Genomic DNA, 142,292 nt, shown 5'->3' with positions numbered 1-142,292 from the left:
AAATATAAGGCGTTTTTGCGCAGTGTGAATAAGCACTGAATTTTCCACGGGTGCGACTAACTAAAGACAATAACAAGAGAAGTCTGTATTTCGTTTTATTCAGAACCTGCCAGGAGCGGCTCGCAGTTTCACATGGTGGCCCTTCTGAAGGGTTGGAATCTCTGCTCTGAACCCCACATCTGGACCAGCCACCGTCTTGGTGGTTCTGCAGGGACCGCGAGCTCCTGACAACTTCATTACATCTTCTCGAGCAGCTGTGGATTTTATTTTGAACGACGTTCTTTGTATTTCCACTTTGCATTACAGTGGGGACCTTAAAGACGGATACTTTAAAAAGAGTACGTAGGTAGGTTACAGGATATATGAGGTTCATTTCAGAGTATTAAAGAGGATGTTACATATTTGAACATAAAGAGGTGTCGAGTGTGAGAAGGTTGAGGCTCAGCGACACAGAGACTTAGAAAGTCGTCAGAATTCAGACGTTATTGTCAGAACGCAGCGCCTGTCTGGTGGGAGAAGGAATAGGGGACTGGAGACCTGTTGCTGAAGGAGGCTCTCTGGTGACACTTAATGCTACCACCCGCTTGGGCTGCCTGCTCCCCGAAGCTTCTCTTTTGTGTAATTTTATTTTATGTGCTTATTTTTAACTTCTGGCTGTGCTGGGTCTTTGTTACTGCATGGGCTGCTCTTTAGCTGTGGAGAGCAGGGGCTCCCCTCTAGTGTGGAGCTCCAGCTTCTCATTGTGCTGGCTTCTCTATTTGGACTCTAGGGGGTGAGGGCTTGAGTTGTGACTCCTGGCTCCAGAGCCCAGTCTCAATTGTTGTGGCTCATGAGTTGCTCTGAGGCATGTGGGATTCTCTTGGATCAGGGATTGAACCCGTGTCTCCTGTTTGGCAAGTGGATCCTTTATCACTGAGCCACCAGGAAGCCCCCCAGAACCTTCTGTGGGGGCAGCTAAGCATAGATGTTCTTGGTCCTGGTGGCCAGCTATTCGCTGGGTCAGGAAGTTGCTCAGGATACATTTAGTCCTGCCTACAGGGTCCCTGAGCAGAGGCCACCTGGCTTTGAAGGCCCAGCCAGAAAACCAGGCACAGTATCCAACCTTTCGGACCTTTGCGATGTCCAGCGATGCCAGTGGGGGTTCCTGGGTCTGGCCAGAGGTGCGGGAAGAGAGAGCCGTGGTTCTGAGTATCATGCTCTTTCCTCCAACAATAAAAATCATCACATGTGCCTCAAATGTCTTCATTTACACATTTCTCTCTTTACAGGTAATTCATGCTTGCTGTCAGAGCAATTTAAGTGGTATGGGAGCATGGGATTCTTTCTGGCATCTACTCTCTGTTGCCAACCAGAGGCAGGCTGGCATCATTAATAATTGAGCATGTGCCCTGCTCCACATTTTTGCTGAACACCCAATACACTCACTGAAATTTTGTTTTTCCTTTACAAAACTCAGATCACCTTGACTCGGATCTTCTGCAGTTTGTTTTTCCACTAAATATTGTGTGGAGGACTCTTCCCAAGATAGCACATGCAAAGAGACTGCTTGTCATTTTGTGGATGTATTTAATTTATTTGGCCCTAAAATTTTTCTTGGAAGGAATACATGATATGGTTTAAAAATAATTAAAAAATGAATTTCTCTACCTTCCTAAACATTCTATGTTTGCTTTTCGTTTGTCTGAACTAAACTTTTAAAAATACACTCCCTTGGGACTTCCCTGGTGGTCCAGCGGTTAAGAATTCGCCTTCCAGTGCAGGGGACGTGGGTTCAATCCCTGGTTGGGGAACTAACACCCTGGATGTGGCAGGGCAAATAAGCCTTTGCACCACAACTAGAGAAGGAGGCTGTGTGTCACACTGAAGACCCCGGACAGCCTAAATAAAAAAATAAAGTTAAGATACACTCTCATTTCCTCATTTATCCGTTTTATGGACTATCTACTGATGACCTTTCAAGAAAGTGAGGAAAATAATGAGTAATCCCTAATCTGGTGGTGTGATTTTATTTTTACATTGGCAAGGTGGATAGCATTCACATTCTATTTTAATACTGCAATTGCAATTGACTGGAGAAATTGAAGGCTAATAACCACATGTTTAGTAACAGTTAACACATATAAAATCCTTAACCTGCTTCTGACATCATTCAAAGCCTTTCACATAGACGTGAACTTGCAAAATCCTCACAACCACCATAGGAGGTGTCAACTTTATTGCACCCATTTTACAGATGAGGAAACTGAGGCACAGAAAAGTTGAGTAGCATTCACCCAAGACGCTACTGTGTGACAGAATGGGGAGTGGAGCCCCAGCTGATCTGTGTTCCTAACACTGGTTTGCGGTAAGCCCCTTTCTGTGACTTTTTCAATCTTAGGATTTCCAAAGCATGGATATACTCTTTAGCTCATCTGAGCTTCACTTCTTCTCATGTCACAGATGGAGAAACACAGCCCTAGATTATAATCTTTAAAAAAGAGAGAATCTTCATTTGCTGAGGGTTTACCAGATGTTCCCTGCACCAGTCTCTGTGTTCAGCATCAGCCAGTGAGACCTTGTCTGCCTCATCACACGTTCCTAAGCGGACCCTATGTCTGTCTACGTGTGAGATGAGGACATGGAGGGAAAGAGGTAAAGAAACCGGAGGAGGAGGGGCTTCGGTCTGCCTGAGTGTGCAGGGCAGGCATCCCGGAGTCAGTCCTGGGCTGTTACCTGGGGCAGGGAATCCAAGCTCCTTGGGCTTCGTATTCCCCAACGTAATGTCAACATGTCAGTCAAGTTGACTCCAAGTGCCCCGGTCCTAGAATCCCGCAGCCCTCCTGCCTGACCCCACTTAATGTGACCTTGGGAAGGTCTCCTCTCTTGCCTGAGCCTTTGGCTGCCTTGGCTGTAAGACAGGGCAGTAGCCAGCTTCCCACACAAAGTCGATGCAAGGATTAAATCAGATGATGTGGGCAATGCCCAGAACACACGAAGAGGAGGGAGGGGAGGAGGAGTCAGAACTGGAACCCAGGACCCCTGAACACCCAGCCTGCAGCCCTCCCCTCTACAAGTTCCTCTAGGGGTATCCTCCTTTCCCCATTCCATTGGCTGAGGCTGGAGGCTGTGCCTGGGTGCTAAATCATTTCAGTCTTGTCTGATTCTTTGTGACCCCGTGGACTGAAGCCCGCCAGGCTCCTCTGTCCGTGGGATTTCCCAGGCAAGAACATTGGATTGGGTTGCCATTCCCTTCTCCAGGGGATCTTGTCGACCCTAGGATCAAACCCGGGTGTCTCCTGCATTGCAGTCTCCTGCATTGCACATGGATTCTTTACCAACTGAGCCACCAGGGAAATATAGTTCCTAGAAGCTGTGGGACTAAGCAATTGCCAGGACTGTTCAGACCTGCCAGCCTACAACTATCCTTCCCAAGGAAATCTTATTGCGATAAGAAGTTGGTGGGGGCAATGCTTCTGTGGACCCGGACTGAACTGTGGAGCCAGCAAAGACATCTGGTTTTCAGATCTTCAGACCCCACACACTCAGGCTGAGCGAAAGAGAGGCAGGCCCATGGGGGACTTCTTAGACACCCCCCATCTTGCTCCTCTCCACTCAGGCAACTCTTCCCAACCTCCATACCACCCAGGTGAGAGTCTGGGACTCAGCGCTGGCCCAGAACGAAGGGCAGACCCTGAACTGGAGACCATCCAGGCAGACCCCCACTCACCCACATACTCTCTGCCCCGCCCACATCCCCTCCCCAGCCCCCAGCAGGGGCCTGCAGCAGCTCTCCACTCATCACTTGAAGTGGGACTGACTTCCCTTCACCCCCAAGGGCACAGCCTGGGGGGCAGTCTTGATGGGAGAAGCAGGCGGGCTGCCTGATGGGGCTCCAGGGAGGGGAGGTGTTGAGTGTGGCAGGAGGGAGTGTGGCCAGAGAGCTGATGGTATTAACAGACCCTACGGGCAGGCAGGGCTGAGTCTCCTCCTGGGGCCCTGGGAGGGGACAAAACGCAGGAGTAGATGCTGGCACAGGTGCCCTGTGGGCCCTCACCCCTTCCACTTTAGGAGCGCAAAGGCCTAGTGCAGGCCGGGGTTAGCAATAAAATTAATACTAATAACAAAAAGAATAATGGTCACTACCAATGGCTGATGCTTACCAGGCAGACCCTGAGAGGTCTCTGCTTGGTCTCAGGCTTCACAATGATTCCCCGAGGCAGATACTCTGTTGTTTCCTTTTTGTCTCGGATGGAACCAGAGAGGTTAAGTCATTTGCCTACAATCACATAGCATCTAACCCAGGTCAGAAGGGATCCAAAGCCTGACGTGGGACTGGCTCTCTTATTCTCGATGGTTATGTGGCTCTCCAACTTTGTTGCTGGTAAAATGCAGATTCTTGAGCCCTGCCTTGACTCACTAAGTCAGAATGCCCGGGGAGTGAGGCCCTGGAAGCTGTAATTTTGACAAGCGCCCCAGGTGATTCTTCTTTGTGAAATCCTGCACTAGGCTGTCAAAGGAACCTACTCAGAGAAAGCTAGAAAGTACCCAGATGGCAATGTCAGGTTTCTGAGGCTGCAGCTTGTGGAGGAGGGAAGCGGGGTCTCCCCTCCCCATGACCAAGGTCGTCTCAGAGGGGCAGACGGGTGGTAGGTAGAAGCCGAGGCTAGTAGAAGTCTGGGGCCATTGTAGCCCTGCTTCCGTTTCCTGCGCCCTCCTTGTCTGGCAGCCTGGACAGAATGCGAGGTCAAAGGCCTCATCTAAAAGGCTCTGACAGGTGGGGCTTGGGGCCCAGTCGATGAACGGGGTCTGTCGGCCCCGGGGTGAGGCCTGGCGGAGGGTGGCAGATGGACTGCTCCTTGTCTCTCCCAGGGGTCAGGCAAGAGACCTTTCTGGCGTATCTTCCCCAAGAATGGAAATGCTCACCTATTGTTTTGTCTGCCCAGGCTCCACCCTGACCCTTCTTTCTGTTGGTACTGCCCTCTCCCGACTCCATCTGTCCTTGGAGGAGGGGTGATCCTGTTCTTAAAGGACCTCATCCCTAGATCACAGCTGATTGGTGGGGATTTGATCTCAGTTGGGCCAATCAGAGTGCCTCCGCTCTGGAATTGAGGAAGCGGTTCTGCCTGGTGCGAGGACGTCAGGATATAATTCCAGAGATCTCATTGACCACGTCGTCTACCCATGGAGGGCTCTGTCTGCAAGGAGAGGGGAGAAGCATAGCCTGCAGAGAAGACAGAGAGCCCCTTGGCATTTGATTTTCTGCTTTCTGTCCCTGAGAACCAGGGACATCTCTGCCTTCTCACTGTTTGCTTATTTATCCCTACTTATGTTTGTTGGCCTAGCTAAGGGGAACCAGTTTCTGCTGCTGGCCACGAAGATGAAGAAAAAGGAGAAGGAGAAAAAGGAAAAGGAGGAGGATGGAGGAGAGGATGGGAGAAGAATAGAAGAACGAAGCTGCTTTCCAGCCATTCTTGCCCTTCTATCATCCTGACAGAGTCTGTATCTGGGTCAGGCTTCTTTAAAGACGGGATTGATCCAGTATGAACCTTTGCCAGTGAGATGGAGGGAGAGTTTGATGGCAGTAGCAGAGGGTACCTGGGAAGATTTTCCTTATTATTCAAAGGGGACAAGGGACAGAGTCTGTGAAGAGATAGTTTGTTGTATGCAACTATTTTATCCCTTTTCCATATAGGAGGAGTTTTTAGCTGACTCATGGTTGTCCAACCAAAGACTCCATTTCCCACACTCCCTTGCAGCTTGATGTGGCCATGTAGCCAAGTTCTGATGTGAAGAGCCCACTCATTGGAAAAGACCCTGGTGCTGGCGAAGACTGAGGGAAAGAGGAGAAGAGTGTGACAGAGGATGAGATGATTGGATGGCATCACTGACTCAATGGACATGAGTTTGAGCACTGGGAGATAGTGAAGGACAAGAAAGCCTGGCATGCTGCAGTCTATGGGGTCACAAAGAGTCAGATACAACTGAGCAACCGAACGACAGCCTCAAAGCCAAGTTCTAACCAATGATATAAGTACAAGCGATATGTGTGACTTCTGTGGTTGTGCCCAGGGGAGGTATATGGTCTCTCCTCCCTCGTCTCTTCTTTCCTGAGACTAGAATACTTCATGATGATGAACCATTTTCATCCTTGCAGATAAGGGCAGTAAGACAGAGGAATCTAGTCCTCAATTCCACTGGTTGGCATGTTAACTATGAGCTGGTGTTGGACCATAAAGAGGCAAGAAAATAGAACTCCATGTTGTTTAATATACTATAATTTTGGGTCTTGTAATAGCACTGACCTACCTGACACAGGATTTTCTTGTTTTAGATCATGTTGTGCTGTTGGGAGCTGTGGCAGCCATATTGTGACCATGAGGGGAAAACAAAAAAGGTAATTGAGAAGGCAAGTGAGAGTCCTACTTCCATTGAGTTGCTGAACTTTCCACCTCTGCAGCCACTCGTTCCAGATACCTTGTTCAGTAAGACAACACATTTCTTATTATTCGTGCTATTTTCATTGGTCTTTCTATCACTTGCAAGCAAAGCATGCCTATTGAGGTACTCCAAGAGATCTGTGGTAGAGTTGCCTAAAGTCACACGCTGGCCAGGGACAGTGGAAGGCCACAGCGCATTGGGGCTTTGTGACCCAAGCCCACTGCTCTCTCAGGAGGTTCTGCCCTTTCCATCTAGGATGTGCAAATCCAGCCTCCAGACTTTCCTAGCCAAAGTAGCTATCAAAAGAGCTTTGAGAAAACAGAAACTTTCCATTTATCCACCATGAAGAAAGAGAGAGAAAGGGGTGAAGACATTTCACCTAAGATATGTGGTGGGGGGAGCATAGCTTGTGTCCTCTAACTGGGAGTAAATGTGAGTCTCTCCTGGGTCCCTGGAAGCTTTACCCTGAAAGCTTTTATTTCTGTCTACAATTCCCATTTCATGGAGCAAAAAATTCTGTGGCTCACTTAGGATCTTGGAAGGAAACAGAAATCACATCAAAGAGGATTTGGAGGAGGATTTAATGAAGGGACTTTACACAGGTGTGTGCAGGACTGAGGGAATTCTGACCCACCCACCAGCACTTGGCAAGGGCTGCAATTGGGAGGCGCCCCCCCACAGGCGCTGCCCCTGATGAGGGGTGCAGCCAAGACCACGATGGAAATATCCCCCTTTCTCCCCACTCTCTGATCGCCCATCAGTATCTCCTCGTACCTGAGGCCAACCGTGACGGAGCGAATAAGGGCACCTGGGGGATACAAACCTTAGAGATCGACTTCCTGGGGCAGGGAGGGAAGGACAGAGCCTGGAGTGGGGGTAGGGGCAGGTATGAGAGAGGAGGGCAGGGGGATTTTGGATCAGATCCGCTTGCTCTAGAACTTCCCAGCTTTGTGTTGTCGGGAGGTGCAGGTGAGGAAACGGGGGAGACAAAGACCCTTGGGTCAGACAGTTCTGGTTGCAGAGGAGCCAAGCTCAGAGGCCGCTGAGCAGGCAGCTGGTGCTGGGCTGTTTCACAGGAAATGAGGAGAAGCCCAGGGGTGAGGGAGGAAAAGAGCCAGCTGCCCTGCCAGGCGGACACCAGAGGGGCTCTCGGGAAGGGCCCTTGCAAATCAATGGCAAATGATGAAAAATGCAGGCAGATAAATAACTTAAAAGACCCAAGCCTGCCGGAAATGTTTTCTGATCTTGGGTCGGCTTGCTGGGCAGCCGGGCTGGCAGACTCTATTTTTATTCAGGGCCAGTTGGGTGGAGACAACTGGTTGCTTTGGGTGGCTTTGAAAGGAGGCTCTGCCTCGGTCTTCCCTGTGGGGCTGCCTTTGCCGTGTCATCCACTGCAGACCCAGCGTGAGAAAGGTCACCGGAAGCCCTTTCCACGTAGATAGGGGCGGGGAGACCTCAGAAAACAGCGGATTCAAGCTATAGCTCTGCCATTTAAATTGTATATTTAATTTAATCTTGACATATGACATAAAGTCGCTTCAGTTGTGTCCGACTCTTTGCGACACTATGGAATACAGCCAGCCAGGGTCCTCTCTCCATGGGATTCTCCAGGCAAGAATACTGGAGTGGGTTGCCATTTCCTTCGCCAGGGGATCTTCCCCACCTAGGGATTGAGCCGGCATTTCTTAAGTCTCCTGCATTGGCAACCGGGTTCTTTACCACTAGCGCTACCTGGGAAGGCCTAATTTAATCTTGTAGAACCTCAAATGCCTCATCTGTGAAATGGGATAACAATAATACCACCTAGCAGGGACATTTTGAGGATTCAATGCAACTGTGTGTGTGCAAAGCTTAACACATGTGACGCTTGCAGAGGAAGTGTTTGATGAGCATTAAAGGAAATGGAGGTGAACTCCCGGGGAAAGGCTGCCTGGAGTCCTGTTCAGGCTCACTTAGCCTCACTAAGCTTCAGCTTTCACATCTGTAGGAGAGACATCCACCTCCTATGGTTAGTGTGATGATTAGCAGAGTGACGGCGCCAGAGGAAACAGTAAGCACTAGCTAGATGGCGGCTGTTGTGATGATTGTTGTTGTTATTTCATGAGAAGATTGGGATGAAAGAACAAATAACCCGAAGTCACTGCTATAGGATGGGGTCTAGACTATATAGCTGGGGAGGGGGCTCTTGTAGGCTGAAAGCCTTCCAAAGTTGGTCCTTCATCTCTCATCATCAGAGTAAGAAAGGACATGGAAAGATGCCCCTTGTGGTCACAAAGTGCGTCCTTGGGGTAGAGAGGGGGTGCTGGTCGGTTCAGCATCGTGAAAAAGAGCTGGAGCTCCAGCATCACACAGGCTGTGCTAACAGGTTGTGAAAGCTGGAACAAGTCATATCCCCTCTCTGAGCCTCAGTTTCTTCATCCGTAAGAATCCTCCCAGCACAGCTGTTATGGTTGAATGTAAACATATAGGGCCGGGGTCATAGTAAAGGATGATTGCTTTCAGAAAAATTATTCCTTGGACAGGATTAGGGTCTTTAGCATCCCGGAGGGAAGGCAACCTAGCTGTTCCCTGGAATGTGGAGAGGGACACACAATCAACATCAGTAGTCGTCAGGGGAACGCAGCCTCAAACCCCAGGAGTTAGCACCTCACACCTGTCAGGGTGGCACTACGAAGATAGCAGATGGTGGGGAGCTTATACACTGCTGGTGGGAATGCAAACGGATACAGCCACCATGGGAAACAGAATGGAGGTTCCTCAAGAAATTAAACATAGAACTGCCATATGACTCAGCAATTCTACTTCCGGGTATTTATACAAAGGAGATGAAACTATTATCGCAAAACATATCTGTACTCCCGTGCTCACTGCAGCATTAGCCACGACAGCCAAGATGTGGAGACAGCCTCAGTGTCTGCCATGGATGATGAATCAAGAAAATATAATATATAATAAAATAGATACACATATGCACGCAGTAGAATATTATTTAGCCTTTAAAAAGAAAGAAATCATGTTATTGGTGACAACGTGGATAAACGTGGAGGGCATTAAGCTACGTGAAATAAGCCAGACAGAGAAAGACACATACCACCTGGTATCACTTATATATGGTATGTGAAGAAGAAAGCAAAAGCTCAACTCAGAGAAGCAGAGACTGGAAAGGTGGTTGCTAGGGTCTGGGGTGGGAGGTTGGGGGAAATATGCAGAGGTTGGTAAGCGGGCACAAGTGTGTGTGTTAGTCGCTCAGTCGTGTCCGACTCCTTGCAATCCATGGACTGTCGCCGGCCAGGTCCCTCTGTCCATGGAATCTCTCCAGGCAAGAACACTGGAGTGAGTTGCCATTTCCTGCTCTAAACTTGCAGCTATAAGATGAATAAAGCCAGAGGATCTAATGTGCAGCATGGTGACTGCAGTTGATAACATTGTGTGAATAATTGAAATTTGCTAAGAGAGTAGGAATTAAATGTTCTCATACACACAAAAAAGTGCAACGTGGGGGTGAAAAAAAAAACACAGGAAAGGTCATGCTCATAACCCAGTGAACAGACTGCCCCCAGAAATGCTGTAGGTGGGGCATCCCTTCCAAGGGCCTGTGTGTTCAGTTGATATCACAGATATGGGTACCACATACCACACATATGTGACTTCTCATGATGCCTCCCACCACCACCTGGGTATCCCCGGAGAGCAGGGAGACTTGGTCTCCCTTCCTCTAGCCCCCATATCTGCATTCTACACTGGTATGCAGTGGGTGCTCAATAAGGAGAAATACACATTTGTGCATCATGTTACCATCTGGGCTTCCATGGTGGCTCAGGCCTGGCAGGCTACAGTCCATGGGGGTTGTAAAGAGTCAGACCTGACTGAGAGATTAATACACACATACATTACTGTCTACAGAACACATTCACCCCTGTTTTACCAGCTCAAGTGGACCAGGGGACTTGCCTAAGTCGCACAGCTGGTGGAAGTCTAAGGATGCCCCCTTCACACCCTGGTAGTCCTCTAAAATGGTAACCAAAGTGCTTGTTTTCTTTTTAATCCGTATGGTACCTCAGATCAGGTGCTCTGCACTTTACATGTGTCACCTCATTCAGTCCTCCTAATAGCTGGTAAGGTAAGTGCTACTATTGTGTCCATTTTACAGGTGTAGAAACTGAGATTCCTAATGCAAGACTAGCCTTGGGGTCACACAGCCATTGGAGCAGAGCTGTGATTGGGAAATAGATCCATTCTTCAGAGCCTTCCAGAGACCCTTCAGAGCCTGTACCCTCAGGCCCCACACTCCACTGGCCAAAATTTCCTTCCCCAGCTCCAAAGCTGTAAACACTATGCAAACCTCTTCCTGTGCCCGTATTCCTATACGAGGTCAATATTGCTTGTCCTTCCACCTCATCCCCCACGCCCAGGACGAGGCAAGGCAGAAGGAACAGGCAGGGGTGAACCCAGAGAGCTGAAATAGCACGATCAGGCTCAATGCAGCAGTTAAGCCACCCATCCAGGGTTAGATTTGAGGTTTGTCAGATTGCAGAGACTCTCCTCCTAACCATGATACAGATCACCTCCAGTCATATGTAGTTAATTTAGTATTTAATTTTATACACTTACAGTGGAATACTTAGAGTTCATGAGTCTCTCTGGCCATGGTTTCTACACATTGTACTATAATTTGCTCTCAGCTCCTCTGGAGCAAGACAGGATGTCACTCACCTTTTCAATGGTGGCACGAATGCAGTGCCCGTCATAGCATTGAAACTGAAATAATGAATAAAATAAGTGGAAACTTTGAGCCATGAATAAAATAAGCAAATTCTGGCCACAACTTGCCGCTTTCCTTTGTTGATTTTCAGGGCTCCTTCCTTTACATCACAGCCTTAGAGAACTGGAGCTGCCAGAACACCAGTGTACAATGCCACAACCCAGGATAGGAGTGAGCTGCCAAGGCCTGGACTGTGTACAGCAGGTTGGCTAAGCCTGTGGGCTCTGGACCCAGCTTGCCTGCACTCAAGTTCTGACCCCAGGACACTGTAGATCTGGGACCTCAAGCAAGTTGCTTCATCTCTCCCATTGGCAGGAGGGGTTGCCACAGCCAAGGCTTTGGGAATAGGAATCACCTGTGTCTGGGTGAAGGCATTTGGGCTCCACCGATGGGCAAGGCTGGAAAAGGCAGTGGCACCCTACTCCAGTACTCTTGCCTGGAGAATCCCAGGGACGGAGGAGCCTGGTGGGTTGCAGTCCATGGGGTCACGAAGAGTCAGACACGACTGAGCGACTTCCCTTTCACTTTTCACTTTCGTGCATTGGAGACGGAAATGGCACCCCACTCCAGTGTTCTTGCCTGGAGAATCCCAGGGAAGGGGGAGCCTGGTGGGCTGCCGTCTATGGGGTCGCACAGAGTCGGACAGGACTGAGCGACTCAGCAGCAGCAGCAGCGCAGATGGGCCAGGCGGACAGGGAGCCTGCAGTCAGTGCCTCAGTGCTTCTCCTCCGTCAGACTCGCCTCTCGGCTTTGCAGTCCTGCCCGGCCGAACGCATCAAGCCTTGTTAATAATGAATAGGCCCCCGTCTGCCTTACTTAACACTGAGCTCCAAGCAGATGTACAGCCCTTTATAAATGATCCAGTCCAGCTGATTAGGCCCCACGGGGCACGTTCCTGCAGCCAGCCTCTTGTTCCCTGTAATGGAATCATAATGTTAATGTGATTTCAATTAGGGCTACGTTACAGAACACAGGTGCTGTAGTGCGCCCGTGGGCCGGGAGGTCTCCCTGGGGACTCATTTTCCTGGGAAAGGTACGAGTGTTTCCAAGGTCTCCGCCAACCTCTGGAAAAGGCAAGTCATCCAGACTGTGAGGAAGTGGAGAGAGGAGGGATGAGATACCCTGAGCCCACGTTCCCAGCTCCCCAGGGCCCTGGAATCTGTGTTTCTCGTTCCAACTAGACTCGCATGTAGGCCCTGTGATGGGGAAAAAACATGTCTTGGGGACTGTAAGTTCCACAGACCCTGATTTGACATATACTGGCCCAAGAACCAAAGTGTCCGTCTAGGAAAATGTCTTTCTGTTGCAAATTATCATTTAGAAAGAGAGGCATTGCCTTGATAAAAGGCAATAGCCTTTTTTTTTTCTTAAAAATAACTCCCATGAAAGGAGAGTTTACTACGCACCAGACATAATTCTTAATATTTTATGTGTAGGAACTCATTTCTTAGATTTTATCATCAAAATGAAAGCATGCAAACATTTTTTTGAAAATTATCATAGGATGCATTTCTACAGTACAGTATCTGTAACTATAATACATAGTATAATATATATGTATATAATATATATTTTATTGTTTTATTTATTTTATTTTTGGCTGCACTCGGTCTTCATTGCTTTGCACGGGTTTTCTCTATTGTGATGAGCCAGATGGTGAAAGTGTCAGTCACTAAGTCATGTCTGACTCTTTGTGACCCCATGGACTATATAGCCCAGCAGCCTCCTCTGTCCATGGAATTCTCCAGGCAAGAATACTGGAGTGCATTGCCATTTCCTTCTCCAGAGGCTCTTCCTGACCCAGGGATGGAACCTGGGTCTCCTACATTATAGGCAGATTCTTTATCCTCTGAGCCACCAGGGAACCAGGGCTACTCTTGCATTGTGGTGCACAGGCTTCTCATTTTGGTGGCTTCTCTTGTTGCAGAGCACAGGCTCTAGGTGCGCAGGTTCATTAGCTGTGGTACACGAGCTTAATTGCTCTGCTGCTGCTGCTGCTGCTGCTAAGTCGCTTCAGTCTTGTCCGACTCTGTACGACCCCATAGACTGCAGCCTACCAGGGTATATGGAATCTTCCCGGGCCAGGGATCCAACCGGTGTTCCTAGCATTGTAAGGCAGTTTCTTAACCACTGGACCACCAGATGGAAATCCTGATATATATCTTACTATATGTAAGGTTGTCAAGGACATCTTCAATATATAAAGCACATATATATGTATAAATATATAATTACTATCTATGTAAATTTATTATTTTATCAATTTAAATTTAGTGATTAAATTAATTGATTTAAAATTATTCATTAATTTAAATTTATTGATTTTAATACATAATGTATAAATGTATTAATTAAAATTAAATTTATTAATTTAAAATTATGACTTTATAAATGTATATTTTTATCTTCTAGACATTATGGAGACCCTGTATTTTCACAGATCAGTCTCCTTCACGCCACAGTGAGAACTGGAAGTTAGAGATCTGGCATCTTCATTCTCGTATCCTCAGGGAGTACTTAGTTGATTATTTATCTTATTTTCCTCAGTGTAACACTGGATGCATTAGTAGACTGAATGTGGATACTGGCTAGGCATAGATTAAATGAGATCATTCAGTGAAAGCAACGAACACAGCATCTAACACACTCTCAGCTTTCAATACATAGGGACCGTTACTGTGCACAGCAATACTGCTGTTGCTATGGTCATTGAGCCTATGGGTTTTTGAACAAGGAGTTTTCAGAGTGAGGGAGGAGAGGCTGAATCAATAGATGATGGATGGATGGTTAATGACTGAAAAGATGAGAGGATGGAGAATGATGGGTGATATACAGAGAATGGACAGATGGCCTTCGGATGGATGGATGGATAGATGGATAGAAAGATGGATGGAAGGTGTATCCTCTCCTTTCATAACCTGAGGCTAGAAGAAGGGAAGCGACAGGATGGCTGGAAGATCAAAAGGTTTTAGTGACTGGAGACAAGACTCAAAGTCCACTTGTCAGCCAGCCTTTGACCCCAGCCCAGTTCTCAACTATGCCCTATAACATAGCCTCCCCCAGGCTGCCTCTAGGCGGACTTGAGACCGTGTCCCTGGAGTAAGTAGAGACTTCCTTTGGAGTGCAGAGGGCCAAATGCTGGACCAGAAAACTGCCCTTGGTCAGAAAGTTTCCCTCAGAGCCCCGGCAACCTCCAGTTCACCAGCCATGAAGTTGCTCCTTGGGGAAGAGAAGCCCTGAGCTCCTCTTCCGCTGACAAGAAAGAGTGAATATCGTGGTGCCCCGAGGACCTCAGAAACAAGCATTGCAGTGCTGCCCCACTGGCCCTGGTCTCAGATGCACCCTGGAGAAGTCTCGGGGAAGGATCCCCACTCAGCTGGCATCAGTGACTCAATGGACATGAGTTTGAGTAAACTCTGGGAGTTGGTGATGGACAGGGAGGCCTGGCGTGCTGCAGTCCATGGGGTCGCAAAGAGTCAGACACGACTGAGCGACTGAACTGACGGACTGACTGACAGGTGCCCAAGCTGAATTGCAGGAGGAATGAGGAGCAAGATGAGCCCCTGGGAGATGGCTTGGAGAGGGTCCAAAATCCAGGAGCCCCAGCGGCAGCAAAGACACACAAATCCTCCAGACCACTCCACCAACTGGACACATGGAGACTCGGAGGTAAAAGGGGGGGCATTCACACGGTGCTCCCTAAATCAGTCAATGGTAGAGTCTAGGGTTCACCCCCTGGAGAAGGAAATGGTAACCCACTCCAGTGCTCTTGCCTGGAGAATCCCAAGGACGGGGGAACCTGGTGGGCTGCCATCTATGGGGTCGCAGAGAGTTGGACACGACTGAAGTGACTTAGCAGCAGCAGGGTTCACCCCCATCCTCACTGCTGAGAGGCCCTACTATCTATTGCTTAGCCCAATACATGGCACCAGGTGGCTGGGGGCAGTTTCCTGAGGGCTTGTTTATAATTGGAAACTGCTCTTCCTGTCACTACAATCCCCATGATGTTTCAGGTGAGTCCAGGATTCTGAGAATCCAGGATTCTCAGAGGCCAATAGACCCCTCTCCCAGACCTGTGGCTGATGCAAGGAGGTGGGAAAAATCCCTCTTCCTGTGAGTGCCCCTGGTTGTTATTTCGGGGACTCTGGCCTGAGAAGGGAGCACGGATGGCATAGCAGTTCCTTAGGAGCCACAGGAGAGAGCGTGCCCAGTGGCAATGAGCTCACACCCAAGAAGCCCTGCCCGGTAGTGGTGGAGGGGTGCCCGACATTGGAATCCCAGCTCCTCCCCTTACCAGTGGTGTGGCCTGCAGAGGCACCTCCATCCTGCCCACATCGCATGGATACAGGAGGATGGAGCAAGGCCCACAAAGAAGGAGTGGTCTGCAAGAAAAGAGGAATATTAAGCGTGTATTTCAGGTCCTGGAAGCTAAGGGAAGGGTTTTCAAAGAATGCAGGAGCTTAAAGTGGCAGATTGAAGGCCGATTGACCCTGTTTCGTGTACCCAAAACTACTGAAAACAACAATTAATTTGGAGAAGGGGGAAAAAGAGCAAGCGCTCTCTTTTTTTTTTTTAACAATTAAAAAATGAGATGTAATTGACATATTATTTTACTTTCAGGTATACAATATGATTTAATATTTGTACACTGCGAAATGAACTTTTAAGATTTGCTCTTGGTGCTGATGCTGCTGCTAAGTCGCTTTAGTTGTGTCCAACTCTGTGCAACCCCATAGATGGCAGCCCACCAGGCTCCCCAATCCCTGGGATTCTCCAGACAAGAACACTGGAGTGGGGTGCCATTGAGATTTGCTCTTCAGTTCAGTTCAGTTCAGTTGCTCAGTCGTGTCTGACTCTTTGCGACCCCATGAATTGCAGCACACCAGGCCTCCCTGTTCACAAACTCCCGAAGTTGACCCAAACTCATGTCCATCGAGTAGGTGATGCCATCCAGCCATCTCATCCTCTGTCTTCCCCTTCTCTTCCTGCCCTCAATCTTTCCCAGCATCAGGGTCTTTTCCAATGAGTCAACTCTTCGCATGAGGTGGCCAAAGTATTGGAGTTTCAGCTTCAGCATCAGTCCTTCCAATGAACACCCAGAACAGATTTGCTTTTGCTGCTGCTAAGTCGCCTCAGTCGTGTCCGACTCTGTGCGACCCCATAGACGGCAGCCCACCAGGCTCCCCTCTCCCTGGGATTCTCCAGGCAAGAACAGTGGAGTGGGTTGCCATTTCCTTCTCCAATGCATGAAAGTGAAAAGTGAAAGTGAAGTCACTCAGTCATGTCTGACTCTTCTCGACCCCATGGACTGCAGTCTACCAGGCTCCTCCGTCCATGGGATTTTCCAGGCAAGAATACTGGAGTGGGGTGCCATTGCCTTCTCCGAGATTTGCTCTTAGCCACTTTCAAATATGTGATACAATATTATTGACTATAGCCACCACGCTTTACTTTATATTCCCGAGTATTTTATCAGATAAGTAATTTATCAGATAGCTTGTACCTCTTAACTCCCTTAACCCATTTTACCCGCTCCCCCAGCCCTTTCACCTCTGAAAGCCACCACTCTGTATCTGTGAGTTTTGTTTTGTTTTTTAGATTCCACTTGTAAGTGAAGTCATGTAGTATTTGTCTTTCTCTCTGATTTATCTCACTTAGCATAATACCTTCAGGGTTTCCCTTGTGATTCAGCTGGTAAACAATCCTCCTGCAATGCGGGAGACCTAGGTTTGATCCCTGGGTTGGGAAGGTCCCCTGGGGAAAGGACAGGCTATCCACTCCAGTATTCTGGCCTGGAGAATTCCATAGACCATACAGTCCACGGGGTTGCAAAGAGTCGGACATGACTGAGAGACTTTCACTTTCAATACCTTCGGGTTCCATCCATGTTGTTGAAAATGGGAAGATTCCGGTTTTTTTAATGGCTGAGTAGCTTTCCATTGTGTGTGTATTTATTGACTGATACCTAAATTGCTTCTGTATCTTGGCTGTTGTAAATAACGCTGCAATGAACATAAGGTGCTTATGTATCTTCAAACTAGCGTTTTCCTTTTCTTCAGATAAATATCCAGAAGTGGTATAGCTGGATCAAATGATAGCCCTATTTTAAATTTCTTGAAGAATCTCCATACTGTTTTCCATAGTGGCTGTACCAATCAATTCACATTCCCATCAACAGTGCACAAGGATTCTCTTTTCTCTGTATCCTTGCCAACACTTATCGTTATTTTTTTGATAATACGTGTTCTAACAGGTGTGAGGTGATAAATCACTGTGGTTTTAATTTGCATTTTCCTAATAGTTAGTGGCCTGGAGAAGGAAATGGCAACCCACTCCAGTATTCTTGCTTGGGAAATCTCATGGACAGAAGAGCCTGGTGGGCTACAGTCCATGGGGTTGCACAGAGTCGGGCATGACTGAGTGATTGGCACTGATAGTGATGTTGAGCATCTTTTCATGTGTCCACTGGCCATCTGTATAGACGTTTTCTTTGGAAAAATGTCTATTCAGATCATCTGCTCATTTTTCAACTGGATTTTTTTGTGGGGAGGTCTGGGTTTTTTGTTTTTTTTTTTGCTATTGAGTTGTATTTATAGATTTTGAATATTAATTCAAACTAATTAATAAAAATAATAATGCTAATTATTAATACCTTATTTGATATATAATTAGCAAATAATGGCTCTCGTTCAGCAAGTTTCCTTTCATTTTGTTGATGGTTTCCTTTGCTGTGCACCTCTTTCTTTTACTAAAGCAGAAAGTACATCTGCTGATGCTACAAAAGATGACCTCAAACAAGAGGGGAGACAGAGGTCTGAGGAGGTAGTGGTTGTCTCTCCAGCTGGCACAGTTGTGAGGTCTGCTCAGCGGATGACAGGGTCTGGGCTGAGTACAGACCATGGAGACACCAGACACTTCTGGTTCAGATCCAGCTCAATATCACAGGACGGTGTGGGGTGGGCAGGCAGCTTGTGGACCCGGCAACTCTCCCTGCCCAGCACCCAACGCCTCCCAGCACGAGGAGGCTGCTAGGCTGAGATGGGGAAGGAGGGAGACAGCGGAAACTGCAGATTGCAACTCTGAAGCTTGGCAGCCCGGAGGCTTTTCCTGAGAGTCAGCGAGTCCTGAGGTCTGAGACTGAAGGGCTGTGAGCTCCCAGACAAGGAAATGAAGGATTTAGTAAGAACAAGTCGGAGAACACAAACCCTCATCACTCCCGGATTACCTACGCTGTTTCTTTCAACATCATCCTTTGACACACGGCCGGCCTGTTCCAAGATGAATGATAATCACAAAGAAACATCCTGGGACTGGTGGTGGAAAAGAGGAAATGGAAGTAAGCAAAAAGCAAAAGAGCTTACAGCACAAGAGGAATTATTTAACAGACAACAAAAACAGAGGGAGAGTTCAGGCCCAGCTCTCCATCGACTCGGATTTCAGGCGGTCGGACCTCTCTGAGTGAGCTAAGATGTCAAGGTTTTTAAGGGATTGTAAGGCAGCAGACATTGGAGAAGGAAATGGCAACCCACTCCAGTGTTCTTGCCTGGAGAATCCCAGGGACGGGGGAGCCTGGTGAGCTGCCGTCTATGGGGTCGCACAGAGTCGGACACAACTGAAGTGACTTAGCAGCAGCAGCAGCAGACAGAAAGAGAGTGAGTTGGCAGCCCTCAGGAAAGAAGTGGAAGCCACAAGTACAAACGTTTAGAAATGAAAAAGACATTGGAAAGAAGAAAAACAACTGAGAATAAACAGAAGCCTGGAATTGAGAAAAGGCATGGAGGGAAGCACCTGAAGAAAAACACACAAAAATAAATAGGAAAGAAGAAACAAACATTCAGACAGAGCGTGTTACTTCCCTGGGGCTGCTGTGTCAAGCACACACCGATGGGGTGCCTCAACAGAAACCTACTCTCCCACCCGGGGTCGCAGGGTGGGACGTGCCTGAGCAACTTTTGCTACGACTACAGTGCTGCAGACCGGAAGTCTGAAATCCAGGTGTCAGCAGAGTTGGCTCTTCCTGTGGTCTCTGGGGCATGGCGGGGAATCTGCGTCACAGCTGTCCCCTAACTCCTGGGGACCGCAGGCCATCCTGGCATTCTCTGGCTTGTGGCTGTAACTCACTCCCATATCAGCCTCCATCATCACATGCTCTTCTTATAAGGACACTAGTCCTGTTGAACGAAAAGTGCAAGTCAAAGTGTTAGTTCGTCAGTCGTGTCCGACTCTTTGCGACCCCACGGACTGCAGCCCACCAGGCTCCTCTGTCCTTGGGATTCTCCAGGCAAGAATATTGGAGAGGTTGCCATTCCCTTCTCCAGGGAATCTTCCCAACCCAGGGATCAAACCCGGTTCTTCTGCACCGCAGGCAGATCCTTTACCATCTGAGTCACCTGGACAAATGGCCTACTCTAATCCAGTCCCACCTCATCTTAATTCATGATATCAATAATGCTATTTCTCAACAAGGTCACCTTCTGAGGTACTGGCTGCGAGGACTTCATTATGTCTTTTTGAGGGGATACAAGTCAGCCCATAACAAATAGTTATTTGTTGTCATCTAGTTGCTAAGTTGTGTCCGACTCTTTAGTGACCCTATGGATCCTATGTAGCCTGCCAGGCTCCTCTGTCCATGGGATTTTCCATGCAAGAATATGGGAGTGGGTTGCCACTTTCTTCTCCTGGGGATCTTCCCCACCCAGGTATTGAATCCAAGTCTCCTGCACTGCCAGACAGATTCTTTACCAGTAAGCTGCCTGGGAAGCCCAACAAATAATTATCGGAAAGACTAAAAGATGTGGAGGACAAACCCAAGAGATAAAACATTTGCACAGTTAGGGTTCCTGAAAAGAAAAATAGAAGAAATGGAACAATGATGAGAAATATTCAGACAACAGGCCCAAACTTGCCTGAAATAAAAATATGAATGTGGAGATACAACACTGATTCAGGATCATCAGCATCAAGTATGATATTCTAATGAAGCTACTGAACATCAAGGCTAAAGAATCTTATGGGCGTCAAGGTGCAAATCTAGTCACATGACTAGGGGAAATCCGACTGGCTGCAGACATCTCTCTATAGATGTTCTGTGCCAGGGTCAGGGGATACCATTGACAAGAGGCTGAAGAACAGAAACTGTGACCCAAAGAATTATACCCAGATAGATTTCTTTCAAAGAAAGCCCTCAGACAGACATTCCCGAACATCCAAGAACATGGGGAATGACAATTCCCTCCTAGTCCTTCTTGAAACACAAACTACTGTGCAATGAAATCTAGTCAACAAAGGGATTTATCAAAATAAATGGCTCAGAGTGGAGAAGCCAGAGAAAGCACACTGGTCATCGACACTGAACCCATTTAAATATACAAATAAAAATTCATCCATAATTCAATAAAAAAGAAAAATCTTTGTGAATTTGGAATATAGGACACAGAATAATGTTGTAAATATCAACAACCATAGGACATTGAAATACACAGGACCTAGTACTGACATTGAAACAGTACTAGGCTTCCCTGGGGGCTCAGCTGGTAAAGAATCCACCTGCAATGCTGGAGACCCCGGTTGGATTCCTGGGTCGGGAAGATCTGCAGGAGAAGGCACAGGCTACCCACTCCAGTATTTTTGGGAAATCCTGGTGGCTCAGCTGGTAAAGAATCTGCCTGAAGTGCCAGAGACCTGGGTTTGATCCCTGGGTTGGGAAGATCCCCTGGAGAACGGAGAGGCTACCCACTCCAGCATTCTGGCCTGGAAGATTCCGTGAACTGTATAGTCCGTGGGTTCGTAAAGAGTCGGACATGACTGAGTGACTTTCGCTTTCATTCACTAAAGTACAGATTTTACACAAATTTCATCCATTTTCTGTTCCAGGATCCAGTCCAGGGTAGTATATTATGTTTAGTTGTCTTGTCTCCTTCATCTCCTCCCATCTGTGACAGTCTCTCAGTCTTTATTTGTCTTTCACAAATGACACTTTTGAAAAGTCCTGGTTGGGCATTTGGAGAACGTGTCCCAGTTTGAGTTTGTCTGATATTTCCTCATGGGTAGATTGAGAGTCTAGTTTTTGGAGACGGATATCAAATAAGTGAAAATTCCCTTCTCGTATCATATCAGGAAGTACATGAAATCAACATGACTTATTACTGATAATATTAACCCTGATCACTTGGTTTCACTTGGTTATGGTGGTGTCTTCCAGGTTCTTCTGTGAAAAGAAACTCTGTCCCCTCCCATACTCTATTAGACAGATTGCTGTTGCTGTTCAGTTGCTAAGTCACGTCCGACTCTTTGCGGTCCCATGGATTGCAGCACGCCAGGCTCCCCTGTCCTTCACTGTTTGCCGGAGTTTGCTCAAATTCATGTCTGTTGGACAGAAGTGAGTCAGTAAGTCCAGCCTTACTCAAGGGGAAAAGAATTAATCCCCACTTCCTAGAGGGAAGAGTATGAAAGAATTTGCGAATATTTATTAAAACCACCACAGCAATGAATAGATATATTTGGAGAGATACTTTGAGGACATCATTCAGTGCATCTTGCCTGGAATAATTATTGCTCTTGTATTCAAACGATGATTTTCTACCGCCCCCATTCCCTCTACATTTATTATTTGGAATTCCCTCTAAGGAAGATGTGTCCCTTTCATTTATTTATTTAGTTAATCATTTGTTTATAGCAGTATGGACTCATGAATATTCATTTTTATCCTTTGGGTCATAACCAAGGCTATCATTATTTGTTTTGTTCTCTAAATTATTCCAGCCCTGGCCATTGAGAGCTTCATCAGGTTGGTGCCAGTGTTCTCCCCTCCCTGACTTTTTTTTAATTTTCACTGAATAGACTTAATGTTTTGGAGCAGTTTGGGGTTCACATAAAAATTGAGTGGGAAATACAGAAAGTTCCCCTTCTCCACTGCTCCACACACAGCTTTCTCCATTACTAATATCTTGCATAATTTGTTACAACTGATGAGCCAATACTGACACATTATTACTCACTGAAGTCCACAGTTCATAGTTCACAGAAGGGTTCACTCTTTAAAAATTTTTTTTGGTATTTATTTTTATTTATTTGGCTACACATGGTCTTAGCTGTGGCATGCAGGATCTAGTTCCTTGAGCAGAGATCATACCCAGGCCTCCTGCACTGGGAGTGCAAAGTTTAGCCCCTGGACCACCAGGGAAGTCCTAGGGTTCCCTCTTTATTTTGTACATTTTATGGGCTTTGACAAATGTATAGTGACATGCATCCACCAGTGCAGTAACATGCAGAGTAGTTTCACTGCTCGAGAAGTCCCTTCTGTACTATCTCTTCATCCTTCCTCCCACTCAGTTCAGTTCAGTCGCTCAGTCGTCTCCAACTCTTTGCGACCCCATGAATCACGGCACTCCAGGCCTCCCTGTCCATCACCAACTCCTGGAGTTCACTCAGACTCACATCCATCGAGTCAGTGATGCCATCCAGCCATTTCATCCTCTGTTGTCCCCTTCTCCTCCTGCCCCCAATCCCTCCCAGCATCAGAGTCTTTTCCAGTGAGTCAATTCTTCGCATGAAGTGGCCAAAGTACTGGAGTTTCGGCTTTAGCATCATTCCTTGCAAAGATCACCCAGGACTGGTCTCCTTTAGGATGGACTGGTTGGATCTCCTTGCAGTCCAAGGGACTCTCAAGAGTCTTCTCCAACACCACAGTTCAAAAGCATCAATTCTTCGGCACTCAGCTTTCTTTATAGTCCAACTCTCACATCAATACATGACCACTGGAAAAACCATAGCCTTGACTAGACGGATCTTTGTTGGCAAAGTAATATCTCTGCTTTTGAATATGCTGTCTAGGTTGGTCATAACTTTCCTTCTAAGGAGTAAGTGTCTTTTAATTTCATGGCTGCAGTTACCATCTGCAGTGATTTTGGAGCCCAGAAAAATAAAGTCTGACACTGTTTCCACTGTTTCCTCATTTATTTCCCATGGTGCCATGATCTTAGTTTTCTGAACGTTGAGCTTTAAGCCAACTTTTTCACTCTCCTCTTTCACTTTCATCAAGAGGCGTCCTCCCACTAACCCCAGGCAATTGATATTTTTAACCATTGATCTTTTTATTGTCTGTATGGTTTTGCCTCTTTCAGAATGTCACATAGTTGGAATTAGAGTACATACCCTTTTCAGCTTGGCTTCTCTTATTTAGCAACATGCATTTAATATTCCTGCATCCTCTTTGTGGCTTGAGAGCTCATCTCTTTTTATTGCTACATAATATTCCATTGTATGTGGAGAAGGCAATGGCACCCCACTCCATTACTCTTGCCTGGAAAGTCCCATGGACAGAGGAGCCTGGTAGGCTGCAGTCCATGGGGTCGCTAAGAGTCGGACATGACTGAGCGACTTCACTTTCACTTTTCACTTTTGTGCATTGGAGAGGGAAATGGCAACCCACTCCAGTGTTCTTGCCTGGAGAATCCCAGGGACGGGGAAGCCTGGTGGGCTGCCGTCTATGGGGTCGCACAGAGTCGGACACGACTGAAGTGACTTAGCAGCAGCAGCATTCCATTGTATGAATGTACCACAGTTTGTTTATCCATCCACTTATCTATTCACCTATTGGAACATCTTCTTTGCTTCCAAGTTTTGGCAATTGTCAGTAAAGCTGTGGTGAACATTCATGTATAAGTTTTGTGTGGACACAGCTTTCAAATAAACTGGACAAATGCTTAGGAGCACAGTTGCTGGATAAACTATGTTTAGGTCTGTAAGAAATTGCCAAATTGTCTTCCAAAATGCTTGTAACATTTTGCATGTTCACCAGAGTGTGTGGATGTTCCTGACGCTCCACAGCCTCACTAGTACTTGGTGGTGCTGCTGTTGCAGATTTTAGCTTTTCTAACAGGTGTGTGGTGGCGTCTCCATGTTGCTTTAACTTGCATTTCCCTAATGACTTATGATGTATATCCTCCTGTATCATTGATATATCTCCATCCTTTTTTTTCTTTGTAAGGGTATCCAACCAGTCCATCCTAAAGGAGATCAGTCCTGGGTGTTCATTGGAAGGACTGATGTTGAAGCTGAAGCTCCAATACTTTGGCCACCTGATGCGAAGAACTGACTCATCTGAAAAGCCCCTGATGCTGGGAAAGACTGAAGGCAGGAGGAGAAGGGGATGACAGAGGATGAGATGGTTGGATGGCATCACCGAGTCGAAGGAGATGAGTTTGAGTGAATTCCAGGAGTTGGTGATGAACAGGGAGGCCTGGCATGCTGCAGTCCACGGGGTTGCAAAGAGTCAGACATGACTGAGTGACTGAACTGAACTGAAGCACTTTCTTACTTCTTTCTGACAGTACAAGATGCTCCAGGCTCATCTTATATATGTGTATTTTTTTTTTTTTAGAACTCAGTCCCAGAATCAGCCACTTCTTCAGGGAGTCCTAGTTCCCTTTGTTAAAGAATGATATTTAGAAATCAAGATCTAAGTGCTAAATGTGCTTGCTGTTATGGGAGTGTTACTGCTTCTAGGTCCTCTCAGCAGACAGAGCTAGGAAATGTGTGTATACACACAAAACTATATTTATCTGTGCATTTACTTGTATATGTATGTCTCAGTAAGCATGATGTCTTGGTCGTAATCCAGTGTTACAGCATTCGTTCTAGTCTCTCCTTACTTGTTTGTAATATCTTTCTTTGACAGTGAGAAACCTGGCCGCCATTATCTAGTGTATATATATGTAGATAGCTTTAGTACAGAGAATGACTACCCTGGATCCCCTGGGAAACAGGTTAGTGACAGTATAGTGTTTGTTCACTGTGTCTCGTCTTTCTAGTACTGAGTAAAAAAAAAAGCAAAACTGTTTTCAGAGTTAATTAGATCAGCTCCTTTTCCCCACTAAATTTGCTTTCATACTTTTAGAATCAAGTAAAATTACACACAATACTTTTTATTTTAAAATAGGATTTTTGTTATCCCGTATGATTGCAATACACACCTCTCTATTTTCCTATTATCTGTGTGTCCATTCTTCTCTCCAAAAGAACACATAAAGCAATGTCTGGAATTGTATTAAATGTTAATAACAGTTGCTTCTAGCTGATGGGATTTGGGGGGATTTTTAACATTATTCAGGTCTATATTCTGTACCTCATTTTTATAATATGAATTTTGTTATTTTTACAGAAAACAAGGAGTTGTTCTGTAAAATCAAAGAGGAAATGGTCAACCTGTGGAACACTGCTGAGGAATAAAATCCTTAGGATTTAGCAGCTAGGAGACCATTTGGGGGCCGTCACTTTGGAAGATTGAGGGGCAGGAGCCAGATTGGAGGGGTAGAGGAATAAATGGAAGGCGTGGACAAGGGGCTTCCCCAGTGGCTCAGCTGGTAAAGAACCCATCTGACAATGCAGGAGATGCAAGAGATGCAAGTTTGATCCCTGGGTCTAGACGATTACCCTGGAGGACAGCATGGCAACCCACTCCAGTATTCTTCCCTTGACTGGGCAAACATGCATTCACCCCACGTGGACACGGGGAGCAATGAAGCTGAATGCTTCCTGAGGTATAACATGCCTGGGAACCACCCGGAGCTTGTCCAGACATATTTCAGGCCCCACCCCCAGAGGGTTGATTCAGCAGATCTTGGCTGGAGCAGAGAACTTGCTTCTTCATCAGACTCCCAGGTGATGCAAATGCAGATGGTCTTCGGACTACACTGCGCTGCAGGGAAGTAGGCAAGTCTTTTGAGATGACTGGCTGTGAGGGAGGCAGGAGAGGACACTGGTGGGAGGCTGCTTTGTTTGGATTATTTTTGATGTTGATATCAGTTTGTTTTTTTACATGTACCTAGTCATAGATAAACTTATTAACTGCTTATTAACTTATATTCAGAGTACATCGTGCGAAATGCCAGACTGGATGAAGCACAAGCTGGAATCAAGATTGCCAGGAGAAATATCAATAACCTAAGATATCCAAATGATACCACCCTAATGGGAGAAAGTGAAGAGGAACTAAAGAGCCTCTTGATGAAAGTCAAAGAGGAGAGTGAAAAAGTTGGCTTAAAACTCAACATTCAGAAAACTAAGATCATGGCATCCGGCCCCATCTCTTCATGGCAAATAGATGGGGAAACAATGGAAACAGTGACAGACTTTATTTTTCTGGGCTCCAAAATCACTGCAGATGGTGACTGGAGCCATGAAATTAAAAGACACTTGCTCCTTGAAAGAAAAGCTATGACAAACCTAGACAGCATATTAAAAAGCAGAGACTTTACTTTGCCAACAAGGGTCTGTCTAGTCAAAGCTATGGTTTTTCCAGTAGTCATGTATGGATGTGAGAGTTGGACCATAAAGAAAGCTGAGTGCTGAAGAACTGCTGCTTTTGAACTGTGGCACTGGAGAAGGCTCCTGAGAGTTCCGTGGACTGCAAGGAGATCAAACCAGTCAATCCTAAAGGAAATCAATCCTGAATATTCACTGGAAGGACTGATGCTGAAGCTGAAGCTCTAATACTTAGGCCACCTGATGCGAAGAACGGACTCATTGGAAAAAACCCTGATGCTGGGAAAGACTGAAGGTAAAAGGAGAAGGGATGACAGAGGATGAGATGGTTGGATGGCATCACTATCCAACATGACTTGGAGCAAGCTCTGGGAGTTGGTGATGGACAGGGAAGCCTGGTATGCTGCAGTTCATGGGGTTGCAAAGAGTCAGACACAACTGAGCAACTGAACTGAACTGAACTGAGTCATAGATAAAACACATAGAGAATTACAAACAGAAATTGACAAATCAATAACCTTAGTGGGAGATTCTAACACATATCCCTCAGTAACTTTAGAGCAAGGTGGCAAAAAATCAAGTGCATAGATGACATGAATAACTTAATTAACAAGTAATGCCTGACATATACAGAGAAATGTATCAAATAATGACAGAATTATTTTCAAGGGACATGGAATTTGCCAAAAGCATTCTATTGGGGCCATAAAATAAGTTTCAGAAAATTTCCAAAGATTGAAATAATACAGAGTACAGACTAGTCTTTGACCATTGTGAAATCAATTATGATAATAACCACAAAATTTTTAAATGTTTAGACGTTATGTAATACACTTCTATTTTCTTAACCTTTTATTTAGAAGTAATGTCAAATTTACAAAAAATAGTACAAAAAATATTTATATATTCTTCACCCAAACCTGGGATTCCAGGTGGTGCTAATGGTAAAGAACCCTCCTGCCAATGCAGGAGACACAAGAGAAGCTGGTTCGATCCCTGGGTGAGGAAGATCCCCTGGAGGAGGGCATGGCAACCTACTCCAGTATTCTTGCCTCGAGAATCCCATAGACAGAGGAGTCTGGGTCACAAAAAGTTGAACACAGCTGAAACAACTTAGCATGTACGCAGTTCCCTCCCACAACCTCCTGACCCCAACACACACACACACACACACACACACAATTTTTCCCAAGTTCTCAACTGCTTAGCGGCCTTGGAAGTATGTTCTCCAGTCTCCACTGAGCTGCCCCATCTGAGGCCAAATGGAGTTGGAGTCAAGCCTTGCCCCAAATCACAGACTTGTGAGTTAAATAAATGTTGTTTTAAACCAATGAGTTTTGGGGTGTTTTGTTATGCAGCAGTAGGAACTGAGCTAGATACTGCAGAGCTTGAGAGATGAGTGGTCTGGAGATACACTAAGCATTGTGGGTATTAGGAGGCTCTTGCATTTTCATGGGAACAGCCCACCCTAGTCGGGGCCTGGGGCATGGTGGCGATTTTCTCCTTCTGTCCTAGTACAGGTAAAGAGGAAGATGAGCATCAACTTGTCTAGGGTTGGAGTGTTGTAGGTGGGTGCAAAACGTAGATGGATAAGGATGATTCAGTAACTGGCCAGAGGATCATTAGATCACCACGGATCCCAAGTCAGATGTGGAAGGAAGGGAGGGTAGAAGGTGGTTGACAGAAAGGAAGTACATACCAGGGTATAATGGTTCATTTTATGTGTCAACTTGACTGGATCACAGGGTTCCCAGATATTTGGCTAAACATTATGTCTGAGTGTGTCTGTGAGGGTGTTTCTGGATGGAATAAACATTTAAATCAGGAGATTCAGTAAAGCAGTTTGCCCTCCCCAGTGTGGGTGGCAGTATCCAGGTCACTGAGGGCCTGAATGGAGCAAAAAGGCAAAGGAAGGATTAATTCAGCCTTTCCTACCTGATTGCACAGTTGGAACGCCCATCCTTTCCTGACTTCAGTGCTTCCGGTTCTCAGGCCCTCAAACCTGGACTGAATGAACATTGACTTCCTTGGGTCTCCAGGTTGCTGATGACATATGGTGGGACTTCTCAGCCCTGATAATCACACAAACCAATTTCTTATAATAATTCTAACATCTCTCTATCTGTCTATCTTTTACTAGTTCTGTTTCTCCAGAGAACCCCGACTAGGAGTCAGGACATTCAAGACCCCAGTGAAGCTTACAGACGGTTGTCACAGAAATACAACCATTACCCAGCAAAATGGAGACCAGGAAGCCTGGGCCTCCGCTGAGAGTTGCCGGAGCAGCGCTGGCCAAAGGACAGGGCAGTTTTCAGTCTAGTGAGGACTTTCTCCTCCTGGCTACTGCTGATTGTCTTTCAGGAGTCAGCCTTCCCTGGTCTGAGCACCAGGAGCAGATACCCTTCTCTGTGTCCCATGGGGCTCGGCCTCCCCTTCGTCAAGAGCTCTGATCACCCTGAACTCTCTTTGTTTTCTCCCCCTCTGCCTCCCTGAAGACTGGCTCTGTGTTCCATTCACCCCCGCATCCCCAGCACCTGGCCTGGCACACGCTGAAGCCCAGAAAATGTTTGCTAAGTGAATCAATGCCTGAAGGCAGGACTGATGGATGGAACTCAGAGTCCAAAGGGACTTTGACAATGGAGGAACTCCAACACCCTCTCAACCTCATTATTTCTGCCCCACCTTCCAGAAGGTAAATGGGAAGCCAGAGAGGTTAGAGGTCTGCTCAGGTCACCCAGCAGAACAGCCCCGGGCGGTTGAAGCTGCAGCAGAAACAAGATCAAGCGCGAGGTGGTGGTGGGAAACAGCTGGAGGAAGCCCCCAAATCCCTGCTCTGCGGTGTTTCAGCACTTCTCTGGACTGGGGGAGACCGCGCCCCCGTCACATCTCCCTCCCTTCACCAGCTGGCCGCAGGAAGCACACCAGCCCAGGGGTCAGGGGTGGCTGCCCCAGAACATTTGGCAGCCTGTTAACCTAATCCTTGCCTGCCTGCAGGGGGTGGGGGGTGGGGGTGGGCTGGCTGTCACCTCATTTCAAGCTGCCGGGCAAACAGCTGGAATGGCCCAGCTGTAGCTCCACCCTCAACACCCCTCAGCAAGTAAAGGGGAAAGGACGATTATAAGGAAACCCAGAGAGGGGAAACCAGCTTTCCAAGCCCAGGATTGGGGCTTCCATGGGAGGAGGAGGTGCCCTAAGGAAATCCCGTCAAATGGATGTTTATTTTAATGAAGCTGAAGGGAGAAGGGCTGAAACCAACCCTGAAGGGTACAGAGGAGGGAGGCAGGGGAGAAGATGCAGGGTCTGTGCTCACACCGGGGTCTATTTGAGCTTCCTGAAGGCTGCGCATCAAGTGAGTAAGTGGCCAACATACTAGAGGCAGCCGGCGTGGACTGGTGTGGAGGCAGCCATCTTGGTTGGGGGATGGGTGGGGGACGGAAGTGTGGGGGTGGGTGGGACTTATTCCCACCCTCCTTCACTCACACCTTCAACATCCCTTGGGTACTGATGACACCTTGACTCCATGCTGTGTGTGTGTGTGTGTGTTAGTCAGTCATGTCCAACTCTTTGCAACCCCGTGGACTGCAGCCCGCCAGGCACCCCAGCTCTTGCAGCTCTCCAGGCAAGAAGACTGGAGCCAGTTGCCATTTCCTTCGCCAGGGGATCTTCTTGATCCAGGAATCGAACTCGTGTCTACCACATTGCAGGCAGCCTCTTTACCACCTGAGCCACTAGGGAAGCCCAGCTCCACGCTAAGGGCTGGATAAATAAGAGCCAATCATTCCTGGAACCTGCCCTCAGGCAATGGGGGAGACCTGGAGCTAGGTGCTCTGCAGTGATCTTGGTGGCTCAAGCGCTGAGCCAGCGGGAAGCACAGCGGGTTTGGGAGCACGAGGAGGCCCAGGGGGCTCAGGGCCTAAAGCCTTCCCAGGGTTGCCTCACCATGTGGGAGCCAGGGTCCTGCCGCAGGGGCACACTGGGGCTTGTCCTCACCTCCTGGCAGTGATCTGGGGGCTTCCGCCCTCTCAGTGCCTGGACACCTAACTGGACAACGGGCAGCCCTCCCCCAGCTCCTCCACTCAGGTGGGTCCCTGTCATCCTTGATGGAGCCGGAGACCTTCCTGATGAGCGGTGGGACCCTGACCTTCTCAGGGTCTCAGGGATAGCTCGCTTCCCTCCCTCCTGCTCACTCCCTCATTCAATGCACAGCTCTTTTTATTTTCAGTTGCGGTGTATAGGACTTTTAGTTGAGGCAGGCAAACTCTTAGCTGCAGCATTTGGGATCTAGTTCCCTCCCTGGGGATCGAACCCAGGTCCCCTGCACTAAGCGGGGAGTCTTAGCCTCTGGACCATCAGGGGAGTCCCCTCACAACTCTTCACTGAGACGTGATGGGGTGTTCAAGTTCTGAGCCGAAAGACTTCATTCCCTGGCTCATTCATTCATTCTTTCATTCACTCCACAAATCTCTACGGGGCATCTCCTCTGTGCCAGGCAACCCCTGGGTGCTGGAATTTGCAGGGAACAAAAACAATTAAAAATCTCTGACTTTGTGGCACATCTTGTGGATGGAGATGATAAAGAAATGAGTAAACTACACCGACCGTCAGATTGCAACAGTGCCGTGGAGAAACACGGCCCGGGGGTAGGTGTAGGAACTACTGTAGGGGCCATGCTGTGCCTCCTGTTAATGCTGAGAGGAGCATCTGGGCCCGGCTCCAGGTCTGTGAGTCAGTTCTGAGATTATCCTGATGTCGGAAGTGACCACACAGAGGCCCCCAGAGAGGGTGCCGCACTGGCCAGTGTTGACGAGCCAGTCGGAACGGGGCCGCGCCCCAGTCTTTACCCTCAAGCCGTCAGCTCCTGCTTTGGCTCAGACTCCGGAGGCCTTCAGGGATCAGAGGCCTTGCTAAGTGTGTGGCTCATGTGGTCAGTCCTCCTGGGGGTCCCACCTGCCCCTGGTCACAGCTGGGGAAGCAGCGGGCTCAGAGAAAGAGTGCTGGATGGAAGTAAAAGGATTCCAGGCCTGCCCTGGCCTCACCTGCCTTGCGAATTTGAGGTGCCTTTCCCACTCTCTCTGTCTCTCTCCTCGTCAGTGGAAGCAAGGAGTTGGGTTGAGATGACCCCTGAGGCTCTGCAGGGTCCACGGTTCAGTTTCCTCTGCATGGGACGCTCTTACACGGACCACACTGGGACAGGCACGTGACAGCCTCTCCTGCTGATTCAGGAGGAAGCTGTGACTCTGGCAGCTGGGGAGGGTGAGAGACTAGTTCAACATCCTTTCAAAGTATCTCAATTTTCAAAATGAGATTGGTGCGTGTATTACCAATTAAAAGAACAACAACAACAAACGAACTTCAAATGTAAGCCTTTCTAGCAATACGCTTCCTCCTCTTCCAGGAGCCAGAGTCTGTTTAGGAAAATACAGCCTCCTGACTTGACCTTGGGGCCACCTGGCTGGTGACGCAACATCTCAGGACCCGTTGCAGCAGGAGCTTCAACCAACACCCTCTGCACTTGTCCCTGCGAATGTGGGTGTGCCGCCCTCCCCAGGGGCACACCTGCTAGAGTCGGGCCCCTGGGCACCAAAGCCCAGTTGGTTCATCTGGGAAACCGCCTCTCCACCCATCCCCTACCCTGACACCCCGACACACACAGACACGCAGACGCACATACACCCAGCGCCCTCTGGGTGCTTTACCCATCCCTTAGTCAGTGATTAAGACATATTTGCTAAATAATAAATGAGCACAAACTCTCAGATCCAGGAAACCAGAGAGCCGGCTGGGCCCTGCCTGTCTGCAGCTCCGCTGGCTTCCAAGCTGCCTGCAGTCGGCTCAGAGGGAGAAACCGCTGAGCTGGGCTGTCCCACGGAGGCTGGCCTGAATGCTTCTTTCGTAATTTTTGAGACTGGGAGAGCTGGCACTGGTGGGGGGGCACCTCGGGAGGAAGAGAAGATGAAAGGGGTGCTGTGTCCTAGGAAGGGCTTCTGGAAGCAAGGCTCTGGCCTGGCCTGGGAATGTCTCTGAATCCCGCACTCCCACTGCCTCTGATGAATTCCCCACCCCCACGTCTGGCAGGGCCCGTGAGCATGGAGGGTGCAGACCAGCCAGTCCACATGTGCTGAGGCTTACGAGCCCTCAAATATGTCTTCTGTGGTCTGGTCCACCCAGCCTAACTGGCTGCTCCACTGCTGAACTTGAACTTGACTCTCTCCAGATGCAGTGCAGTTCACAGGGAGCCTTGGTCAGCCCACATGTGTCCTGTGTGGAGTTGTCCTGGGGTGCCTCTAAGGAGTCTGCCCTCAGGATCACCAGAGGAATGGACTGGTCCCAGTTCAGCTGGGTGTCTGGTATAGAGTTGGGGGTGGGTGGTGGCCAGTGAACTGAGCATCCAATGGAGCTGAGCTGGATTGTTGAAGGTGAGGCCCTGTTCTGGCCCCAGAGAGCATCCCTTTCTTACATCAGAACCTCAAGGACACTGCTGCCCCCAGGGGCAGGTGGAAGGTTCAGGAAGGAAACTGTAGGCATTGAGGTTCCAAACTCAGGCCCTGGTGGGAGAAGGAAGCAGGAGGTTGGGGAGGGGGCGGAGAGCGGGGGTGGCACGGGAGAGGGTACATCTGAGACAGAATCTACTCCACTATGGAAGGCCCTTTAGGAATGATCTTGTCCAGTGTTTCACAATCTGGGATTTTTGTGTACCCTGTTAAAAATTACAAAAATAAACGAGAGTTGTATGACAAAATTACCATTACCAGACCTTATTTTACAAAAGAAATGGCAATACTTAACCTCCAAAATGTAGGAGGAAGGGCGGGTGTGATTTCAAGATGATGGACGGTCCTTCATACAGAAAACGCTGGGCTTATTGGAAATCTCAATGTGTAGTGTTTTTATTTCTTCCTTGGGGATAAAAACCTCCTCACTGACTCGCTGCTGTGAGCAGGACGGTGTTTGGAACAATGTGGATGTCGAGGGCCAGAAAGAAGGATGTGTTTGGGATCCCGCAGTGAGTGAAGGGCAGAGCAGACCCCGAGTGCAGGGCTCATTCCACAGCACAGGTTCCTGGGAGCTGCGTGGGCTCTGACGGCCTGCACGGGTGGGGATCTGCTCCCCAGAGCAGATCTGTCCTCAGAGCCCCAGGGGACAGGCAGCCTGGACCCCACCCCTCCCAACCTCCCACGGTCCCCCGAGACCCGCTCCAGCACCCGCTCCAGGCTGTAGCTTCAAGTTTTGCTTCCTGCCTGGCTGCCAGCAGTTCCCTCTGGGAACGCTCCGTGCCCTTGACTGCCAGCTCTCCTGGCATGACGCGTCTCCGGTGCCAGGAGGGAGGGGGGCCACATGTTCCCCATATGCCACTAGGATGGGTCGTTTCCACTGAACAGCTGAGCTGCCCTCTCCTCCTCCTCCTTCCCCCAGCAGACTTCCCTGCCTCTCTTCCCTTTTCGTTCCTGGAAGGACCTCCCACTGCTGACCAAGAAGGAGACAAAATGGGAAGTTTCAGTGTTTACAGGGTCTGCGTACTTTCCAAAGCATGGTCAGCTGCACTGGTTTCAGTTACAAATCTACAGAGCCTGGAATCAAACAGGTGCCTAGCTAGTGCCAGGGTCTGCAGAGACAGGTAAAGGTGAGCTCCTTAGGGGATGAGCAGCCCTCTGTCTCTCCATCCGTTCTCCACGCCATCGTCCACCCACACATCCATCTCCCCATTTCTCCGTTCATTCCTCCTTCCCTTTCTCCATCCTTCTCTCCATTCATTTTTCTCTACCTCTCGATTCCTTCCTCAGTCCCTTCTACCATTCTATCTCTCCATCTATCAATTTCTCTCTTTCTGCATCCTTCTCTTCACCCCTCCCAGATTCCTGCACTCAGACTTCCATCCCTTCTTCCAGCCAGTCATCTTTCCCTCTCTCTCTCTCCATCCTATCAACCATCCATCCATCCAAGCATCCACCCACCCACCCACCCATCGAGTCACCATCGACCTCTTAATCCCTCCCTCTCCACCCCTCCGTTCTTCCATCCACTTCCCACCCTTCCATCCCTTCATTGGTTCCTCCAGTCCTCCACTCATCCCTTTACCCCTCTCCTTCTATTCTTCCCTCCTCCCTCCACCCATCCCTGCCCCTCTGGACCCTTTTTCTAACCATCAGCCCTCTCTCCATCCCCCTTCTTCCTCTCCAGCCCTCCTCCACCTCTCCTTCCATTTATCCGTTTCTCCATCCATCTCTCCAGCTTTGGAGAGCTCTCCATGAACCAGGCATTACCACCGTATTCCCTCAGGGGGCCAGCATGCTGCATGCTGTAGTCTTTCAAGAAATGTTCATCCCCTGGTGGTCTAGGTTAGGATTTGACACTCTCTCGATGTTTGTTGACAGGACCTAAATGGTGCTCCTGCCTTCTGGAGTTTACCCTAGCCTGAGAATGAACTCCATAACTAATTCTGATTCTCCTAAGTTGGTGGTCAGGACTAAGTCTGTGCTTGCAGAGCAGGTGGACAGAAGAGAAACCTTGGAAGGATTCAGCTTTCCTGCATACCTACCATGAGCCAGGAGCCTTACTTATTCTCTCTCTTTTTAGCTCCTAGCAGCAGTGCTGTGAGGCAAATGTGATTTACCCCCATTTTATGCATGAGTGAGGAACTGGGCCAGAGGCCCTGGCATGGGAAGGAAATGAGTCTCTGCCCTGCCGTTAGCTCCACTCGGGGGATCAGATGGTGGTGCCTTTTCTGGTTTCCTTATAAATTCCTCCTCCGGCACATCCAGCATTCCACCAAACACAGCCTCCACCTCAAGGCTGATTTACTTACTCCTGTTTATTCCCTCAGTCTGGAATACCCCTGTCTTCTTTTCCACCAGAAGAAACCCTACCTACTTGCCAACACTGATCTCCATGAATGCCTCCCTCCGGAGGTCTTCTGAGATTACCTCCACCTCCACCACCTTCAGCGAGAGGAAATCATTTCCTTTGTTCCCACAAAACTGTGTTTGCTCCCCGTTTACATACCACATACTCTGCCTTGTCTGAAGATGTGCTGAGGGAGACTGTTGCAGTCCGTCTGTCCATCATCTTCCTCTAGGCTCCTCAAGTGGGGTGAGGGGCCTGCTATCTGAGTTACCTTGGTCATTCCCCCCGCCTCTTATCCCCACACAGAACCTAACACCAGAACACACACAATGGGAAAGCGATATACGTAGCTGGACCAGATTTATTACCAGGGCTGATACGAAGAATATTTGCCAACCATCAGAGTGTGGACGCCGACCCATCAGAAAGCTGAGAACCAACAGGGCATCGTCCTTGTCTATCGTTTCCAAAGAGCTTCAGGCTTTCACTCAGCCCCTCCTGGCCTGATCTCTACTTCAGAACAGGAGAGAGGCCAAGAGGTGGTCAGCCTCTGGGAAGGCTGGAGGACCCCAGCTGTGAGCTTGGGGAGCCCAGGCCCAAGGAGGCCACACTGGACGCCTCCTTATTTTGCCTTCCCGGCCCTAGACCAGCCCTGTCCAGGCCATAGAGCATCTGGGAAGGGAGGAGGAGAATCTGGGAATCAGATAATCAGAGCGAACATGTAACATGCTCTGGGGGCTGAAACTTGACATGGCCCATCTCATTTAACCCAAACCACTCTCTCAGGGGCGCACCTTGCTATCCTCATTTTGCAGACGGAAAAGTGAAGCTCAAGAAGATGAGATGAGAGACTTCCCTGGTGGTCCAGTGGTTAAGAACCTTCCTTGCAAAGCAGAGGACATGGGTTCGATCCCTGGTTGGGGAACTAAGATCCCACAAGTTGCAGAGCAACTAAGCCTGCCTGCTGCCAACTGCTGAAGCTGCATGCCACAACTAGCGAGTCCAACTAGAGGGTCCATGCACCCCAACAAAGACCCTTCGTGATGCAATGAAGCTCTCATGTGCCGCAACTAAGACCCGATACAGCCAAACAAATAAAAATCAAGAAGATGAGATGATTTCCCCCAAGACTTCCCAGCTAGTAAGCACATGGCCAGGGGAGGAATTCAAGTAGTGGAACACCCAGGGCTCAGAGCGATCCAAATGACCTGCTCCCCTACCCTGGCATGGAGTGGGCCAAGAGGGAGCCTGGGCGCAGGTGGCAGGTGGGGCCCTTTTGGACAAGAAGAAGGTTGGAGCTGGGTCACCAGGCCTGTGCCATTCGCCCCCGGTTGTCTCATTTGTGGGAGCTGAGCCTGCAAGGACCATCTGGAAAAGAGGCTGCTGTGTGCTGGCAGGGCCTCCTGAGCCAGCTCTGATGCAAGCCTGGCTTTGCCACCAGCATGGCAAGGCAATCTGCGGGACCAAGGAGGCATCATTGAACTCTTAGCTTTTATCCATAAAATAGGTGCCATGATATTTACATCGCAGGCTGATTGGGAGGACGTGACAGGCACTTGCCTGGTCTGTTGCAGGCAATCACCTTAGTCCCCTTGTTCCTCTGGCCCCGGCCTGTACCTGGGTATCCAGGCTGGGTGCAGAGTTGGGTGGGAGTGTGAGTGGGCTTCTGCCACAGCCGAGGTCCCCTCTTTGGCACACATGGCCTGTCAGCGCAGGTGTCTTGGTCCCTCATTGGCCAAAAGACGGGCCACGTATAAGCAGCAGCCAGGACCAACCACAGCCTGGCCAGCCTGGGGCGCTCTCCCTGGGGGATGGCAGTTCTTTCTCAGATCCCCCCTCCTCAGTGCCTGGGACACCCAGGATGAGGGCTGAGGCAATAGGGCCGCTTCCTCGGTGCCATGCTGTGAGGCTCACTGCATAAACACCTGAGTTCTCACTTCACAAGCTATTTTCAGGGCCATTTGACAGATGGGACAACTGAGGCCCAGAGAGGCTAACCGCTTTGTCCCAGATGGTACACCTGGGGCAGTGGTCAGGCCGAGGCCAGCCCCAGCCGTGTGGCTCCCCTCACTGTCCCTCTCAGGTTCTTGCGTGAGTGATGGTGCCCGGCCTCCACAGGCACAGTTCGACCATCATGGGACAAGGTCTGAGCCCCAGGGCGCTGGCCAGGAGGGCCGAGCTGGGTCAGACAGCACAGGGGAGAAACAGAGGGCTTCCATAGAGATGAGGACCACCACCTCCTGGGCCTTAAAGGCCCCCAGGAGAGACCCTGGCTTCACGGGAGCCCCTGCCCTGGGACCTCCTTATCCAGGCTTCCAAGTGGGAGTCCCTCCCCAGCTTTGGGTCCCAACTCGCCCGATGAGAGTGACACCCACTTCAGTGGTGCCTTCAGCGGGCGGGCAGAAGGGAGTCGGAACCCCCAGCCTCACCAGCATCATGTGCCCAGGGCCTGTGCAGAATGAGTGTGGGAAAACAGGCCCCCCTCCCCACTGGTGGTGCCCCTCTGCAGAGTGAATGGGGAAGAGGGGAGCGAAGGGGGACAGGGTGATGGGACGGAAAGCAGCCACAGAGAAAAACAATTCAGAGCCCAGCTTTTTTAAGTTTCTTCTTTGGGGGCCCAGAAACTTGATCTGGGTGGGAAGGGTGCCACCCGCCAGCTCCCGTATATCCAGTTTCAAGGCTTCCACCTCTGAGCGGTTTTCTGTCCCTGGGATCCCGCTGCCTGGCAGGTGAAGAGAGAGGAAGCTAGACCGGCTGGGAACGAGGCCTTTTTCCTTCCTCTGGAGCCTCCTCCCACTTTGATCCCTTCCCGGCTGGCTGGAGGAGAAAGGCAAAGTCAGCGAAATCCACCCCCCAACTCACCCGCCTGGGCCCCCAGCCACCCTTCCCCTCCCCACGCCCCAGGGCAGTTACCAAGCTGGAAAGCCCTGGAAAAATAGTGGCAAGGATGCCATGGACTGGGAGGCAGTAAAATCCAGCTCCTGGGCCAGGACCAAGCATGGGAATCTCCAAAGCTGCTTCTTCACTGAAAGCTGTGCGGGGGTGGGGGTGGGGTGGGTGGGACAGGGGCGAAAGGGAACTGATCATTCAGTGGGACCCTTTCGTCTCCTGCAATTGTCACAGCAACCTTGTGGGTGGGAGTCGCTACCCCCCGCTTTACAGATGGAAGCACAGAGGTTCTGAGAGCTTGCAGCTGGAGAGAACCGTGGTTGGGATCTGAGCTTAAACTTGTATTCCTTCCGAGTCTGCCCACCCAGCCAGGGGTGGCTGCAAGGTTTTCACTGTCACTACTTCCTTTTTGAATGACTCATCTTTTAAGTAATTTTTCAAAAATTATTTTACTTGTGGCTGCGCTGGGTCTTCGTTGCTGCTCACGGGCTTTCTCTAGCGGCAGCAAGCGGGTGCTGTGTACAGGCTTCCCGTTGCGGTGGCTTTTCTTGTCGCAGAGCACGGGCTCAGCAGCTGTGGTGCATGGGCGTAGGGCTTACTTGCTCCGCAGCATGTGGGATCTTCCTGGACCAGGGATCAACCCTGTGTCTCCTGCATCAGCAGGCGGATTCTTCACCACTGAGCCACCAGGGAAGCCCCTGTCACAGCCTTCTAAGTGATCCTGCTGCTTTGTTCTGGGCCACCTCAGAGGCAAGCTCTTTGCCCCCAGGGGAGGCCTGAGTGGATCTGCTGGACCCCCTCTGAGGTTTCCTGGAGAATTCCATCTCAGTTCCTGGAGGGCTCTCAGCCCGAGTGACTGGTCACCGCAGGGGATTCAGTGTCCATGGGCTGAACACAGAACTTCACAGGTCAGCCCTCCCAGGCTTGGTCACATGGGAGAGAACTCAGGGCCTGTGGTCACTGACCGTGGCTGCAGAGTGACCTTCCATGGGGATGCCCAGTCCTGATGACACACCCTACGAAGGACGTGCAAGATGAAAAGTGCCAGGCGGCGGATGTCAGAGTCCAGAGATCTGCCTGGTAGAAGTCTGTTCTTGCAGCTGTACAAGGGATTCACGCCAGCTTTGGGGGGAAGCATGAAAGGAGATTCGGGCTGGGGAAGCTCTCTCCAGGGTGCCCCATAAGCTCCAGCCCCATCACCACCCTTTCAGGCCCGTCTCCATGAGGAACTGGAGAGATAGGGGGCCTGATAGCTCCCGTATACTTTGCTGAAAGGTATCGTCCATGGAGCCCAGGTTTGCTGTAACCCCGGACAGATTTACATATTTGTGTGATTGCTTTTGATTGGGTCTCCAACCCAATCAAAAGCTCTGTGGAACCCCACAAACAATTCTACCTGTATGTTGGTGAGTCCTACTACCTACCCACTACCCAAGCACAAACTCCTTTCCCCCAACAGTCTGTCTCTTTGAGGGCAGAGAGCACCTTCCAGCCACAAAGCCCCATTAGCGGACTGTGCCAGCCAGACCCCAGCTAGGAAGGTGCCTGAGCCTGGGAAACCAGGGCTGGGGGAAGGGGGCCAGGGCTGGCATCCCCTGATCCGCCCCAGCTGTTCAAACATCCAAACCCCCTTCTCTCTTCCTTCCAGTGTCCCTGGTCAGCACTCAACCCGACTCACGGTCACCCTGGGTCCCTGCAGTAAACACCCGGCAGAGATTTCCTCCTGGGGCCGGAAGGCCACCAGCTCTGGGCAGCTGCCCTGGGAATGGGACAGAGGGCCATGCTGAGCTCGACAGTGGGTGCAGGAAAGGGCAGCAGAGGAGGTGAGTGACCCCGAGGGTCAGCTGCACCCAGGTCTTCTTGCCTTTTGCCCATTCTCCCACGGACATTCACATGATGCCACAGCTTCCACCATTGGTGATGGATCCATCTCAGTGCACAGAATTCCTCTCCACCCATCCTTTGTTGCAGCCCACACTGACCCCTGTGTCTCTTCGCTCCCACCTCTAGCTTTGACCACACTATCCTCTCCTTTGGGCTCTTCTCTGAGTATCTAAATTCTGTCTACTTTCAAGTCCCCCAATAAAGTGCTTCCAGGTAGGAAGCACCTCTCTCCATCCTCTGACCCCACGGTACCTTGCCTCTGTGGCTCTGGTCATTTTCTGTCATATCTGATAGATATTTGGGTGAAGGTCATCCCTGCCTTCCTGCAACTCTTGAGACCAAATGTGGGCTGAGTCCTGCCTTGGAGTCCCCAGCAGGTGCCTAATCCACTACCTTGGAGATGAACAGGAGGAGCTGACACTTATTAACCTAGTAACTTTTCACTTGCTGGTACTTCTTACTTTTCTCAATGAGCCCCACACAAACATGGTGAGGTGGATACTACCATCCACGTTTTACAGATGTGGCAACTATTGTAAAAACTTTTTTTTTATTATTTACATTTTCCAATGTACTGGGACACACAAGCAGGATAGATTCTTTTCCGTGTTGATTTTGTATCTGGCAGGCTTGCTAAGTTCTCTTGTTAAACCTAATACTATATATCCATGCATGCTTTGGGGTTGTCCATGAAATAATCACATTGTTTGCAAAGAGTTATTATTTGTTTCTTTCTAATATTTATAGCCTTTCATCTTTGAGAAGCTTAACTTTGTCTTATTATCTGTCTTACTGGGCTGAGTGGAACTTCCAATACAATACAACTAGAAGTGGCATTGTGTGCTGAGTTGTTCAGTTGTATCCAATTCTTTGTAACCCTTTGGACTAAAGCCCACCAGGCTCCTATGTCCATGGGATTCTTGAGGCAGGAATACAGGAATGGGTTGCCACTTCCTTCTCCAGGGGATCTTCCCAACCCAGGGCTTGAACCCACATCTCCCATGTCTCCTGCATCGCAGGCAGCTTCTTTACCTGCTGAGCCATCAAGGAAGCCCTAGAAGTGGCATTCGCACGTATGTTTGTCTTATACCCAATTTTAAAGGGAACGTTTTCCATCACTTCTCATATTTTATGAAGTCTGCACTAGAGTTTCTGAGATACTACTTATTAGGCTAAAGAAATATTTCTTCTCTTTCCAGGTTCCTACGAGTTTTTGTCATGAATAGATATTTACTGCACTTTTTCTGCATCTGTTGATTATTATATAGCATCTGTCCTTTGACTTGTCTGATGCGGCAAATTACATTAATCTGTTTTCTAAAGTCAAACCAACTTTGCATTCCTGGGATAAATTGAACAAGTCATGATGTGTTGTCATTTTTATTCTTTAGAAGATTCAGTTTGTTAACATTTGGTCCAGGATTTTATCTCTGTGTTCACAAATGAAGTAGCTTCCTTTTCCACTGTGCTGTGTCTGGCCTGGGTATCATGATTTAACTTGCCTTATAAAAACAAACTGGAGATTATCTTCTTTTTTCCTGTCCTCTGGAATATTTTGTGTGGAATTAGAATTATCTGAAATGATTGTTTGGTAGAACTTGCCTATAAAGTTGCCTTAGCCTGGTGTTTCCCATTTGGAAAGTCTGAAACTTCAGATTCCATGTCTTCTGTGGTTCTAAAACTATTCAGATAGGGGGAGGGGGTGGGGATCCTGTGTTTACAATTTTCGAGATATCGTTTTACCTTGCATTTCTTCAGGTTCAAATTTTTTAAGTTTTATTTTTCTAAGAATTCATTCATGTCACATAATTTTAAAAATGTATTTGAAGAAAGTTCATAATATCTTCTGATAATTTGGGCAACTTAATTGAGGTATAACCTCCATTAACTTTTCACATACAAAGCATACAATTGGATGAGTTTTGACAGAGATATACACTTGTGAAACCATCACTGCTTTCAAAATACTGAATATACCTCTTGTCCCCCCAAATTTGCTCATGCCCCTTGGTAATTCCAAGGTCTCCCACACTGCAAGTGGATTCTTTACCATCTAAGCCACCAGGAAAGCCCAAATATAGAGTTACTATCAGTTCAGTTCAGTTCAGTCTCTCAGTTGTGTCTGACTCTTTGTGACCTCATGGACAACAGCACGCCAGGCCTCCCTGTCCATCACCAACTCCCGGAGTTTACTCAAACTCAGGTCCATTGAGTCAGTGATTCCATCCAGCCATCTCATACTCTGTTGTCCCCTTCTCCTCCTGCCTTCAATCTTTCCCAGCACCAGGGTCTTTTCAAATGAGTCAGTTTTTCATATTAGTTAGCCAAAGTACTGGAATTTCAGCTTCAGCATCAGTCCTTCCAATGAACACCCAGGGCTGATTTCCTTTAGGATTGACTGGTTGGATCTCCTTGCAGTCCAAGGAACTCTCAAGAGTCTTCTCCAACACCACAGTTCAAAACCATCAATTCTTCAGTGCTCAACTTTCTTTATGGTCCAACTCTCACATCCATACATGACTACTGGAAAAACCATAACTTTGACTATATGGACCTTTGTCGGTAAGGTAAAGTAATGTCTCTACTTTTTAATAAATATTGTCTAGGTTGGTCATAGCTTTCCTTCTAAGGAACAAGCATCTTTTAATTTCATGGCTATAGTCACCATCTGCAGTGATTTTGGAGCCCAAGAAAATAAAGTCTGTCTTTATTTCCATTGTTTCCCCATCTATTTGCCATTAAGTGATAAGACCGGATACCATGATCTTAGTTTTTTGAATGCTGAATTTTAAGCCAACTTTTTCACTCTCCTTTTTCACTTTCATCAAGAGGCTCTTTAGTTCCTCCTCGCTTTCTGCCCTAAGAGTGGTGTCATCTGCATATCTGAGGTTATCGATATTTCTCTCGGCCATCTTGATTCCAGCTTGTGCTTCATCCAGCCTGGCATCTCACATGATGTACTCTGCATGTAAGGTAAATAAGCAGGGTGATGTACACAGCCTTGACGGACTCCTTTCCCAATTTGGAACCAGTTCCTTATTCCATGTGCAGTTCTGTTGCTTCCTGACCCTGCATACAGGTTTCTCAGGAGGCAGGTAAGGTGGTCTGGTATTCCCATCCCTTGAAGAATTTCCCACAGTTCATTGTGATCCACACAGTCAAAGACTTTAGCAGAGACCATGAAGCAGAGATAGATGTTTTTCTGGAATTCTCTTGCTTTTTCTATGGTCCAATGGATGATGGCAATTTGATCTCTGGCTCCTCTCCCTTTTCTAAATCAGTCCCTTTGCCAGATTCCCAGGTTGGGGAATCTGTTGTGGGTCCCAGAACTTTTGCAACAGTGTGAGAACGTCTTTAATATAACTGTTGTCCAGTTTGTGGGTCATCTGCTTGGTGGCTCTGTGGTTTATGCCACATGATGCGCCTCCCAGGTCTGCTGCAGCCAGAGCCCCTGTCCCGGTGGCAGGCCACTGCTGACCCAGCCTCTGCAGGAGACAAACACTCAAAGGCATGTCTGGCTCAGCCTCTGCAGGGTCTCTGGGTCCTGGTGTGCATAAGATTTCATTTGAGTCCTCTGAGCATCTCTGGCAGATATGGGGTTTGTTTCTAAAGGGGATTTCGCACCTTCTACCGTCTTGTAGGGGCTTCTCCTGTGCCCTTGGATGTGGGGTACCTTTTGTGGTGGGATCCAACATTCTCCCGTCAATGGTTGTTCAGCAGTGAGTTGTAATTTTGGAGTTCTCACAGGAGAAGATGAGCACATGTCCTTCTACTCCGGCACCCTGAGAAAAAGGAGAGTCACTATATGACCCAGCAATCCCAGTCCTAGTAGACAAGTGTCCACAGAAAAACTCGTACACAATTGTTCATAGCAGCTTCATTCATACTAGAAAAAAGTAGAAACAACTCAAAAGTCCTTTGGCTAATGAATGGATGGATAAAATGGCTATCAGACAATGGGATATTATTTGGCAATAAAAAGGCATAAAGTATTGGGTTGACCAAAAAGTTTGTTTGGGTTTTCTGTAAGATGTTACAAAAATCCAAAGGCCAATCCAATACTGAGACATGCTAAAACATGGGTAAACCTTTAGAGTTTATGGGTTATGCTGAGTGAAAGAACCAAGTCACAAAATACCACATAGCGTGTGGTTCCATCCATCACACACCTGACATCTGAGAAGTCCAGAACAGACAGTTTTATAGAGACCAGAAGAGACCAGAAGTAGAACACAGTGGCAACTTAGGGCTGGGGATTTAGAGAGAAGTGGGGAATGACTGCTAATGGGCATGGCGCATCTTTTCGGTGTGATGAAAATATTCTAAGATGGATGATTGCACAACCCTGTGAACATACTAAAAACCATTAAATTTCACATTTTAAATTGGTGAATTGTGTGGCATATGAATTATATCTTAATAAAGCTGCTGTTTAAAAGAAGAAAGAAGCATACAAGCAAACATTGGCTCAGACTGAAAAATAACTAGCTTAGAGCTAGAATTTAACTTTTAATTGAGTCTGAAAATTTTGTCTTTTAATGAGAACATTTAGTTCATTTGTATTGATTGTGATTACTGGAGTATTGGGCTTATTCCCACCGTCTTATTTTGTGCTTTTTATTTGTACAGCTTTTTCCGTTTCTTTTCTTTTATGCCTCACTTTGAATTAAACAGATTTAGTCCTCACTGAAGAACTCATTAACTGGAGAAAAACTAACAGGAGGGACAGAAAGTAATGATATCCGCCAATGCCCCCAGATCCGCCCCCAGAAAGGTCAGTCTATTTTGAGGTGAGCTTTAGCTTCTCTGTGGCATTCTGCCCATAGGGCCAGCTGCTCTGTGATCTGCTTATATACCCAGGAATAAGGCGAGGTCCAGATTTTCATGCATGTTGAATTCCATTCCCCCAACTAGTTTGGCAGCTTTATTTTCTATCTATTCTTTCAGTTGTTACCTTTAATAGTTTGACATTCTTACTCGGCAAAACAAAGCTCTGCTGCTGCTGCTGCTAAGTCGCTTCAGTCGTGTCCGGCTCTGTGCGACCCCATAGACAGCAGCCCACCAGGCTCCCCGTCCCTGGGATTCTCCAGGCAAGACCACTGGAGTGGGTAGTTCTACTTTATTATGTTGGACTCCCCCTAATTAGACGTTATTTGCTTTGTATGATACAGACATTGTGTTTTGAACTTAACCACATGTTTACCATCATCTGCTCACCATTCTTTCTTGCACTGCTAGTCCTATCAACTCTGAGATATTTGCTTTTCTGCCTAGAGTACATTACAAAAAAAAAAACCCGTTTCATCGAGCTACAATTCACATACCATATAATTTATCCATTTAGTACAATTCGATGATTTTTAACATATTCACAATTGTTCAACCACCACCACAGTCAACTTTTGAACATTTTCATCACCCAGTATGGCTATCCATAACCATAACAGTTATAGTCATTCCACACTTCCCCCACAAATCCCGCGGCCCTAGAAAACCACTAAACTATTTTCTGTCTCTGGTGGTGTTGTTCAGTCACTAAGTCATGTCTGAGTCTTTGCAACCCCATGGACTGTAGCGTGCCAGGCTCCTCTTTCCGCCACTGCCTCTTGGTGTTTGCTAAAATTCATGTCCACTGAATGGCGATGCTATCTAACCATCTCATCCTCTGCCGCCCCCTTCTCTTTTTGCCTTCAATCTTTCGCAGCATCAGGGTCTTTTCCAGTGAGTCAGCTCTTCACATCACATGACCAAAGTATTGGAGCTTTAGCTTCAGCATCAGTCCTTTAATGAATATTCAGGGTTGATTTCCTTTAGAATTGACTGATTTGATCTCCTTCTAGTCCAAGGGACTCTCAAGAGTCTTTTTCTCCAGCACCGTAATTCAAAAGTATCAATTCTTCAGCATTCAGCCTTCATCTATGGTTCAACTCTCACATCCGTAGATGACTACTGGAAAAAACATAGCTTTGACTGTATGGACCTTGGTTGGTGAAGTGACATCTCGTCTCTGCTTTCTAAAGTGCTGCTAGGATTGTCATAGCTTTCCTTCCAAGGAGCAAGCGACATTTAATTTCATGGCTGCAGTCACCATCCACAGTGATTCTGGACCCCAGAAAAATAAAGTCTGTCACTGTTTCCACTTTTCCCTCATCTATTTGTCATGAAGTGAGGGGACCAGATGCCATGCTCTTAGTTTTTTGAATGTTGAGTTTCAAGCCAGCTTTTTCACTCTCCTCTTTCAACTTTATCAAGAGGCTCTCTAGATCTTCACTTTCTGCCATTACAGTGGTATCATCTGAGTATCTGAGGATGTTGCTATTTCTTCCAGCAATCTTGATTCCAGCTTGTGATTCATCCAACCTGACATCTCACAAGATGTATTCTGTTAAATAAGTTAAATAACCAGGGTGACAGTATACAGCCTTGTTGCACTCCTTTCCCAATTTTGAACCAATCGGTTGTACACTTGCTTATTTTGGATGTTTTGCATGAATGGAACCATGCAATATATGGTTTTTTGTGGTTAGCTTCTTTCATTTAGCATAGCACTTTCAAAATTTATCAAACTGTAGAATGCATTGGTACTTCATTCCTCTTTATTGCCAAATAATGTTCCACTGCATGAATATATCACACTTTCTTTATCCATTCATCAGCCAAAGGATATTGGGGTTGCTTCTGCCTTTTTATTGAGTTGTTTCCAATAACGCTGCTCTGAACATTTGTGTATGATTTTATTTTGTATGGATGTATGGTTTCATTTCCATTAGGTATATATCTAGGAGTGAAATTTCTGATTCATATGGTAACTCTATGCTTAATATTTTGAGGAACTGCCAAACTGTTTTTCAAAATGACTGCACTATTTTACATTTCCATCAGCAACATATGAGGGTTCTAATTTCCCCACATCCTCACCAGTGCTTTGATATTTTATTGGGAGTATAAAGTGATATCTCATTGTAGCTTTGATTCGCATTTCTGGGATGACTAATAGTGTTCAGCCTGTACTTCTGTTTCCATGCACTTATTGTCCATTTGCATGTATTCTTTGGAGAGATGTCTATTTCTAAATCTTGTGTTTATTTTCAACTGAGTAATTGGTCTTTTTACTATTGAGTTGCAAGAGTTCTTTATATATTACAGATAGTTCTTTATCAAATATATGATTTGCAAATACATTCTCCCACTTTTCGTTTGTCTTTTCATTTCCTTGGTGGTATTCTTTGAAGCATGAACGTTTTCCATTTTGATGAAGCCTAATGTACCTATTTTTTCTCTTCTTGGTTGTGTTTTTGGTGTTGTATCCAAAAAGGATCTAAGATTTACACCAAAGTCATTAATATTTACACAAATGTTGCCTTCTAAGAGTTTTACAGTTTAAGCATTTGCATTTTGGTTTATGATCCATTTTAAGCTAATTTTCATGTGTGACGTAAGGAAGGCTCCAACTTCATTCTTTTGTATGTGGATAGCTAGTTGTCCTAGCACATTTGTTGAAAAGACTATTCTTTCCCCGTTGAATTGTCTTGGAACCCATTTCTATAAATGCACTAGCTTATTTCTGTATCCTCAGTGCTGTTCCATTGATCTTTAAGTCTATCCTTATGCCAGTACCACACTGCCTTGATTACTACAGTTTTATAAGTTTTAAAATTAGTAAGTATGAGTCCTCCACCTTTGCTCTTTTCCAAGTTTTAGCTATTCTTGGTCTCTTGAATTTCCATATGAATTTTAGGATCTGCTTGTCATTTTGCTGGGGGTGGGGAGGGAAATAGACAGCTGAGGTTTTGAAAGAGGTTGCATTGAATTTATAAATCAATTTGCAGTGTATTGCCGTCTCAACAATATTAAATCTCCAAATCCATGAACAGGATATCTCTTCCCATTTACTTAGGTCTTCTTGATTTATTTCACTTGGGTCCAGCAGGTGAAAGCTGGCATTGTATTGATTTACATCCCAGATATCCTGAATTGAAAATCATTTTTGGCCTCTGCAAGTTTTTGTCTTTTAATATTTTATCTGGCTTGTTTTAGTGATGTATTTAGGAGGGAAAGTCAGAGCAGCTCAGTCATCATATGACTTAAAGAGTCTAAGCATTTTACATGTACAGACTCACTTTGTATTCTTAACAGCCCTGTATATGGGTACTATTATTTCCCCCATTTACAGAAGAGAAAACTGAGGTGGAGGGAAACTGAGTCATTTCAGCACTACACGGCCAGTGTTGCTGAAGTGGAGACTCTAGCCCAGGGACTCTGACTCCAGAACCACACACTCAGCCACTATGGGCCAGCTGCCTCTAAGTGCAGCAGAAGATGAAGCCGGCGGCGGCCTCCAGATGAAAAGGATCCAATGGAGATGATTTGAGTCACAGTGAAGGTCACCCACAGTGGCTTCCATCGGATGACATGTTCTTTGCTAATATCCACAAGCTGCAATGCAACTTCTCAATGATTCACATCATTCCCAAAGGATGCTGCATAAACCAGAGCGCCAGCTGGTAATGCACAGAACCACCACTGCCTGCATATCACCTCCTCTCTAGGAAGGCCAAGGCTCCGGATGTTTGCATGGGGAGAGGGGAGCTGGATGTGGGATTTGAGTGTGCACCGGTTCCCAGAGTATACTCTGAAACTCACCCCTTCTACAGGATTAGTAATACGGATGTCAGAGAAGTTTGACAAACACCAGAGTAGAATGAACAAAAGGTAAGCCCTTTTTAAAAATAAAAATCCAAACACAGTTGATTTAGAATGGTGTGCCATTTTTAATACCATTTTAGGCGCTGGGGACCCAGTGAAGAAGAGCAAAGCAGATGGAAATCCTTGCCCTCCTGGAGCTGCCAGTCTAGGGAGGCACAGAGGCCAACAGTTATGCACAGAGCCCGAAGCACAGTGTCGGACGCGATGTGTGCTGAAGGCAAAGGGAGCTGGGCGAGGCGAGCAGGGCATCACGTGGCGGTGGGGGAGATCTAATTAGGGCAGCCAGGGAGGGCGTCAGAAGAGGGAACGTGAGCTGAGCCCTGCATGAGCGGAGGAACTTCATCTTCAGTTTCTATTTGTCTCCACGGTGTGACCTTTTACCTGTAACCGTGTGTTATTTTTATAACAGAAACGTGAAGCATTCACCAAAAGCTAAGATGAGGTTGGGTAGGTGGGAGGTAGGTGAGGAGGGTGCTTTTGCACTGCTTCCTAAACTGACTCAAACACACTGCTATTATTTTACCGGTGGTGGCGGCGGTGCAGGTGGTCTCTGATGAAGCCCGTGCAGGACTGGCAGCCTGGGGGACACAGCTGGGAGGCGCCTCCTGGGGCAGCCTCGGGGCCTCCTCCCTGTGGGCCTCAGGGCAGGCAGATGACGCTGTTGCTGCTGTTGTTCAGTGGCGCAGCCGTGTCCGACTCTGCGGCCCCGTGGACTGCAGCACGCTACTCTTCCCTGTCCTTCACTATCTCCTGGAGCTTGCTCAAACTCATGTCCACTGAGTTGACGATGCCATCCAACCATCTCATCCTCTGTCACCCTCTTCTCCTCTTGCCTTCAGTCCTTCTCAGCATCAGGATCTTTTCCGATGAGTCAGCTCTTTACATCAAGTGGCCAAAGGATTGGAACTTCAGCTGCAGCATCAGTCCTTCCAATGAATATTCAGAGTTGATTTCCTTTAGGATGGACTGGTTTGATCTCCTTCCAGTCCAAGGGACCCTCAAGAGTCTTCTCCAGACAGAGGATGCAGGGACAGCAGTCTCCCAGGTGGAGGGTCTGGGAGGCTCTCCCATCTCCCAACACCAAGATAGCTGCCCTCTATACTTCAGATTCTGGGTCCCAAGTGGCAGGAGGTGGGGATTAACAGCCTCATGGTGTGAGGTTGTTCCTGAATAAAACCTCCATCTGGGTATTTGCTTGTGCGGCACAAGGCCCTTGGCAGGAAGGATGAAGATCTAGTGCTGGGCGCTGGGGCTGCAGGCTTGGCTCTGACGGAGGAGCAGGAGTTCGTGCAGACAGAGTAAGACCTCAGCTGGGAATGTGCACACACAGCAGGGCCTCGTGCTGGGGACGGCTGCCGTGGTGCCAGGAGGCGGGTGCTGAGAGTGTGGCTGGGAGGTCCTTGTCCCCCAGCTGGCCACAATGGCAAAGGACCAGACATCTAACTTTGAAATGGACCTTGAGGACTTAGTCATGAGCATCCCACTGGCCAGCAAGATGGCCTGACATTCCCCTTCCCCAGGGCAGGGCCCCGAGGAACGTGATCTCATGTAAGCCTCACACTCCCCCTGTGAGGCCAATCTGGTTACTATCCTTGTTTTAGAGATGAGGCTTAAGGGGCTAAAGTTACTCATCCGGGGCCACCCAGCTGGTGGATGAAGAAGCCTGTGGTGTATTCAGATCCCTTGGCACGGCCTCCAGGACCATACTGCTCCAACAAGACAGAGCAGCCTCCAGCCTGGGGCAGGGGGCAGTGGTGGGGAACAGGGCAGCCTGAGCCCCCTGAGCTCGGTTGGGGCTGAGGACCCCAGGGGACGACTCCCTCCCCCACCCAGGATGTGTCATATTCTCAGGGGCAGCCAAGGATAAAGGGTAAGCTGGCCGGGGGCAGGGTGGGAATCGGGAGGGTGACGTCACCTCCCTCTTAGTAATGCTTTGGCAGAGCCCGAAGCTCCCACCTTGGGAGGGAGAGGGAGAGGAGGGGCAGCCCTGGAGCCTGTGGCAAGGAGGCTGCCAAGTCGGAGATCAGGAATGGGCACCCTGCCAGGAGCAGCCGGGACCAAGCCTCCTGGGCAGGGGGTCTCCGGGAAAAGAGATGCATCCCCAGAGTCCTGGGAGGGGACTCTAGAAGGAGTATGCACATCAGAGGGAGGGTGGAGCATTGGTCTGTCTGTCTGGCACTGCTGGCAGCCAGACGTCCGCTGATCGATGCTCTACTATCTGACGGCCTGAGCATTCATCCTCCGCAGTGTGGGATGGCCTGACTTACGTGCCTGGCCCTTGGAGAAGGCGGAAATGATGGGCTGAACCTCCATCCACTTCTATGAAGCCTGGGGCTAGTCTCTCACAGGGGCCACGTGTCACCCTCTCTGAGCACCCAGGGTCAGGTTGAAGGAAGGGAGGAAATTAACACCCAAGGGTGGCCAGGTGCCAGAGCTGAATCTGACAAGGACCTGCCCACGACGGCTTGCATTCTGGGAGGGGAGGGCAATTCATATGCATGAAGACAGACCCCAGCCGGAGCTTTGGACAAGCCCACTCGTGGACTGGAGTGGAGAGCCTCTTTCCTCTTGTCTTCTCGTGTCTCTTTACAAGCCATTTGTGGGAGATAGTTTACCCCCCGTTTCTGGATGAAAACTCGGGCAGTTCCACTTGTTTTCTGTCTTCTGCGAGGGGACAAAAATTCTTAGGTCACTTTAAGTGGCAAACATGAAGTCAAGCTAATAACTCAAAGCGTCTGGTCCACGGTAAGCGTCACACCTTTGAACTTGGCTTAGAGTTACTTCTCCTGCCCTGCTGTCCCCCACAGGCCGTGAGCTGGAGAAGGCCAGACCTTCCTTCAACCCGCACACGCCCTTGCTCCCCTGCCCTCTTTCCTCATCTTGTGTTGAATATTTGAGTTTCAGAGGCTGCCAGAGCCAAGAGAGGAAGAAGCCGAAGTCGAGGGAAGGAAAGGTTCTATGTCACTCGTTCCCTCCTGAGCTGGCTTCTGCTCCTGGGGCCCTGCAGAGGACAGCACTGACTCTAGGGGTCCTCAGGACCGCTTCCCACCTGCCACAATGTGGGCGTGTGCCTCCTCCATGTGGCTGCTCCCTAGTCAACCTCAGGTTCTCCAGGGCCGCACAGACTCTGTTTATTGTTTCTCAAATTTACTAGACCACAAGATGGTGATGATGATGGTGATGATGGTGTTGATGTCCTGTGTCTTGTAAAACACCTCGGCAGACCAGGCCCATGTCTGGACCACAGAAAACACACGTGTGTCCTGTACATGCTCTGGGGTCCTGGCCTGTTCCACCCCAGACACCCCTCCTTCAGCTCATCCCTTTTCTGGCCCTTTCAGATTTTCCTGGTGGGAGCCAGCTGCATCTGGGCCACTGTGTGCCTGACCACTGGACACACGTGTGACCAAGCAAAGCTTCTCACCAAGCCCGAGGGAGGGGGCGGATAGTCCCACCTCCCCTCCTTCACAGGGGCCAGAATCCAAGCCCCCCTAGATCTCCCTCCAGAGAAGTCCTTCCGACAACATCTCTCTCCTCCTCTCTAGGTGCCTGACCCATTTACACCCTCAACATGGTATATTGTGAACCTGTTTTTCTGCCCAAGCTTCCACTAGGGCTCCTGCCAAACTACAACCCCTTATCTGTTCCCGGTCATGTTCCCCCTCCAGGCTCCCAAGCTTTTAAATGGCCCTTCATCATACTCAGTTGTCCATGTTGGAATCTGGGAACTTTCTTTGATCCTTCCTCTCTAACCCAAATCAGCCCCCTTACTCTGGGGCTTCACCCATCCTGGAGTGACCAACCCATCCCATTTGCCTGGGACTTCCCAGTCTTTAGCCTTGACAGCCCCACATCCCAGAGATTCCCTCAGCCCCAGGCAGACCAGGATGTCTGGCCACCCTCCTCTGTCTCCCCTGCTCCAAATGATCCAGGCTGCCGGCACCTCTTGTTCAGACAACTAGTCTCCCTGCCCCAGTTCAAGCCCTTCCAAACTGCTCTCCATACAGCAACCAGAGTTATTCTTCAGGAGGCCAACATGGTTATGTCCCCATCGTCTAACACCCCCCACCCAAATCCTCACTCACTTGCTCTTCACTCATCTCTCCTCCATCCTCTCTCCTCTCACCAGCTCTGTACCTTCTGCCCCAGCCCATGGAACCTGGGAATTTCCACTGCTAAGGAGAGGCTCAAGCGATTGTTAAATCAGGCAAGCGTGGGGCAATGCTCAACGGACTGTTGCCTGACTTCTTCTCTGCATCACCTTATTTCTTTCTAGCATGGAAATCACATTCATTCATTTAGCAAAGAAAGAAAGTGAAAGTGTTAGTTGCTCAGTCGTCTCCGACTCTTTGCAACCCAAGGACTGTAACCTGCCAGGTTCCTGTGTCCATGGGAATTTCCAGACAAGAATACGGGAGTGGGTAGCCATTCCCTTCTCCAGGGGATCTTCCTGGCCCAGGGATCAAAACGGGGTCTTCTGCATTATAGGCTGATTCTTTACTGTCTGAGGCACCAGGGAAGCCCAAGAATGATGGCATGGGTAGCCATGGGATCTGGAGCCATGGGCTCCAGGGGATCTTTCCAACCCAGGGATTGAACTCACATCTCTTATGTCTCTGTCTCCTGTACTGGCAAGCGAGTTCTTTACCATTAGCACCACCTGGGAAGCCCATTCATTCAACAAGTATGTATCAAATACCAGTGTGTGCCAGGCACTGTGTTCCAAGCAGGAGGTGTGACAAAGAATAAGTCAGAAGCCCTCCCTACCCTCAGGGAACCTGGAGTTCAACAGAAGATACAAACCGTAACCAACAATTACAATTACTGTCTCCAGAGCCCCAGTGGGAAAACAGTGCCTGGTATCAGGCATTGAGAGCCTGCTCTGTGTCTGCCAGCAGTTTTACACACGCGCTCACTCATTCAGTCCTTCCATCAGCTCTACCTGGTGGGACGGTGATTACATCCTTTTCTCAGAGGAAGAACTAGAAGGTTAACCCATTTGTTGCGGGCCATACAGCTTGGGAGGGCAAGTCTGGATTTGAACGCGTGGCCCATGTGTGGCCGGGCAGGTGTCAGTGCTATCTTGCCTTGGGAGGAGAGGGCCATGGGAGAGCACAGCAAGGCACCAGCGTCACTTGGGGTGTGGTCAGGGGTCCCCCTGATGGCTGATCTGAAGGAGGAGCAGGGTTAGACAGGAGACCAGAGGGAGATGGTTCCAGACCCGAGCAGAGGACGTTTCTGAGCGCGCTAGCACAACAGAAGCGCTCAGGGCAGTCCTGGAGTGCAGGGCTGGCAGCTTAGTCCAGAACACCAGGCAGGCGAGTGTGGGAGGTCCACCTGCCCTGCAGCTGGTGAATCTGGCAGCGTGTCCACACATGTGCAAATGGTACCTCCCCCAGAAAGGAGGCCAAGTCCCCCGGCTGGGAGTCGGAGTGGCTCAGTTCAAATGACCTGTGGCCACCACCCACTTGCCAGCTGTGTGACTCTGGGTGAGCCACTTAACCTCGCCAAGCCCCTTCAGTTTTCCCACCTGTAAATGGGGTGATGCTAAAAGTTCTTAGGTCTTTGGGTTGGTTGGAAAAATAACTAAGAGAATGTGTATAAAGTTCTGAGCACCTACTAAGGGCTGTTTTTTAGTGTCTGTGCATATGTGGCTCTGAGCATTTTCCATCCAGTTTAAAGATGAAGAGACGGAGGTCCAGAAACTTAGAGTAACTCGTTAAAGGTCAGTGAGGGCGCCCAGTGTAGGGGTCTTCCCAGCACCCAAGGCCCCCCAGGGGAAGAGAGCCCTGTGTGGTTGTGGGATGTGAAATTCCCGCGTCGCCAAGAAGACCCTCAGGCCTTCTAGCCTAGTACCTCCTTACTCTCCCGCTCCGCCACACACACCCCTTGTCACTCCTGGCCACAGGAGGGCTCCTTGCAGTTAGACTCTGATCAGCCAGGACACAGGGGTGGGGCCTGATGCCAGCCTAGAGGAGGCAGCCTTGGAGGGAACGGGACTCTGGGGACCTTTGAAGGCCTGCGGCTCAGCCCCCAGCCCAGAAGTGTAATCACCCTGGGAAGAGGAGACAGCCGAGACCATCCCCGAGTTCCCCATTTGTAAACAGTTCAGCCAGGAGGGGCAGGGCGCTGGTCCTGGTGCCTGGTGCTGGAAGATGGCTGTGGTCCAGCAGCTAAGTGGAGGGGCGGGGCCGGCGGGTGGGGATGAAGGATGGGCAGGACTTGTTGGCTCTGGGGGCACATGCTCCCTCCTCCCTTACCTGCTGCCACGTGCAGCATTACCTGAGCATCACGGCAGAGAATCCAACGGTTCTTGGAGTTGGGGAACATTTTCCAACACCCCACTACATTTTCTTTCTCTTCTCAACCTCCCAGTCTCCTGTCTGCCATACTCAAAGCCCAGGGGAAATTTCCAAAAAAAGTTGTTTTTTTTTTTTTAAGCCACAGCTATGGTAATAGAGTAAGAAGAGGCTCGACCTGAATTCAATCAAACCTGGAATAAAATCATGTCCCGGCCACTCACTCGTGAGGTGGCCTCAGGTGGCCACGTCACGTCTCTGGAACCTCAGTCTTCCCATCTGTAAAGTGGGGATGACCTTCGATCCCCCAGTGTTGCTGTCAGGGTTACACATGCTGAGTGAGGGCTCAGTCGGGGTCCAGGAAACGTCAGCAAAGAAAGAACACTGTGGGAATAAGCACACCACAGACCCTCAACAGATATTTTCTGATTAAATAGGAGACTGAATAAAAAGGAAATAAATTATCCCGACATCTGTGCTTTTGTCATCCTAAAAGCACACGGGAATTAGAGGCATTGGATGGGGTGAGAGAGGAGCAGGGTGAGACATGGCATAACTCTTGGGGAACGGGAGGCTGAGAACATTCTTAATGACGTCAGCTCCCGTGTGCAGAATACATTATGACCTCAAGTGCTGCTGGCTTGCTCTGACATTGAGGCTTATCTGGGAAGGAGATTCAGAACTGAGTCCACGGAGATAGATTTTAGGTTCCCATCTTGCTTCTGCCTCCAGCCATTCAGGGAAGTTTGGACAAGGCCTGTGCCTTCCCCCGGCCTCAGTTTTCTTGTCTGTAAAGTGAAAATCCAGTTACCAATGTTCAGAGCTGCAGGGAGGGTTAAATGGGCTTCCCTGGTGGCTCAGAAGGTAAAGCCTGTCTACAATGCGGGAGACCTGGGTTCGATCCCTGGGTCGGGAAGATCATTTGGAGAAGGAAATGGCAACCCACTCCAGTATTCTTGCCTGGAGAATGCCATGGACAGAGGAGCCTGGTGGGCTACAGTCCGTGGGGTCGCAGAGTCGGACACGACTGAGCGACTTCACTTTCGCGACTTTCGTGTCGAGGGTTTGGTCCAGGAGGCTCAGCAAATGGTAACCACCCCTGTTATTACCTAAGTTCATCGCTGTGTCGGTTGGCTGCTGCTGTGTAGTGCCCACCCCTAAATTTAGGGCCTAAAACAGTCACCGTTTAGTTAGCTCACGGTTCTGTTCAGCAAGTTGACAATTCAGGCTGGGCTCAGCTAGGCGGTCCTTTGGCTCTCCTCTTGTGTCTGAGGTTGGCCACAGTCAACAGATGTCCAGGACAGGAACCCGGTCTCTCGATTCGCAGTGCAGTGACCCTCCCTCAGCTGCCCGCTCTGCCCTGTGACAGCATCAGCAAAGCCCGTGGCTTTCTCAGATGGCTTCATGGTTCCATGCTCCAACCGCAGTCGGAGCCGGGTTGCCCTCTTCAAATCCCTGTACCCCTTAGGAGATGGAGACCAGACCCCACGCAGGCCAGCTGCATGAATCCCATTCACGGAACCGGTGACCTGCGTCCACCAAGGAAACCCCACGGAGTCCCCACCTCCTCAGTCCTCAGAGGAAGGAAATACATACAGTACCCCTGGGCACGCGGGGGTCCTCTGCCCCTCCCCATAGAAACACCCCAGCTGTCCTCCAAATAAGCTCATTGAGCTATCCCTGGGAGCTGGTTTAGACCATCACGAGCTAGCGATACCTTCTGTGGCCCACATCCAGTGAACAGGAGGCCATGTCCGTTCCCCTTGGTAGGGGCGCCTGGTTCCTGTGCCTCTTCTCGGGTCACCGGCCTCTTGGTGGCGGGAGGGGCGGAGGGGGAGGGGGAGGCAACCCCTGCAGTGCTCCAGGCAATGAGGACATCAGGCGACAATGACCAGTCAGGACAGGCTTCTTCCATCCTCTATGCCTTACTGGCTGGGAGAGACAGGGTCTTGGTCATGTGTCCCCAGCACGGGGCACATTTTCCAGTTTCTGTTTCTGTTTATGGCCTATGCCCCACCATAGACTGTGAGCCCCATGATGTCAGGGACTGTGGCGAACCCCAGTTCCTTCTACAGACCCTGGCACATAGTGGGTGCCCAATAGCCACTGCACAGATGGACGGATGAAAAGTTGGATTTGACTGCGTTGAGCCTCTTCACAAAGGGCTTACTTCCTCTCTCCTTTTCTGAACCAGGAGTCTTTATTCCTATTGGCCTTGAAAGTGAAAATGGCTCAGTCGTGTTCAACTCTTTGCGACCCCATGGATTATACAGTCCATGGAATTCTCCAGGCCAGAATACTGGAGCGGGTAGCCTTTCCCTTCTCCAGGGGATCTTCCCAACCCAGGGATAGAACCCAGGTCTCCCACACTGCAGGGGGATTCTTTACCAGCTGAGCCACAAGGGAAGCCCAAGAATACTGGAGTGGGTAGCCCATCCCTTCTCCAGGTGGATCATCCTGACCCAGCAATCAAACCAGGGTCTCCTGCATTGCAGGCGGATTCTTTACCAACAGAACTGTCAAGGAAGCCCCTTGGCTTTGAGGTCTAGCAGAAAGGGCCTGAGCACAGAGCCACTGGGCTGGCGGCCAGGGTGACCGTCACGGGAGGCGGCCGTGTGCAGCGGCGCAGGTTGCCCACGGCCGCCTCCAGGGGGAGTCGTTTCTTCAGGCTACAATGTGACTGACTCCTCCGGGGTTAGTGTAGTGGGGCAGTCACAGCAAGTGCCTTAGCTTCTCCAAGTCTCAGTTTCCGCAAACATAGGGGGCATCCAAGGTGCTGGGGTGTGAGGGGCAAAGGTTGACACTCAGGGCACGGCGGCCGCTGCGATGGTGATGACAGTGGGGATGATGACAGGGAAGGAGGCAGGTGCCAGGGAGACGTGCCCAGCCTGAGTGACTGCTAGCTGCCCGCCCTCGCTCTTCTTACCGCCTGGCACAGGGGAGTCATGCCTTGCCCTGCAGAGCTGGCCCAGCCCTTATTCCCAGCTCCTCCTCCAGCCTCGGTCCTGTTCAGAGCCTGCTTCCCACACTTGCCCTCCCTCTCTCCTCCCTGCAGCTCGGCGGGTGAGCCTGCGCCTCTCCCCCCATCCTATCAGACCCAGGACTGGGACCCCTCCAGTCCCCCAAGACGCCGAGTACTGCATGAACCGGCAGGAAGAGGGGGTCACCCTGAAAGCCCCAAAGTGGGCTCTCCCAGGTGTGTGGTGCAGGGCAGGGGGCAGACCCCTCCACACTGGTCAACCTCCATCAGTGCCTTCCTGCCCGCACTGCACCCCCACCCTGAGGCTGCTGGGTCTCTCCGGCTCCCACCTTCCATCCTCCCCTCCCCCCAGCCCCCCTGTACTTCTGGCTCTTCCTGCCGGTGCCCCCACACCCCCAGCATCCTGCAGGAAGCCCACTCCTGTTCCCAGAGGCGCTGCTGGAGGCATCTGCGGTAACGTTAGGGCGTGAGAGGGGAGCTTGGCTCTGGGCCTGACATTCCCCCGGGCCAGAAGGCAGGTGCTGGGGAAGTGACTTCAGAGGGGGCTTCTGGGGGATGGGGGGGCGTGCATGGCTCCCTGCCTTCTGGCGGCCCCTCCTACCCCTCTGCATCTTCCCTCATGGGGCAGGGGGCTGGACACACATTCCTTCCTGCCCGGCCGCAGCCTCATAGACCAACCAGCCGTTCCTGGTCTGGAGGCACCAGAGTCCTCCAGCCTGCACGTTCACATCCAGGGAGGCCCACCCCAAGGGGATGGGGACCCCCCTGAGGCCTAGGACCGCCCTGGGAATCCACTAACAGGAAGTAGCTCAGGAAGTGCTTTAGGTCATTTGATTCCCACAATAACCCTGGGAGTCAGGAACTGTAGTCCCCATTTCACAGATGAGACTAACAGAGGTGATGTCACTGGGCCTGTCGCCCCCCGCCCCCCAGGACCAGCAGGTGTTCTGAATTTATTTGGTTTGGGCCAGGAAGAGGGGTGCCAGGGGTCGGGGGAGGATTGAGTCCTGCAGAGTGTGGCTGGAGGGGCGGGGGCTGAGTGATGAGCCTCCCACCCCCTTTCCTGTTTGTTCCACTGGCTGTTCATTATGCTACTTCCTTCCACAGGATGCCAGAGGCCTTGGATGGGCCCCAGGGGTCCCCAGCAACACTCAGCATGGACCGTGCTGTCGGCAGCTGGCGGTTGTGTGCGTGTGCGTGTAGGTGTGTACAGGTGAGTGTGCAAGACTCCCCTGCATTCACCAGAATACAAGTGCCATGGAGGTGTCTTTGCAGCTGTGTTCTCAAGGTCTAGAACAGGGCTTGGCTCATAACAGGTGCCCATTAAATGTTTATGGGATGAATGAATGAATGAATGAGCCCATAGGTTCCCAGGGATCAGCGGATCTTCACCCGGAGGCAGTGTGACAACTTAGGTCTCTGTCCCTCTGCAGGGGGCGGAGGTGGTGGCAGTCCTGGCCTAGGAGATGCGCTGGTGATGGCCATGCCAGCATCACAATGACTCACTTCGCTGATGGCTCCTTGGCCTGGGGAACTTGCTCACCTGGAAGACCCCAGAGCAGGGACTGGAGGAGTCTCTGCCCTGGAACAGGCACGATTGGGGTCGGTGGAGGGAGGCTCTGCCACACAGGCCTGGAACATTCCAGGCTGGCAGCATTTGGCCTTTCCTGCTACCACCAGCCACCTGCAGCTGATAGGAGAGCTGGAGGTCCTGCCATCCAGGAATGGACTGAGCTCAGGAGGTTTCAGGGCCTGTGTGTGTGTGTGTGTGTGCGCGCGCGCACGCACAGGGCTGACATTCAGAGGTTCTCACCTATACAGCCATGCTAGTTACTAAAACATTGGAATATTTCTCTACCGGTGGAGGCAGTCAGGCCCCCAGGCCTGCTCCCGGGAGACCCTGCACTGCCTGCCAATCCACGCAGAAGAGCCCTATTCTGACCCAAGTGATGGTCAGCGTCCATGTCACACAGCATTTAGCCTCCTGAACACTTCCTGGGAACCACTGTTGGCTCCCCCAAAACCCAGAGAGCAAACTGGTGCCCACCTAGGCCTCCTACCTGGCCCCCGGGAGCCATGAGCAGGCACTGCCCAGGGGCTCAGCACCCAGGCACTGTGGGGGCCCTTTGTGGCCAGTCCCCTGCATAGCATGCCCCCCGGCCTGGGCATCAGTGGGCGAGATGGCAGCCACAGAAGGTCTGGCAGCCCCTCAGCTGGCCCAGCTCCTGGGGAGGGAGGCAGGAGGCCAGAGCCCAGGGTCCCTGCAGACAGATGACCGGCTCTCGGGGCCAGCTGGGCATTAGAGAAGCCGGTTTATGGTCCTTCCTCATGGAACTTCGTGGGCCTGGGGGCAGGGGGAGGGGAAGGAGGTGGAGAAACTGGGTCGTTCCAGGAAGCAGGAGTGAGGCTCAGTGCTACGGTGACTGGGTTTTGTAACACCACCCTGGGGTTGTCCCGGGAAATCGGGGGGTGGAGAACAGCTGTGGAGGCAGGGGGATATCCTCAGAGTCAGCTTCCTGCCGGTCCAGGCCTGGCTCTGGCACCCTCCAGCTGCCAGGCCTGCACGTGCCTCACGAAGTGGGCCTGCCCCAGGAAGCGGCCCGGCAAGCATCTCTCTGCCATCGTCTGTCCTCTCTAAGGTATTCGCAGACGCGGTTTTGAGCCCGCCCCCACTCCCTGTGTCACAGGGCCCGTGAGGACTGGCCCGGTAGAACCTTCAGCACCCCGCCTCCCGTCCCCTTCACCCGCCTTGGGAGGTGGCCGAGGACCCGTTGAGGTCGCTGGTCAGCAAGCGGCTGGGGGACAGGAGCTATCTCAGGGCTCCCTTGCACCCCCACACCAGCTTCTCAAGACTCCCAGCCTCAGCCCCAGGGCCCCAGGCATCAGAGCCTGGCCCACCCGGATTTCACATGGTGTTCTCAGCCAGATAACGCTGTTCCGCTGCTGTTCTGTGGGGAGGGCGCTCTGGGCTTTCTGGACCATCCTGGCTGTCCTATTCTGCCACCCAGGCCCAGGGGGATTGAGGAGGAGAGAGGCGCGTGCGGAAGAAAGGAGTTGGAGGTTTCCTAGTGCTCACCTGACTGCTGGCCCCACACTGGTGTCAGCCCCAACTCCAGGGGCCTGAGGGACCTGAGACGGACCCCAGGCAGAGATCCCCGGGGTCTGACACGCTCCTGCCTACTTGTCCCAGGCATCCCGCTGGGCCCTCCCCCACCCCCATGGGCATGACTGAAGGGCAGGGAAGTTCTGCCCTATGACCACCTAGACTCTCCCCCCACCGCCTCACAGGGCCCCGGGCTCCTCTGGCCCCGCCTCCTGCAGCCCCTCACCCTCCACATGGGCCCCACACCCTCTGCCACTCTGGTCTCAGACAGACAGGACAGACGTCTGCTCAGTTGGGCGCACTAGATGGGCAAAGCCCAGGGAGACAGTTGTTCACTCTGGTTTGGGGTTCCTGGGGGCCCAGGTGCCTACAGGTTCCACATCCTTCATGTGAGCTGAACCTGGCGTGACCCTGTCATCCTCCCACCATGCAGATGAGAAAGGTGAGGTACCAATGGGTGACGAGGTCTGCCAGGGCTCGCGTGGCTCCTGAGCCCCTAAGCTTCCTGTTTGAGCCCAGATCTGCCTGACCCACGGACTGAGCCCTTCTCAGGCCAGGGGATGGGTGTCCCCTACCCCCAACCTCGTGCGGTGGAATTGCTGTCTGGGCACCGAAGGACCGCTAAGCTGAACCAGACCCCATCCGTGCCCTCATACGGCTCTGAGTCCAGCTGAAGTACCAGATTTTCCTTATCTGGCCAGGAAATGCAGCCCTCAGCCAAATACCAAGCCTTGTCTCTTTTCTTAGCCTCTCTCCCCCTGTAAGCCCACTGTGGGAGAGGGGTAGCTCATGGGTCCCTTTGCAGGGCAGAGTGATGGTGGGTTGTTTAGTCGCTCAGTCATGTCCGACCCTCAGCGACCCCGTGGACTGCAGCCCACCAGGCTCCTCTGTCCATGGGGTTTCCCAGGCAAGAATATTGGAGTGGGGTGCCATTGCCTTCTCAGTGGGGTCAGCTCCCAGCTGCCTTGGCAGTAGGACCACACTCTCACCTGCAGACTGTGCCACCCAATGGACAGGATATGGCTCCCACTCCTTTTATTTTTAAAATTACTTTTTTATTTCGACTGTGCTGGGTCTTCATGGTAGCACACAGGCTTTCTGTAGTTGCAGCTGGAGGGCTCAGTTGCCCCAGGCAAGTGGGATCGTAGTTTCCTGACTGGGGACAGAACCCACATCTCCTGCGTTAGGAGGCAGGATCTTAACCACTGGACCACCAGGGAAGCCCCTCCCGCTCCTCTTAGCAATAGCAGAATGTTGAGGGAACTAGTTAAGCTCTTGTTCTTCGTTGTCCTTATCTGTAATCATGGAGTATGATTTTGAAACTCCAAACTGGGGGTAATCATGATCATGCACCTCACTGGACTGTAGTGAGCAAATCAGTTAACATTTCAGTGGGACTAGTACAGAGTCAGGGCTGGCCAAGCGCCAGCTATGCAGAATGTCACCCGGTGGGTCCAAGCACCTTCACTAGATCTTCCTGGGTCCTCCTTGACAGATAGCACAGCTCCTGTCCCCATTGCCAATAACCAGCTTCTGGTCAGGCCCAGTAGGTCCACTTAAAGTTTCTGCTCCTGCCATGAAGGGATTTCAAAGTTTGTGGATCTGAGAGCTGTCTTGGGGACTTTCCTGATAGCTCAGTTGTAAAGAATCTGCCTGCAATGCAGGAGGTTCCAGTAGTCATGTTTGGATGTGAGAGTTGGACTATAAAGAAAGCTGAGAGCTGAAGAATTGATGCTTTTGAAATGTGGTATTGGAGAAGACTCTTGAGAGTCTCTTGGACTGCAAGCAGATCCAACCAGTCCATCCTAAAGGAAATCGGTTCTTAATATTCATTGGAAGAACTAATGTTGAAGCTGAAACTCCAATACTTTGGCCACCTGATGCAAAGAACTGACTCATTTGAAAAGACCCTGATGCTGGGAAAGATTGAGGACAGGAGGAGAAGGGGAGGACAGAGGATGAGATGGTTGGATGGCATCACCGACTCAATGGACATGAGTTTGAGTAAGCTCCAGGAGTTGGTGATGGATAGGAAGGCCTGGCGTGCCACAGTCCATGGGGTCATGAAGAATCGGACACGACTGAGTGACTGAACTGACTGAACTGAGCTGTCTTGAATTCTAGATTCTGGCCAATTGCAGTCTTCCTAGTGGCTAAGCTAAGGAAAGCTTGGGAAATTAAAGCTATCTGAAAATTTTCCCTTTATTGCCTTTACCACCAGGAAGCTCAGAGGTAAAATTATATAGGGTTCAACTAAACAACTAGAGCTCAAGGTTGGCAACTGCTTTCACTCTGCATTCCAGCCAGACTGATCGACTGTGCTGAGCTGAGAAGGATTCAGAGGCTGCACTGAGGGAGATCAGCTGGAAGCACAGCCCGAGTACATCTGGGCTCAGAAAATGAGAACCGTGATCAATTAGTGATGTCTGCTGTGAGTGCAGCCATGGGGAACACACTCTGTGCACACCATGCATTTGCCATCACCAGGCTGGGCAACTCAAACTTGTGTTTATTTCATTCAAGTCTATGCTTCTTCACTGTGGTGGCTGTTGTTCAGTCACTCAGTTGTGTCTGCCTCTGCAACCCCATGGACTGCAGCGTGCCAGGCTTCCCTGTCCTTCACTGTCTCCCAGGATTTGCTCAAACTCATGTCCATTGAGCTAATGATGCCATCCAACCATGCCATCCTCTGTCTCTCCCTTCTCCTCTTCCCCTCAATCTTTCCCAGCATCAGGGTCTTTTCTAATGAGTTGGCTCTTCGCATTAGTTGGCCAAAGCATTGGAGCTTCTTCATAAATTTATTATTTTCTCTATTGTTTTATATTTTATTATATGTATTTCCTTTGTGGAATGAGGCAGATTATTAAAAAAAAAAAACAACAAAATAAAATCAGCTGGAATGGCTTCACTGGGAGCCCTCAGCCCTCTGAGCTGGGTAAGAGCTCCAGGGGAATCCCTGATCAAGTAAACAGCACCTTGGAGTTAAAGGTTTCTTCAGCCCAGGGCTGTGTCTGATACCCCCCACAGGCCCCAACTCGGTTTGCCTAGGGTTTTAGCCACAGAAAGCCTCTGGCAAGAATTTAATTAGGTTCAGATCAAGTGTTAGACTGCTCCTAAGATGTGTCTCCGCCCTCCTTCCTGGATAGACAAGCACTGTCTGCCCCGGCCCACCCTCCAGCCTGGCTCTCTTTGGGGAGGGAGCATCTCTAAGCCACATCTTGTCAGGGCCTGAGAAATGAAAGCGACTTGATTCAGGAATCACCTTGGAGGGCTGTCCAAGATGCTGGTTCATTCTCCCTGGCCCAGATCTGCTGCGCCTTGGAATCAGTACTTTCGCCAGGTGCACCCCAGGGAGAGACCCAGGGGGCTGGGAACCATTCTGGGTCTCACCAGGCTCCTGGGATGGGGCAGCAGCGCCACCTGGTGGCTCCTGCTGAAACACCCTACCCACCGCTCTTCCCGCCCCCCTTTAGGGAGGTGAGTCCCCCCACCCACCCCCTCCTCTGCCTCCAGGGCCTCAGAGAAGGCAGAGAGGAGGAGACGGTGGAGGGAGTGACCTCCTAGATGGGCCTTTCCCCCGGCCTTCCAGACCAACCACACTTCCAGACCCACCCAGGGGACTCCCCACGCTCATATTCCTAAAGCAGCCGCCAGGGCAGAGCGTCTGCCCAGCCCCCTGAGCTTCGTGATGCTGGGCAGGGGTCTGTGCTGGGCTTCAACTTCCTTACTTGAGTAAGTACAAGTAAGAGCTTTCTTTAAAGATGCTTCTTGCATCTTTCAAAACCTCCTGAATTCTGCACATCTTACTCCATCACATTTCTTCAATATGAAACTATTTCCTTCCTTTGTAAAAAAAAAAATAGATCTCTAGAAAGAGGCAGACTTTATTCTGTGGCTTCACTGACCCACCTCCACAGTCAGCCCACTTTGGGTTATTTTCTGGGGGCACCTGTACCCTAGGGGTACCATCGACACCTGTTTGAACACACAAATCAAACCCCAGCCACGCCGGGAGCCAGACAAATGGATCAGAGCCAGGCATCACACTTCTCATGTGCCAGCTTGAACTGGGGGCCAGAGGTGCCCCTAAAGGAGCCCCTATCCTGGGAACAGCAGGGAGGCGCTCACCACTCCTTCCCACAGGCCCGGCCACCCTGTCCACATCAGCTCGCCCCTTGGTCCTTCCCCCCCACCCTCAGAAGCAGCATCTCCACCACGGCAGGCTGGATTGTTACAAATCCTCTTTAATAATCAGTTGTGTGTGTTTTACAGAGCTGTGCCCTGGGCCCCTCCCCACTCCCCTTCAAGGCACAACCTTACCCACCCATTCCCTGGGGGACAGAGGACAGGAGAAAGCATCTTCAGTTCCCTGGACCGCTCAGGGTCCTGGTGAATGCAGGGCCAGCTCTGTGCCACACTGGGAGGGTTCACCCCCTGCTTCCTTAAGTGGCCCAGGGCCAGTCCAGACCTTCATGCCCAGGCCACCCCCCTTCAGCCCAGCTCACGCAGGCCGTGCCCCCACAGCGTGGCCCAGACTGGCCTGAGCTGCTGGGTGGGGCTGGGTCAGGCTGAAGAAGGGGTGCCGCTTCTCATGTCAGGTCAAGCCCACCCTCTCCCACAACCTCAAGGAAGATGGAAAAACCAAGGACAGAGCATCAGAGTGGAAACAAAACTGCCCCACGCAGTGGGCAGTGACAACCCAGGGTGCCTTATCCAACCCCCACCCCACCCCCAGTTTATAACACACTTTCTCCCATACAATATATACAGCCCCCAAGGCAGGTAGAAACCCAGCCCACCTGTGCAGGGAGCATTTTCTTTGGGTTGCTAAGACAACCCTGGCAGACAGGGAGTGTGTGGAGGAGCCACAGAATAGCTGGGGCTTAAGGCTGATGGCAGAAAAGCAAAGGAGAGGGGTTCAAGTCCCCAGGAAGCACCCCCCTCCGACTTCCAGCCAGCACGGGACGGACAAGGGGTCTTGGCAGTGAGGTGGGAGGCGGGCCTGGAGCGGGGGAGCCTAGGAGAGACCCCTAGGAGCCCTGAGGTTGGGGGGACAGGCAGGGAGGTGGGGACAGCAGCCGCCTCAGTACTTGGGCACCTTGCTGTAGTCTTCAGAATGGACACGCCGGCATAGGAACATGGACAGGAACATCCCCAGGAGCTGGTGAGGGAGAGGGCGACAGTCAGAGGCGGGCCCCAGAGGAGCATCCCGCAGTCCGGGTCAGCACACAGGGCCTGACCTGGACAAAGCCGATCCTCAGCTACAGCCTCAGGACCAACCTGTGACTCAGGTGGCAGAGGGCCCTTCGAGGAGCAGGGGTCAGGCCAGGCTTGCCACGGGTCCTCTAGAAGCCGATGGACCTCAACTCACCCCTCCCTCCACCCTGAACATCTGCAGAGCAGGTTGAATCTGGTGGGGGCAGCATGGGGTGGGGGTGGAGGGTAGGGGACCCAGACCTCGATGACAGCGACGCCCACACACACGCCGAGGATGACTCCCAGATTCTCCTGCAGCCAGCCCTGCACCTTCTCCATGCAGCCCTGTGAGCAGAGAATACAGCCACGTCATCCCACGATGGGCCGCGTCACCCAGACACGCAGGATCACGGGGACGGGGCCACCCCCAGCCCGGAGGTCCGGCAGAGCGGGGTCTGGGTGGTCCTCGAATGGATCCATTGATGAACGCAAAGATGAAGGTGCAAATGATGAGCAAACAGATGAATCAAAGGAAGGCGGGAACAGCTCGGTGAAGAAAGGTCGATGGAGCAATAGCCCAGATGAGGCTGGGGGCCGGAGGGTCTGAACCCACTGTGCCCCGAGCCCGGCCCCACCCCGCCCACAACCATCCACGCACCTCCTGGTACACCGGCCAGTCTTTGGGGTTGTTGCCGCTCTGGGTCTTGTTGCCAAAGGGGACCTCGCAGAAGCCCTTCTGCGGCATCATGAGGGCGTCATCCTCATCACTCTTCTTGCAGGAACAGGGGAAGGTGATGCTGGTGCGATTCATGAGCTCGGTGTTTTCTGTCCAGTTGAGGTAGCTGACCCAGCCGCAGCACTTCACCTGCCGGGGGAGGGGACAGGGTGCTCGAGCCCACCGCCCGCTCAACTGGGGGCTTCCTGGACAGGAGCTCAGGTCTGCCCCGTCCAGGTCTGCCCCTCGACTCCCACCCCCCACCCCGGTCTCAGCCAAACCCCCAGGATTAGAGTTCAGGTTTCACTTTGGCCTTTGTGAGCCACAAGGAGTTGAAAGAGGCTCTCGGGATACACCATAAACTATGAAAACAGCGGGAAACAAAATAAGAAGCAGCAAAAATAGAAAACAACAAAGGGACGGTCAAGTTGAAAGGACATGGGCGTGCAGGACATGAGGAGGGCAGATGGCATACGACGGGGGTGTGGGGGCTGGAGTCAGGCTACCGGGGTCAAATCATTCTGCCACCTACTAGCTATTCAACTCTGGTCCAAGTGCTGACCTCAACTTTCCCATCTGGAAAACGGGGGAAACTAACTCCCTAACTTATCTGTTACGAGGATGAAATGGGACGAGGCAGCAAGGTGTCCAGCCCAGGTCAGGAGGGCACAGCAGTCGCCCAGGAGAGGCCGGTTCCACCTGCAGGCCTGAGCACATGCTGGAGCTGAGGTTTGGCTCTGAGCTTCCTGGTTGCCAGAGCGAAAAGCGAGATGTGGTACATCTGCCTTTTTAGAGGAGAAAATGCTCAAGATGATCCTGACGCAAAGCTAGTGAAGGGGACCCCGAGAGGCTTCAGATCACAGGCAGCTTGAATTACCGATGGGACCGGGATCTCAGGGGCGAGGCCTGTGTCCAGAAAATGCCCCTGAAGGCAGAGAGGAGTCGGGGGTGGGCCCTGTCAAATGTTGGCCCTGCCCCATGCACAGGCAACTTGCTGCACGTCTTTGAGCCCGTTTCCTCATCTGAAGATTGGGGTGATGACGGCCACTCTGCTAGGGCTGAAGGGCTAGTACGGGTCAGCTGCGTGCCATCATGCCCGGCACGTGGTCACTTCCCCGCCGGCCTCCTTCCCGTCTGGAGACGAGTTCCTGCAAGCAGCCCGGTGGCCAGCAGGGGGCGTGCCAGGCACACTCAGGCGTTCACCCGCTCTGGTCAGTTTCTAGTTGAGGGTTTATCGTCTACCTTGCTCCTTTCTTGCTGGCTGCCTCCTCTCCATCAAGAAAGGCTGGCACCTCTGAGGGGCACCCACAGCCCCTCCCACACCCAAGAGGCAGCTTCTCTTGGTCGTTCAACTGCACCAGGCAGAGCCCTGCTCACCAGAGCCCCCTGCGAGGACACCCCCGTGTCTCAGTGCCCCTGCATCATAACTAAACATCACCACTCACAGGCCACATGATAAGTGCCTCGGGCTTTACAAACTCATCGCACGTGAGCGTGGGTCAATAGTCCCATTTTAGAGATGAGGAGACTGAGTCAGAGAAGGCCTGGCCAGGAAGTAGCTGGGTTTTGTATTTCAGTCCCTGGGAACCTGACTCGCTGCCTGTTTTCTTACCACCATCCCAGCAGCATCTGATAGACATCAAGTCACCAAGAGGTCCTGCCTGCTGCAGGAATTCCCCCAGTCAGTCCACCTCCTCCCCCGACACTTGTTTATCCTGGGACCCACCCCCCTGCCCCCACCCTGATCTCAGCAAAGGGTCTCGGCAATTGTGGATCAAACCAAAGGTGGGATGACAATGTCTTCCCGTGCGCCTGGAGCCCCTCAGGTGACACAGGCCCCTCATGTCACCAAACCTCAGTGACGCATGTCGGCCAGGAAGTGTCTCCCTCCCCTCCTTCACTGCTCAGAGACCAGATGTGCCCAAGTGCCCAGGGCAGAGATCCGCCTCTGGTCTCCGGGGTCTCCTGATGTCAGGCTTTCCTGTGCTGCCCCTTCCCTGCCCCTCACACCCACAGGCCTCCCCGAAGGCAGTGGGTGGGAGGGCCAGCAGGTCCTCTTGTGACAGTGGGGGAGGCTACTGGCTACCGGCCGGGGAGGGCAGGTCCCAGCCAAGGGTGCACAACATCCGGGACCACCCAAGGGGGGCGTCTGGGACCTTATCACCGAGGGTGTTTGCTGTGTGTGGTGACTGGTTTGACATCAAGGCAGGAACACGGACATCAAGACAGGCTGGGAACCCAGTCAGTCAGTCAACCCGTCTCTCTCTTCCACTTTAATTGAGGTGAAATACGCTAAAGTGGATTGGGCTTCCCTGGTGGCTCAGATGGTAAAGTGTCTGCCTGCAGTGCGGGAGACCTGGGTTTGATCCCTGGGTCGGGAAGATCCCCTGGAGAAGGGAATGGCAACCCACTCCAGTGTTCTTGCCTGGATAATCCCCATGGACAGAGGAGCCTGGTGGGCTACAGTCCATGGGATCGGATCGCAAAGAGTTGGACATGACTGAGCAACTTCACTTCACACTGAAGTGAAAAAATGCGTCTTGATGAACTTTTCTACCCATGTTGTCATAACCGCCACCTGGATCAAAATTTGAATAGAACATTCCTTTCGCCCTGGAAGGTTCCCACGCCACCTCCCCAGAGGCGGACTTCACGTGGGCCTGTGTAGCCTCTCAGCCTGGACACGCAGTTTCCTCCAGGGGGGACGCCCAGCCTGGCTTGAGAGGAACGGGTGGAGGACTGCCCCCACCTCTCCGGCCAGGGGTGGGGAGAGTGCTGTGAATCCTGGATCAGCCTCTGGGCCCGGGGCCCCTGGGCAAAGAGCTGTGGGGGTAACCGGGGGTCGGGCAGGAAGAGGGGCTGCTCAGGAGCTCCTGACCCCAGCAGACACACAGTCACACCACCAGCTTCTGTCTGTCGGGCACGTCCAGGCCCACAGGCACCCAGAGGCCCGTGCGCGTGGCCCCTCACCTGAGCCTGCACGTAGTCCCAGGCCTCCTGCAGATTGTCCCCGGAGCCGTCCGTGTAGTTGTGAATGAGCTTGGTCACGATGCTGCCCATCTCCTGCTTCAGCTGCCAAGGAGAGAGCACAAACCACAGTCAGCATACTTGAAACCCGCGGCCCCATCCCTGGTCACACGTGCTTAAGCTGCCTCTCTGCCATGCCCTGAAACGCCAGGGCTACGCTCACTGCTCAGAAGCATGTTGTCGCCGGTTCCAACCACTTTCCTGGTCCTCCCTGGGTGCCAGCACCCGCGACCCAGTGCAGTCGGGTCAGCCCCCCGCCCGCCCGTCTCCTCAGCACTCAGCTGCACGTGAGCCTGTGGGCGAGAATCTCCACATCGTTGCTGCAAACTGTCCTGCGGCGGGCATCTCACCAAGCTCGGGAGAAACGCTGCCATCTTCTCAACTGCCCACAAGGCCCTACACCTTTTGGCCAGCTCTTTTTGTTTGTTTTTAATTAACTTTTCAGTTACCAGGTCTTTGGGCAAGGCGCACTCCTGCCTGGGGCCTTCGACTTGCTGTCCCCTCCGCCTAAAATCTTCCTCCAAATATGAACGTGGCTCATGCTCCCACTCTCTTTAGAGCTCTCCTCAAATGGCTCCTCCTCAGAACGGCCTTCCTGAACCACCCAGGAAAATCTCAGCCCTTCCCTATCCCCTGCCAGGCCCTCCTTATCCTACGAGGGGAGGCCCACTGCAGGTTTTTCCCTGTAGCCTCATCATAGCACACTCATCTGCTTCCAGGATTTATGGTCTCTCTCACCACTACAACATCAGGTCCGTGTGGGGGGCAGCGACTGAGTCTGAGCCAGCCTGGCCAGGGGAAGTGTGCGGCGAGCATGGAGAATGAACGCACGAGGAACCCTGCCACCTGCCCAGCTCCAGGGCCCCCCAGAGTTCACATCTGCCTAGGCTGGCTGGGGATGTAGGGTCCCTGTGGGAGAAGAGGGAAGCACCTGCTTTTCGCTAACCCCGCAGAGGAAACCCTCGTTTATAAAGAAGGTGGGTGAGAGGTGCCGGGATCAAAAGGCTCTGGCCCCGAAGGCCTCTTTCTGGGCTTTGAACAGAGGATCTCACTATGGCAGCTTTTCAGGAACCAGCCCACTGTGCAGCGGGAGGTGAGACCCAAACCAGCCCCACCTGCAGACCTTGCTCAGGGGCCTCCCCAGGCGCCCCAGCTGGAACAGGCTGCTCACGGTCACCTTTGTCCCCACAGAACCTTGGGGCAAGGGGCCTGAGAGGAGCGGAAACACCAAGGGGATGGCCCCATGCCTGTCCCTCGGTTCCTGAGAAAGAGGAATCTGGGAGGTGCGACAGGGACCTCTAGATGGGGGCTTTCAGAGTGAGCCAGCTCAGAACTCCATGAGCGGGGGCTTCCTCCAGCTCCCCACGAACACAGGGCTCAAAGAACCCACATCCTGCAGACCGCCCTGCGGGCCCGGCCCCCTCCATTCACCCGCCCAAGGATCGCTCTCTGTCCCTCTCTTACCATAAATTTCTTAGTCAAATATTTCTCTGGTTTTACTGGCAGAGATCTACAACTTGCAAAGCTTGTCTGTCAATAACTAGTTACAACAGCAGCAGCCAACTTCAATCAAGCTTGTTATTACAGTACTGGACGAAGGACTTTTAATACATTGACTAACCCTCCAGGCAGATCGATGGCCTAGGTATTATGGAGAGGCAGAAAACAAGGCCCAGAGAGGTTAATTAACTTGCCCAAGGTCTCACAGCCAACATGTGAAGAGCTGGGGTTTGGACCCATGTCTGACTGATTCCTGAACCCAAGTTTTTATCCATTGAGCTCTATCAGCATTTAAACCCCATGGCCATCACTTGCAATAGGTCATACCAGTTTCTTTTTCTTTTTTCTTCTTTAGCACTTAATCTTTAATATGTTTAATTTGGTCAAAATCTATGGAAGTCTACAAAAATCTACAGACCATATGGCTGTGTAATGCAACACATGATAGATTGTAACAGTACCGTATGGAGAGTGTAAATGTAAAGTTAGACATTAGGTTAACTCACAGATATGAATATAGTCTTTTCTCCGGTGATGACAAGGACCACTTACTTTAAAATTCTCTTAACAAATAATTTAAAGCTGCCTAGGTATCATTTTGAACTGTGGTGTTGGAGAAGACTCTTGAGAGTCCCTTGGATTGCAAGGAGATCCAACCAGTCCATCCTAAAGGAGATCAGTCCTGGGTGTTCATTGGAAGGGCTGATACTAAAGCTGAAACTCCAGTACTTTGGCCACCTCATGAGAAGAGTTGACTCATTGGAAAAGACTCTGATGCTGGGAGGGATTGGGGGCAGGAGGAGAAGGGGACGACAGAGGATGAGATGGCTCGATGGCATCACTGACTCGATGGACATGAGTCTCAGTGAACTCCAGGAGTTGGTGATGGACAGGGAGGCCTGGCATGCTGCGATTCATGGGGTCGCAAAGAGTCGGACATGACTGAGCGACTGAAATGAACTGAACTGAACTGAGGTATCATTTTAAGCTCCCTCAGTTCTCTTGTTTGGAATGAAAGCCCTTGAGGTCACTGCAATGAGCAGTTTTAAACCAGAGCAGCTCGGTGGTTTCCCATGTCGCACAGCGAGGGCTGTCTGCCTGCAGAATCTGAGCCTCTTTGCCCTGACCCTCTCCGCTCCACCTCTGCTCCCCAGTGAGCAGGTGACCCCTGAGGCGCGGAAAGAAGGAGGTCCCCAGGGGCACTTGCAGAGAGAGCGGTCTCCCCCCACATCCTCCCACCAGCCCTCCCCTCACCGACCTGGGCTCTATTTATACCCAGCATGGTTGCCACAACAGCCCAGACTTCCCTGTTTCAGCCCCCAGAAATGAGAAGGCGATGGAAGCTGGGTGGTTTCCACCGAGGCTGGGTGGTTTCCATGGAAACACCACATCCATCCTCCAGCCCAGAATGGGGCCAAGGGACACAACTGGGCCAGGGGGGCCACGGCGGCAGGGGCTGATTCAGCTCGGCATGATGCCTTGGGACCCCATTGCCCAGGAGGCAGTGTCGGGAGCCCGGGGAAGTTACCCTGGCAACCAGGCTGTTCCTGAGACAGGGAGGAGCAGGGAGAAGCAGCTCACCATCTCGCTTCATCCCTGCAGGGGCCACTCTGTGGTTTCTGCCTGCCCCATGTCCACTCTCCCTCCTTGAAACAGCAGCTCCATTCCTTAGCAGTAAGCACCCCTCAAACCCTCCACGTGGCCGAGGAGTCCTGCCCCCTCGCTGCCAGGGGCAAGCAAACACCAGGCTGCCACTTAGCACCTTCTACACCCTGGCACAGTGAGTGGTTCAGGGATGGGCAAGTGACCCAAGGTCACACCCGAGGGCCCTCGCTTTCTGCTAATTTGGTGGAATGAGGGCCTGAGTGGCCACCCCAAGCCCCCCTGGGGACATCTGGCCTGAGAAGGAAGCCAACGGAGGTGAGCAGGGCTGAGGATGAAAAAGTGCCGGTGGCAGCCTTTAGAAGCCTGGATGCAGCTGAGCCTGCAGCCAGGTCAGGCCAGTTTCAGTTGGGTTACTGTTACATGCAATAAAGAGGCTTGCCTAGGAACGGCTGCATAATTTACAGCCCAGTGTAAAGTGAAGATGCAGGGCTCCTTACTTCAAAATGAATAGGAATTTCAAGACATCAGCCCAAGCACAGAAACCTTCTCAGTGTGGGATGCTGTGTGGCTGCTCAGTGTACACTCCTAGGAAGCCAGTCCTGCTCTTGCCCAATACCATCCTCCCCGCTTCCCCAAAGAGAAAACCAAGGCGCAGACAGTGAGGACAGCTTCACAAGATGAGACAGCGGGCAAGCTGTGGAGATACACCCATCACCAGCTACATGCATCTCCAGGGCCCTGAGATCCTGTCACAGCAAGCCATCCAGCATCCCCACCCGGCCCCAACCCTGCCGCCCTCTGGGACCCCTCTCCCCCCACCCCCACCCCAGGCTACGCTTCTATGTCGCTTTGTGGTGCGACTCCTCTGAGAGAGGTACAATCAGAAGAAGCATTTCATCCAAAACGAAGAATCCTTTTCATACTTTTCCAGGCTCTGCTTAAATGCTCCCTGTGATGGGGAACTCAGTACCACACAAAGTAGCACATTGCAGGGAGGCTCTTGGTACAATCAGTTCATTTTAAGTTGAGCCCAAATGGCTTCTATCCATTGGTTTCCATCCTCCGTCTCCCTCCCAAGTCCCAGCTGGGACCAGACAGAACAAATCGAATCGTTCTCTCCCAGGACAAACGTCATTCAGATGTTTGAGACCCAACCTCATCTCCCTTTACCCCTTCCTCCCCAGGGTAAATCTCCAGGCTCCTTTGCAGCCTCTTTGGGATGGTGTTCAGCCCTCTCTCCATGCTCTTATGTGCCAAACTGCCTCTCACAATGAGGGGTCCCTGTGCAACGAAAGGGACCCACACCTTCTCGGCCCCTCCCCCTGTACACAGAAGGGGTTGCCAAGCGCTTTGAGGCTTCATCCTGGGAACCTGGTAAGAAATGAGGACCCTTCGGCCTGGAAGATGTGGAGGGGGTAGCATTTTCGCTCTTAGTGGCCACCTAGGTCTTTCCTGAAAGTCCGGCTGCAATCTACACAACCAGCTACCGAGGAATTCAGCCGGGGGCCACGCCATGTACATCTGTCCCGCCCGCCCCACGATAGGCTCCCTGAGGGTGGGCCCGAGTGAGGCGCTGGAGCCAGACACGCAGGTCCTTGAGAGTGTCTGCCCACTGGTCTCCAGAAGGACAGTCTGGGTGCCTTCTTCCCCTTTCCCAAAAGGGAAGAGAAAGGTCCCCACCACCCCCACCTCCACCCCCGTCCCGACTCCAGCCATCTCCCTGTGGCCGTGGAAACCCAAGCTAGTGAATCAGGAAGTTTCCATGGCAGGGAGAGCTGTCTCACAGAACACGCTGTCCTCAAGGAACTCATATAATCACCTGTGTGTTCCCTCCTATGGGCACTGGCTGGTTGGCTACTGTGGGCCTCTTGCGTGGGAGAGGGAAGGAGGAGGAAGGGAATAATGGCTTTCCTGGCCGGCCACCCTCTATGCAGAGCACACAGCAGTCCAGCTGAGCCCCTGTCACCACCACCAGCCCCCTGCCTCCACCCCGGCAGCCACCCAGACCACGCGAGCCCCTCCCCTCACGCTCTCAGCCCTCAGGCCTTCTGCTCAAGTTGAAAGTGAAAGTATTAGTCGCTCAGTTGTGTCTGACTCTTTGCGACCGTATGGACTGTCGCCTGCCAGGCTTCTCTGTCCATGGACTTCTCCAGGCAAGAATACCGAGGTGGGTTGCTATACCCTTCCCCAGAGGACCTTCCCGACCTAGAGACTGAACCCAGGTCACCTGCATTGCAGGCAGATTCTTTGCCGTCAGAGCCACCCAGGGAAGCCCCCTGAGGAAACTCTCAGAGCCTCAGTGGCCTCACACGGGCAGGTCACTGGGACGGCCTGTGTGGGTGCACCCAGCCCAGCATCCAGCACATTCTGGGAACCGGTTACTAGTTCACCCTCTCCTGCACTGACCCCTGCCCACCCTCCACCACCCGGAAAGAACAAGCCAGCAACCCAGAGTGACAGAGCTGGGAATGGCCCAAGAGGTCACCAGGGGCTCAGGGAGGCTGAGTAACATGTCCAGGTCACATAGCAGGCAATGGCAGAACCCAGACCTGAGTTTTTCCCACTAAAGGGGGGCTGGGTAATGATCAGACAAGGACACAGCCAGAGCAGTCTTAACTCCATACCTAAATCCCGGTTCCCACAGCCCTTGCTAATTTGAGCATTGATACTGTTGACAATAGGAACAGCTGCCCATTCACTGAGCCCTTACGAGGCGTTGGTGAAGTCAGCAACGGTGACGATAATAGCAACTCTTGCAGTGATGCCAGCACGCATCTGCTCTGGGCCAGGCAGACACTAGGCCCTTCCCATCTGTCAACGCCTCCACCCTTGGTGCCCCACTTATAAGGTGGCCTTCGGGGCCAGTGCGCCCCGGCACTGAGCAACGGTCGGATTTTAGGCAGGGCTGGAGGGCTGCATATCACCCCCACGATCTCTTCCATTCTGTACTTCCTGGGGGCACCTGAAGGGGGTCAGCCAAGGCCATCAACAAGCTCATTTCCATCCGGGTTCGATTTTGCCACCAAATGAGTTGTGAGTGGTATGTTGGATTTCTGAAGTGTTTTTTGGACTTTGGAATTATGGCTTAGGGAGAGCGGACCTGTAGGATCACTGCCATTTGACAAAGGAGGAAACTGAGGCACAGGGGGGCTGAGTAACTTGACGAGGGTCTCAGAGCGGGGCTCCCGCATGGGCAGCTTGGTTCTGGGGTCCAGGCCCTGGGCCAACACACCTGTGTTTTCTACAAGCCTTGAAGTCTGGGCTCCCAGCAACCCTGGGGCTGAGGGGAAGCCAACCAGGTCTATCCTCCTCCATTGACAGAAGCAGACCCCACAGCTTGGAAGGCTCGTGCTTTGCTCAAGGTGCCAAGCCTCCCCTGCTGCTGCCCTGGCAACGGTGGCTGCTGGGAGGAAGGACACTGGAGACCACTTCAGGGAGACCCCAGGGGCTCAGTCCCTCCCACCTGCTCAGGAGGCCTGGAGAGGGAGGAAGACAGGGCCCATCGCCTTCCAAAAAAGCCTTTTTCCTTCAGGCTCACCCAAGTCCCACCTCCCCAGCTGGGCCTCATCTGCAGGAATAAACACCACCAAGGGCATGTTTAGTCTTCCACTGGGATTTACAATGTGCTGGGGAAGAAAAAATAAATCATTCATTCCAACTCGGGCGATCGGGTGGCGCCAGAACTTCCCTGGTGAAGCCAGGAAATTTCCCCCTGCTTTCCAGAGGAGGAGGTGGGCTGGGGCTGGGGGCTGGGGGCATGAAGTGTAGAGTCTGGGGGCTTGAGGGAGGCAGAGAAGGGGACAGTGGGGTACCGTGACACAGACAGCCTGGACTAGAGTCAGGAGAGCTGATTCTCCAAACCAGCCCGGCTCTGGGGCTGGACGTCGTCTCTGGGGCATGGCTCCTGGTTGGCAGCCAAGCAGATTATGCCAGCTAGAGGGAGGCAGCGTGGAAGTAGAGGGAAGCACAGGCCTTGGGTTGGAGTGGATGGGAATCTCCGCTCTGTCGCATTTGAACTGCATAGAACCAGGGCCAAAAGTCACTGCCTTCCTGGGCCTCAGTTTCTTAAACTTGAAAATGCCAGTAAAAGTAAAACGAGTGTCAAGCGACCAGCTCAGCCCCTGGGACGTGACTGGTGCTCACAGATGGACACTGTCTTCATTACTGTGAGATGGGACAACACGAGGGTGAAGACGCAGCCTGCCCAACACCGTCTGACTAGCTTCTGCGTCACAGGAACCGCTCACTGTGGCCCCGTTCTCATCCACTCTCTCGGTGATGTGCCACTGACTGGGGCCCAGAGAAGCCCCAAGTGCCACACAATGGGAATGAAGAACTGGGACAGCAGCTTCCCTTCCCTCAACATTGGCTTTCTGTATGGTAACCAAGCCAACTTCCTTTCATCTACTAAACTGCTATTTTCCCTTTCACTTTGGCTGCCAGGAAGCTCAGTGTTCAAGTTAGCTCTAAGCTCCCATGAGTATCTTGTCCCCCAGATCAGGAATAATGTTTTTCTTCTCTCCCAGTGTGTCTTCTGATATTCCTCATATTGATTTTAGCTGCTCTGTGACTACGTTGGAAGCTAGCTCCATTGCTCCTAGGAAACAGACTGGGTAGATTATAAATAAGCAAAGCTGACTCAGGTAGGAACCACTACAATGGAAATTTCACCAGTGTGAACGGGGAAGCCAGATGGCCTGGGTTCTAACCCTGGCTCTGCCACTTACTAGCTGTGTGACCTTTGGCCCAGTGACTTAACCTCTCTGTGCTTGGGTTTTACATCTGAAAAAGGGTACTCATACCCATGACCTCAAAGGCTTGCTATGAGGAACAAATAAACGCAGTATATACAAAGCGTTTAGTACCAGGCTTGTTCTAAATTCTATGAAGTATTACTTGATGACGTTGCTGTAATGTTTTCTCAACTTCCTTCCAAGAAGGATCTGTGGCAACTTGACCTTCAAAGTGGTAACATGTAGGAGTCCACATGGCCACTGGCTCTGCCAGCCCTGTGGGTGGATGGGAACTGTGGTCCTGGAGGGAAGGCAGGATCCAGCCTCAGCTGGGCCCAGGGTGAACTCTGACTGGCCGCGTGGCGCCTGGGCCCTCACCTGGGTGGATGGGAACTGTGGTCCTGGAGGGAAGGCAGGACCCAGCCTCAGCTGGGCCCAGGGTGAACTCTGGCCGCGTGGTGCCTGGGCCCTCACCTGGCCTGGCTACTGCCACTGTATGCCCTCAGCCCTCACCTGGAGCACGAGGAGGCGGGGCTCAGGGAAAGCAGGCATGGAAAGTGGCTGACACTGAGCCCTGTATCTGGTGTGTGCTCAGTGGGGATTAGGGATAAGGGGCTATCGTTACTATTACTGATGCTGTCATTGTTAATCACCTCTCTGAGCATCTGCTTCCCGGCCCATCAACACAAGACTTACACAGTAGAGCTGCTGGGAGGACAAGACGAGATAATGTGTGTAAAGCTTCTAGAAAATACCAAGTGCACAGAGCAGGTGCTCCATAATGCTAACCGTGACAGTCACAATCAACTGGCACACCCAGTGGCCAACAGAGAGCCCCCTTCTCTCTTGCGTCTCTGTCTTTAGAGGCTGAAAGCTGGTTACTCACTTTCTCAGCCTCCCTTGAAGCTAGGAGTGCCTTTAAAACTCAGTCTGGAGGAGACTGGTCAGCGGCTTGCTTTTCGGATAAAAGGGATGGCCATGGCTGGCACTGCCCCACTCCCTTTCTCCTGGCCAGAACAGCACAGATGTCAGGCCTGGTGCTGTGGCAGCCGTCTTGTGGCCATGAGACAAGTGGCATGATGGAGGAAAGATGTCATGATGAGCATGCTGAACAGCCAGCCAGAACCAGGGCCTCTGGAGCTTCCAAACCTGACTTCTGGTTAAATCAACAACAAACATCCTTAGGGTTTAAGCCCCAGTATGTCTGATTTTCTATTCCTTAATACCGAAGATCTTCCCTCTGACATGGGAATAACGTTTTCATGGGCCGTCTCCTCCCTAGGCTTCATCTGCGGACGAGATGCTGAGAATTACGCTAAGTGTTTTGCTAGGATAATCTCGCTGAATCATTGCAGCACCCCTGAGAGTTAAATTATTAATTTCCCCTGTTACAGAAGGTGAAACAGGAACAGAGAGGCAAGCAGCTTGCCAGTGGCCACACAGCTAGGAAGTAGTGGGGTCCAGTCAATATTGGGCCCAGCAGCGACTCCACCCACCCTGTATTGTCCCCACCCACCTCTAGCATTCTGCCATGCAACCATAGGGAACCGGAGGCCCTGGAGGCTGACCTGGCACCTGCGAGTTTCCTTTTTTCTTTCTTTTTCCTGCGACACATGGCTTGGAGGATCCCAGTTCCCCGACCAGGGATTGAACCCACACCCTTGTCCATGAAAGCATGGAGTCTTAACCACCGAACTTCCAGGGAATTCCCCACTTGGGTTTCTTCATGACAACCACGAGGCCTCTTGTCTGTCCCCCACCCCCAAGCCACCCCCACCCCCACTCCCTACCCACGTGGCTAGTCCAGCCCAGGTCAGGGTGGGGCCGGGGTCGGGGCGGTGCTCACCTGGCCCATGTTGAAGTAGAAGAAGACCCCGGCAGTCACCTGGGCGATGAGGATCAGCAGGAGGAAGGCAAAGTACTGGGGGTGCAGAGCAGACACAGAGTCAGCAGGGTCCCCACCACGCCCCCCTCCCCTTGGATGCCCCCACCCAGTCTGGGCCAGGGCCCCCCGGGCAGGATGAGATGGGGGCGCTGGGTGGGTAGTGCTGGGGGGACCGCACTCACCATCCCCAGCAGGCAGCGGACCTCTTTGACGGCACCCAGGCAGCCCAGGAAGCCCATGAGCATGGTGAGGGCCCCCACGCTGATGAAGACGTAGGCCGCCACCTTGAACGAGGTGGAGGAGGTCTCTGCGGGGGAGAAGGACATTGGATTCAGCCTCTCTCGCCCTTGCTGAGTGCAAAATCGGGGCAGGGCTGCAGCCACATCCCTGCCGTGGGGTCAAGACACTGGGGTCAGCCATCCAGCCAGGCACCTGCTCCCTCCCCTGCTTTGGAAGTGGCCTCCCCTAGATGTGTGCCCCGCCCCCTCCCTGCTTTCCTTTTTCTCCTTAGCACTTAGGGGACTGAAAAGACTAGTTTTACTGACTTCTCTTGCTCATCGTCTGCGACTCCTAGGAGCCTGTAAGCTGCATGAGGGCAGGGACAGGTCCCTGCTGAAACCCCACCCCCGGGACAGCGTCCAGCACAGCAAAGTGCTGTATGAGTCACTTGCTGAATTAACGAAACAGACTGGCAGGTTCTGCTGGGGCTACGGACGCAGAAGCCCACCTTTCTCCATGTCCATAAACAACAAGCGTGGCTCCTCTTGCCCACTCACTATGCCTCAGGGCTTCACACATCTGCCAGAACTCTGCCCGGCAGGCACTAGCACACCCATCTCACAGATGAGGAAACTGAGGCTCAGAAAGGCACATCAGCAAGGGCCAGAGCTGGGATTTGCGAATAGGCAGACCCAATATTTTGTCCACCTGATGCAAAGAGAGACTCACTGGAAAAGACCCTGATGCTGGGGAAGACTGAAGGCAAAAGGAGAAGAGGGCAACAGAGGATGAGATGGTTGGATGGCATCACTGACCCAGTGGGCATGAGTTTGAGCAACCTCCAGGAGAGAGTGAAGGAGAGGGAAGCCTGGTGTGCTGCAGTCCATGGGGTTGCAAAGAGTCTGACACGACCGAGCGACTCAACAACAGACTCCCGACGCCAGGCTCTTTCCACTTCTGCACGGGCCGTGCGCACTGATGCAGGCGTTTCTCTCCTTTATTTGTTTGGCCCACAGAGATTTACCAGGAACCTCTGAGTGCCAGGCGCTACGCCAATGCTAGGTATGCAGCGGCCAGTCAACCTGCTGAGATCCCCACCCACAGAAGTGACGTGTGGCGGGGTGAGGGGTGTGAAAGGCCACGAAGACACTGAGGCTGGCTAAGATCAAGTGAGCACGGCACACGTCTGAGACGGGAGGAAGCTTGGGGCACGGGAAGACGGAAAAGAAGGTGAGAGAGAGAGGAGTCTGGCAGGGGATGTGCGGGGCAGGGGAAGGGGGGCGGTGCCTAATGGCCATGACGGAGCACCCCCGGGCGGATGGAGGTCAGAAATCTCGACCAGCGTTTCCCAAGAATCCCAACAGATCACGCAGGGAAGAGCTCACGCCCTCCTCCAGCTCCCAGGTGTGGGGTGTGTGGAGTCCACTCCAAACCCCGAGGCTGTGACGTGCCAGGAGGGCCCGGGGGTCGCGCCTCCTGTGGGCAGGGGGCTGCGGGCGCTGTCCTCTGACAGCCCCAGGCGCTGCAGGGAAGCTGATGAAGCACCCTCAGGGTGTGTGGGGGGTGGGCAGAGCTTCCAGACGGCAACAGAACAACCCCGAGGGCCTCAGCAGATCAGGAGGACCGCCATCGGGGATGCAGATTCCTGGGTCCACCACAGTTGGGCAGACTTTGCAGGAGATGACCCGGAATCCGCCTGTTCATTGTGCTTTCCCAATGACTTGGGCGCGCCCAGGGCTGCCAACGGGCTGACTGACAGCGACTCTGGCAGGGTGGGGGCGAACCTCAGAGGGGCTGAGGTCCCCACCTCAGCCATGGAGGGTGCGCGGGGGCCCTTAAGAAACACCACAAAGCTGGCGCATGGGTGGGTAGGAGCGGGTGATCCAGCCCCACTTCCTGGGCACAGACAGAAGGTTCTGGAGCTGAAGAAACGCCCTGGCCAGCCCACCTCACTCTCAGGCATCAGGGCAGGGCGGCCGCCCCACCCAGCTCCCTAACGGAGACCCGGAGAAGCTGAGCAGAGGCCCCGAGGGGGTGAGTGAGGAGACTTCCCTCTTACTCCAGGCCCTCACCGCCTGGGCTCTCATCCACCAACAAGAGCAGTGGGGAGGCGGTCAAATGTTGCTTTTTCTTAAACTTCCTGGGTTTGGGTTTCAGCAAGCCCTCCCAGTGAATCCTCCTCCTCCCAACATCAACTGGCACTGCCTGGAAATCCACGGTGTGCCAGCCCTGAAGAAGGCCCTTTATCCAAACCAGCCTGCTGAATTTCTGCCATGGCCCAGAGAAGGTGGCTCCACACCCTGATCCGTCTGTCGGGGCCCGGAGCAGCTAGGAGGCTGCGGACGGGGCCCAAGGGGCAAGGCTTGGGGCTGAGAGCCCGCCGCCGCCACCACCGCCACTCGGGGCCTTCTCCTGGGGGACCAACCGAGGTGCGAGGTCTCTGTTTCCCGGAACATTTTGTCAGTCCCTGTCCTCCTCCAGGGCCTCAGACCTGCTCCTGATCTGAGCCACGTGACGTAGGAAGGGGGCACACGTATAGCCCAGGTCCTATGCACCAAGACTGGCATCCTCTGGTCTTGTTGGGTCTCAGAGGTACCAGCGAAGTGGGCAGGAAGTAGCCCAAACCTCCCAAAGAGCCCAAGCGCCACACAAAGTCGGTTGCTACCTACCCCCAACTTTGCTGCCAATGGCTCTGACCCCTGTGGGGTGTGGGCAGGCCATTTTCTGGGCTTCTGGCTTGTTTGTTTTTTTCCCTCTGTGAAATCAAACTAGTAATTCCGGCTTCTTAAAGATGTTCTAAGGATCAGATGGTATTATAAACTGATTTAACAATCATTTATGCAGGGTTTACGGTTTACCAGAAACCCTTCTAAATTCGTTCAGACATTAACTTGCCTAATTTCTCAGGATGGACTTCATGACGTGGTCTATTATCACCTTCATATCACAGATGAGGAGGTACAGAGGGTGGAGTAACTTGCCCAGGATCGCACAACCAGTAGATGGCAGAGCCAGGACCGGAACCCTGGCATCGGGCTTGGTGCTCTAGTCCTGACCCGCCGTGCTGGCTTCTGCTCCTGACGGTGTGAATGTGGGGCGTGCTGTGGGGCCCGGTGGTAGGGGGTGAGGGGGGCGCTCAGGAGCCATGCCCCCTGGTTCCCATCCCTCTTCCCCCACCCTCTAGCTGTGCCCTTGGACAAGTGTCTACCTTTTCCCTCAGTTTCCTCCGTTGCAAGATGGGGCTGGTAATGCCCAGCCCCAGGGACTCCCAGTGAGGACTCAATTAGGTAAGAGGAGAGCCGTGTCACGCAGGCTCTGGGCTCACGCACACAGTAGGCCCTGGGCTCCCGGTTCTGACTCTCATTTGCTGCGAGACTCTTAGCAAGTCTTTTTCTCCCTTTCTCTGAGCCTCAGTTTACATAGTGACTGGGCTAACACATTAGCGTTTCTGAACTCTGGCTGCCCAGGAAACCCCCTAGGAAGATTTTTAAAAGCCTCAGGGGGTGCTCTGGAGCTCCACCCACACCCCTGGAGTCAGATCCCTTGGGGGTGGGGTCAGGCCTCCGTATCTGTAAAATCACTCGGGTGCATCCAGGGGGCCTCCAAAGCCTGGCCAACTTGAGATTCTCAGCCCTGAACAGGGAGGACCCCGGGAGCGCCGGGCAGGCGGGGTGCAGAGGGCAGGAACGCAGTGGGCCGGCTGGGCCCTGAGACTTTGCCCCGAGGCACAGTGCCCGCTGAGTGTGCACCACGGCCCAGGAAGCAGGCAGCCTGGGCCGAGCGAGCGCGGCCAGGGAGAATGTGTCCCATCCTCCTCGCAGGGAGGGTGTTGGGGGTGTGGGCACCCGACTGTGGCAGGAAACCCAAACCTTAGCCCCCGGATGGGGAGCCGTCCACGCCCTGCCCCCAGCAGAAGTCAGGGCTGACAGTCCCAGACAGCAGCGGATATGGTGGAGGGGGGATCACCCTTGCTTCCCTTCCCTTCGCGTCCGAGGGGAGGCACAGCCCCCGGGGCCCCCTCCATCACCCATCCTAGCCTGGTTCCGTTTCATTCAAATCAAGCAGCTGTCACGGGCCTGAGTCCAAACCTGCTGCCTCGGGCAGCTGCTGGGAGGGGAAGTGAGCCAAGGACCCGCTCACTGAGGGGCGTGGCATCGGACTCCGCTCTCTGCCTCCCTCCCGCCTCAGGACGGCCACTGGAGGCGAGCTCAGCAAGCCTGGCAGGCTTCCTGGAGGAGGCGGCGAGAGGCCCAGGAAGGCCTCCTAACGTCCTGGCAGGGGAGCCCTGGGCTTCTTCCCCTCCAGCTTCAAGAGGGAGACAAGGAGCTTCCCCTACCATCTGGACCAAAGCTCTGGGGGTCCGAGTCCCACACTCGTCACTCTGAGGTTGGGTGAACTTGAGCCAGGGATGTTACTTCTCTGAGTCTTCATTTGAAAGGCGGGAAGTTCCTATTGCCCAAGGCTGCTGTGAGGTTAGGGCAGTTTATCTATGCCAAACGCTTGGCTCCGTGCCTGGCACACTGGCCACAAGCGGTAGATGCTGGCCTGGCGCCTCCTCATCACTGCACTTGCCTGGTCCACCTGGCCGGGGCCAGGCACGTCGCAGGTGCTTCGTGCGTGCCTGACGACCTGCCACTCCTGGCTTTTCTTCTGAACTGGAAAGGGGAGGCACCACTGCCCAAGTGTTGCTGAGCAGGCAAGTGGAGGCACGGAGGAGGTAAGAGGCTTTCTCAAGGTCAGGGCAGAGGGAAGGGGCCAGGATGGAGAACAAGCCTCTCTCATCCCCCAGCCTTCTCCAGACAACAGCAGCTTTGTTTTGAGAGGGAGAGAAAATTCCTTCTGAAAACCCCTGCGGAGAGGCCCGGGGGGTGGGGGTGGGGGGGGCGGCGCAGAGTGGTCAGCAGCAGGACCTGGGCAAGGCAGGCCCCGAGGGCAGCTGAAAAAGGGAGGGTCGAGGACTTGTGGGAGCAGCCCCACCTGCTGCCCCACCCCTCGTTCAGAGGCAGCTGGGCCAGGGAGGAGCAGGGGGACCCTTACGTAAGATGGAGATGAAACTGTTCTTGTCGACCAGGATCCATATCCCGAAGCCCAGGATCACCGCGCCCAGGACCTGGAAGAAGAAAGGGGCAGTTAATGGGGTCCCCTCCCAGCTGCCCCCGGGTCGGGGGGACCACATCCATCTTTGCCCAGCCCAGGATGTCAGGGTGGCCTCAAGCCCCGAACCCCAACTGCAACCAACTCCAGCAATCCAGAGAGCAGGCCAGGAGTGGGAAGTCCCTCCTCTCTCTGCTCTCCCCTATCCTACTCTGTGTGCGGTCAAACCGAGGGTGCCGGCTCTGGGGGTGCCGCCTCCTGCCAGGGGGACCCTCCTACTTATCTCCTGGCCCTTCCCCAGCTTGGGGGCTGGGAGCTTCCCAAACAAGCCAGGCTCCGGGGCACGTGGAGCCTTCCGCGGACTTGATCATCGAAGCCTAACCTGTCTTCAGATCTCTCGGCTCCAAGACCACTTTTCACGGGAGGCTTCCTGACCCCCAGCCAACTAAGGGGCTTCAACTGCGGGGCAACCACCATCGGACCCTTCTTAAACCCACTAAACCCACTGGGTTTAACTCTACCGCATATCCCTCTGGCTGGACTGTGAGCTCCCTGAGGGCAGGGCTGGGTTGCATGCAGCCTGTGGACCTGGGCACCTACTGTACCAGGGGCAGAGGACTCAGCAAGGGACTGAGTTCATGAACCAGACTGTGTACATACAAGATTAGAAAAGGAAAGGAATGGGGTGTGTGGTGGGGTGTGGTCGTTGTAGGCCCAGGCCCAGGGATTTCCTGCCTCCCTTCCCTGCACCAGCGGGCAGACCCACAACCTGAGCCTACCTCCCCAGGTGGAACTGCCACCAGGATCCACCCTCCCATCGAGCCAGCTAAGCGTGGGGAGGGGCCCACAGTCTGGGCCAAAGCACAGATTCGCGTACGGGGACGCATCACCCTGCAAGACTGGCCTTCCCCTGGGGCCTGGCCTGGGTCCACCTCGGGGATAAACCACCTTCAGGGTCCCAGTGCATCCCCATGCCCCTTTACCACCAGCCTGGGCTCCCGCCTCAGTCATCATCCCATAATCTCAGGGGCTAGGCCAGCAGCTGCTGTTAAAGCCCTCAGCCTGGGATGAGCCCCTTGGCCCCAGGGGCTTCGTCAGTCTTGCTCTACAATTATTAAAAAGCTGGGGCGCTGGGTAAGGTGAATGGGGCATTTGCTTCACATGTGAACTGTGACTCAGGGGACACCAAAACCACTCAGTAACCGAGATAAATGAGTTCACAGCGACCATTTTTAAGAAACGAAACCTCATGGGGAAAAAAATGCATGATGAACAAAATATCAATCTTTTATAAATAAAGACAGGCTTGGTGTTAACTGCTTTTGCCTTTTGAAAAGGCCCAGGGCCCCAATGTGGTGGGCTATTGCCGATCCCGAAGCAAGTACCTTGCTCGCCTCACCCTTAGAGGCAACACCCCTTAAAGACAACAGCAGCTGCGGCCAGGAAGTGGAAAGAACAATGACCCCCGGACATCTGTCCCCAGCAACTCACCTGTCGCCTCCTCTCTCCCTGTCAGATGGACCCTGTTATTGTCCTCACTTTACAGACAGGGAGACTGGGGTCCTGACCTTGCCTGAGGTCCCCCAATTCACCCATCAGGGGCTCAACGTCAGGTCTGATTGTACAGCTTGGTCACGTGGCAGCAAACCAGGGTCAGGGATTCTGGGGGTCTGTCCTGGGCCTCGGCCCAGAAAGCCAGTCCCTGAAAACAGGAAAACTCCTGGGACCCTGGGGGTGGAGGGGGGGTGGGGTGGACGAGTGTCCACCCGTAAGTGGCAGGCACCTCAGACCACACAGCTCTCTGGGAGGAAGGTGGGCTTGACAGGGCCTGGCAGTTAGGTTTCCAAAGACTCCTGAACCCTTCCGCACCCCAACATGGCTGGCCCGGGGTCTGCCCTGCACTCACACCCACGTGAAGCAGCCCCGGTCTGCTCACCTGCACTCAAGGGGCAGGGCTGCAGGAAGAACTGCCCTCCTAAACAGAGAATGCAAGACAGGGCGGAAAATTCCCTCTGGGCAAATATTTTACCCCCAATAGAGTAAAATCCCAGACTGCCCAGCTGGGCTCCTCAGCTCGCCTCCAGGAGCCCAGCGAGTGAAGCGCCTGGTACGATCTTTTCGGTTCCTCTGCAGGTCTGGGGACTACGGCCTGACCGCTTGCCAGGTGCTGCTGGATCCGCGCCAGGCCACGGGACAGCCAGGAGCGAGGCCAGGTAGGGGGCCAGGACACGCCCTTCCTCTGTGAACCCAGACTGGGGCCACGGGGCACACGCCTCATGAACACCTCTCCCCAGACCCACCAGAGCCTCCTGGCAGGGGCCAGGCGCCTCACAGGCCAGCACCCTACCCGCAGAAAGGCCACGGCACCCGCGGCCTCAAAGTTTCTTTAGATCTGAGAAAAGCTGATGCCGGGGTAATTTCCTGGGGAGTTTGGGGTCATGAGGGGAGTAGGCCAGGGTGTACACGTGGACCCGAGTGCATACGTGAGAACACACGGCAGCCAGAGAGATTTGGCCAAACCACAGGTTCAATCACGTAACCGCTTCCCGCTGTGCAGGAAACACAGACCCAGATCCTTCCTGGAAGGGCTGCTTGCCCAGCTGAGAGAGGCTCGCTGGGACCCACTCCCCCGGTGCTGGACTTGTGGTCCTGCCAGCCGCATACGTAACTGCAGGGTGCTCTTGCTGACTGCCCCGGTGAGGTCGGCTGCCTTGTTATCTGCTCTCTTAGGGACCATGTCCTTCAGGCCCAGCTCCTCCCACAACTGCAGTACTACTGTCCACTTGAGCCGGTACTTGATGGAAGTCCATCACTCCCCGGACCACAGGCCCCCGAGCGCAGAAGCCACGGCTCTTCCACCAAGTGAATGTCTACCTGGCACCCAGGACGGGGTCTGAATACACAGGGCTGTCAAGTGTACCCTTGGTGGATGAGTGACGAGTGATGGGTAAATGGACACACACACACTGTCTCCTTTCATTCTCTCATTTCTCTCTCACCCTCCTGAGATAAAAAGCTCCCCCTCTCTCCCACTACAGCCCCCCCATATCCTGATGAGCCCTCCTGGGCCCTGGCACCCGGGGAGGGAACACCTGCTCCCTGCCAGTGTCCTGGAGCAGCTGGGAGGAGACGAAGCGAGACCAACCCTCAGAGCGCGGCCCTAGGGAAGCTCGTCTAGGCTCTGGTTCCGCAGGTAGCCTGGGAATGGAAGGGACACCCTGGCCCCAGACCCTCAACCCCTCTCCCTTCCTCCATGAAGTCTCCACCTCCCTCCCTCCCGCTGCATGGGGGGCTGCGTCCCCAGGCCCTGCCACCTCCTAGCCTGTAGCCCAAACTCCCCACTCAGGCCCTGAGAGCCCCAGGGACAGAACCACCGGCTCCCACACTCCACCCCTCATCCTGGCTGGCTGGCCCTTAGAGCTGGGTCTCAGCCGGGAGCACAGTGCCTGCCAGGGAAGGCGTGGTTCGGGCTGTGCAGACAGCTGATTTCCAGAAGCCTGGCCCTGCCGGGAGGGCCCTGACTGCTGAGCTGGGAAACTCAGGTGCCCAGGCCCTGCGGCCATCAATGGAGGGCCGGAGCGGCAGGGCGGCCTCAGCAGCATCCTTGAGGCAGGGAAGGTAGGCCAGAGCCAGGGTGGACCCGCTGCAGGGCAGGCAGCACCAGGGCTGTCCATGTCCACGCAAGTGTGTGCATGCATGTGTGGGTACATGTGTGTGCATGTGTGTGTGCATGCATGTGGGTGTGTGGGGTACATGCATGTGCACGTGTGTGCGTGTGTGCGTGGGCACATGTGTACATGTATGTGTGGGGTGTGTGGGTACGCGTGTGTGCATGCGTGTGTGCATGCATGTGTGGGTACATGTGTACATGTATTGTGTGGGGGTGTGGGGGTACGCGTGTGTGCATGTGTGTGTGCATGCATGTGGGTGTGTGGGTACATGTGTGTGCACATGTGTGCGCGCGGGTGTGGGTACATGTGTACATGTATTGTGGGGTGTGTGGGTACGCGTGTGCATGCGTGTGTGCATGCATGTGTGGGTACATGTGTGTGTGTGTGTGTGCACTTCTGTGTGCACTTCTGTGTGCACGGGTGTGGGTGCGTGTGTACATGTATGTGGGGGTGTGGGTACGCGTGTGCATGCGTGTGTGCATGCATGTGTGGGTACATGTGTGTGTGCACTTCTGTGTGCACGGGTGTGGGTGCGTGTGTTCATGTATGTGCGTGTGTGGGTGCATGTGGGTACGTGTGTGTGCATGCATGTGTGCCAGCAATACACCTGTAAACATCTATGTTTTGGGTTAAAGTTATGAGAGGGAGTTTAGCATGATGCTTGGTTTGGACAGAGGAGCCTGGTAGGCTCTAGTCCTGGGGTCGCTAGGAGTTGGACACGACTGAGTGATTTCACTTTCACTTTTCACTTTCAGGCATTGGAGAAGGAAATGGCAGCCCACTCCAGTGTTCTTGCCTGGAGAATCCCAGGGATGGGGGAGCCTGGTGGGCTGCCGTCTATGGGGTCGCACAGAGTCGGACACGACTGACGCGACTTAGCAGCATACTCCTGCGTAACTTGTAATGTAAAAAAACTTTTTTTCCACAAGGAATTCATTGTAGAAAATTTGAAAAATGCAGAGAAGCAAAAAGAATGAAACCAAAAATCTCAGGAATCCCAACATGAATATTCAGAAGTATTTTCTGTTCCTCTCAAAAATATGTATGTATATATATACCTTTTTAAAAATAAAATTGAGTCATAATAAACATCCTATAAACATTTTGATTTTTTTTAATAGTATCGGGTGAACCAATAGCATGAGAGGCCACAGCCCCCAGCACCACTCCTTTAACGGTCTCTCTAGTCCACTCTCCACCCACCCCGACCCCCATCACACACTCACACTCTCACACACTACTCATACACTCACTCACACACCCACACATGCACACCCACGTTTGCTCACACAAACATACACATGCTCACACACCCCCACACACACTCACACATAATCTCACGTTGACTCACACACATACTCACCCATAAGTGTGTGCACATATGCATGCACACACACACACACTCACATATAATCTCACATACACTCACACACACATACTCACCCATAAGCATGTACACGCATGCACACACATACACACACACTCATTCCATCATCCTGGCAACTCCAAGGCAGGAGGAGTCCTCCTGTGCCAGACCAGAGAGGAAAATCAAGGCCCCGGGAAAAGCAGCTCCAGATGTGCACGGAGCGAACAGCTGGGCGGCTCCTGGCCCGAGAGGAGGGTGGGTCTGGGGAGGGGCGACGGTGTCCTCACTCTGCCCACCCTCTGGGAGCTCGGAGCAGTGGGGGACACCCCTCACCGTGTGGGTGGGGGTGTGGTGGGGCAGCTGAGACCCAGACCTGCCGCAGGCAGATTCCTCAGGGCTGGCGGAGGAGGATGGGGAGTCAGGACCGGACAAGGAAGATGCCGCTCTCCCCACGCCCACCTCCCACCCAGACCGCCCTGTGGCCTCGGCGGAGCTCCGGGAGAGGGAAAGACTGGGGCAGGGGCCCAGTGTTCTGCCTCCGTGCCAGCTGGGAACGCTGGGAATCTCCTTCCACCCCCACCTGCTTCCATTTCCAACAATCTGCCTGAGGCCCCAGCCCCGCCACACCCCACCACCAGCCCCAGGCTGGAAGGTCTTGGACTGGGATGTCCCAGGAAGAGAGTGTCTTTCCTAGGCAGTTGGAAGGTGCCGGTCATACTTACAAAGAAGAGCAAGTTGAAGAGGAAGAGGAAGTACTTGGTGACTTTGATGCAGGCTGACCCCATCCTGTCGGTCCTGGAGCTCCCTGGGCAGAAGAGAGACGGCAGGTGGGTCAGTGCTGCGCAGGACCTGAGCTGGGGGGAGGACAGGGAACTGATGCTGACGGACACCCCAGACCCACTGACCCTCGATCACCCCAGCTCACCCTCGCCACAACCTCACGAGGTAGGTGCTAACACATCAGGTCCTATTACAGGGGACCCTGAGGCCAAGAGGTTAGATGACCGACTCAGAGCCACACTGCAGTGGGGTGAGGGTGTGGGTGGCAGTTAGGGTCTGGCTTAGCCGCTCCACCAGGGCTGGGCCTACAGGAAAGTTACCAACAATAACCCTCAGGCTCCCTGAGGTCAGACACAACCAGAATGCCTAACAGCCAGCCTTCAGGCCCCACGGGGCCAAGGGAGCCAGCAGAGGCAGCTGGGGCTGAGACAGCTGGCCTGGGACAGCTGCAGGGGCCGAGCTGGCCTGGGGGTGGGGGAGTAGGCACCAGACCCTGTTCCCACTGCCCCGTGGAGGGTGGGGAGAAGCAGCCACGGAGCAGAGGGAACAGAGGGCCCAAGGCGTGGACTTCATCCCTTCCTCCTGCAAGGCTGAAAGGCCATCCTGAGCCTGCGGCTCCCCGTTCACGTGGAGGTCCCCTCACCCTGGTCTAATCCATCATTTTTGCCAAATGGGAGCTCAGCTTCAATTTTCTACACCTCTAGGGACGGGAGTAGGGGAGTTAAGGGGGAGATTCGGGCACAACATGGAACAAAGCCGTCTGAGGAAGGAAACGGTGACCTGGGTGGTAGTGAGTGCCCTATCCCAAGTGGCGTGCAAGTAACAGTTGAATAAAGACTTATGGGAATTCAAGTGCTACAGGGGGATATTAGACTGAACACTCCTCCAGGCTACCAGCGTCCAAGGCCTGGGTCTGAGAAATGTGGGAACAGCAGTGACTCAGAGCCAGGGAAGTCCAGCCTCAGTAACTCCACCTGGGGCCTCCTCCAGGCCCAGAGGGGCAGAAAACAAGGGTTCCCCTCTTGTCAAGAGATCCAGAGATCTGAGATCCTGAAGCCAGGCCTGGCCCCAGGAAGGCCTGCTGGGGGTGTCCCCATGAAGGAGAGCCATTGTCCTCTGTCTCCCCTCCCAGGGCAGCGCCTGACAACCACAGGCACTTGGTAAACTGGCACAGAACAAAACAGCAAGAGAAGAAAGAGCCTCTCGCCGAAGGAGGCGTGCTTTTCCTGCCAACCACGGCCCTGCTTGAATTTCCTCCCCGTGAAGGCAGAGGGGCTGCCCCAGGCTCAGCCCCAGGCTCAGCCCCAGGCCGCCTGTGGCTAAGTCATCCCTTCCTGAGAAGAACCCCACCACTTCGGGGAGCGGGGACGCTGGCTGAATTCTTGTGAAACTGGAGAAGTGTGGAAACGGTCGTTCCTTTGGCAATCAATGCTGGCCGGCGCTGTTGCACAGGGAAAGGAGTTTCTACCCTTTCTGGCTTCACGTCCTCCGTCCAGGCTGGGCCTCCAGGGCAGCCTTGCAAGATTGCAGATATTCAGAAAGGGGCGATTTTTAGACAAGAGTAACCACCTGGCCGGCGCTTCCCCAGTGGCTCAGCAGTAAAGAATCCACCTGCCAGTGCAGGAGACTTGGATTCGATCCCTGGGTCTGGAAGATTCCTTTGGAGAAGAAAAGGGCAAATCTACTCCAGTATTCTTGCCCCAGAAATTCCATGGACAGTCCATAGAGTTGCCGAATAGTCAGACATGACTGGGCGACTAAACAAAAACAGCCACCTGGCCTCCCCAGGAACAGCGCCGACTCCGGGCAGCTGTCGGAGTGTGTCATCCCTTTAGTGTGGCGGGTCCTCCTCTCTGGCGGGGGTCGGGGGCAGGTGGAGGCAAGTGAACTAACTTGCCTGAGTCACAATGATCCTTACGCAGTGGTGTGGTATTTGAGCCACAGAACCACCATATTCCACTCTGTTTGATGAGAGTGGCATTGCTTTTTATTGATTTTTATAACATGTCACTAGCAGTAAAGAAGGACTTCCCTGATGCCTCAGCTCGTAAAGAATCTGCCTGCCATGCAGGAGAGCCCGGTTCTGTTCCTCAGTTGGGAACATCCACTGAAGAAGGGTTAGGCTACCCACTCCAGTGTTCTTGGGAGAAGACAATGGCACCACACTCCAGTACTCTTGCCTGGAAAACCCCATGGGCAGAGGAGCCTGGTGGGCTGCAGTCCATGGGGACACGACTGAGCGACTTCACTTTCACTTTTCACTTTCATGCATTGGAGAAGGAAATGGCAACCCACTCCAGTGTTCTTGCCTGGAGAGTCCCGGGTACGGGGGAGCCTGGTGGGCTGCCGTCTATGGGGTTGCACAGAGTCAGACACGACTGAAGCGACTTAGCAGCAGCAGCCAGTATTCTTGGGCTTCCCTGTGGGCTCAGCTGGTAAAGAATCCACCTGCAATGTGGGAGACCTGGGATTGATCCCTGGGTTGGGAAGATCCCCTGGAGAAGGGAAAGGCTACCCACTCCAGTATTCCGGCCTGGAGAATCCCATGGACTGTGTAGTCCATGGGGTCACAAAGAGTTGGACAGACTGGTTTTCACTTTCACTTCTGGTCTTCCCTGTAACTCAAATGGTAAAGATTTGCCTCCAATTCAGAAGACCCAGGTTCAATCCCTGGGTCGGAAAGATCCTCTGGAGAAGGAAATGGCAACCCACTCCAGTATTCTTGCCTAGAGAATCCCACAGGCAGAGGAGACTGGTGGGCTACAGTCCACAGGTCGCAAAGAGTCAGACACGACTGAGCAACTAACACTCTGGTAAAGAATCCGCCTGCCAGTGCCAGAGACGTAAGAGATGCAGGTTCGATCCTGGGGTCGGCAAGATCTCCTGGAGGAAGGCACGGCAAGCCACTCCAGTATTCTTGCCCGGAGAATCCCGTGGACAGAGGAGCCTGGTGGGCTGCGGTCCATGGGGTTGCAGAGTCGGATACAACTGAAGCAACTTAGCACACACGATAGCTCCAGACCCAAGGGCTGTGAAGCGCTGCCTCCCAGGAGTGGCCCTGACTGCAGAAAGGGGTCTCTGGGAATGGCTGGGATTCCATTATGTAGGTGGTGAGGACCAAGGCCACTGTTAAAAGGAGCTCTGGTTTGCAGGCAAGGAGGAGGCAGAGGCTGCTCGGCTGGGATTCCCTGATACCACAGGCAACCTCGCTGGTCTCTCTTCATGCACTCAAATTATACTAGGAGTTCGGCAAAGTAAGCCCTTCAGCATCCTTTGAGCAAACTGGAGCTCAGAGGGGTGAGGGAGCTTGCCCAAGGTCAAGGGTACATGGACCAGCAAGGACAGAACCCAGGCCTCCTGGCCCCTGAGGCCACCTCCTCCTCTCCAGGAAGCAGCTGGGTGGATTCAGGTGCTGAAACAAGCAGCCCCATGATTGACAGGTAGGTTGGCCAATCAGGGAAAGCCCAGAGACTACCTGAGACTCATCTGAGGGAAGAGAAGGGGCTGAGAATCAGAGCCTGGGGTGATGGGTGGTTCCTGGACCTGTCGGCCAAGATCCAGGATACAGAGTGTTTCTGCCCCGCGAGTGCTGACACTACCCCTCATAGAAGCTGGGAGCAGGAGATGAACACGTCTTCCATACTGGGCAGAAGATGGGTGGCCCCACAAAGGGCAGGAAGTCAGCTCAGGCTGGGGACACACCTAGGCTGCCCCTGATGCAGGGTGACATCAACCTCAGTGAGATCACAATGACCACCAAGCCCTGAGGAGACCCCAAAGTCGGAATCCGAGGGTCTGGGGTCACACTCTAGTGGTCTCAACTTTAGTCTCTTCATCCACAAGGTAAGAATAAGGGTTGGTGTAAGGCAGGGATTGGCCAGTTAGGGCCTGTGGATCAAATCCAACCCACCCTCTAGATTCTGTATGGCTCACAAGAACAGATTTTACATTTTTAAGTAGTTAGAAAGTAGAAAAGTCTCTCAGTCATGTCTGACTCTTTGTGACCCCTGGAATTCTCCAAGCCAGAATACTAGAGTGGGTAGCCTTTCCCTTCTCCAGGGGATCTTCCCAACCCAGGGATCAAACCCAGGTCTCCCACATTGCAGGCGGATTCTTTACCAGCTGAGCCCCTAGAGAAGCCCCAAATCATACCTTCCCTGACTGGGAACCATTTTAAGTAGGTGGGAAAAAATAAAAAGAATATCTTGTAACACACGAAATTCAAATAAATAAAGTTGTCCTGGCCCCCAGCCATGCCCACCCTTTTATGTATTTGCCCATGGCAGCTATTACAAGAAATGGCAAAGTGGACTGGTTGTGACACAGACCACTGGCCTGCAGAGCCTGAAACATCCCCTGCCTGGCCTTTTATGGAAGAAGACTGAAGGCTCCTGGCGCAGGGGAGCAGACGGTACACGCACATGTGTCTGGAAGAGACGGCAAGAACCAGGACTGCTGATAGCTTGGGATTTTGGTGGAGAGCGAGCTGGGTGGCAGAAAGTGAATAATCAGGAAGGAGAAGATGCAGGATCCCCCAAGGGTTCAAATCCTCATTCTGTCAATGCACGGCTAGAGAAGGGACTCCCGGGGCCTCGTTGCCCAGTGGAAGCCCGTGTTATAAAGAAAAGCGAGGTCAGCACCTGGCACAGTCAGGGCTGGATGAGCTGGAGCTGGGGAAGCGTCTTCATCAGCGCTTTCCCGAGAAGCGATGGGTGAGCGTTTCACTTGCACATCAAATTAGACAAAGAGGGAGGCTCCCGATGTTAGGCTTTCCTGTATACACTTTCTGTAAACACGAGGAGGTCTGCTCATGCTTTCCTGCGAGGATGTCTTGACAGTCACAAAACAAGGGAAGGAGATGCAAGCCCATCTCTTTTGGAAAATTCCGGAACAGTCACTGACAGCTCTGTGAGCAGCAGGAAGGAGCTGCTGATTTCATGGAATACTCTAGAGCAGGGAAACGGACCATTTCTAAGCAACTTCGATTTAAATTGACCAAAAACATAAATTCTACACCAAATCAGTTTGTACAATGAAATTAATACACTACCGGTATTTTACTAACTCCAGCTCATCCTTCGACACTCCAGACATCCACCTCCTCCAGGAAACCCACTCTGACCATCCTTGTCACCACCGTCACCGCCACCCGCTCCCCACTAACACACAGGCTGGTTAGGAGCCCTCCCCGCTGCTTCCTTCCAGCAGCACTGGGTACTACAGCAGTTCCCACAACAGGTCCTGGCATCACACTGCCTGGGTTTGAACGCTGTTCTATCACCTCCTGGCTGTGTGACCTCAGACAAGTGACTTAGCCTCTCTGAACCTCACCTTGCTCATCTGTGAGAAGAAGAAACATATAACCTGCTTGGCAGATTTGCCCAGAGATTAAACTAGATAATGTGGGTCAAATGCCTGGCACGAAGGAGGCTTTCAATAAATGGAGGTTACTATTATAACTCATGAAGCTGTACAGTAACTTTCTGCTTATTTGTCCATCTCCCCTATGGACTGTGATATCTTGAGGGGAAAGGTGATGTATCCTTTATGAGGTCAAAGTGGGCTCATCCAAAATTTGCTGAATGGGAGACTAGATGGACGCAGGGAGGGAGGGAGGGAGGGATGAGTACATGGGTGAAGGCATAGGTGGGTGATGGACAGATGAGTGGATGGAGGGAGGGGTGAGCGGAGAGGGGGTGGGTGGGGAGAGGTGGATAGAGAGGTGAAGGGGAGGGGAAGGAACTTGCACATGGAAAACCAGGACTTTTCAGATGCTCAGTCACTCGAAGGGGGCCTGAGATCCGTTGCCCCTAAGTCAGCTGAGACTCCCTTTTCAGACTTCTTCTGTCTTGTCCCAAGGGGGATGTGTAGGGGCGGCACTCAGGGCCAGCTCTGCATGCCAGGACCCACAGTCACGGCTCCCTTGCCTTCCCCGGGGGTGGAGGGGAAGCCCGTGGGGAAGAACCCCTTCTTTAAGAGAACCCCTCGTCCGTGCCGGGCCCCAGTTCACCCTGGTAGAGTGGGAGGTAGGTTTATCCTGCACCTGATGAAGGAGGAACCGCGCCCCCCCGCCCCCCTCCCGCGGCCTGACCCTGGAACCCAGATGTCCCTGAACAGCCCTGCGGAGACCAAGCGGGGCAGGGGAGGGGGATGCTGTGGCCCCTCCAGGCCCCGAGTCTGGAGCTTTAAGCTCGGCGCCTGCTCTGAAGGGACGCCCTGCTTGAGACCCAGCACAGGTGACTGTCCTTCCTACCCCAACCCCAGACCTGCCTCTTCAACCGTCAAGTGACAGGCTGGGACCAGAGCAGAGGCAGTTTCCAGGGTAGTTCTTCGGAATACAAGTCCTAGAAGACAGGCCGTTCGGAACTAGAGACTCCCCTGTCACCAAGTCTATGGAGTGCCAATTCTTCCCAAGGGTCACATTAGGCTATTAGCGTCTCCAAGACACCCGGCAGTAAACACCACTGACCGAAAACCATCTATCACTCAACAGCCTAACATCGCACGGAATACATTTCAGGAAATGCCAAGCCCAAGGCTCCTGGTCCTCTGGGACCGGGGCTCCTGAACTCTAAGTGCTGCAGGATTCAGAGACGGGGAGATGAACGGCCCTTCGACCCACCAGCTGGCTCAGACACGACACCGGAGCCACACTCGGGTCTCCTCCTCCTTCCTTCATCCCACAGCCGGAATGGGTCTCCTCCAACCCTTGCCCCTCCCAGCTCCCCATCCCACCTCCAACCTAGACCAGTGCAGCTCCCTGGCTGCTCACAGGATCCCCTCCTGCCCTCGTCAGGCCATCATGCCCACTGCAGGGAGGACTCTGAGAAATGCAAACTAGATCTTGTCACTCTCTGGCCTGCAACCCTCCAATGGTGACGGAGCCGAGGCGTTCGCTGTAAGATCCAGACTCTTACGTGGCCGGTGAGGCCCCGCCCGGTTGGTCCCTCCCCTCCTCCATCCTCCCCATCACACATTCGTTCCTAAGGCCGCTCCTTCCTGTTGTTCTGTACACCAGGCCCCTGCCCACCCGAGCGCCTTTGCCCTCTCAGTTCCTGTGCCAGGAGCCCTCTGCCCACAGAGTGGGCTCCCTCCCTTCCCCTAGGCAGGCGGAGGTATTCCCCCCAGAGGCCTTCTCTGAACACCTGATCTACACGCCTGGCTGGCCGGCTGGCTGGCCACAACTCCAGCTGCGTGTGGGAATCAAAATATGCTAATATGCAGCCCCTGGCCCCTGCCCCAGTCAAATCATCGGACTCTTGGGTGTGGGGCCGGGGAGTCCCCTGGCGCAGCTTGGACGCCTGGGCCCGTCACATGGCCCTGCTCACCGCAGTCACCTTGCTGCTCCGCTACCATGACCGGAGCCCCCATTAGAACAGAACATGGTTCTGTTAGTTCTATGCTTCTAGTAGAATATGGTTCCTTTAGGGGAGGGGCTGCATCCCTCTCATTTACCCAGCAACCCACAGTCCAGACAGTGCCTGGAACACCACAAGCCTTCCGTGCGTATCTGCAGGAAAAAGGAAAGGAAAGGAATATCTGGGGAAGTCAGGAACAGTTCCTTAGAGGGGATAAGGCAAACCAACTTTGATCCTGCAACTGCGGGTCTCTTGCTGTTGTTCCACCACTCAGTCGTGTCCAGCTGTTTGCGACCCCATGGATAGCAGCACGCCAGGCCTCCCTGTCCATCACCAACTCCCGGAGCTTGCTCAAACTCATGTCCATCCAATTGATGATGCCATCTAACCATCTCATTCTCTGTCGCTCCCTTCTCCTCCTGCCCTCAGTCTTCCCCAGCATCAGGGTCTTTTCCAGTGAGTTGGCTCTTTGCATTAACTGGCTAGGGCTTCCCTGGTGGCTCAGATGGTAAAGAATCTGCCTGCAGAGCAGGAGACCTGGGTTCCTTCCCTGGGTTGGGATGATCCCCTGCAGGAGGGGATGGCACTCCAGTATACTCCCACTCCAGTATTCTTGCCTGGAGAATCCCCCTGGACAGAGGAGCCTGGTGGGCTACAGTCCTTAGGGTCGCAGAGTTGGACGCTACTGAGCAACTGAGCATATCAGGTGGCTAAAGTATTAGAGCCTCAGCATCAGTCTTTCCAATGAATGTTCAGGGTTGATTTCCTTTAGGATTGACTGGTTTGATCTCCTTTCTGTCCAAGGGACTCTTAAGAGTCTTCTCCACCAACACAATTCAAAGACATCAATTCTGTGGCAGTCAGCCTTTTCTTGGTCCAACTCCCACATCCATACGTGACTACTAGAATGAACAGTATGAAAAGGCAAGTCAAAAAAAAAAAAAAAAGAAAAGGCAAGTCTCTGGTGCTTAAAAATAACATCATTGGCTTGTGGGGAGGGGGTTACTTCCCTTCCCAAGAGATTTAATTTTAATCTCTGCTGGGTCAGAAAAGGCTGACAGAAGCCGTGAACCCTCTCTCTAGAAAGATGCACGAAGACAGGCAGGCACATGCTTTCTTCTGGTTCCATGGGGTCACTAACCCTAGAAAGCCAGGGCCTTACTTCCCCCACCTCCTGATTGCTAAAGCGGGGGCCCCCAATCTTGGCCAAACCTTAAAATTAGCTCTAAACCTTGCTGGTGCCTGCCCTGCTAACCCCGCCCCCAAGCCCCTGAAATCCTGATATAATTGGTCTGGGGTGCAGCCTGGGCACTCAGTTCAGTTCAGTCACTCAGTCGTGTCCGACTCTTTGCAACCCCATGGACTGTAGCACACCAGGCTTTCCTGTCCATCACCAAGTCCCAGAGCTTGCTCAAACTCAAGTCCATCAAGTCAGCAATGCCATCCAACCATGTCATCCTCTGTCCTCCTCTTCTCCTGGACACTAGGGTTTTATTTTTTTAAGCTTCCCAGGGGATTCTCATGCATCAAGACCCAGTGTGGCCTGGTTCCTCTGCTCTGAGTGGGGATGTCTCGCACCTGGGAACCCTGGGGCAGCAGGTTCTGGCCAGGGAGAATCTCACGTGAAGCTTCCTGTACCTCTGCTCTGTCCTCCACTTCCTGGAGGCACATTCCTGGGGTGATTCACACTCCTCCGCTGTGTAGGAGGAGACTTTTGAGATCATTACTTTTCTCAGAGGGGCCAGAGAACGCAGGAGAGCACAGATCCCACAGCAAACTCAGGGCTGAGCACACCATGGAGGACTTGGAGATTCCCGGTCCAGAGCTTTTCTCTTTCCACCTGCTACCCTGACCCAGCTCCCCGGGCCTTCCTCATAGAGTTAAGGAGAACTGACTGCTTCACACAGTCATCCTTGGTTCTCACCCCTGCATCTGCTACCTCCGGGCCACACAATCTGCAGACCTGCCTCCTTATCAGTGAATGGAGAGACTAAACCCACCCACCACTCACAGGTGTGAAGGTGAACTGGACTCAGGCTCCACACAGTAGGGCTCGATCCATGCAGGTCCCCTGGCCCCCTCCTCCCACTATCCCTGCCCGAAGATGCCAAATCTGCCATCTCTTACCAACTGTGCGGCCTTGGGCAATCACTTCAGCCCCGTGCCTCAACTTTCCCACCTGTAAAATGGACTTAATAATGGGCTGTGGTGAGGCTTACATGATTTAGTATCTGTAAAGCACCTAGCACCTAGTATGTGTCTAATAAATGCCACCAGTTACGATGATGATGATGATTATCCAGAAGTTGTTGATTTCCTGACCAACAGTCCAAAGCCCTCTGCAGAGCCTCGAGCCAGCCTCTAGATACCTGCAGGGGAGTGCCAGAGAGTGACTACCCCTGCTCCTGGCGAGGGGGGCAGGGTGAAGCAGGGCGGGGCTGGGCCACCTGAGGAAGGAGTCCTCTGCCCTCCGTGGGGCCAGGGCCTCTGTCTCTGAGCCTCTGGGCTGTGTCTCAGCGGCCTGCCTGAGACCTGGGTGTCCAGCCAGTTGGGTGAGTTGGACAACTGATCCCGTGGGAGCCCAGGCAGCTTGGACAGAAAGAGCAGAGAGCAAACCTGGCTGGCTGCTCAGCTCTGGAAGCCTGCCTGTCAACAGATAAGGCCACCTGCACGCTGGTTCTCGGCCACCCAGCTCTGCAGTTCTCTGGACTTTGTCCCGATTGCCCGAGAAAAGAGACGGGTCACAGGTGGCTGTGTTTGTTTTCATCTGTGGCAGGTGATGTGGTTCCTGAAACCCATGCTGACTCCCTGCAGGGGGCTGGCTTTTTGGCCTCCCTATATCCTCCTTTTCACTCTCTGGTCGCACTTTTTCCCTTGTTGTTAGAACAGAAAAAAGAAAAGCTATTACCCTGGGCAACTGGAAAATTAGGAGGCCCTCGGAGTTGGTTGCCATTTCTTTCCCCAGGGGAAATGGCAACCCTCTCGAGTATTCTGGCCTGGGAATTCCGTGGGTAGAGGAGCCTGGTGGGCTACAGTCTGTGGGGTCACGGAGAGTTGGACATGACTGAGCGACCAAACAACAGCATGATTAGGATCTCAGCTTCCTTCAGGACTTCGGTGTGAATCCCAGCTCTGCTTCCTACTGCGTGACTGCCAGCGAGGAATTTACTCAAGCTCTCTGAGCCCAACGTCTCAGCTCTAACACGAGGATGCTAGCAGGGCCTCCCATCTTATAGGGTTGTTGAAGAACTGAGATGAGGTGTGTAAAGAGCTTTGGAGACACTATCAGCTCCTCACAACGCAAGTGAGCAAACCCCACAACCACCACCGTGGGGTGGAAGAAACGGGTCCAGATCAGACCTTCACAGGAATCCCAGGATTTTAGAGCCCAAGTTCAGTTCAGTCGCTCAGTCGTGTCCAAACTCTTTGCAACCCCATGAACTGCAGCATGCCAGGCTTCCCTGTCCCTTCCCTGTCCCCAACTCCCGGAGCTTGCTCAAACTCATGTCCATCATGGTGATGCCATCCAACCATCTCATCCTCTGTTGTCCCCTTCTCCTCCTGCCTTCAGCTTTCCCAGCATCAGGGTCTTTTCCAATGAGTCAGTTCTTTGCATCAGGTGGCCAAAGTATTGAAGCTTCAGCATCAGTCCTTCCAATGAATATTCAGGACTAATTTCTTTTAGGATTGACTGGTTTGATTTCCTAGAGCCCAAACCAGAGCTCAAAGCCTTCTGCTGGTCTTACCCCGCCAGACTGCAATAGCAGAGGGACAGCACCATGTCTTCGTATCAGTCCATACCCACCATCCCTCATTTAATCCTAACAACCCTTGAGATATTATCACCACTATTTAACAGATAAAGAGACTGAGACTCAGGTTCAGTGACTTGCCTCGGGTCACACAAGTCAGTGGCTAAGCCCTGACTGAACTCCAGGTCTGCCTTGAGACCAGAGCGCCTCTCTCTTCACCTGCTGCCAAAGTGAAGGAGGTCGATGGTGGAGCCTGCCAACCCCACCCTTCCGTACCTCGATCTGCTTGCCTGACCCCCCATCCCACGCCAGCTCCAAAACCTGACTCTTGGCTTCCTGCCAGGAAGGAAAAGATCAGCCCCACCAATCCTGGCCACGCTGTTCCTTCAGGGGCTGATGAGGCCAACAGATGTGGCCCTTCCTTGCTTTTCTCTAAAGCCCAAGCAGTGAGACCAGAGGGCCTTCAGCATGAAGAAGGGGCCGCTCTGACAGAGGGTGCAGCTTGGGGAAGAGCAGACCCTTCAAATCTTGCAACCTCCCCACCAGGCCTGATGCAGCCGAAGACTCAAGCTGAGGTTGAACCATAGCCTCTGATCTTTCCCTGCCCATGACTCCCTTTCCTATGTTTTTTGCAGGCTGCTTGGGCCCCATGCAAACCCTGCTTCCTCCTAACCCTGGGAGCTAAGGCTCACACACTCAGATTCACAGTGCTAGGAAGGCCTTTGACGTCACCTATTTGAGTCTTTATTTCTACGATGAAGTGACTGAGAAACAGAGAGGACCGTGGGCCCCCCTATTCTGGGGGGTGTATGTGTACAGAGCAGGAGGAGGGTTGGTTAGAGCCATCAGTACTTCCCAACCTGTTTCACATCATGACACGTGTGGAGAAGTGCACATGTTTGTTCAGCACCCTGAGGTGGACAAATAGGACTGAGCCAGAGCTCTGCTCCCAGGGGCTGAGGAGATAACCAGCCATTTGGGAACATCACTTGGGAGATGCTAATTTAAAGGGATCAGTTCAGTCCAGTCACTCAGTCGTGTCCAATTCTTTGCAGCCCCATGGACTGCAGCACACCAGCCTTCCCTGTCCATCACCAACTCCCAGAACTTGCTCAGACTCATGTCCATTGAGTCGGTGATGCCATCCAACCATCTTTAGGAGTATATGAGAGGATGTCCAGGAGCCCCAGAGTCTAGGGGCCCTAACAAGAAGACCCAGATTCCCAAGTGGGTGCTCAGGGTGTCAACCAGCTTCTGAGGACCCTTACCCAGCCCCAGGTATGGAGGCAGAGCAATAAATCAGTTCACAGTATGAACTCTGAATTGAGAGAGACTTAAATTCCAATTCCATTTCACAGCGACGTGTAACCTTTGGCAATCTGCCTACCCACCCTGAACCTCACCGTCCTTGTCTATAAAATGGGGATATCAAAGCTTGTTCAGGAGGATGGTGGAATCAACTCGCCAAACCCTAGGAAGCAAGCATAGCAGAGGCAGAAGTCTCTGGGAAGAGGTCATGTTAGGCAGAGTCCCCTCCTCACATGGCAGGAGGAGGGTATGCATAAAGATTGTCCCTTGAGATGTGGGGCGCAAAGAGATTCCTACAAACTGCCTCTGGAAAGTTACCATCCATCACCCAAGAACTTGAAACAGATCCCAGGCAGAGGGAGGGCTGATGAAACGAATATCTATGAAAGCATCCTCACGTGAGCGGTGCTTCACTGATCTCATCTCCTTTAACCCCACAACCCCCTGCCACGTGCGGAGCATGGCTTCTGTTCTCTAAGCGGGGTGTCTGGGGCTCGGGAAGGCAGTGGCGCCTTCTCCAGTCACGTGGAGGACAGTGGCCCAGCTGCACTGTGTCCCAGACCCTCCAACTCTGGAGTCCAATGTCCTACCTGCTTTGTGACACTGCTCCCCCCTGCCAAGTCTTCTCATATGGGGTCACAAAAGCCCAACATCAAAGCCCATGGAATCAGAGTATCCAGGAGCCGGGCCAGGTGTCTGCAGGTCTGACAAACACACAGGTGCTGTGGGACTCTCACCTTATACCCGGCAACTGTGGCAGCCATGGGTGCAGAGGGCCAGGGGAACCTCCAGGACATGAGTAAACCCAGGACTAATCCTCAGAGGCGACCTCAAAGAGGGCAGCAAACCTCCTCCTCCCAGAACAAGAGGGGACTTCCAGAATGGCTCATGGGGACTTCCCCAGTGTTCCAGAGTTTAAGAATCCGCCTGACAATGCAGGGAACATTGGTCGATCCCTGGTCCAGGAAGATTCCCCAGGCTCTGGGGTAATTAAGTCCATGCACCACAACTCCTGAGTCTGCTTGTCTTAGAACCTGTGCTCTGCAGCGAGAGAAACCACCCGTATGAGAAGCCTGAGCACCACAACCAGATAAAGTCCACATGCAGCAGTGAAGACCCAGGATAGCCAAAACAAAAAGAAAGAACGTTCATGGGTCAGAAAGCCTGAGCGGCTGCCCTCCCAGAGGGCCCCCAAGTGGCCCTGTCTGTTAGGTTTCCGTCCTGAGTCCATGCAGTCCATTGAACCCCCAACTCCGGCGGCCCCAGACTGGACACAGGAAATGAACGGGTGAAACCTACCCTGCCCTCGGGGAGTGCTCAGTCTGGAGAGGGGACAGACAGGAAAGTGAGCAACTGGACACTAGCAATGTCCCCCAGGATTCAAGAATCACAAAAGCCAGCGCCCTTGCAGTTACTAACTGCCAGAGACTGTGCTCAGTCCTGCACATGGCTCCGTGTATCCTTGCAACGACCCTATGGGGCAAGCACTGCTTTTGATCCCCTTTTACAGTTGAGGAAACTGAGACTCAGGGTGGCAAAGGGACTTGCCCACGGTTTACGCAGACCACAGGGCTGGGAATTGAACCCCGAAGCCTGACCAGAGGCCCTGAGCCTAACCTACTACCTGCAGAAAAAATGTGATTCATGATACAAAACTAAAGTAACCTCGCCTAGGCCCAACCTACGTTGACTGGGTTTCACAGCCCAGCCTCTGAAGCCAGGCAATTGCAGACATTCCGCCAAGGCGCCAGGCCCCAGCTTGCAAACCCTACCCACCCAGGGGCCTGGGCAGCTGGGGGCAGGTGCCTAAAGAGGGGTTAACCTCTGAGTCAGGGCTGCGGAAATGGAGACTGGGTGCTGGGTGTGGGCCCTCAGCAAGGTGATTAGGGAGAAGGAGGGGAAACTCTAATCAGGGACCTCACATAGCAGCAGCCACAGCACACACACCCCCCGCCCTGGGCTCAGGAAGGAAGAGATGGGGCCACTGTGACGCCACCTCCTCCAAGCAGCCTCCCCAGAACATTCTCCTATACACACGCACACAGGGCACTATCTGGCAGCCCTGATCATCTCAGCCTGAGTAGTTGGGGTGGGCATCGGGCAGATAGAGGTTCAAACCTTGGCTCTGCCCACCCCTCAGTGTCACTTAACTTTTCTGAGCCTCAGTTTCCTCATCTGAAAAGTGAACTAACACTTCCTACTTCCCAAGCTGTAGTTCTCAGCACCTTCCTAGGCCTAAGAGCTATCCTGGCCTTGGGGATACTGATGGACAGAGAGACACAGAGAGAGGTGAGTGAGACACAGGAATGGCAAAGAGCTGCACACACAGGTATAGGGGCGCTGTCTCTCATGAGTCCTGGGGGGAAACGCAGAAAAGATGGGGAAGGAAGGAGGGTAGGGGCAGGTCTGTGACTCTAAGAATATGGAGGAGGGGGGCGGGATGGAGCGGGGTCTTCCACCCCACTCAGCGAGGGGAAGAGGGGCCAGGGCAGGGCCTCTGGGCCCGCCCTGCTCTGTCCTGCAGCCCTTCCTCCTCACCGTCTCTTCCTATCTGCATCTGTCCGTCTGTCTTTCTGGGGCTTCCTCCAACCTTCCCCTCTTCCTATTTCTTTGAGACCAGATCTCAAGTCTCTCTTCTCACATCCCGAAGGCCTCTGAACACCCAGAGTGTCCGGGGCACTCACCCCAGACTCCAGCACAGACAGTCCTCCCCATGGCGGGCATGGGCTCCAGGGAGGAACAGCCCAGGGGACCCATTTCCACAGTCAGCTGCAGGGGTCCAGGCCCCCCGAGGCTGGGGGGAAGGGCTGTACCTCCACACAGCGGGCAGAACCCAGCCCCCAGTTCCCAGGCAGGGCAGTGGGCATGTAACCGGCCCAGACATGCGGCAGCTGGGGAGGGAAAACGGGTCACGGGGGAGACCAGCTCAGCCTGCAGGGGCTCCCTACCCAGGGTCCCCGGGACTGCAGAGGGGCAGGGCCGGGACAGCTCCCCTACGCTGGGCTCGGCCAGGGTGGCCCCTCAGCCCCTGCTAGGCCCCCCAGAGATGCCCTGGCTTCAGAGGCACAGGAGACTGGCGGGGATGCTGGTGGCAGGGGAGGTAAAAAGAGAGGCGGGGAGAGGGAGACAGGCCGGGATAAGGAAAGAGAGAGAGAATGACAGGCGGAGAAGGGCCTCCAGGGCAGCCAGGGCTCCGGGCTCCAGACCTCAGGCCCTGTGGTCTCCACGCAAGAGCCCAGGCGGCCCTGAGGCGACCCCTGACCAGGACTGAGGGCCTTACTGGTCCAGGCAGGACACCACCCTAGGAGCCAACTCAGCTCTGCCCCCTGACCACCCCTGCCCTCACCTGCCTCTGTAGCCGAGAGCCCTGCCTCCCCCTGTGGCCTCACGGATGGACCAGCCAGCACCACCCTTCTCCCACCAGCTTCAACCAAGGCCCATTCCCTCCTCAGCCCGTTCTTCTCAGCCTCAGCCTCCCCCAGATTCAGAGAGTGCCAAGCAGTGCCTGGACAAGCACCCCCTCTTCCTACACACCCACACCCCACAGAGACACACACACAGAAACACACATACACAGACAGAGGCACACACACACACAGAGAAATATACGCACACATAGAAACACATGCACACACACACAGACACACACAGAGACACAACAGAAACAAACACACACACACACAGAGACACAGGCCCACACACACACAGACACACACACACACACACACAGAGACATACACACAGAGACACAAGCCCACACACACACAGACACACACACACACACACACAGAGACATACACACAGAGACACAGGCCCACACACACACACACACACACACACACACAGAGACATACACACAGAGACACAGGCCCACACACACACACACACACACACAGAGACATACACACAGAGACACAAGCCCACACACACACAGACACACACATAAAGACACAGGCGCACACACGCACATGCTCATTCCTGAGGAGCCTGGGTCTTTATCACCAGATAGGTGCTAGAGTTGCTCCCAGGCCTAAAGGAGCTGAAGCCGGATGAGGGACTTGACCCCAGGCAGCAGCACCTAAGCCACCAAAATGAGCACCCAGGTCCCAAACAGCCCCCTGGAACCTCCCCAGCTCGGGCCCTGGGGAGGAGAGACAAAAGCCCAGGCAGCCCCACACTCTCATTCCTCGTCCATCACCCTGAGCCGCCCTGCCTCAGCCATGGGGGTAGTCCCTCTGCTAGCCCCTAAAGCAGGGAACCTGCCACCCTGGCCCTGGAGATCTAGGGCTCTGCCACCCTCACCTTCTCACAACCCACTTCTCACTCCTGACTCCAGGGGCACGCCTGCAGCAAAATGCAGCCAAGATAAGAACGGCCACTGAGGGCTGGGGAATGGGGCTGGGGAGACAGGTCATGAGGCCCCCACTGCGGGCTTTGAAAAGTTCCCTCCCCTGTCTAGGATAACCACAGTTCACTCCTACCTCACAGGGAGGAGACAGGCTTGGAGAATAAAAATGCTCTCTCACAATCAAGGGAAGTATGGCGATTATTATCACCGTGAGAAGGTTCCGGGCCACATGGAGTTGGGAGGAGCAGGGTATACAGACAGACAGACAGATAAAGTGGAAAGGAAAGGGGCTTGCTGCTAGGATCTCTGCCCCCCGTGAGCCCCAGGGACCAGGCATGGGGTTCCGAGAGTTCTCAGCACAGGGACCCTCCTTCCGTCAGGTGGTGCTTCGGGCCTGGGCCGGCTCTCCAGGCTGCACAGGAAGAAAGGAGCCCGGAGGGCTGGCAAGCCCAGACACCAGGCCCAGAGCCAGGAACACAGCAGCCTGGTGAGCCTCCAGGGGGCCAGAAGGAACGGGGACTGTTTGTGTTGCAGGAGGAAAGTGGACATGGAAATGAACTGTGACCGGCCAGACTCCAGGCTCCTGGGAGAGAGAACACAGCGCTTCAGGTCACCTGAATTCCCACCCCTACTCCTCCAGCTCTCCCAGGAGGCTCCGTGTGACCCTAGGAACACAGGTCACAGGCGTGTGCCCCTTCCACAGGCCTGGAAACTGAGGCTCAGGAGGCCCCGTGCCCAGGGCCACAACGTGGGGCTGGCAGAGCCTGTTGGGAGCTGATTCTGTCTGTCTGCCCAATCATCCCGTTATCTGCCTAGAACACCCCCAACCTGAGCAGATAGAGTTCAGGCCTGACACCAAGGCCCAACCAGACACCCAGCCCCTGGCCCAGGCGGTGGAAGAGGAATGAAACCCAAGCTGAGTGCAGGGAAAGGGGAGTGGCCAGCGTTTCCCGAGAGCCTCAGGGGTCGGTGTTTTATCCATTGCATCTCACGCCAGCCTCACAGTGACTGGTGAGGAAGATGGCGTTCTGATTTTCAGAAAGAAGCCGGTGGTCAGAGAGGAGAAGTGACTTGCTCATGGTCTGAGGCTGACCATAAGTAGCTCAGCTGTCCCCAGCCCACACAGACCCCCGGGGGCTTGGGGCCACAGCAGCCAGTCACTGCCCTCCTTGCCACCTTGGAGCACTAACTAATCCTGTGAGCCAGCTCACCTGCAGGACAGAACCTGAGACCACTAAGCTGGCTTGGCCACAGGGAAGAAGGTGGTTGGAGTTGGGTCTGGAGGGAATGAAGAAGACCCAGATCAGGAGAGGCGGAGCTGAAGGCATTCAGGCAGAAAAAGAGGGCAGGGGAGCTGAGTCCTGAGATCTGGAAAATTCTGCATGGTATATCTGGAGGGCAGGTACAGTCCTCAGGGGGACCAGGGGTTGAAGTGGGAGGAGGACCTTGGCCAGACCACCCTCTGTCTACCAGGGACCTCACATGCCTGGGCCTGGGGAGGAACTGGTAACAAGGGCAGCCTGGACCACCCTATCTTCCTTCTCCATGGTTCCCAGCCCAGAGCAAGGATCTCTGGCCAGCCTTCCTGGAGTCCTGGGCCCCTGGCACCCAAGAGCCAACAGCCCAACTAAGAGCCCTGGGACCCCCAATCCTGAGCTGAGAACAGGAGCCCAGAGTTCTCCCTTCTTACTTAGGAGGCAGCTGGATGCTGGACCAGGCTCAAGATGGGAAGCAAAGACAACATGGGTTCAAGTCCTAGCTCGAGCCCTCCTTAGCTGTAGGATGCTGGGCCTCTCACTTACAGCCTCTGTCATGATCTGTGAAGTGGGCCCAGTAATCGCCACCCCCTGCCTATTTCATAAGGGGCTGGGAGGCTTGCAGGAGTAAGCACACGAGAAGATGTCCACTGCTAAAAGCTATAAAGCATAAGGTATCATTATGAGAAATGAAGACTTGGGTGCCCCAAGGCCGAGGGTGACTTGCCATGGTCACACAGCCAGGAGGCAACTGAGCATGATTTGAAGTACGGCTCCTGGTGGCTGGGCCAGAGTCCTCCCACTGCAAGATCCCGAGTCCCCGGGGAGCCCTGTCGCTTGGGCTGACCTTCTTTGCATGGGTGGTGGGAGGGGCACAGGCTATGTCCCCCACACCCCAGCTCCTTCCAGGACCTGCTACCACTCCAGACCAGGGGGCCCAACCTTGGGGTGTAGAAATGAAAGCCCAGCTCTGCTGCCTTCAGCTGTGACCTTGGACAAGTCGTTCCAGCCTTGGGAGCTTCAGTTTCCTCATCTGTAAACGGGGGTGTGTGTGTGTGTGATGATAACCTCTACTGGGGGGAGGGGGCTGGTGGGAGGATGACCAGACATCACAGCTGCAAAGTGTCCAGGGCCAGGCTTGGCACACATCAGATGGGCTCTCTCCCTTTCCTCTGCTGTGCCTGCCAGACAGCGCCTAGGCTCAACCAGAGAAAAGTTGCCAGCCTCCCAGAAAAGCGGCGCAGACCATAACTGGGAACATAAACTGGCTGGGGGACACAAGATCTCGGCAGGAGCTCACATTACTGGACAGTCAGTGGGGATGAGATGTGGAGCAAGACGCTGGCTCAGAGGTGATGTGGGGGAACCTGGCTTCCCGTACCCTCACATGGAGTCAGTCCCCAGGGCAGGCACAGGGCTCAGGGACTGCATCTCTGCTCCTGCACGACCCCTGCACAGGGGAAGCCCAGAGACAGCACGTGCATTTTTGAGGGGGTGGGTATTCGGGAGGAGCATGGAAAGGTGACCACGTCAGCGGTCCTATATTAGAGCTCCTGGTGGCTCTCCTTGGACGTATGAGGTCACCTGTCAGAGCCTCAGTTTTCCTTTCCATAAAGTGGGAATGGTGGTGATTATCTTCTCCTCTTGCACACGGTTATATAATAGTGCATCCTGGAGAAGGGTGATGAGCTGGGGGCAGGAACAAGCTGAGTTCAGATCTCACACCAACCTTTGTTAAAGAAGCCAAGGTTCCTACCGGCAGCAACCCCAGGAGCTGAAATTCACTGCAGAGCCTCCTCTGCCCTAACCCACTACTCCATTGTTCTCAGACTGGGATCCCACACCAAGAACAGCAGCACGTCCCGGGAACATGTTAGCGACACACATTCCTAGGCTGCACCCAAGACAGATGGAACCAGAAACTGTACGATCTGCATTTTAACAAACCATCCAGGAGACTCTGATGTATGTCAGGGTTTGAGAACCATTGCAACACCCCATGACCTGCCTCCTATTCCAGAGAAACTTCCTCCCACGGATTCATCTCCCATTCCCTGGCTCCCAGCAGGCTGTTGGGAAGGAGTCACCATGGAGAGGGGTCATTAAATAGTAAAGATCCCATAATTAGTTAATGACATGCCAGGCTCCCCGACAGGAAGGTCAAAAGTCAGACTGCAGTCGTAGAGGAAAAGCTCCTTCATATCTGTCTTCCTCTTTGTCTCTGACTGACTGTTCCACATGCATGCCCCAAGAGCCTGCCTGCTTCCCTCCGTGAACCTGCTCGGCACCGAGGGACAGACGGTGCCTTCCCCTCAGGAGGTGGCGGTTTAGTCGCTAAGTTGTGTCCGACTCCTGCGACCCCATGGATTGAAGCCTGCCAGGCTCCTCTGTCCATGGGATTCTCCAGGCAGGAATACTGGAGTGGGTTGCCATTTCCTTCTCCAGGGGATTTTCCCGACGCAGGGATCGAACCGGGGTCTCCTGCATTGCAGGTGGATTCTTTATCGACTGAGCTACGAGGGAAGCCTCTCCTCAGGAGACCTGGAGCTAAATGTAGGGGAGAGGGGGGACATACACTCTGGTACGTATCACAGAGAGGGGTTTCCCTGAGAATCTGGTCCTCAGACCTTGAGTTTAAAAATCATCTGACAGGAAAGCCACTTTGAAGAATTCAGCCTGTGAAGATCACTCAAGTTGAGAACCAGACATATGGACAAGGTGGTCACTATGGCAATGTGGGCACGAATGAAAAATTCAGAACGGCCTAAATGTGCAACGGCAGGGGCATGTTTAACTGGGTCACGGCAGACCCATGTGGTGCGATGCTAGGGACCTGGGAACCACGCTGTGGAAGAATATTGAATAACATGGAAAAATCCTGCTTCTATAGTGTTACCCTGAAAGCATCAGCACAGGAAGTGGTTCATATGTGGGACTCCAATCTTGTGTGCGTGTGTGTGTGTGTGTGTGAACACCAAACCTTTCTCGGGACTTATCTCTGAGCAGTTATTTCCTCCTCTGCATCTGTTCTTCACCCTCAAACTTTTTCCACAAAACTATTTCTTCAGTAATTAGAAAGTGTTGTTTTTTTTTTTTTTAAGGGCCCATTAGTTCAGGCAGAGATAAAGGTTTTTTTTTTTTTAATTGACCGAAATGGATTGGGACTGACATACACACACTACTATACATAAAATAGATAACTAACAAGAACCTGCTGTGTAGCAGGGGAGCTCTACTCAATACTCTGTAATGACCTATATGGGAAAAGAATCTAAAAAGAATGGGTATTTGATTATATATACAATGGATTCACTTTGCTGTACATCAGAAATTAACACTGTAAATCAACAACACTCCAATAAAAATTAGTAAAAATAAACAACAACAAAAAAGTTGATAGAAGTGTCTCTTTCCTACATCAGAACCATTGACCTGAGGGCAGAGGGGGAGGGTGCTATAAGGGAGGCTTGGTTACCACCCTCCACGAACACACTCAGGGAGTAGTCACACTCTGCATGGCCCCCAAGTGGCCCCCACGACCACGATCAGGACCAACAGGTGGAAGGGAGGATAGGTTTGTTCAAATTCTACACGGTATTTTTTAAGAGTCTGATCCATCTGGAGATGAAAGACAGTGAGTTCTCCAAGCCTTGAGGTGTGCGAGCAAAGGCTGAATGTTGTCCAAGGGATCAGACGGGGCAGATAGGTTGACTCAGGGAGCTATAATGCTGCTCACAGGACAGCATTATATGATCTTGTGAATTTAGTCACAAGCCCCCAGCTTTGCCCTCACTCTCTGCCAAAAGCACATGCGGGTGGAGGCTGGTATCGGAGAGTCTCATGCAAGACTGAGCCCATAGAGGCCCAAGGCCCTCCTGACCCCAGATTTCCAAACAGCCCCAGAACAGTCCCTCACTCCAGATCAGGGGACCTCGGTCTTTGGGGAAGAAGGACTCTGTTATTTCCCCAAAGGGGAGGCAGGGGCAGCCTTCATTCATCAGTATCACCCTCTTCATCCTCTGGCTTGAGTGGAGGGCGTGCTCTGTGCTGGGCCCACCACTGTTTGACCCAGAACTATGATCTCATTTAATCCTTACCGAAAGTCATGAGAGAAGGGATCAGAGGGGCATCGGAGAGCCTCCAACATGGCCTCCTGCGGCTGTGAGTTCAGAGAGGCCAGGGGTCAGGCCACGGAGGCCTCTCTGCCTAGGTGCCCGACAGTGACCCAGGGCCTGGCAACCCACTCACTTGCGGCGAGATCTCAGACAAAGCAGTCATATCCACCCCCACTGAGTTTCTATCTCCTTTATGCATAAGGACGTCTCACCGTGTCCCATTGCAACAGCATTCTCATATTCCATCTCCTAAGACAGTGTGTGGGAGAGTGATTTTCCAGCCTCAGTAGTAGAATTACTCATTGCTAACATTATCGTCAGCAATGTCAAATGAACATTAATCAGTGTTTGCCTACCAGGTATCATTAGAAGCGCCCTGTAGGTATGAGGCGGAACACATATTCTTCTCTCCACCTGTTTCCCTAAACACCCGTGCTGGCTGAACACCTGAGGCCTGGCTCCACCCACTTCTTCGTTTCTTGCCAGGACCCCCAGCAGAAGCTTGTCTGATTGGTTCTTCTGGGAGATGTACTCAGTACGCTCAGTGGGGGTCTCCCCTTCTCAGTGAACCAGGCTGTCTGCTGGAAGCATTCCATCTGGGCTACTCCCCTGCACACTACCAGCTCTTGCGGAGAGGCTGGCTCCTGTTCAGAGCCGCCTGTGACCGGACATGTAACTCTGCCAGTTCCAGGGAAGAGTGAGCCAGCCCTCCAGGCACAGATCTAAAGCCACGTTTTCCTGCCTTCCTTTGCAGCTCCATCTTTGTCAACTGCGCTATTCACTTGGTTCCAAATTCAGAAGGAGAGGGCTTCCCTCTAAACTTAAAGTGTGAAGCTCCTGTAACCTTCACAGCACCCCTCTGAATTGTTTGTTATTATTATCATTCCTATTTGACAAGTGAGGAAAGTCAGCCCTCTGGAGTGAAAGACTTTTGAGATGCTTTCTCAACACCAGGCAGCACTCGGGGCGCGTCCACCACAACGCAGGCTGGAGTGGCTCCCATATATGTCTGACTCTTGGCTTCCTCCACAGACACTCCCTCAGTCTTTTGAGGCTTGACAAATTGACATTCATTTCAAACCAACACCCCACCCCCTTTTGAAATAAATATGATTTATTAACAACAACAAAACCCTCAATGTGATCCCCAAGTTCACATAATGCATTTCTGTTTAAATATGTATAGTACGTTTTTTGATAGCTTTATCGTGTCTGTTCTTTCTTTCTTGAGCATAAAAATAATGTGGGTTTATTGCAGAAGATTCAGAAAATGGGGAAAAGTTTTTTTAAAAGCCTGTAATTTGATCGAGATAATCCCATTATTATGTTGTATATAAATGTATTCATCTGCTTTTTAGCCTTGTTGAATGCAGTCATGGGGGTGGGGGGGCACTCGGTCATTCTGTTTCTGAGGTGTCTCTATGACACTGTGGGGACCTGCCCACCTCCAGTGACTATTTCGGGGCAGGAGAACAGGGTGGGCACCCACAAGCCCTTTCTCTAAATAAAACCCTGCAGCTCCCCACTGTGATATCGCATGGGCTTCTCTTACAAAAGCCAAGTGCAGCCAAATACACGAAAATAAGAGTTTTGCAGCCAGAGAAGGGCTATCTCTTGCCCAAGGTCATATGGTGAGTAAAGGATGAGCTGGGATCAGAACCCAGGTCTCCAGATTCCCAGACTCAAGCCTTTCACCAAAGACTGCCCCCAAAGACTGAAATCCTGCTCCCTATGAGCTTACCAGGTGGCCCAGTAGTAAAGGATCCACTTGCCTAGGCAGGAGACACAAGAGACGCAGGTTCAATCCCTGGGTCAGGAAGATTCCCCAGAGTAGGACACGGCAACTCACTCCAGTATCCTTGCCTGGAAAATTCCATGGACAGAGGAGCCTAGTGGGCTACGGCGACTGAGCGCAAGCTCATTAATAATAGCAACACTACCCAAAACTACCGGCACATATTAATACAAAGCACTCACTGTGTGCCAGGTACGTATCACACAGGCTTCACACCCATTGATTCGTATCATTCTCAAACAACCCTATGAGAGACATACTCTGTCTACATTTTAGACGCTGAAACGGATGGGCAGAGGGGTTAAGACCCTTAGGGTGTGCCTAAGGTCACACCCAGCAGGTAAATAACAGAAGCAGAAATGATAGTCCGATTCCAGAGTCCACAATGTTGCCTATGTTTCCTTCTCCACTGTCCTGGGCCAAGGCCAGCTGGACCTCCGGCAGGCTTCTGGAGCATTTACTGCATGAGAAGCAAGAGAACTGGCCTAGGGGACCAGCCCCCTGGACCAGTTCACGCTGCCACTTCACAGCGGAGCCAGCAACCGAACCAGGCTTCCTAACGCTCCGTTTCCAGCACTTCATCCACTTTCCTGCACGGGTCCTATGGGCCCAGGTCTGGAATCCTCAGTAACTCCCATCCTGAATCACCCCTCAACACAGCAGGGAAAGTCAGGGGTGGGGCCCAGAGAAAGGCAAAGAAAGAAGCCAGGAAAGAAGCCAGAGGGGCGAGCGGACAGGCCTTCCAGAGCTCCTCACTGGGTGGTCTCCGGGGATGATGTTGGGGGGAGTGGGGTTGGGAGGGCATCTTCCCATCCCCCAGCCCTGTGCCTGCGCCTCATGGGACAGGGCACCTGGCACAGATAACTGCTGACTTGAAGGTGGCTTTTCTGGCTGAGTCAGGGTTCACTAAAGGCCAGAGATGTCCCCACCAGGCTGGGGCTGGAGGAAGTTGGGCTCTTCCCGTCTCAGGAGGGGAAAGGCCAGGCCTCACACGGGAAGCCGAAACCCAGGCTGAAGCAATCCAGCCGCCCTGTTCCCACCTCCCTGGACCCCAGTTCCAGGCCCAGGGTGGGCAGTCCTGAAGGGCAAGGCAGGGGCGTGAGACCCCCGCATCCCGGCCCCAGTCACGGAGGATCTGGCTCAAACTGGGTCCCACTGGGCCACCCTGAGGAGAATCACTCACTCGTTCCAACTCTATTTCCTGAGTGCCCGCTGTGGGCCAGGCTTTGTGCCTGGAGTCGGGACACAGAGATGGACGGGGCCATCCCTGACTGGGAGGGTTCCCAGGGATACTCCATGTGCCACCAAACAGCAGCCGGGAGGCAAGGGCTCCGTGTTGTCAAGCACAGAGGGAAGAAGGGAAGGGAAAGGAAGGGTTTCGAAGGAAGTCTGCCACTGACGTTCAGACCCACTTCCCCTCAGGAAGCTTAAAGTCACTCTGGGGAAACCCAGGGACCCCCAGGAAGGACACCACGCAGGCGGAAATGACTAGTGTCTTGGGGCACGCACACGAACGCTGGCGAGGGGCAGAGGGCCTGTACGGAAGGCTGGGGCTCTGGGGGATGTTTCTGGGGGCCTGAGGAGCAGCCTGCTACAGCCTAGAAAGACTGGCCAGATGTAGAAAATAAGGACAGTGGCAGCTCTCATTGAGGGAGGGTTCACCATGTGCAGGCAGAAAATTGCTAAGCGCTCCACAGGCAGTTTTTTTGTTTTATCCTCATGTCACCCTATGAAGTATTAAGCATTATTATCCCCAGTGCGCAGATTCAGAAACTGAGGCTCAGAAAGGGTCACCTAGCTAGGGATGGGCAGGGCCAAAACGTCAGCTCCAGTTCTTCACCACCATGCTGGTCTATATTCCTAATCTGTGTGGACAGGCAGAAAGAAGCGAGGGTGCTTCAGGTAAGAAGTAGGCAAGGCTAGGAAGTGGGATCGATTACCGTGTGTTTGAGAGGAGTTGCCCAGTTCCACTTTGTACGGACCTTGTGTTTTGTGTGTGTGTGTGTGTGCGCACACACACACTCACATGTACCCTACTTTGCAAGTGTCCGGTGTTACAGAACTTCCTGAGAGCCAAGTAAAGAATAAGTCATTAGCAGAGCAGGGAAGGACAGACAGCCCAAAGAGGAGAAGGAACTTCTGAAAAGTCACACAGAGGAACCAGGACGAAGTTTAAGGCGCAGACTGCAGGCCTCTTCCCTCCCCTCAACTGCCTCTCCAGGTCAGCCCAGAGTGAATCTGCTGCTCACAGGAAACCCACGGTGTCAGGGGAAACCCGGGGATGAGTCAGGAACCAGGCAGCCCTCAGACACCAAGTGGGCCCGTCACAGAGGCCCTGGGCCTGCGGTCTGCCTCCTCCGAGGCAGTGTCAGGGGGTGAGGGAAAGAGGGAAGCCAGCGTAGCAGGACACTCAGCCCATGTTTACCTCTGGGCTTCCCTTCCTGGCTCCTCAGACCCAGGCCTATGGGAGGGGAAGCCGGTGGGCAGGACAATTCCTGCTGAGATTAAACCAGCGCCCCCCACCCCCACCCTGGCCCTGGCCCTGGCCTGCCCTAGAGAGGGGCCGAGGCTCTTCCCTCCTGCCTGCCTCTCACACAGCCAACTCCTGACCATTTGCTGCCCCCTGAGTTCACCGTGGGGTGGAGGAAGTGGGTTTAAAGATTTGGAGCCAGGGGTCAAGGCCAAGCCCAACCACGGGCCCCAGCGGGCCCCAGATGCTACAGCTCAGAAAGAACGCCTGGGGCTTGGGGCTGCCGCCCTCTGCGCCAGGAGGGGCTGTCTGGCTCTCAGAGGGGGACAGGGGCTGCGTCCCCAGGCTTGGGGGGTGAGAAGGTGGGAAGAGCTTCCAGGCAGTGGTTCAAAACTCTGAGGCCTCAAGAGAGAGGGGACTGCCCCACACTGCCGAAACTTCAAAGGAGCCCTGGAGGAACCAAAAAAAATCCCCCCACCATGTGAGAAATGTGTGTTCCCACTGGCTAACCTTTCACCCTGGCCCCTCTGGGCTGGACGAGGAGGGGAGGGGCTGCAGGCACTTCTTCCCAACCACCCAGCTCTCCAGCCCCCGCCCCCTGACGACTGGCTCCTGTTCCCTCCACTGGCCCAGACACCTGTCCTGCATAGGCAAACACAGAGCCTTCTTGGGCGACTCCCTCTCTATCACTCTGTAGCACTCACCACCCTCCCCAGCGCCCGTACCCACCCAACCCAGCCACCTTCCTGAGTGTCTGCCATACTCTTCGGTCTAGGCTGGGTGGGGGATAGAAAGACACGGAGGGCAGATTAGACACTGGGACACTCGCTCTCCCCGCCCCCAACAGCGCCTCCCCCCAGCCCCAGCCCCAGACCTCCCCAAAGCCCCTGTGGGCCCTCCTTCCCCATCACTACCGCCATTGGCTCATTCTCCCTTGACCGCTGGGTCCCGAACCCCAGCACATCTGGCAGACTGTCCATCCTAAAGTGTCACTCTGACGAGGTCACTCCCCTACTCGGAAACCTTCAGCAGCCCTCAAGGTCTATAAAGCAAATCCAAACATTTCATCTTGGCATTCAAAGTCCTCCACGAGTTGATGCAACCTACCATTCTCCCTTCCCATTCCTGCCGAGTCTCAACTCTTCAGCCAGACTGATCAATCAAGCAGTTTCTTCAAAATTCCCTGACCCCTCTTCCCTTTTCCATCAAATCTGAACCCTGGTCTTGGTGGTCAAAAAAGGAGGCACAGTGGTACTGAAGCTGTGCTTACAGTATCTGCTGTATAGCATGGGGGCTACTTTCAAACAAGGTTGAAAAAAATTTCCCCTGAACACGGTGACGCCCTTACCTTCCTCTAGGCATCTGTCTCTACCCAAAACACTGCCTCAGCTGTGGATGCTGAAACCTTCGAAATGCTTAAGGCCCACCCAAGAGTCCACTTGCTCCAGAAACTTTCCTGAAGATCCCTTTGACTCTTCGTCTATCTCCTATCAGAGTCCCCTTGCCCAAGTTCCTTACCAGATTGTAAGCAACTAAGGATGGGGTCAGCGTGTCATCATCCGTCAGTCATCACAGGGGGCGGAGGGGTGGCGGGAGGACTTTCCACTAGATGTTTACTAAGCACCATTGGAAAGGAACATCTCTTCCCTGTGCCCCACACAGGCAACACCTATGACCCCTCTCCCTCCCCACCATACCAAACTCTTAATCTTATGCCACTCAAAAGCTTAGAGAGGGAGTCTGGGGCCCCAAGTTGATCTAAGCCCAAGCAGGACTTGGAATCGCAGGCAGAAAGTCCTGTTCAAGTCTCGACAACTCCAGGAAGCCCCTTCACCCCCTGCCCTGGTTTCTCTAGTGTCTCACCTCTCTTGGGCACCACTCCTCCCATACCTCCACATGCTGTCCCCTCCACATATTCATAGTACAGCCCTCAATCAAACTCTGTCCCATGGTGGTTTAAGTTGTGTCCAACTCTTGTGGCCTCATGGATGTAGCCTGTAAGGCTCCTCTGTCCATGAGATTCTCCGGGCTGCAATACTGCAGTGGGCTGCCAGTTCCTTCTCCAGTAGCGCTTTCCAGCTGGTTCCAAAGTATAGGGCTCCTCTTGCCAGGAGATGCAAGGAGTCAGTCACCTTCAGTGCCCAACCCTGATCAAACAGATAAGAGGTACACACACTGCCCCTCACCTCCACCCTGAGCCCAGCATGCAATGGGAGAGCTGGATTCTGGCCACCAGAGCAGTTCCATATCCATGACATCGCATCTGGCCTTGAGCTCTGGGTGTGAGTTATCTTCTCCAGCAGAGGCATGGTGGGGGTAGGGACCCTACTGGGAGCAACTCAAAATGAGTGCAGAACCCGAAGGCTATCACCTAGCTCCATCTGATATATAATAGATGTTAAGGAAACATCTGGGGGGTTATTTAGCCAGATACCTAACGACTGGAAGAGTATTACCCAAAACTCAGCTAGTCTTTGGTCTAGACGACACCTCCCCCCAACCCCAAAATGGACAAAGTATTGCTGGTGGCAGGTGGCGAGTTTTGGCTCTCACAAGGTCAGGAGGAGCTTCAGCCAGCCCTCCAAAAACAGTCTCATTCCCAGGCAGGAAGCCAGTCTATCACCTGCCCATCCACATCAGAGCAGCTGTCACACAAGGAGGGCTCACTGGGTGCCTGGCGCCTTGCTAAGCACTGTATACACATTATTGTATTATGTCCTCCCTACCAGGTGGCTCAGTGGTAAAGAATCCGCCTGCCAGTGCAGGAGTTGCAAGTTCAATTCCTGGGTCGTCGGGAAGATCCCCTGGAGAAGGAAATGGCAACCCATTCCAGTATTCTTGCCTGGGAAATTCCATGGACAGAGGAGCCTGGCAGGCTACAGTCCACAGGGTCACAAAAGAGAGGGACACAACAGCAGCTAAACAACAGCCACCATCACTACCATTGATTATCATCACTATGCCCATTTTACAAATGAGGAAACTGAAGCATGAAAAGTGACCGGAACCCAAATCAACGTGGTCCCAACTCCCTGACCACCGAACTAGTTACTATGGCCCAACACAGAACACCCACCGCCACCAGGGACAGAAACCTCCAGCCCAAGAAGGAATTTGGCATGCAGCAAGAGCCCCAGGCTCTGGGCTTGATTTTGGGCCGAACGTTTGGTGGGGTTTTCCCTTGTCTTCCCCACTTACCCAGATAAGAATTTGTCCCCTGGCTTCTGCCAGGGGCCTCCCAAGCCTGCTCACCTGGAAAAGCCCTGGGGCGGGGGGCAGGTGGCAAAGTCCCGCTGAGTTTCCCATCCCACGTCTTACTGGGCTCTCAGAGGTGTGGGGAAGGGGAGGCTGAGACTTCCCTGACTTGGGTCTCCACGCCCCCTCCGCCCCCCAGCTTTCCCAGGCCTGTGAGTTCAAGTCCCATCGGAGGAACGAGTGAGACCCTTAAAGCAATGCGCTTCAAGCTCGCAGAGAGTTCGCTTTCCTCACTCTGAGGGGAAACAGACTGTAGTCTGGATGACGCGATCTGAAATACCTGTTGCAGTCCGCTCTCACTTGCCGGCCTCACCTTCCGAGGGTTCCCAGCGAGAAAGGGCAGTGGAAGCACGGAGTCCACCTGGGTCCAGCCCCTCCTTGTACTGGAACCCGAGAGGTCCAAAGCCGGCTAATCGGGGGTCGAGGGGGAAGCGCCTGGGGTCACACAGATGGTGCGCGGCGGAGCCGGAGAACTGGGAGGGGGGGTGGCGGTCAGGACTTGGGAACTTAAGCTCCTTCTCAATCAACCACCAGCTTGCCTTCGCGGCCAGACCTGTCACTTGTTCCGAGAAAGCTGCCCCGAGCGGGTTCTGGAAATTGGGGGCGAAGACTAACCTTGCTCGTGGTTTGCCGGAGGGCCTCCCCCACCCACTTCTCACCTGCCGCCTCTGCTCTTTTTTTTTTTTTTTTTTTTTGCTCGGAGGTGCAAGCTCAAGAGTCGCCCGCTTGCGCCCCAGTCCTCCGCGTCCGACTGCGCAGCGCCGGGTTCAGTCGCTGGATCGTCCGTCCCCCTCCCGGCGGTCTTCAGAGAACTCAACGGCCTCGGCCTGGCCCCGCCCCATCCAGAGGGCACGCCCCTCGGCCTTCGGACTGGGCCCAAGTCCCGCCCCCAGCCCCGCTCCCAGCCTCTGCCGGAACGTGGCTGGCCTCCCAGCCCAGCCCGGCTCCGCTCGCCTCGGCCTTCCCCCTGCCTCGGGCCCTGTGGCGAGTGGAGCTGTGCCCCTTGCCCCGCCCCGCTTACGGCTCCCCCCAAAAACACTCTTGGTCGGCTCCGCCCCCACGGTCACTCTGGGGATGGGGCCCTCCCTAGGCCTACCCCACCCCACCTCCAGCCCCCGGGTCTTGCCTGGATAAAAAGCTCTCTCTGGCCCAGGCCCCGAGCTCCAGCCCGGGCTGGGTGGGAAGCGCCACCCGCGCCCCACCACCCCCCCCCCCCCCCGTCTCAGTGCTACCTAACGGTCCCGCCCCCTCCTCAGCCTTCCTCAACATTCCCAGGCTCCTCCCAGGCCGCTGGAAGGTCCTCCCAGCATCCCCGCCTCTGCCTCCCTCAGCTCCGGGGCTATACCGCCCCGCCACCAGCCCTCCTAGGAAGAGGCCACTCCCTAGGAACGCCCCTTCCCTCGCTTCACCGCCTGTCTAATCCTGCCCTGCCTTGGGAACCCTACCCCGGGCAGGCACGCCTCCGGGGGAAGAGGGGAGTGCCCACATTGGCATTCCAGGGCGGGTGTATCCGGGTGCAACGGGGGAACGGCGGGCGTGGGAGCGGCTTGCGTTCCAAGTCCGGGCCTCTATCAAGACGTAGCTTGGACCCAGGCACTATTTGAAAATACTAACAGCCACCACGGATTGAACTCTATCGGCCAGGCTCTATGCCAAACTCTGGCTTAAGAAGAGTACTTTACAAGGACTGGCCGTTGAATTCACAGGACTCTGGCCAAATGTTGCGTCCGTTTTACCGATGAGCAGCCTGAGGCTTAGAGAAGGGAAGTCAGGGGCCTCCCGAGTCTCACACGGGTGGTGAGCAAGACCCAGCCCCAGGGCCGTGAATCATAAGGCTTGATGCTGCACCAGCTTGTCTGGACTGGCCCCTGGAGAAGTAGCCCAGACTAGCCAGCTACTGAGACAGTTCTAGCAGGCTGCCGGAGGTAAGGGGAGGAGGCGTGGGTTGATGAGCTGGGTGGCAGGGAGGGGTTGCTGGTCCATCCCTGTGAAGGTGGCTTTCTCTCTTGAGAAGAAATGGCTCAGAGTTAAGATGGGTGGCAAAAGATCTCCAGATGGCTGTGGTACATCCCCCCCACTTGGATCCCATCGCCAGCCTTGGGTCCCTGTGTAATGACTAGAGCCATTGACCTGTCTTGCTGACAAAGCTCTTTCGCTCCCATTATCTCACTGACATCTCACAAGAACGCCATTGTGGGGAGGGTATGATTATGCTGGTGTTGCCTGGGTGGAGTAGGCTGGGGAGCTGGATCCCTGCCCAGCAAGGTGGTTCTCGAAGCACGGTCCTCAGACCAGCAGCAGCAGCAGCAGTGGTAGCATCTGGGAACTTGTTAGGAACATGTGATTGGGGGCCCATCTCAGATCTACTGAATAAGAAACTCTGAGGGGTGAGCCTAGCAAGTTTGCTTTAACAAGGCTTCAGGGTGATTCTGAGTTGCACTCAAGAACCACTGTGAGAATCACAAAGACCAGGGAGGCTCCTGGGAGCCTTGTGACCCAAGGCAAAGCAAGGAAGGTACTTAATTAACCTCTCTAGACCGAGCCCTCGAAAGGGAAAATCATGGGAACAATCTTGAGGGTGGCTTTTGAGGATTAAATGTGGTAATGCCCATGAAGTGTTTGGCTACTCTTAGATACCCTCCCTGCTCAATAAATAACTGTTCTCTTTCTAGTAAAAAGTCTCCTTCATAGAATCTCCACATGAAGCTGGAGGAGTGGGGTTGGGGAGTCCTCTAAGCCTAGAAATGCCCCATGGTGTTGTCCTTCCTAGAAGGACACCGTCTTTCCTGCAGGGTGCCAAGAACCTAAAAAGCCCTGGGTGATATTGATTCTGCTGGTCCGCGGACCACACTTTGACAACCATGGTGCTATTCTGCCTTGGGCTGGATTCCCACTCCCCACCCAAGCCAATCCGTGCAAAATGGCCATAAACTACCTTCCTTTCCTACCCTGCTTCAGATCCCCTTCCCTCAAGCTGGGGGTGTTGGTGATGGTGATGGGCAGGTGGCTAAACAGCTGGATTCCATCATCCCTCCCTACCCCCTTCCTCGACTGAACGGAACTGAAAATAAAACATGTCTGTTCTTCTGCCGTGAGAAATATTCTTTACAATGACCAAGAAGGCCATGCTGAAATTTCGAATTCTTGTACTGTTTGGAATTCTGTGCGGGAACGTGATGGTGTGGAGTAAGTTGGCCCTGACCCCAGCCCTTGGTGCCACCCACCCCAGTTTGCTTCCTAGCTCCATCTCTGCCCTGTGTCACAAGTAGCCTAGGACACTGGCCTGTGAATACCCCAGCCCACAGGCCCAAACTCTGTCTACACAACTTGCCTACAGCTACCACTAGTCACATCTCTAGGGGTGCAGAGGGGGGCATGTTGTCCCCCTGGATGGACCTGGAGAAGTTGCTCATATACATCCTAAAACTATGCTTGGGCCATTTAGGCAGTGCTATCTAGGTTTTTAGATACCTGAAGCATGATAGAGGAGGGGTTGGGGTGCAGGCTCTGGGTAGACACAGGTGGCCTCCTGTCCAGGGTGATGAGTGACACTGCCATTCAGCCTGGTCTTCCCAGCACCTAGCCTAATGCCAGGCATACACTGGAAGCTTAAGGTACAGTCATTGAGTATATGCGTGTCTCAGTCATTTAATGAAATATAAAGTTGGGTTGGTTTTCCAGCATTTCCTTCCAGCCAGAGTCAGCCTTTGTCATAACTTGCCTCAGGCATTTTTTCTGGCAGAGAGCTGAGCCACCTCTAGCGAGAAATTACAGATGGAAGTCTTTTGGGAAATCTCCAATCCATTTCAGAGGTGAATCTGGGAGTTCTGGAGGCAGGAAAAGGAGCAAGAAGAACTACTCTAGAAAGACTTAAGGCAAGCCTTCAGATGACCAACTTGGAGGTAGGGGAGACAGTGGTTATGGCAAGACCTCCAAAGGGTGTGGTTGTGGGGGTTTCAGCCTCTCAAAAGATTCTCCACTCCAGAGGTGGCTCAGGAGCTGCAGAGCAGGAGATCTGAAGGTCCTTGTGTGGTGCAAGAGCATGTGTGTCAGGGTTTCACTGATGCCTGGCCCAAGGTAAGTGGCCAAGACATTTTATAGCTCTGGGGGAAAAATGGAGGGCAAGAGGTGCATCTGTTTCTGATTGTTGTGTAATAAACCACCAATCATTTATTCAGCCCACGAATCTGCCATTGGGGGTTGGTTCCATAGGGAAGGCTTCTCGCTGCTCTACGCGATATCAACCTATTCAACTGGAAGTCAAGGATCCGTTTTCAAGATGGCACACTCACCCAGCTGGCTAGCAAGTTGGAGCTGGCTGTCGGCTGGGAGCTCAGCTAGAGCTGGGGACCTGTTCCTCCCCATGAGGCCCGGCAGGCTGCTGGGGCCTCCTCACAGCAAGGTGGCTGGGTTTCAAAAGCTAAGAGAGATCAAGATAGAAACATGTGACATTTTGTGATGTTTAACAGCCTAGCCTCAGAAATCATGTTGCATCACTTCCTTTGTATTCTGTTAGTGGTGTGTGCATGCTAAGTTGCTTCAGTCGTGTCCAACTCTTTGAGACCCTATGGACTGCAGCCCGCCGGGCTCCTCTGTCCATGGGATTCTCCAGGCAAGAATACTAGAGTGGGTTGCCATGCCCTCCTCCAGGGGATCTTCCCAATCCATGAATCGAACCCACGTCTCTTGCGTCTCCTGCATTGGCAGGCGAGTTCTTTACCACTAGCGCCACCTGGGAAGCCCTCCTAATAGTAGAGGGAATCACAAAGTTCCACTTGGTTCAAGGGAGGGGGCATAGTCTCCTTCTCTCTATGAGGGGTTGCAGTGTCCTAGAAGCGCTTGCAGGACAGAAAATATTGTTGCAGATATTCCTGTTGGCAGGAGACTCAATCTGAAAAATACAATCTGTTTTGAGCAGGACCTCAGAATGACTGTAGTAGAAAGTCCTCTGGTGGGAACTGAGAGTCTGAATTAAGCTGATTTCAAGGAAAAGGTGCCCAATATTTGCTCACACAACCATTTGTGCACAAATAAATCAGAACTCTGGCAACAGACACATAGTCTTGAGTGTTTGGGTTGTTTAGGATCGTCCTTCTTCAGAGTCCTCAGAACTTCGGCCTGTACTGTGTCTCTAAAGTTCTAAACTCAAATAGCAACCGTTGGATCCTCGTAACAACAATCCTGGGAGGTACACGCTATTGATTCCCATTTCTAAGACAGGGGAATGGAGGCCCTGAGAAGGTAGGTAATCAGCTCAGGGTCGTATAATTAGTAAGTGACAGAGGAAAGAGAAGTGAGAGTTTATAGCCAACCCAGTTTTCAGTCACAAGAAACAGACTCCAATGGGAAAGGCCCAAGTTGGGCAGGATACAGACATCCAGATGCTGACCACCAGCACCAAGCCACAAGGTCTATCTCTGAAGGCTCACACTGAATCAAAGAGCTGCCCCCCGGGGTCTTAAAAACACCCACCTTCCTGCCTGAGAAGCAGGAAAAATGCTGGTCTCTGGGGAGCTGGGCTCCACCCTTGCTTGGCACACACCTGCTCCTTGCTGTGTCCTCTTTCTGAGTCTCGGGCCAGGAAGTGGTCAATAGCAATTTTTCAAGCCTGGGTCTATGGTTGAGCACGGTAATGTCTGCATTTGAATGGGCTCAGCAGGGCCAGGGCCTTCACTTTCTTCTCCAAAGGACTGGATGAGGATCTAAAAAGCTGGGTTAGAGCTGGGACAGGACCCAAAGTGAAAGCGAAATTCACTCAGTCGTATCCAACTCTTTGCAACCCCATGGCCTATACAGTCCATGGAATTCTCCAGGCCAGAATACTAAAGTGAGTAGCCTTTCCCTTCTCCGGGGGATCGTCCCAACCCAGGTATCAAACCCAGGTCTCCCCCATTGCAGGCAGATTCTTTACCAACTGAGCCACAAGGGAATCCCCAAGTTCCCACCAAAGGGACTGAGCCATTGGTTTCTTTCTTTTCTTTTTTTAATTTTCTGTCTCAGCCATTTAACAAAGATCATTTAGACCCCTGCTTGCCCCCTATTACATCTGAAGGTCTGAGGGTTAATCCCATACAGCCCTGGCCTCATGGGGCTTTTGGTACATTTGGGAAGCTGACCCAGAAACCAGGGCAGGGGTGTCCCACAGCGTAACAGCACCAAGCATGATGGCAACGTTAACAACAGAGCCTCCATTCTTAAAGTTAGCTCTTACCATGCACCAGACGATTTAAAAATGGCTATGAGTATATTTAACTAATTGGATAACTAACGTTTGTGTAGTGCCTTATATATTAAAAGGGTCACAAAGGTGGCTCAGACGGTAAAGCGTCTGCCTGCAATGTGGGAGACCCAGGTTTGATTCCCGGGTCGGGAAGATCCCCTGGAGAAGGCAATGGCACTCCACTCCAGCACTCTTGCCTGGAAAATCCCATGGACAGAGGAGCCTGGTAGGCTACAGTCCATGGGGTCGCAAAGAGTCGGACACGACTGAGCGACTTCACTTTCACTTTACATATTGTAAAGCTTTTTTAAAAACACCTCGGGCAACTGTTTGTTAAAGGATGTCTCCCCATCCTCAGTTCCCTGTTACATCTGTTGTTTTCCGCTTTTGGGCATCAGGTCAACCCCATGGCAGGGGTTGGACACCCCAAACAGTCATGAGCCCACATGCCAATGAATGTTCGTTTATTTATTTATAATTGAGATGCATGCGTCTTGATTATAAATAAATGTGGAGATGTATGCTTCTTAATTACATATGTTATAAATAAATGGTAGCATTTCTGTTATAAATAAAAATCAAGATGTAGACCTCTCGATTATAAATACGTAAATAAGTGGCAGCACCTAGCTCCCATTTGGCATAGTTTGAACTGTATGCGAAATCAAAATTTTAAAAAAACAAGATAAAAAATCAAAAATATTCAAGATACGTAAAACATGCACAAACATAAAAATCAATAGACAACCCTCTTATTTTCTCCTTGAACCCCAGTAAACCCTATTGGAGACCGTCTCTCATGGCCTCTGTGCCCACAGGGAAGAGCAGAAAAGAAGAAAACAGAGAAGGCTCCTCTGGGCAACCCTATTTCAGTGTCTTTAAATACGCCTACATCCCTGAGATGGATGGGGAACTGTTACCAAAATGGGGCCAGAAATGGCGGCTCTCACACCTGCCATTGGGTGGAGCTGCACAAGACCAGCGTGAGAGCCTTCCCTAAAGGAGGTGCAAGGCCAAAAAGAACGCTCCCGTGACCCCAAAAGCCAAGGGTGTGGACAGTGTCCTCCATAGTAAAGTTGAGGATGCCAAAGCTCAGAGAATTGAATTGAGAAAAAAAAATTTTGCTTTTGTCATGAGTATTTCATCATTGGGGATTTCACAATATTTAGATGTACAACTTCTGAGAAAGAAACAGAAAGTCCAGAACACCCTGATGTGCCTTCTGATAGGGCAACAGCTAGTGGACCTGAGTATGACACCCCCTTTGTCTGTAACGTACACCCCCCAGCTGACCACAGTCCCCACCTCTCCCTATTGCCTACCTGCCTTGCTCTCCTCATCTCTGTGGGGCCTGCCTGGTTGCGGTGGGCAACTGAGCTTGCAAGTCCTGGGCTCAGCACAGGCTGGTTGAACTGGCGTTCGTACTGAGAGCTCTCTGGGTAGCAGCACTGCCTCACAGACCTCTGCCAGAAGACACCACAGACTTCCTTCCCTTCTCCCCACGACCCTCCCTAAGAAAGCTGCAGTGTTAGCACTGTTCTCTGTGAGAGATGGTTTAAGCTCAAGTCCCTGCCCTGATAACTTTCTGGCCAGATGACCTTAAGCTTGCATCTTCACTTGTCTGGGTCTGTTCCCTCGTCTGTAAGCTGCAGGCAACATACACGCAACATTTGCTACAGTGGGGCATTAAGGTGGACCAGTCAGTCATCTCCGAGTTGTTGCTTTCACTAGCAGGCGTGTAGAAACTACAACGAAAACAAAACATTAAAAAACTTTTCGCCGGCTTCCCTCTGAAATGAGCATTGAACGCCATCTGGTGTCTGTAGCTCTCAGTGCAACTGATCAAGAGAAGCTTGGAGAGGAGAGGCTGGGGGGAGAGGCAAGGGTCCCCAACCTGCACCCTGGGCCTCGGGTCAGTTCAGGCTCCCAGGAGCAGAGTATAGGCCCAACATGAGGGCCAGGCAAGGGCGGCTGTGGAATTAGGTCTCCTTAGGGGGTTCCAGCTGCAGAGTCCTTACCCAGTGCAGACAGAAACTTGGCCTGGGATGTGGGAGCCAGTGTTAGTTGGCCTGCAGTGCCTTTGGGTGTCTGAAGGCCTTGAAGATTGATGACTCTTGTTTAATAATGGTGATGAAAATATATTTAGTAGGCATTGAGATGATATTCAGTAGGCAATGAAATAATATTATAGTAGGCATTGTATGGAGGAGATACCCCACGTCCAAGGGCAGAGAAGCCCAAGCAAGACAGTAGGGGGGTGAAGTCGCATTTAGAATCAAACCCCATACCCGCCAGAGAGGCTCAGAGGGCTCAAACAAACCTTATGCACACCAGGGCCCAGGGACCCCACAGAGACTGAGGCACAACTGTGTCTGAGTGTCTCCTGTGGAGGAAAATTCTGAAAGAGATGGGAATACCAGACCACCTGACCTGCCTCTTGAGAAATTTGTATGCAGGTCAGGAAGCAACAGTTAGAACTGGACATGGAACAACAGACTGGTTCCAAATAGGAAAAGGAGTACGTCAAGGCTGCATATTGTCACCCTGCTTATTTAACTTATATGCAAAGTACATTATGAGAAAGGCTGGGCTGGAAGAAGCACAAGCTGGAATCAAGATTGCTTGGAGAAATATCAATAACCTCAGATATGCAGATGACACCACCCTTATGGCAGAAAGTGAAGAAGAATTCAAGAGCTTCTTGATGAAAGTGAAAGAGGAGAGTGAAAAAGTTGGCTTAAAGGTCAACATTCAGAAAACTAAGATCATGGCATCTGGTCCCATCACTTCATGGCAAATAGATGGGGAAACAGTGAAAACAGTGTCAGACTTTATTTTTTATGGCTCCAAAATCACTGCAGATGGTGACTGCAGCCATGAAATTAAAAGATGTTTACTCCTTGGAAGGAAAGTTATGACCAACCTAGACAGCATATTCAAAAGCAGAGACATTACTTTGCCAACAAAGGTCCATCTAGTCAAGGCTATGGTTTTTCCAGTGTTCATGTTTGGATGTGAGAGTTGGACTATAAAGAAAGCTGAGCGCTGAAGAATTGATGCTTTTGAACTGTGGTGTTGGAGAAGACTCTTGAGAGTCCCTTGGACTGCAAGGAGATCCAACCAGTCCATCCTAAAGGAGATCAGTCCTGGGTATTCATTGGAAGGTCTGATGTTGAAGTTGAAACTCCAGTACTTTGGCCACCTGATGCGAAGAGCTGACTCATTTGAAAGACCCTGATGCTGGGAAAGATTGGGGGCAGGAGGAGGAGGGGACGACAGAGGATGAGATGGTTGGATGGCATCACCGACTCAATGGATGTGAGTTTGAGCAAGCTCTGAAAGCTGGTGATGGACAGGGAGGCCTGGCGTGCTGCAGTCCATGGGGTCGAAAAGAGTCGGACACGACTGAGCGACTGAACTGACTGACTGAGGCATTAAAAACACAGGAAGTCGAGTCTAGCTGTTAATGCAGAAAAATTTACTAAACAGCACTTGCAAAGCCCCCTGAATTGTTGAGTGGATTTGGGGTTGGCTAGAGATTCAGGCTTGAGCTCAGTTTCCAGGAATAAGGCCTCAAACTGCATTACATGCTTCTGCGTGCTTTGTCGCTCAGTCGTGTCTGACCCTTTGTGACCCTGTGGGCCATAGCCCGACAGGCTCCTCTGTCCACGGGTTTTTTTTCAGGTAAGAATTACTGGAGTGGATTGCCATGTTCCCCTCCAGGAGATCTTCCCAATCCGGGGACCTAACCCTCATTTCCTGTGTCTCCTGCACTGCAGGCGAATTCTTTACCCACCCAGCCATCAGGGAAGCGCAAACCATGCTGCAGCACTGGCGCAACAGGACAACTGTCCCCATCGCACCCTCCTCCTGATTCCCCTCTGCCCCAGGAACTGCAACCCTTGGGAGCCCACCACCTCTGTTATGACAGCGAAATACAGAAGCTCCTTGCGGAGCCTGTTCCCTCCGAATGCAAGCCTTGCAGGCGAGTGTCAGACCCAAGGCCCCAAGGCGGCTGGCCTGCAGGTGCCAGGGAGGCTGGGAATTGAGAGTTCTGATGCTCACTCAGGGAGGCAGAGCTTGCAATGTGGGGATTTCTTCCAGCATAGAAAGATTATCCAAAAGATGCAGGGGGGTGTGAGTATGACAAGTGTCCACTGCAGCTCCTGCTGATGGAGGGTGTGCCACACACCAGGCTCCGGACATTGTCCCATCTTATCCTCACACTCACCCTCAGAGGTAGGGACAATTACCACCCCTGTTTTGTGGAGACAGAAACTAAGGCTCGTGTGTTTAATTAAATGTAATGAATAAGATCTCGCAGCTGGGAAGTGGCAAAGCCAGGAACGAGTCAAGATCAGTTGAGCTCAGTTCAGTCACTCAGTCGTGTCTGACCCTTTGCAACCCGATAGACTGCAGCACACCAGGCTTCCCTGTCCATCACCAGCTCTCAGAGTTTGCTCAAACTCATGTCCACTGAGTCGGTGATGCCATCCAACCATCTCATCCTCTGTCGTCCCCTTCTCCTCCCACCTTCAATCTTGCCCAGAATCAGGGTCTTTTCCAATGAGTCAGTTACTCGCATTAGGTGGCCAAAGTATTGGAATTTCAGCTTCAGCATCAGTCCTTCCAATGAATATTCAGGACTGATCTCCTTTAGGATGGACTGGTTGGATCTCCTTGCTGTCTAAGGGACTCTCAAGAGTCTTCTCCAACACCACATTTCAAAAGTATCAATTCTTCAGCACTCAGCTTTATTTATAGTCCAACTCTCACATCCAAACATGACTACTGGAAAAACCATAGCTTTGACTGTATGGATCTTTGTCTGCAAAGTAATGTCTTTGCTTTTTAATACACTGTCTAATCTGTAGTCACCATCTGCAGTGATTTTGGAGCCCAAGAAAATAAAGTCTCTCACTGTTTCCATTGTTTCCCCATCTATTTGCCATGAAATGATGGGACCAGATGCCATGATCTTAGTTTTTTGCATGTTCAATTTTAGGCCAGTTTTTTCACTCTCCTCTTTCACCTTCATCAAGAGGCTCTTTAGTTCCTCTTCTCTTTCTGCCATAAGGATAGTGTCATCTGCATATCTGAGGTTATTGATATTTCTCCTGGCCATCTTGATTCCAGCTTGTGCTTCATCCAGTCCAGCGTTTCTCATGATGTACTCTGCATATAAGTCAAATAAGCAGGGTGACAGTATACAGCCTTGATGTACTCCTTTCCCAATTTTGAACCAGCCCGTTGTTTCATGTCCAGTTCTAACTGTTGCTTCCTGACCTGCATACAGATTTTGCAGGAGGCAGGTAAGGTGGTCTGGTATTCCCATCTCTTGAAGAATTTTCCACAGTTTGTTGTGATCCACACAGTCAGTCTTTAGCATAGTCATTGAAGCAGAAGTAGATGTTTTTCTGGAATTCTCTTACCTTTTCTATGATCCAATGGATATCAGCAATTTAATCTCTGGTTCCTCTGTCTTTTCTAAATCCAGCTTGAACATCTAGAAGTTCTTGGTTCAAGTACTGCTAAAGCCTGGCTTGGAGAATTTGAGCATTACTTTGCTGGCATGTGAGATGAGTGCAATTGTGTGGTATTTTGAGCATTCTTTGGCATTGCCTTTCTTTGGGATTAGAATGAAAATTTATCTTTTTCAGTCCTGTGGCCACTGCTGAGTTTTCCAAATTTTCTGGCATATTGAGTGCAGCACTTTTACAGATCATTTTTTAGGATTTGAAATAGCGAAGGCAATGGCACCCCACTCCAGTACTCTTGCCTGGAAAATCCCATGGATGGAGGAGCCTGGTAGGCTGCAGTCCATGGGGTCGCACAGAGTCGGACACGACTGAGCGACTTCACTTTCACTTTTCACTTTCATGCATTGGAGAAGGAAATGGCAACCCACTCCAGAATTCTTGCCTGGAGAATCCCAGGGACGGGGAGCCTGGTGGGCTGCCGTCTGTGGGGTCACACCGAGTCAGACATGACTGAAGTGACTTAGCAGCAGCAACTGGAATTCCATCACCTCCACTAACTTTGTTCATAGTGATGCTTTCTAAGGCCCACTTGACTTCTCACTGCAGGATGTCTGGCTCTAGGTGAGTGATCACACCATCGTGATTATCTGGGTCATGAAGATCTTTTTTGTGCAGTTCTTCTGTGTATTCTTGCCACCTCTTCTTAATATCTTCTGCTTCTGTTAGGTCCATACCATTTCTGTCCTTTATCGAGCCCATCTTTGCATGAAATGTTCCTAATTCTCTTGAAGTGATCTCTAGTCTTTCCCATTCTATCTTTTTCCTCTATTTCTTTGCACTGATTGCTGAGAAGCCTTTTTTTTTTTTTTTTAATCTCTCCTTGCTATTCTTTGGAACTCTGCATTCAGATGGATATATCTTTCCTTTTCTCCTTTGCCCTTCACTTCTCTTCTTTTCTCAGCTATTTGTAAGGCCTCCTCAGACAGCCACGTTGCCTTTTTCCATTTCTTGTTTTGGGGGATGGTTTTGATCCCTGCCTCCTGAACAATGTCACCAACCTCCATCCATAGTTCTTCAGGCACACTGTCTATCAGATCTAAACCCTTGAATCTATTTATCACTTCCACTGTATAATCCTAAGGGATATGATTTAGGTCTTACCTGAATGGCCTAGTGGTTTTCCCTACTTTCTTCAATTTAAGTCTCAATTTTGCAGTAAGGATAATTGGGAACAAAAGTACCCTTTACCACCAGCTCTCCTAGCACTGAGAGCTGCATTCTAGGCAGCAGAGTTAACATATGAACCAGTTGCAAAGCAACCGAATGCCAAAAATCACACCTAACACTAATTCACATTTAATGATCGTGCATTCTTTCATTCCATACCTGTTTGAGTGTAGACAATTCTAGCACCGAGAGGGTGGTCATGGGTCCTGCCTTCTTGGAGCATCTTACCATCCACTGATGGATAGACAATGATATATGTAATACGGCAGGTGGTGGGTATGGAGTGGGTTGCCCTGCCCTCTCCAGTATTCTTGCCTGGAGAATCCCATGGACAGAGGAGCCTGGTGGGCTACAGTCTGTAGGATCACAAAGAATCAGACACAACAGAAGCGACTTAGCGCACATACTGTGTGTGTGTGTGTGTGTGTGTGTGTGTGTGTGTGTGTAGATTAGACACTCCTGAAGCAGGGGAAAGGGTAGGGAGTTTCTGGAAGAAGGAAGGTATTTCATGTAACAAGTCAAGGAAGCCCATGTGAGGAGGTAACACGTGAGCAGAGCCCTGAGTGAAGTGAGGGAGGAAGAGCATCCCAGACAGAGCAGGCCCCTGTGCAAAGGCCCTGGGGCTGAGGCTAGGTTGGAATAGGATGCATGCAGGGCAAGTAATAAAAAATGAGGCCAGAGAGGTGGCAGAGGCAGGTGCTGGCTGGTCTTCCAGGCTTAGGCTTTCCTCAGAGCAGGGAAATGGCATGATCTGAGTCCTGTTTCAATGGGATCCCTCAAGCTGCTGGATTGAAAACAGACCTCAGGGAGGCAAGGCTGGAAGAGGGGAAACCAGAGAGGGTGCTCCTGCAATAATCTGGGTGGGAGATGACCTGGACTGACCACGGTGGCCCAGCAGGCATGCAGTAGCACATTCATCGGCTTAGATATATCCCCAGGAGCAGCCGGCAGTCACAATGAGAGGAGCCCAGAAAACATTACCAACACATGCAAAAAGATGGAAATCATAAAGAGAAAGGGAACGTATACCTGTAGAAAGCCCAGTTGAGAAAAGCTCCAAGTGAGCCCAAACCCTAGCTGCCGGGTTTGGAAAATGCTGGAAAAGTGGAAATAATCCGGTTCAAGGCTCTTCAAAGCAAGTTTTACGGTGATGAGCGTCTTCATAGCTTTGTGGATGTGCCTGGGATCCCCTAGGGTGGTGCCACGAGTTCACACCCCACCACTCGCTTCCTCCGGCAACTCTGTACTCAACTGTTTAATATATATATATCAGATTCTGAAGGGCCACACAGACACACATGCTCAAAATGACCTAAAAAAATACTTACCCAAACTTCAGTCTCTAATGAACCAACTCCTTGTCCTGATTCTGTGGAGAACGTTTGCACAGCCGGTAGATACAGGGCAGAGACCGTGTGAGCAGGAGCATCATCTCAGCGATTGTCCCCAGAGAGCTACATCCAGCGTCCACACCGTGTGATGGACCACGAGCCACCACCGTCATCTTATTAACAATAATAATACACATTATTAAGTGTACTCATTTCCCTTTTACGAAAGGAAAAAAGCCTGGGAAGAAAGAAGGTGAGTCCAGAGGCCTGGAATGTCTAATCTACTAGTAGGAAAGCTCAGTAAGCGAGGAAATGAGACTTCATGTGCCCACACGTGGGCCTCCACCCACTGAACATACTTTTTTTTCATATATGAGAAAGGAAAGATATTTATAAAGGTGTTACTGGACGTTTGATTTTAACATTGTCTTTGTAGTAGACACATGCTCATATACACTTGTTCCATTCTCAATTTCATCATAAATAAAAGAAGATAAAAATAGAAGGACTAATTCCTAACTCACTCTATGAGGCTAGGATTACCTTAACACCAAAAACAGACAATGGCATTATGAGAAAAGAAGACTACAGACCAGAATCTCTCATGAACGTAGATGCAAAAATTATCCACAAAAATCTTAGAAAACAAATGCAAAGCTAACAATGCCTTCTTGTTTCCTGCTGTGCTCAGCAACTAGGACAATGGCTGACACATAGCAGTTATTTATAAACACTTTTCAGTGAATTGATTGGCTCCTGAGGCAAATTAGAATCATATCCCATCCCCAACCTCCAAGTAGATTACAGGCTAGGCTTGCGGCCATCTGATCTTCATGGCGAAGGCCAGTCACTTTTCCCCTCTTCCCTCCTGTCCTCTACTAGCCCAGTTCAGCCCCTTCACTCTGATCACAGCCTCTAGTCTTGAACCTCTGGGCCCATCAACTGAAGAAAAATGCACAACCTAAGTTGCAGGTTATGTTTCATCAGGGACCTTACTGAGAACTGTAGCCTGGGAGACAGCCTCTCAGGCATCCTTGAGAAACTGCTCTGAAGAGGTAAGGGAGGATCCAGTATTTGTAGTTTTTGCTGAAAAAAAAAAAATGTAGTCAAACATTAAAAGATTACTAATCGCTAATCATAAAAAGATATCTCAAGTTAATAATCTTCAGTTCAGTTCAGTTCAGTTCAGTCACTCAGTCATGTCCAACTCTTTGCGACCCCATGAATTGCAGCACGCCAGGCCTCCCTGTCCATCACCAACTCTCGGAGTTCACTCAGACTCACCTCCATCGAGTCAGTGATGCCATCCAGCCATCTCATCCTCTGTCATCCCCTTTTCCTCCTGCCCCCAATCCCTCCCAGCATCAGGCTCTTTTCCAATGAGTCAACTCTTCTCATGAGGTGGCCAAAGTATTGGAGTTTCAGCTTTAGCATCATTCCTTCCAAAGAAATCCCAGGGCTGATCTCCTTCAGAATAATCTTAGTGATTTTCTATGTATGGGAAGATGCAAGAGTCTGAGTTCACTGAAATTATTGCTTACTTATACATCTTAACTCTCGAGGACCGGTACCTATTTTTCTTCACCCTGAATGCCCCTGAGGGTGTGCCATGGGGCGTAACTGCAGTGGCCGATGGCCTGATGGCATGCAACATTTGTTGTTTCGTGGAATGGCAGGTAGTATTTTTTGTCCACAGCCCACCTCGGAATAATCATTGCAACGTGCAAATTTAATTTTCCTCTTCTGTTTAAAATCTGTCACCATCTCCATGTGAGGTCAACAGCTGTTGATGACTTCTTGGGTGTCCAGAGGAGGTGAAGGATGGGCTGAACAAGCATGACTCCTACGACAACCCCCTTCTTTTCAGCCAGAGAAGCCTTACTTGTATAAGCTGTCCCCAGAGGCAGTGTGACACCAAGATGAAGGGCAAGGCTTATAAAGCCAACCTGTGCATGTACACACCTGCTCAGTCGTGTCTGACTCTGTAGACTCTATGCGACCCCATGGAATGTAGCCCGCCAGGCTCCTCTGTCCCTGGGATTTTCCCAGCCAGAATCCTGGAGTGGGTCACCATTTCCTTCTCCAGGGGATCTTCCCAACCTTGGGACTGAACCTGTGTCTCTTGCATTACAGGCAGATTCTTTACCTCTGAGCCACTGAGGAAGTCCTGAGTTCAAATCCTGACTCTGCATCTCTCAATCTGTGTGACCTTGGCCAGGTTGCTCAACTTCTCTGAACAGCCATTTCACAAATGAGGCTAATATTACTACCATGTACTTGATATCACAGGGTCTTCCCAGATGGTGAAGAAGCCACTACCAATGCAGAAGATGTGGGTTTGATAAGTTCCCCTGGAGGAGGAAATGGCAACCGACTCCAGTATTCTAGCCTGGAGAGTCCCATGGACAGAGGAGCCTGGCGGGTTACAGTCCATAAGGTTGCAAAGAGTCGGACACGACTGAGTGACAGCATATGCATGATATCCCATGTTGCTAGTAATATACTATCTGAAAATGGAACTAATGACACCACCTGTCTCCTAAGGCTGTTGGGAAGCTTCAATGAGTTTCTTCAGATAAAGCACTTTGGACTGTGTCTGGCCTGTAGTAAGTGTTCAGGAAGTGTCAGATATTACTGTAAATTACACTTCTGTATTGGATTAGTTTGCCCTGACTAAAAGGAAAGGCTGTGAAAATTTGGTTTTCATACTTTACATTGCAATTATTCTTATATAAGAATATTATATGTTTGACGTTTCTTGAGGGAAGCTTCTCTCTTATGCTGGAGGTTTCTTGAGGGCGAAGATCGATCACATTTAGCTCTGTGTCCCTGACACCTTGAATTGTGCTTGGCAAAGAATAGGCCTTCCATAAATGCACACTGAGGGAGGGTGGAGAGGAGAGAAACTGCCCTGGTTCTTTTCCAGGGCTACTCTCAGAGCATTTAGCAGCATGTCATACTTATGAGCTGCCACCAGGTGTCGCCCTTGTCTCTGAAATGGGGGTACTTCATGGCCTTGTGCCGTGGTCCAGGCTCAGGCAAGGGCACAGGAAGGGGACACGGGAAGATGCTGCTGGCTCAGTGGATGGGCAGGAGAGGAGTTTTTCAATATCCAGGGGAAAGCACTGGGAGAAGCATGAAAAATCTCACCATAGCAAGCCTCATGCACTGTGGAGTCCTCAGGCCTGGGTTCTGGTCCTTGCAGGGAACATCAGGAGGGTCCCTTCAACCTTTTAAGCCTCAGTTTTCCTCATCTGCCAAGTGGGGGCAATAAAGCTACCACTGGACATAGGCAGGCCCTAGTGGATAGTCGATAAGGATTTGATCTGCTTTATAGTTTCCTTGTTCGTCTTTAAGTTGAAATTTCCCCTACATTTGGAGGGATACCGGGGGCATTTGCAGACACACTGGAAACATTTTTGGGTGCCTCTTTTGAACCCACTTGGATAGAATGAAGATCTTTCTCAAGAGGCAACCATACTAGGGCTAAGGGGATAAGGGCATGGAGTGGACAGTCCTCTCACCTCTGTCCCCTCAGCCCCTTTGGCTGTATGACTCGAGCAAATCTCTTCTCCTCTCTGGGTCATTCTCTCCTTAAATGGGATGGGCGAAGGTCAGGAGTTCGCAAGCTGATCTTTAGCAGCAGATACTGCATTGAGCCACATCCCCTGTGGAGTCAGATGTGGGAGCAGATAAAGCAAGACTGTCAGGGTCTGGAGAGGCCAGGAGAGGAGCTATGAGCCCTCTGACCACCCCGCTCCTGCAGTGACCCTGAACATCCCCAAGGTCCCCTCCAAGTGCAGTTCGATGACTGTGCAGGTCCTCCTCTCCCGGCCACGCTGCTGTCCTCACCCACCCCCGGGACTTCCCATCCCCTGAACTTTCCTCACAGTCTCAGGCCCAGGGCATGTGAGGCTTGGGGCTTAAGGCCCGCCACCAGCTTCATCCATCATTTTCTGTAGATGGGAAAGTGATGGAGAGGTGATCAGGGACTAGTCCAAGGTCTCCAGAGCCTGGGAGGTGGCTGAGCTGGGGCTGGAAGCCAGGTCCATGGACTTCCCGGCCTGAGCTGGGTCCTCTTCACCAAACTGCACCCCACCTCTGTCCCTCACCCTAGAGCCTCTTCCAGGCTGCTGGAGAGGGGGCTGGATGTCCATAGGTGCCAGGCTTGGTGTTGGGGCCAGTGGGAAGCCAGCCGGTCTCCAAAGGTCACCACCTTCACGGTCCCCTCCCGGTGGCTAATCAGCTCCAGGCCTGGCCTGCCATAGCTCCCAGGATGCTCTTGAGCTGGGACCTCACTCCAGCCAGCTCCCAACTCCCCGGAGCTGGGATGAGCCCTGCCTCCAAGCCTGCAATGCTCACTGCCCAGCCCCATCCAGCCCTTGCTTCTCCCGACGCTTTCTTTCACCACACTCTGCCCTCTTGAGGACATTTGAGGAATTACCCAGGCCCTGCTGGGCTCGCAAGCTGGTTGCTTACAGCACTCACTAGACTTGGCCCTTGCAGGGACACCCTTGGGTTGCGCCTGAGGTCATCTACCCGCAGAGCACACAGACAGGTCCATTCAAAATTTCTGTCAGCCCTCCCTCCAAACAGATACCTGACGAAAGCCTCCATGCCATCTGCCCCACCTCCAGTCCAGACACCAGGCCGTCTCACCCAGACAACCGTGGTTGCATGCCTGCTCCCTCTAGCTCTCCTTCAGGTCCGTTCTCAGCTAGCATCCGGAGTCATCTGTTGAAGCTGAAGATGTCATCCGGCTCCAGCCTGCTGAACTCCTTACCCAGCCTCAGCCTGCACGCCCTGGGCCCTGTTCTCCTCACCCCTTGTCAACTACTCCTTCCCCCATAACTCACCAAGTTCCAGCTGCACCGGCCTTCTCTCTAGTGAGAGATTTGTATCTGCCCCAGGACACTTGCACTGGCTGTTCCCCTTGCCTGGACTCCCCTTCCTCCAGAGAGCCACATCATCCAGGGCTCAGCTGAAATGTCGCTTCTCAAAGAGGCACCTTTAAGGACCCTAAGGTGGCCCTGCCCCTCCCCAAGGCTCATTCCACTGTGTCTTTTCCTCACATCTCTTACCAACTAAAATCATTTTGTCCTGTCTCTCACCTCCCCACCCACATGTATGTCCCCGAGGCAGGACTGTGTCTGCCTCCTTGCACTGATCTGAACCTAGAGCAGTTCTAACCACTGAAGGGATGTGTGTGGCTTAATTGGAGGAATGAATGTGTGCCTCATGTGTGCAGACTGTCCAGGAAGGTTGTTGCTGTTCAGCCGCTCAGTCGTGTCCAGTTCTTTGCGACCCCCTGGACTGCAGCACTCCAGGCTTCCCTGTCCTTCACCATCTCCCAGAGTTTGCTCAGATTCATGTCCATTGAGTTGGTGATGCTGTCTAACAATCTCATCCTCTGCTACCAGCTTCTCTTGCCTTCAATCTTTCCCAGCATCAGGGTCTTTTCTAATGACTCAGCTCTTTGCATCAGGTGGCCTAAGTGTTGGAGCTTCAGCATCAGTCCTTCCAGTGAATATTCCAGGTTTAGCGGGAAGGCAGGACATACAACGTGCAGATACAGAAATACCAGGTGGAAGGGAAGCCTGCTGGGCGTCTGTAGGCCACTTCAGATGACCTCCTGAGCTTGGTGTCCAGCCTGGAAACACAAGAAATCACGGACCGGGTGAGGAGTGAAGAACCCCAACTGCCCCAAGGCGAGGTCCATGGGCAGGCAGTGAGGATGCACACCCCTGTGGTTCCAGAAGATGGTTGTAAAAGCCCACGAAGACCCAGCAGCACACAGCACTCAGTCACAGGGCCAGGGAGCTGTCAGTCCCCTTTGCTACCTTCCCTCCTTCTGATCAAGCCTAGGAGGAGGCCTCAGTTTGCTGCTGCTGCTCCATCTTTAACTCCCCTTGGACATTCCCAACCTCCCCCGCTAACTGCAGCCTCCCTACGGTTCGTACCTCTCTGGTCCCTCCCCCAGCTCACATAAAAACACTCCTGCCTCAGGGCCTTTGCACTTGCTGTTCTCTCTAACCAGAATGCTCTTTTCTTAAAAAAAAAAAAAAAAGGATCCACGTGGCTCTGTCCTCATTCCCTTCAAAGCTTTGCTCAAATTCACATTGAGACCCTCCCACCACTACTACCAATGCTCACTTCATCTGCAATTGGGATCCCCCTTCCTTCATCTGCCATTTCTTTCTTATTTCTTTATTCTAGCACCAGAACAGTGGCTGGCACATGGAAGGAACTCCCAGGACCATTGCTAGTTGAATGGGCAGAAGAGAGAGGGGGGCAATGGGACCACAGCCTTGGGCAGAGACAGTTTCCAGTGAGACTAACAACACTATTTTATCTTCATGGTATTTATTTTTCTGGTTACCTTTTATTTCTTATGGCAAACAACACTGCAATTTTCCATTTGTAGAAGTGATTTAAAATTCCCTTTTAAAATAAATTCGCTGAATTAGAAAGCGTACATTGATCTCAAGAATAATATTCAGTTAACAGAGTTACAGGTGGTAGGCACATGTGGCAGAAGCTGGGAACGGGGACCAGGAGTGAGTGAGGCTCGTGAATGCTGGAGTCCAGGCCTCCCATTTGACAGATGGGGAGGCTGAGGCCCAGAGTCTGAGTTACTCGTTCAAGGTCACAGAGGAAGTTAACAGCAAGGTGAACATGTATAGCCTGATCTTCCCATTTCAGGAGTGGCTTTTCGCATTTCCCTTCTACATTCTTTGTTCCATCCATCAGTGGACATTTAAGGGGTGCCCAGGGCTATTAATGGCTTGTTCTGAAGATAATAGAACCGAGGACCATTTTTAATGACTGTATCTCCATCACCAGAACAGTGTCTGACAGGAAGCACATTTTAGACACATGAATAGAGAGGAGAGAACACACTGAACCCCAAATCCTTCCCTGATGAGCACGCAGCACTGCGGGGAGACGAAGCGGACCCCGGGAGGCAGTGGCAGGCTGTGGAGAACACCTGCGGGCATAAATCTCTGGTGGGACATGCCCCAGCCTACCCCGGAGGAGCAGTGGGGAGGAGGGCGCTCCTTTGGGATCCGGAGCCAACGTGGGCTGCGTGGGGCAGGCCGGGCTGCAGGGAGCAGCAGAGCGCAGAGCTTGGTGGATTCCCTCCTCCAGAGGACGTCCGTGGCCGTGGGCTCTAGCGTGGGAGTGAAAGCTCAGGGCCCGCGTCTGGCAGCTCTGGCCTGGAATCTGGTCCTCGCCACTCGCCCAGCACCACCTTCCTTACCATCTTCATCATCTTCCTCCCTCTCTAAAAGGCTGACATCAGGATTGAATGAGACAGTCCTCCCAGAGCGCTCGCTGTAGCATCGGATCCATAGGAGGAGCTCAGAAGATGCTAATGCCTGGTACTTTGGGATAGCGGGGTCAGGTTCATTGATGGGTTAGGAGTACCAAGAGGTCTACT

The 142,292-nt window shown here is 52.2% G+C and overlaps 1 protein-coding gene, 2 long non-coding RNA genes and 1 other non-coding gene across 7 annotated transcripts; 2 read left to right on the top strand and 2 right to left on the bottom strand.

Annotated features, from left to right (window-relative positions):
- Window positions 1–65,373: 65,373 nt before the first annotated feature.
- Window positions 65,374–121,798, bottom strand: CD82 (CD82 molecule). 4 transcript variants are annotated; one of them, XM_061381208.1, is made up of 9 exons: window positions 121,720–121,798; window positions 90,879–90,961; window positions 85,063–85,135; window positions 79,989–80,113; window positions 79,768–79,842; window positions 70,027–70,128; window positions 67,000–67,206; window positions 66,603–66,686; window positions 65,374–66,306 (listed from the first exon to the last, which is right to left on the bottom strand). In XM_061381208.1, exons 2-9 carry the CDS (start codon window positions 90,939–90,941, stop codon window positions 66,229–66,231), a joined length of 807 nt encoding a protein of 268 aa, XP_061237192.1. In that variant the 5' UTR covers window positions 90,942–90,961; window positions 121,720–121,798; the 3' UTR covers window positions 65,374–66,228. The 4 variants fall into 4 exon arrangements, with proteins under 4 accessions (XP_061237192.1, XP_061237195.1, XP_061237193.1 ...); XM_061381211.1 differs by lacking the exon at window positions 121,720–121,798 and adding an exon at window positions 121,253–121,350; XM_061381209.1 differs by lacking the exon at window positions 121,720–121,798 and adding an exon at window positions 121,253–121,340 and having other exon boundaries at window positions 90,879–91,010.
- LOC133227003 (uncharacterized) lies at window positions 82,801–85,056 on the bottom strand. Its single transcript, XR_009729699.1, has 2 exons — window positions 84,362–85,056; window positions 82,801–83,126 (listed from the first exon to the last, which is right to left on the bottom strand). It is a non-coding gene; the product is annotated as an uncharacterized LOC133227003 (long non-coding RNA).
- Window positions 93,652–97,786, top strand: LOC133227002 (uncharacterized). Its single transcript, XR_009729698.1, has 2 exons — window positions 93,652–94,779; window positions 97,430–97,786. It is a non-coding gene; the product is annotated as an uncharacterized LOC133227002 (long non-coding RNA).
- LOC133227192 (small nucleolar RNA SNORA61) lies at window positions 118,526–118,648 on the top strand. The gene has a single exon (XR_009729751.1). It is a non-coding gene; the product is annotated as a small nucleolar RNA SNORA61 (small nucleolar RNA).
- Window positions 121,799–142,292: the final 20,494 nt, after the last annotated feature.

This window comes from Bos javanicus, chromosome 15 (genome assembly GCF_032452875.1).
Source record: "Bos javanicus breed banteng chromosome 15, ARS-OSU_banteng_1.0, whole genome shotgun sequence".
NCBI classification, from domain to species: domain Eukaryota; kingdom Metazoa; phylum Chordata; class Mammalia; order Artiodactyla; family Bovidae; genus Bos; species Bos javanicus.
This window is presented reverse-complemented; position numbering and strand designations above follow the sequence as displayed.

Bases quoted from the DNA above. Each gene is read 5' to 3' on its own strand.
- CD82 (XM_061381208.1), bottom strand. From the start codon at position 90,941: ATGGGGTCAGCCTGCATCAAAGTCACCAAGTACTTCCTCTTCCTCTTC. The intron at 67,207-70,026 runs GTGAGGGGCCAC...CTCCCCCGGCAG, and splicing joins GGGACTACGTGCAGGCTCAG to GTGAAGTGCTGCGGCTGGGT. The intron at 66,307-66,602 runs GTCTGGGTCCCC...CTCCCTCACCAG, and splicing joins TGGGCGTCGCTGTCATCGAG to CTCCTGGGGATGTTCCTGTC.